Raw genomic sequence first — 104,014 nt, forward strand, 5'->3', positions numbered from 1 at the left:
AAATATTAATTCCAGACTAAAATGTGTTTAATCTTCCACTTACAATCACTTCTTTGTCTCTGAGAAAACTTACTGGTGGAGACTGGTCTTCTCTTTTGGCTGTCAAAACAGAAATATAATACGATTTATTTAAATTTTTTTCTTCTTCTAGTCTCTTGACAAACGACAGCACCTTCAGTCCACACTTACACAAAATAACGGTGGGGGTAAGTGCTGACGGTGTGTTAAAAGAGCTGCTCCATGACAGATCAGGATTTAACTGAGCGCCGAGGCTCTCGCAGATCCGCTGTGCAGACGAAGCCTGGGTCTGTTAAAAAAAAAAAAAAAAAAAAGAAAAGATGGTTACAAAACTGATTGACAGGATTAGATAAAAAGTTTGGATTTATTAAAAAGATTCTGATTATAAATAGATGGGAAGATAACACGGAAATGTGTCTTACTTTTAAATCTGTTGGTGTGTCAAGTAGATCTGTAATAATGAACAAACAAGTAGACAAAAACAAGATGTACAAGATGGAATAAGGGAATAAAGAGTTCAGATCATTTATATGCAAAAAGAAAGTTGTACGAAAATAATGCATGCTAAGGAGATGCAACAGGGCATGAGTTAGTTTTTTTGTATAATAGCACAGACTAGAATTTATTATTATACATGTTAGTTTTCTTTTCATTTTGTGAAGCTGCTTTGAGACAATGACCATTGTTAAAAGTGCTTTATAAATAAAATAGAATTTAATTATTCCACTTGTAACACAGTACGTGCCAAAGATGAAGATAATAGTTATGATTATTAAAGGAAAATGTTAATATTTATTGATCTTAAACAGAAAAAGTTTACTTTGATTCAATGTTTGACAGTAAAGTAAAAAAGTTTAAATAAATATACTTGAACTAAACATTTAAAATATTTACAAAAGCTACCAAATAAATTAGAATTAAAAACAAAGGCAATAAATTATGCAGGAACTGTGTAAGAGAATTGTGATAATCTCACATCCCATGGAAAAAATCCTGATTCACAAGCCCTATTGTGCAGAAAAAAAGTAGACATTTATAAACAATAGCTTTGTTTCTTACCCAAGCACTCACTTGTATTCAGGGATCCCCAGCCTTTTTCAAACTGCTCGCTAGAAAAACAAAAAGGGAAACATATTGTGTATATATTTCTTAAATGTGACATTGAAACACAGGAGTTGTTTATATATTTCTGTTAGAAGTATAATATTATTTAAAAGCGAGTACAAGTTACCTGCCCTTAGCTAAGCCAAACAGACACGGGCTGGATTCTGCACCTGGTGGAACAGGAAACAGGTTCTGCATTCCTGTGAATAAAGGAAAAAAATTGTTTTCAAAATGTAATGAATTGAAATCAAGTGTGTAGATTATACCGGTTGCTGCTGATTACAAAAATTTCCTAAAATCGACAAACTAATGAAAGTGTCTCTTAATCCTAATGAGAAAAATTAAAATACATTCTAAAACTGAGTTTGGCCAATAAAAATAAAACAATCAAACTCAACAGAGATTGCTGTAAAAATACCAAAATAATCAGTATATTCTAAAAATACTCAAACAAGACCATCTGGCAGAAACAATCATTTTTCTCCACTCTGTCTGATGTGAAAATGAACTAAAGCTCTTGACCTGAAGAACAACATCTGGCTGATTCAATCTATGCATGAATGTGCAGATGTTCCTAATAAAATGGACAGTAAAGTTACCCTACCCGAATCGAGAGAATCTTCGAGACACGATGCGGGAGAATGTTGCTGTCCGCGCCGAAATATCCTGGGTGTTGAACACATCTGACTGTCCAAGACCGGCGTCTTAGCTGGAGCTCTGAAAGCACCTTCATCTTTATGTGCCGAGGTTTCATCTTCGACAACATTGGAGTTATTACATCCAGCTTCAAAAGCTCTCAACGTCAACTCCTCAAACCAGTCAGGGTTAAGTGGCCCAAGTTCTTCAATTAAACAAAACAAATAGAACAGCAAAAACATTTTGGGAGAGAACAAAGAGCACAAAGGGTGTGAATTAGGGGTGTAACGATCTGCAGTAACACGATGGTACCCCGAACATCAGCAAACTAACATCATTATTATAATTATTAGCGTTTATTGTAATGGCACTGCTTGAACACCAGAGGTCACAATTTACACACTCCATCCATCCAGCCATCCAACTATGATCTATCCCACTCACTGTATCTATCCAGGCCCTTTATCTTTGCGACACACACACACCATAGTTCGGGTTCCAAATCACAGGGCACAAGCACACATACTCACTCACACACCATAAGCAATTTGGAAATGCCAATCAGCCTACAGAACATCTTTAAACTGTGTGTGTGTGTGTGTGTAGAGTGGAGGTGAGATTTAAAGCCCCAACCCTGAAGACAGTGGACACTAAGCCATCGTGCATCCCATGTACACTTTTAATGAAAAGAAAATATTTTTAAAAAGGGCCACAATGAATTATGTGCAGACTGTAGATTAAATGTTTTGGATAATTACATTTTTAACAATAGTGTATGTAATTTTTTTTAAATATTGTCTAAAGGTCAAGTCTCATACAAAGCAACATTATTTTCCTGCCAATCTTCACTGCTCATTACTCTAGACCAGTAGGTGGTATTATTGCACCAACTGGCAATAAACTCAAATGATGATGAAGGAAAAACAAGATTAAGATGCAAATACAGCAGTACCACGACATAAGAATTTAATCCGTTCCAGAACCGAGGTCTTAAGATGGAACTTCATATTGCGATCCAAATTTTCACACAGGAAATAATAATCTGGATAATTATAGTGAATAATCCTTTCAAGCAACCCACATATTTTTATTCACACCTAATATTACCAATATCAAACACTGTAATTATATTTTTGCACATAAAAACACTCTGAAAACATGTGACTTAAGTAAAATCTAAAAAAAAATAGACATTAAACCTTACTTAACAGTAATTTATTCATAAATGACATCCTCATGGCACCGACTGCATTAAAAAAACTAAACTGAAAGTGGCTCCCTTTTCCTCATGATGCTCTCCTCAAAAACCACATTTTAAAAATATTTTTTTAAAGCATTGTATACTTTATAACCTTTTGCCGTTCGGTTTCGCAAAACAAAATTTCTCCTTAAGAACTCGCTGGAACAAATCAAATCTGGAACGAATCAAACTGATATGCCGAGGTACTGCTGTACTGTTAAACACCTACATATTATAAATTAATACCTGTTTCAATGTGATGGAAGAAGTCATCAAACATTTTCACTTTTGCCTGTTAGTGTGGCGTCTAAGATGAAGATGACCCGGGCTTTGAAAAAAAAAAAAACTGAAATAAATAAATAAACAAACAATACAACACGAAGATATAGCCACAGATCTAAATGCGAGGTGTACTTCACTTGCCACTAACTGAAGTCATTATACAGTACATGGGGCGTTCAAATCAAACCGGGATAAAATTTCTCTGGAATGACAACATTTACATTAGACTTCAAGCACAGTGCGCTGTGGAGACTCATTCCTATCAGGAACACCTGATCTTTAAATATCATCGGATAATTTGTCGCCAACTTGGGGAAGTTAACAGTTAAAGGAGTTCCTGGGAGACCAGCGTTTTAGACATAATTCAGACAGGCAGTCAGTCATGACAAATCGTTTTACCCTAATGGTATCCAAGCACTAGTGGAACACTAGGATGAGTTCATTAGTGTAGCAGGGTATTATATAGAGAAATAAAGGGAGTTTTTACTCACATAACTGTATTGTCATTTTCTGCACAATCAAAAGTCCCGGTTTGACTTGAACACTCCCTGAACAACCCCTAGCTGCCTATATTATTATTACTTTTATGCTTTACCTCAGAGACTTTAACAACCAAAACAAACCTGAGACCACAACATGAACATTTTGTGCTAACAGCTAACTTAGCAAACTGCATTTCAAAACTTTATTACAAATACTTAAAGATTAATAAATAAAACAAAATTATTTATAATAAATTTACATCCTGACAGGAAACCCAAGCTTCCTCAAGTACCTCAGAGAAACCTGCTAGCTAGCAGGCTAACTCCTCTCTTTACCTATTAATCTATTAACCCGGAAGCGCAAATAAAACTCTAACGGAATAAAAAAAAAACACGACATTTACCGTCAGCCAAACATATCGATGTCGTTTTTATAACCGAGTTGAACACTTGTGTCTAGCGTTAACTTAGCTATTAGCTATTAATCCCATTTCCTACTTGTTACTACACATTAAAACTTGCCGCCTCAGGTTGTGTCCACTGATTTGCCAAACACTGCTGGTTCTATTTCAATTATACACACGCTCCCTACTTAGAGGCCCTACACAAACCAATGGAAGACGATATAGTGCTCATTACCTAGGGCACTTAGATATCCTGTAGAAACAAGCCCATCTTTCCGCGGTGTGGAAGACTAGTGTGAACACCCAATCAATTACAAGTATTAGGAATAGGAGGCGGGATTACAGGTACTACCGACCAATCAGATTCAACCATAGCCCCTTTTCCTTAAGATAGAGTTAGAAAATTGAAATTATATGTACAATGTACTATTTAAAATGTGCAAAATTATAGTATACATAACTACAAAAAAAATATTAAGATGTTTTAGCTATTTAAAAAATAAGAAAATAGTCTAGAAATTATATTGTGCACACCAGAGAGCGCCAACACATTTATATTTATTATACAAAACCCAGCCACTGGATGCAGTTACAATAAATAGGAGGGTTGCATCAGGAAGGGAATTTTGTGTAAAACCTGTGCTGGATCAGATGGTTCGCTGTGGCGACCTTTCAATGGTCATCACCCGAAAGACTAACATTAACCGATTATCCTGTGAACAGGGTCGAGTGGTACCTGGAGCCTATCCCAGGAGAGTGTATCATCATTTTGCACGATGCAGGGTACATCCTGGGTGCCAATCCATCGCAGGGCACACACACATTAACTTAATCTTATAACTAATGTCCTTGGACTGTGGGAGACAAACCAAAGTACCTGGAGGAAACCCACCAAGCACAGGGAGAAAATTAAGTTTATTAATTACAGTAATATCCAATTTAGTAATATTTGCAGCAATAGCAAGGATAACATAAATTACACATTTAAAACTGAGTTATTAGTAACTAATAATAGTAGATATTATAGATAATACTAATACTATACTCTAAGGCATTTTTAAGGCATTGGTTAGCACTGTTGCCTTGCACCTCCAGGGTCAAGGGTTCGATTCCACCCTTGGGTTTGTGCGAATGTTCTCCCCGTGCTTAGTGGGTTTCCTCTGGGTACTCTGGGTTTCCTCACACAGCCCAAAGACATGCAGGTTAGGCTAATTGGTATACTGAGAGTGTGTGTGCACCATGCAATGGATTGGCACCCCACCTCGTGCCCTAAATTTCTTGGAATAGGCTCCAGGCCCCCCGTGACCCTGTACACAATGAGTGAGAGTGACTTGTACATTACTTTTTCCTCTAGAAAAATATGTTAAAGTCTTGATTCTAACTAGATAGAGAATATTGATTAATGTTTAGAACATGTGCAGTATTTTTGTTTAACAGCACGGCTTGAAAAGTGGCTGGACTGTAACATAAATGCCAGGTTTATATTAACGCACTCATTGATTTTTAAGCACTGAATAACAACCACAGCAGGATATAGTGCATTAGCACGTTATTCATCACGTTTATTCTGCAACAGAGTTTTAAAGAACACAATTCAAAGCACAAGAAGAGTATTTACAAGATAAACACATCTCTTAAAGCGTAGCATGTGTCTGTGTTATTCCTTTCAAGGCACACAGGTCTGCAGAGTCAATAAGAGGAACAAAACACAAAGCAGGGAAAAAGAAAACGAGAGAGAAAAAGTTCTGAGCACGCTTTACTTATACGTTCTGTTATGTACAAACGCAACTTTGATTTAAAATAGCTTCTTATGTTCATAAATAGCTTTATTCTCTTCTTATGGTACATACTGTACGTGTGCCTGCTTGGCCATGTTTCCTTCTATAAAACTATATCATCCAAAGCATGTGGATGTACGGGGAATATAAATAAATCTCCTATATGCAACAGTAGAAAGTAAATGGATCTTCATTAAGTAGTGGATGGCTTGTCTAAGCATCCAGGTCATTCAGACAGTAGCACTGCAGCAAAATAGCTCTGAGTTGGTATATAAGTAGTGTGTGCGTAGCCATTATACTGAGGTGATTGATCATGAGGAAAAGAAAAATACATCATTCCAGCTGCTACAGTATTCAAGTAGCCTGAATACAGTAAATAATCATAATAATAATAATAATAATAATAATAATAATAATAATAATAATAATAAAAAACATTATTTCAAAGATACAGTAAGTCTTTTTTTTAAGCATTGCACATTTCCCCTTAACCTTAACAATGGTAGACGTGAGCCTGGCAATTCAAGAAGCTTTGGTTTCGCCAGTGGTAGAAAAACATGACCCTGTCACATCATCTGTATTAGTTTTAGTGCAATACTCAGGGCCGTGGAATTGCTTTTTTATTTATGTATTTTTTTTTAACTAAGCCTAAAACAGATTGTCACGCATGTCCAGGCCCACAGTAAATTCAGCAGCGTCTGAGGTTCTCCAGTGGAAAAGCAGCACCTCAAAGGCTGATCCCGGTGACGCTGGAGTCGGGCAGGAAGGTCGTGATGGCGCTGTAGCCTTGAGCCTGCCGGATCATGTCCCTGATCTCGCGGTTAAGCTCGGTGAGACGTGAGCAGGCTTCGGACAAGTTTTGCTTACAGCCCACCAGCGCGAACGTGCCTGTCTGACCAAGCGTCTGGTGCCGGAAGTAGATGTTTAGGAGAGTCTGGGTCTCGTTCTCCGAGCTGCTGCCGAAGATGTCGCTCGGCCACAGCCTCCTGCAAGGCACAAATGATTCATAATTAATATTCCATTTAATGTTTGAGAATAAAGCTTTGTTACAGACTCTTGTAAAATGAACGGCCACTCAAACCTACTCTCATAAAAGTTTTATTAATCCGAAGCATGCTTGAAAGAGGTTTATTTAAGGGGGGCTTTACATTAGGTACAATTGCTTTCAGCTGCCAAGCTTTCATGCTAGTAATATTGTTCCATACCCGAGTACATATTTACATATCCACACTCTCCGGTACTCTAGGTGGCAGTATGCACTTAGCTGGTTTGCAATCCACTAAGTCCAAATTACAAAATAATCAGAACAGTACAACAGAGTTGAACTTATGCCTACTATTACAGTAAGTCCCCTTCATACGAACATTCAAGTTATGAACTTTTGAAACTACAACCAGGCGTTCGTGCATGTTCAATCGCAGGAATTAGATCACATGTTTAGCGTACATTGCCACATGCAGATGGCAGACAGTTCCTTTAACATGAATCATTCAACCATTGGCACTATTCTAAAGAACAAGGACAAGATCATGGAACATGTTAGTTTTATACGAACACGTATAAAATGTATCCTAGTAACTAGACGATGTTTGTTGGACTTACGAACAAACTGGACTCACAAACGCGCTCCCAGAATGGAATGCGTTCATATGTAGGGGACTTACTGTATTCTATTAGTTTGTTTGGCTTTATAATATACACATGAACCGTACTGTATTAGAGGCCACCTTTTCTAATGTGGGCTCGGAAGAATTAGTCTAACAGTGCCTGGGTTAGAGTAGTCAACATTCTCATGAATCAGATGAACTGGACTGGTCAGAAAGCTGAATCACAACAAGATAACTAAATGATTTCCTCATTTGACTATAAAAAAAACAAAAAAACATAGTCATTAAAGTAGAAAAGGTCTGATGAGATGTTGGTTATACCTGCACTCCTGTATGTGAAGGATGGCTGTGGAGAACTCGTTGTTTCTCAGGCTCTCGAGGATGGCCTGCACTGCCACTTCAGACGAGCTGAAGGAGGGATCAGTGGAAGTTATGGTGTCTAGTGCTGCCTGCTCTCCTGTAATGGAAGCCGCTGCTGTTCGCAGTTTATTCTTTAGATCGTTCAGCTCGTTGGACATGTTTACCAGCTGGAAAGAGAGAGAAAGAAAAAAATATATAATAATAATAATAATAATCTTAATTCCTATCCGTCTATAAGGATGTTGTCAGACAATGATGTTCATGAATTTAAAAGGAACTAAGAGCTTAAAAGGCTAGCTGGATGGGTTAATATTTTATATAAACCTCAATATTGCTTTAAATAAAACCTGAAAAACATATTGCTTTAAAATAATAATAATAATAATAAGGTTTTGGCATTAATGATTTTAAAATAATTGTCTTATCAATTTGTCAATTGTCTGCCTAAGTTGTGTGTAAAGCCATCCATCCATCTAGGAACCTCTGTAGTCCAACTAGGGACCACGCCCATTAACACACTATGGGAAATTTGGAAACCAATTAGCCTAATCTGCATGTTTTCAGACTGTTAGAGATAACCGGAGAACCTGGAGGAAATTCAATTCAATTTTATTTGTATAGCGTTTTTAACAATTGCCATTGTCGCAAAGCAGAAACCCACCAAGGACAGGGAGAACATGCAAACTCCATGCACACAGACCTGACATGGGAATCAAACCCAGGACCTGTAGGTGCAGGGCGACAGTGCTAACCACTAAGCCACCTTATGTTTAAATATTTTGCACTAATTTGCAGTGACAAGTCTTCTTAGCCGACAAGTGAGGTCATACATGCCAGACAAATAAAAATACAGGGAGTCTTGAGAGATGGTCGTACCTCTGGGACGGAGCTTATAGTGTAGACCTCACCAATCAGTTTACAGTAAGACTGAAAAAGCAGGAGGAGTTGAAAGTGGAGTTTGTACAGTCTTTGACACAGCTCCAGTTGCTAGAACAAAAAAAAAAAATTTATATATATAAAATCAGTGCTTTCCTCATTTGTAACACCGTAAAGACAAAAACAAATGTGGTTTATTATAGTTATAATAAAAGAATATCCTGTACGAATCAAAGTTGCTAATCCAGTGTTAGAACAGGGTGTAGAAAGGTTTTCTGAAACTTACTGCAAGAGTTTCCATTTGCTACAAAGCAGGCCGTAGACAAGGGAAAAGGTGAGAGGTGTGAGGAGAGAGAAGGGTTAGCAGAGTAATAAGACGACATGCAGCCCTCCAGACAGGGCAGGATTAAGCGGAAGCTCGGTTTGATTGACGCATGCAAGGACGGGGAGAGACGGAGCTAGCTTACAGACGGCAAGACGGAGATGAAATACGAGGCAACTCTGCAGCTCTCTTATTTCAAGCCAAGCACAGAAGCAGCACTGCCCTCTCACAGAGACTCTGCTGGGACATTGAGACCTGTTAGAGACTGCTAAAGTGTATTCATTACACAAAGAGGAAGTGTGTCAGGTTGGGGACCCGCAATCGTACCCGCATTGTGACGTTTTTTCTCTGATATTAGTGATATATCTATATTTTGTTTATAATCATGTCTATGAACATATTTTGCTCTTTAGAAAGTGTTGAGTAGTTTGTATGACCTTTATTAAAAAAATAGGCGGGGCTTATTATATAATTGCATAGCATGTTGTTGTTAGTCTATTGGCTTTTCCAATTGAGAGGTCGCCACAGCAGACCAACTGATCCGCACAACAATCGGGCGCAGGTTTGTATGCCTGATGCCCTTCCTGACCCTTCCACTGCATCCATCCTGGGACCAGCACCAGGGGTGGGGTGCCGTGGCTGGGGTTTGGGCATTGGGTGGGAATCGAACCCGGGTGTTCCACAAAGCAGGTGAGAAACCTGTATATACATGTTAAGTCATCTCTATTCGAATTAATTTCCTCTTGTAGTTTCAGGGAGTTTTTCCTGGTTATTGTGGCTTGATGAGAACGTGGTCGAAGTAAGATGCCGATGGCATTGAGCCGTTAACAACATACACAGCTCTTAGGGATTTTGTGGACTACGTACAGCCTTTATTGACTTACTACAAATGGTGTGATTTGATTGGATGCAGTAATAATGCCAGAGAACATGGTTCCATTTTTACCCTGTTCGCACTGCATTCTTCAATATTTTCAGGACGAAGCTGGAACTTTATAGTTTTCTTTTATTTGCTGTGTGACAGGGCCCTTAGAGTGACAATCCTTAATATTAACTGAGCTATGTAAATTTAGTACAATTAAATTCAAATAGCTTTTTTCAAAAGAATTCTCAGACAGTCAGATACTCCCCATCTAAGAGTGGATACCAGAGTGTGTGCAACGTGTGATTTAGTGCAGGAAACTAAGTATTGATCTGTTTCCATGCTTACGTTCACATTACCAGCCTGACTCAATTCAGATTTTCTGCCATAATGTGACACCAGTCTGATTTTGTTAAGGCTGTCTGAGTGTTTAAACCTCATGTTTGTTTGCAGAGTACACATTTTAGATACGCGGTCATGTGACCTAAATGAGAACATGCCGATTGGAATGTATGCGATTTATCTTTTAAGGTTATTGTGACATCAATAATGATGTTTGAAAATCCAAAATGTTTTTGTACCGGCTTATTAAGTTCTCCAAAACAAAACAAAAAAATCCATATTAAAGTTTGCACTAAAAACTGAAAGTGCATTATTTTTACATTAAAATAAAAGGAAAACTATATTTAAATCATATAATGTGTGTTGTAACAAGACATCTTATTTATAAAGGCTCATGTTGGTCATTAGGTTTTTATTAAGAGCTGTACAGTATAAAGGTATTAAATTACCTTACGAGTAAATTAAGTTACAAGTAAATTATCCTACGAGTTAATTAAATTACCCTTTACTGTAAGTGTTTTCAAATGATTTTAGAAGCAATTAATGAATAGTAATTATCCAATTACATCCTGGAAAAATGGAAGATGTGTAAATATATATAATAAAGACGTGACATTTAATCACTATGTTATTGAACTAGATTAAAGCATGACCTTCTACAGCTCTTCTGTCCAGCAGAGTTTTTCACAAACCTATAAAGAGGAGAGGGGGATTTTCTTTTAAAGGGGGGAAGGGGGGGGAGTAAGCGATTTCAATCCAATATACTTTTTATACTTAAAATTCACCAAATACTATTATGTACTGTATTATGGTACTATGGAACAAATACCAGGATATACCACAACAATGTGATATATATGTTTTTGTGTTTATTTTTTATGAAATGCTAACAGTTTTTGTAATATTTATTGAACTATATTAAATAAAATATAACCATATTAAATACCCCATGAACTTTGGTAGCCACGGTGGTACACATGGGCTTTAAAAAGTCAGTACGTACAGTACCTACCCTGGTGTTTATACGTACTGTATGGTGGTACATAGCATAGCATAGCACTAACATGGTACATACTGAAGTGGCACCTACTCTATGGCCCCCACTATGGTAATGTCTGTCTAGTATATTATGGGATGGACTACGGTTTACTATAGTACATTATAGTACTTATCATAGTAAAATGTATTATGGGTAATGACCAGGAGGAGCCAAAAACACAGGTTTTCTAGCGTAGTGGGATTATTATTATTTCAAATTTCAATTTCGAAATTTTATTTGTCACATACACAACCATAGACAGTATGATATGCAGTGATACTGTTTGTGATCTTTAAAAAAAGAAAAAAAGGAAGTACGGAGACATAAATGCTTACAGGAAAGAATAAAAAATATAAAAGGAAAGAATAAAAAATATAAAATTTATCTTTTGTTACAATAAAAGTAAAATAGAATAAAATTAAGTGGAAGGTAGAGAAATACCTTAAAAAGCACATAAAGTATGTAAAAATGTAAAACTGTAAAAAAAAAAAATGTTTATTTTATTATTATTGTAATTATTATTATAATTATTTACATTGATGCAACAAACCATTAGAGATGTTGTTCATGTTGTGTTTATGTCCCTCATTGTCTTTCACCTGATGAAGTTTACATTACTATTAGTCAGGTAATCTAGTTGTGATTGTTGCTGCCTTGGTGATCCATTTAGGACTACCGATACATAGGGAGTGATGTATTTGTTTGGCTGTTGAGTTGAATGTTTCGTCAGAATCGCTTACTCCCCCTTTAATGATATGCCAAACTTTCAAGGCTGCTCTGGAAACAGGCTTAAAGCTCAAGAGTCAGAGGACAAGACAGCGATTTCACTCACAGTGCTACCGCAGAACAACCGACAGGCAGGAAATGTGAGAGATACAGTAGATTGAAACGGAAGCTACATTAAACCTAGAGAGTCATATCTATATACAGACAGGTGACACATAGGTTACGTGCATTGCATTTGAACAGCTACATGTAACACATTTATAGAACTCACTTGTTACAATGGAAACAAAGTGCATAACATCAAACAATGTCAAAAACCGACATCAAAGTCTGGATTAAACGATGTCACGACATGGCATTGGGCAGCAGGCAGGCGTATGGAGGTCCACATTTAATAGACTGTAATTGGTCCTTTCGAAATGACATCACACTGCGATGAATATGGAGTAGGACTTAGATATCGGTGTGAATTCATACCTTCTCTTCAACCTCGAAAGTCTGGTACGTGATAATCCCGTCTCCTGATCCTTTCGGAAAAGTAGCCCTGCAGTTCCGGAGCCACTGGAAGAAGTACGAGTGTTTAGGTTTCGGGAAAAGAACTGAAATCATGCATTAAGGTGTTAAAAGAAATTCCACATACTGAAATGGCTGCTTCCTTCCTGTTGTTGTAGGTGTCCAGGTATTCCTGGAGCTCTAACACACTGAACTTCATTTTCTCCAGCAGTCCGTAGGAGACGATCTGGAACAGGTATAAAAGGTTTTTTTTAGGAAGTGCTGTTGTGCTGGAATATCAGCATAACACTCACTGTGATATTGCTTTTATACAACAGTGACAAAAAAAAACATTAATTATCAAAAGATTATGATTTGTTTGTTAATTTAATTTATTATTTTGTTCCACTTGGTATTTAGAACAACAGTTTTTGGGATTAAATCCTAAATAGGGTTAAATGGAAAACTAGTGCACTAGGGTGTATAATCCCTTGTTCCACACACCAAGTAGTGCCCTTGATCCGGGGTTAAAGGGATTCAGCCATGTGCTAGGAGGTAGTTATATTTGTAACCATAAATAAAAGTACACGGATAGTTCATGTGCGATTCAGAACAACTTATAAGCAATTATTAAAAAGTTTCAACCAAAGACTGTTATTAGTTTAGTTGTTGAAAAATCTTGAATGTGTTTTTTTCACCCATGTTGCAACTGACAGTTAGTGTAATAAATGGTTATTAGAAGACCTGATTCTGGTTAAACGTCCCAGTGATGTTATTGTCTATTATCAGTACTCCTGGAACGCTGCTCGTCCAATCAGATTGCTCGGTCGGAATTAACTGATACTTTAATTGACAAATCTTTTAGATCACACATGTTGATTAGTAGTCAGTATTACCTAGTCAGTAATAGTTTGGTATTTGTTACTCACTGTATCAGCATCTATAAACAAAGTGGGGCACTTAAAGCACGACGTTAACATCTGCGAAGACCTGACGAACTTCCCTCCCATGCCACGAAGTCCGTCGCCGAGGAAGCCAGCAGCGTCACATGTCAAGGCACAGAACTTGGTCTGGATATTCTAAAAGAGTTTTTTTAATTATAAATAAATAAATAAATAAATACACAACACACATCCAGGCCTGTCAGCTTTGGGAAATGAAGCACTGCTAACTATTGTGGATTACCAAATAAGCCACAGATTACTTTTATTATTATTAAGCCACTGGATATCCTCCAGCTGGAACGTAACCAAAAGCGTTTCGAGTATCTTCCATGTTTCAGATCATCCTGATTACAAACTCACGTCAAAACAAAACAGCCAGCTGTGTATTAACACGAGAATCGGAGTGAAGAGCCCGAGTCATACCTGGAAGAGTGAAGAGAAGACATGGAAGGTGTAGACAGCGCACGAGCCATCGGTGTCGGCTACTAGCTGGTTAAGATGGCAGCGCCAGGCCTCTTCAGCGTCATCACACACCACTGGCTGGAAAGCAGCCAGGATGGCTGAGAAGAAGGGAGACGGAGGCGGAGAGGAGGAGGAACGAGAGTCGTCTTCGGCCATCGTTCCAGAACCAGACTGATCCCCGAAGTGACTGAAAGGCAACGAGAATTTCACTCTGATTATCAAATGATCCTAAAAAAAAAAAAAAAGAGAGAGCGCACGTTCCATGTCTGTCTGTAAAGTCGTTAAATTCGCAAACCTGGGTGGACAGCTGGGCCCCCTGTCTTCCTTTTCCTCCCCGTGAGCATCCAGAGACACACCGTCAGCGCGATCAATGCCACTGGGAAGCTCGGTGATGCAGAGGGAGATCTCATCCTCATGGAGGCTGGTGTCCTCATCATCTGCTGACAGCTCGGCCTGGTAATCAAACGTGATGAAAAGCCGCGTGAGTCGTAAAGAGCTGCGAAAATGCACCGTGTCTTTCATTGAAAACTCAACAACTCGGAAAAGTAAACAGTGTGTGCTAGCAGTGTACAACTGAATTATTATGCACAAGCAGTCAAGCAAACACTCATACATGAGTTTTATGTGGATCATCGTGTGGGTTTGAGTTGTTCTCTATGTGTTTATCTATAAACATTAACGTCAGCTAAAACTAAAACAAAAAAAGAGACTACAGTATTTTTATATATAAAAACATCACATATGATGTTCATAGATACTATATATAGAACTGTAGTGCTATACCACTCCTCATTTCTTCATATTTAAATTGGGTGAAATTAATTAAAATTATGTAGATTTAATGAAAGAAAAAAAACTCAACAGCAGTTGAGTTAATATTTTATATAAGCAAATATAAAGAAATGAGCGGTGGTTTATGATGATGAAAATTCCCCTTTTAACTCCGGCACATAATTAAAAATCAAACATGGCATCATATGTTGTTGTTTTAATTTAAATTAATCTGGTAGGTAGGTAGATAGGTTGATGTAAAGTAAACAGATGTAATCTACAGTATAAATGCTTTTCATCATCCCTAAGTCAAATATTTTCTAATCAAAGGACATCAAAGTGTTTTGTTTTTATTATACAATAACAGTTTATAAACAATTCAGCATGCCGCTCTTTTGATCTGCTTTTAGTTAGGTGTAAAGTCTGTAAATATTAGCTGTAAAAATTTGTTTTCTTATTTGTATAAAAGAAGTTTGTCGCTAAGAAACATGGTGAGAAACTGACTGTTCGTCCATAAATGTTAAATAAACATCTCCATCACTGTAGATCCCCAGCCATCCTCATATCAACAATGTACAGTAAAAAAAAACAAAAAAACTTTTAAACATCTGTTTAATATTAGTCTTAGATTAAGTGATGCATCTGCCATGCACGCCCAAGTGAATTAGCAGTAGCTATGTAAACTATACCGAGTGGCCAAAAAAAGCACGCTAATGTTTTTTTGTCTGAACGTCTTTGGCTTCAGTTATGACATGCAATGTGTTGGACTGTTGATGTGTGAAAATGATTTATCAAACAATGTGAGTCCTGGAATATGCTCGGTCCCATCAGACACATAGTTCAGATTTAGGTTCGAGATATTTGATAAAATGTTGCTTATTTAATGCTATCCGTAGCGACTTTATGGAGATTTAGAGATTTCCATTTTCAATTAACTGTAGTTCGTCGATAATTTGGAGTACAAAGATGAGGCATCTTTAAATTAAGCAACCAATATTAATAACAAAAGTATTCATTGCAAAATTTCTAAATATAAAAAAAAACCATAGAATAATAAATTCTGGACACACTGACCTTTTTAGACTAAGTTTCTTCTCGTTGAGTTTCTTTTTTCTTTAGGGTTTGTTTAAATGCTCAAATCATGGGAAATTGAGAAAATGTTTCAAAATCATCAGGAGACTAAGACCCAGTGATCTTGTCCAATATTATAGGCCACAGGCAATGTGTACGCTCGCGTCCTTCGCAGCTTCAAGCTTAATTTGCATGCAGAGCGGAGCCCAGCCCAGCCACCCCGGCGAGAAGCCGTACACATTGTCAAGTTGGCCTAGTACAAGTTCCTGCCACCCGAACCCAAAGCGATGCCGGTTAACGCAGCCAGATTGAAAGCTTAAAGCCATGGCACTACTAAAGAGTGCTAGTGTTAGCTGATTGTCATGCAGCTATATCTATGTACAAAGATCCCAAATCCTGCCCTAGTCATTAAAAAAAAGCAGGTTATTAAAAAATAAGTAAATTAATAAATAAATAAAATATTTACAGCAGTTAACCAGAAGCCTGTAAGATGTTAAACCTTAACCATGTGCAGAGATAAAAGCAAAATGATTTCCAAAACGGAAAGCAGAAAGTAATTTTAATCAGCGGGGTTAGTGAAAAACTTGAGAATGGAGGTGCGGCAGGTGTAGGAGTGACTCGGCCCCCAGAAGTCAGCTGTTTTGAAGGCCTTATTCACCCGTGGGGTCGAGTCCTGGGGAGTGGAGGCATGAAGACCGGGCACTGTCGGGGGCACAGAGAGGGGGGAGGCTGGCACAGGTTCTAACGGGGAAGGGAGTGAGTCCATGTGGTTCACCTTCTCAATGGGGGACATCATGACATTCTGGAAAGAGAGAGAGAGATGGGATCTTATTCACTGTACAAAGAGTGAAAGACACCTCACCTGTCTAGAAAAGCCTAATAAATGAGTTTGATGTGGATGAAAATGATGCAAATTATACGCGATGGTCTTGACCCTCAACACATCTCAACCCAACTGAACGTCTATGGGAGATTTTTGATTGACAGTGATCTTCACCCCCTATTGCTGCCCCTTTAGAGGGATACATTTTATCATAAAGTATGGTGTTCATATATCAAGTTGCAGAAACTTACAGAATCAATGACAGATTTGGATGGCACCAACAGGTTCCATCCAAAACCAGGGGCCAGTGGTGGCTTAGTGGTTAAGGCATTGGACTACTGGTCGCAGATGGAGGTCCCGGGTTCAAACCCCAGCACCACCAAGTTACCATTGATGTGCTCTTAAACAAGGCTCAATGTAGATTGCTCTGGAATAAGGGCGCCTTCTCAAATGTAAATGCGAGTCAGATCTCCAAAAACATAAGGGCTGTTAGACCGTATGGCTAGACGACTTATGAGTAAGTATAAGGCCTTTCTCAGACCTGGCACTAACATCCTTCCAGGGTGATTGGATCACAAGTGGTTAGCACTACATACACTGTACTGGACTGTGTAAACAGAGTCAAGATACATCAGATCGCTTGAACTGCAATCCGAGGCCATCCTGGGTGCATATGCAGTGACAGGACTTTCTCATCTAAACACTGATCCTACCATTCATTCATATTGTTAAAATAATTATCCTGATAACTATATATTATATTCTAGGTTTAACGTCCATCAGCAATCTGATCTCAATAAAACTAGCCAGAGCGGTGAGATTTTGACTCACAAGCTGTGAGGAGGCCAGGATCTGGCTGACAGTGAGAGAATCGTCTTCTGAGGACTCGTCCGAGTCACGGCAGACGATGGGTCTGAGGCTAGGTGAGCTGCCTGACTGATGACCCTCATCTTCCTCTTGGATACGTTGCTCCACGCGGTCCAGACTGTCTATAGAGCGCCTCCTTGCCCCCCAGTTGAAACTATCCACCGTTTCCCCCTGGCACAGAGACACACAGAGAAGATTGGGGAAGATGTTCAATATTTCCATTGACATAATTTCATACAGGCTCATGTTTATGTTTATGTACACACTCACACACACACACACACACAAAAAAGGCAGGGTCATGCTTTTTGTTTTTAATGAGCTACTTACTGTACTACTGCAGTATGTGTGTAGATCAGGCTGCCTAACAAGTCATTTCAGGTGTGAATAGTCAACGTTAACTGCATGAAATATACAAGGGGTGTTCAAGTCAAACCGGGACTTGTGGTGCAATGTCTTGTGAATGAAGGTTTAAACTTTTACAGAAGACAGTACGGTGATTTACGCAGTGAATTATTGTATTTTTGTGTTTTTACTACAAAGAACAGTGCTTTGTATTGATTAGGAAACAGCTGTAGGTATTTTTCCAGTTAAGCTGAGCCGAGGCAATATTGCAAAACCATAACAATCCATGCACAAGTGGAGTAACACCATGCACAACACTGCAAGCACACAAACTACAGGGAATGTGATACTGCAGATGTACAATCCTTGCACTGAATACAACTAGAGCTTACCTGTAGCTCCTTTATAGTGCAGACATACACAGAAAGAGAGGAAACCATGTTACAGTATATACAAAACAAAGCTATGTGGGATGCTGGAGTTTAAGCATTATGGTGCGACAGAAAAATAACATTAGAAAACTTTGTGCAAAAGTGACATGAGATATAGTCGGTGTGTTTGGAAGGCTGTCGGTTAAACGGTAATCGGCTATACGGCTATCGGCTGTACTTAGATAGGGAGATGTCAGCTGATCATACTGTAAACAAAATATTTTGGTTTGCAAAAACAAAACAAAATAAAAAAAACAACAACATTTTTCTCAATATTAAAAATAATGGAATTGTCTCATTTTGCCATCAAACAGTTCATGCAAACGTTATACATCGATGCCTCTGACACCAGTCTTCATCTTAATGATTTACTGTACATGGCTCCAATACCCTAAGAAATACCCTCACCAGGTTCGGATCAATTGAAAAATAATCGGTTCTGCAATCTGGAGGAAGAACAGATGTATCCATAGAAATCCTACATTTATTTAACCTCTTATTCTTAAGATTATGGATTAACAGTATTTCAGATAGATGGACTAAAAGACGAATGGAAAAAACTTTAGATACATGAGGGCAAAGGTGGCACGGTGGAGTAATGGTTGGCACCATCGCCTTGCACCTCCAGGTTCCGGGTTCGATTCCTGCCTAGTGTTCGAGTGTATGGGTTATCTCTAACTGATGATCTCAAATTGCCTGTAGTGTGTATGTGTGTGCAATGCGACAGATTGGCACTCTGTCCAGGGTGTCCCCCTTTGCCATAAATAAGCTTTAGGCCACGTCCCTGAATACAGGATAAAGTGGTATAGACGATGAGTGAGAGGTGTGATTATATGAGCAGAGCTAGTGATAATGATAACATAAAACCCACAAACATTCAGGCATTTGTTCTGGAAATATTGTGTATCTACTGTACGTAGAATTTTTGACAGAAAACCTGATGAACAGTTATGGTTCCACCAACTAGTGCTGAGAGCATGAAAATCATGTGTCCATACCTCTCCATCCTCCAGCTCCACGTCCAAGAAATCAAAATCACGGAAGACACGGAACTGCTGTTCGGAGGTCGTGTCGTCCATGTTTTCTGGATCCCGGGTCCCGTCCTCTGAAGACACCAGACTGGGCTGGTGATCGATCAGTTCTAGCTCTCCGCAGGACGAGAAGATGACCTGAAGGTTCAAGGAGAGGTTTCATAGCGAACCTGGTTTGATTTTATGGGTTTGTTTTTAGGAATTCTTTTACGGTTTTACTGACCGAAGGGTTTTTGCTCAGCCCTACTTCCTGTCCACACAGTGTCAAGACGTTCACCAGCTTCTCTCGCGTCCTCTTCTAAAGGGTGGGAAGAAAAGGAAGAAAGAAAGAAAGGAGACCTAAATAAGTGGGTTCAGAATTCTGTATGAATTATAAGCCATTTTACCTTCAATATTTCCTAATGGAGCTCTTATAATGTACAGTATTAAAAATAAATCCTTGATAATTGGAAATACGTTATTATATAAGTGTTTACACACCTGCGATGACTGGGGCCGTTTCCAGCTGACCGGCACCAGCACGTGGTTGGTGCTGTTGGAGCCAGAGGAGGTGGAGGAGGTGCTGTGGGTCACGACCACAACTCCTCCAACCTTCTCATCCCTACCTGGGGAACCGTGCAGCTCGTCATAGCGCCGGCCAATCAATGGAGTCTGAAACACACACACACACACCACACACACACACACACACATGCATACAAGGTCAAAAAGATGTTTAGACCCAAATTATAAACCAGTAACAAGGAAAAAACTTGAATCCTCCTATCTTCAGAGTTTTTATCTGGCACTGTAGGTCAAAAACAAATGCAATACATTACAGTATAAAATATAAATTATGCATTGTTTTTCTCAGTACAGGGAAAGTTAATAACACTCGTGCATGTGATATCAACTCGACACCATACATGCTGTATTGCAGAGAAACATGAGGATTATTCCTATCGTATATTTTTCCCTTCTTCTTGCCGTTTTCGTCTCGCAGCATCTGACAGGGTGAAGAGTTCAGGTTCAAGTTCTGCCGGTGCTGTGTGTTCGGTAGCTCGGCTCAGAAAACGATTAATCGCACTCACTACCAAGGTAGATCAAACTCGATAGACGTCCCTGCTTGCCTCCAGCTCCGTTGGAGTTTGCATTCGTTTTCTTGCCTCCATGAGGCTGAATAGTCTCTAGTCTGCCTCCGACAGAGAGGTGCGATCCGTGGAAAGTCTTTAAATGGGCCGTCTAGCACTCTCGCTCGCTTCGGGACGTAAGGAACCGCAACCGGACTGACATCATTTCCTGGAATTCATGCCGCACACAAATAGCTCAGTGTTTGGTTCCCACACAACGGCCGAGCTGGGCTTTCCCACACACACACACACACACACTTTCAACAACACTTTGCTGCCTGCTTTCTTTTAAAGGGTGAAGCAGAAGTGAGGAATAAAACACGTCCTTGAACAAGCGAAACTAACTGCCAGAGGAATGGAAACAAGACCCCGCCTTGGAAAACATGGTAACACTGGAGAAGTACGCCAGGACTGGGTGGTCTGGTTTCTCAGAGGAAACAGCCCACAAAGAGTTTTCAGAACGTGCACGAAAAAGTGGCACAGCAAAAGGAATAAGACAATGAAATCAGAGGGAAGAAATAAGAGAGAGAGAGAGAGAGAGAGAGAGAGAGAGAGAGACTCACCTCTGAGATGTCAAAGTGGAAATCGAGTGTCTTCCCGGGCAGTGCTTTGGACGTCGCGTCCCACACGCGACTTACGTCCACATGCGAGACGCTGCTGCTGGACGGAGACGAGGGAAGGACCAGACTGGCAGAACGAGACACGACTAGCTTCAGAATGTTCAAAGCTTCCTTCCAGTGTGCTGTCTGGAATGCACACACACACACACACACACGTAAACAAAACATGCACAGAACACGTGTAGGTATGCAAACAGATTACAGAAGTTTTACACACACACACACACACACAAAATCAAATCAAATAAAACAGGATCATTTAAGTAGCAACCAGAGAGCCCTTTTACAAGCACCTGGATCTCCTTCTGTGTGTGTGCGTGTGTGTGTGTGCGTGTGTGTGTGTGTGTGCGTGTGTGTGTGTGTGTGCGTGTGTGGTTGTAGGCCTCAGTTATGTGGAGGCTAGCCAAGAGGGCAGAGTGTTTACAGAGAGTTGCTGGGTGTGTCTCTGAATTTACTGCCCAAAAGGCAAGGAAAAGCCTGCGAGATAGGAAGAGATTAGCAATGCATTCTGGGAAAGGAATCAGCAACATTAAGATTCAATGAGATAACTGATTTTTGAACCTTCATGACTCCTGATGAGTCTGGTTCCTCTCAAGGTTTCCTCCACCGTCGCCATCAACTTGCTCATCAATGACAATCTGATCATTTCGATTCATACAATGTTTCTCACACATTTGCTTGATTTTCAAAAGAAAGTTAAAAAAAAATAGTCTTTATCTCATTTTGCAGTGAAGCCCATCATATCCTGGCTAATACGTTTCTTTTAAAGAGGAAATAAGTGAACTTATTTTAGCACCCTCACTTTCACTCACACTTATGTTACTCTACGGATTTGTCCGACATTTCCTCTTGTTGTTTTCTTTTGAACCCACAACCGGTACTGAACCCTGGTCCATCAAATATAACATGCCAAGTTTTTTTTTTTTTTGTTAGAAGCATTACGTTTTTTGGCGACCACATAAACAACAATAACGATGCATACCCAAAAGAGCGAATCACATTACTGTACTTCTTTCTGTTATGTAACCAGTGAAGCAAAACTACCAACTGAACAACATAACGGCTGCACTGAATATATTAAAGACATTTAACCTAAGGAAAAGGATGTTTACAGCCTGTCATGGACACTGCAGTTCCCTTATTTACACTCAAGTCATTTACAGGCCTGTAATCTGCTAGATAAAGAGGACGATGATGTATTGTACAACATTTAAACATTTCAAATATAACTCTTTATCAGAGGCAACTTTGAGTGCCAGAGGAATTTGTCTTGTCAGAATGAATGAAAGTCCCAGTGGCCTCCGAGTGGCGCAGTGGTAAAGTGCTCGCCCTATGATCCGGGGAGCGCTGGTTCGAACTGATGCTGTAACCTCTCACAGCCGGAGGTCTAGAGAGAGCTGATTGGCCGAGCTCTCTCAGGGGGGAGGGATGAGAGGTACTCGCGCTCCCACATTAATCAGGAGCGTCTGTGAGCTCGTGCACGCGGAAGGAGCGGCTAGCGCTTTCCTCCGAGTGTGTTACTCCGCCCCTAACGGTGCGAGAGCAAGCAGTTCGAAAAGATGCGGTCGGCTGACGTCACGCGGTTCGGAGGAAACACGTGATAGTCTTCGCCCTCCCGACTGAGTGGTAGTAGTAGCCTTAATGTGGGAGCCCCCTAGTGACGGGGAGGAATTGGCTACGACTAATATTGGAGAGAAAATTGGGAAAAAAATATATATATATAAAAATGGCTTTTATTGCATTTTGCAACGAAATCTGTCGATTAGCTTGGTTAATGATACATATGTTTAAAACACACCTGGTCTTAAGAAGCAACTGTTGCGGCACAGCAATCTTGAAAGGGTTATAAAACCTCTTTTAGACCATTTGAAGTTCCATATCCTACACTAAGAACGATTATTCACACGTAAAAAGCGTTCAAGACAGTTCAAGTTTCCCAGGAGTGGACGTCCCAGCACATTCACCCCAAGGTCAGACCGTGCAATGCTCAGAGGAATAAAAAAGAAAAAAAAACCAAGAGACCCTACCGGACTCACTGAGCCTGTCAAATGTTAAGGTCTATAAAAGCACAATTAGAAGATGACTGAAGAAGTACAGTTTGTTTGGAAGGGTTGCTAGGAGAAAGACTCTTCTGTTAAAAAACAACATGAAAGCGTTACTGAGGTTCGCATAACTACATCTGAAAAAACAATCGACCCAAGCAAAGTAGGGTGATGAGACTCTTAGCTGCGGTAAAACATTTAAATGCTGAAAATCCCAGCCAAGGTGGCTCAGAGTCAAGGTGGAACACTCTCCAGGAAAAAAACAAAGAAATTAAAAGAAAAAAACTGCCAAGTTTGGTCAGTAATGCAGAACTTCATACTGCACACCGCACTGCTTGAACTTCCCAAGAACTCGTCTGGGTGTTATTCCCACATCCCCTGTACAGTCCTGACCTCACTTCAAACCATTTCCACATGTTTGGGTTATTAAAGGATTTCCTGGGAGTCTACCTTTTCAGACATGAATCAGGCAGGCTGATCACGGAAACGTTCTACCTTGTTGGTATCCAAACGCGAGTAAAACGAAAGCGCATTAGTGTAGCAGGGGATTATATAGAGAAAAAAAAATAGATTTTACTCTCATAACTGTGTTCTGTATAATCAAAAGTCACAAAAAGTGACCTCATATTTTGCCATTTGTGTTCTATCAACTTTGCACAAAATGTTCTCTATTGCTTTGTAACACGTTTCGCATCTTTTGCAGAAACATACTTTGCAAAATGTACATGCATTGCAAAGACTAAGAGAGAAAGATTAATTGAGAAGATCTCATACAACCTGAACAAACTGCTCGATGGTGTTGAGCACATCGGTGTTAAAGTTCTTGGCTTGGATGCCACTGAGCTCCATGTGTGTGAGCAGACTGTAGATAATCTGCAGGAGACTCTGTTGCATGCTGGGAAGGCCTTTCTCCAACAACTGCCAACACATTATGACACGGCGGCATTACAGTACATTACAGAGCTAACTAGTAGTACAGGATCTTTCTATATGGTTTTATACAGATACTGTACGAAAATAATGTATTATATTATCCATATGCACAGATTATATGTTTTTTGTCATATCCATTAAATTATGACTTTCCACCTAACATTGACTAGGTCCCCTTTTTATTGGATCCAGTCTACACTAGCGGCTCTGTTGGATTGGACTACACGGGCCTGCCTTTACTCAACATGTGTATCAGTGAGCCCTGGCCACACCCATCACTCTGTCACCAGTTCACCGGTTTTCCTTCCTTGGAGCACTTTTGATCTGTCCTGATGCTTCAGCCTGGAAACATCCCACACGAGCTGCAGTTTTGGAGTTGTTCTGACCCAGTTGTCCAGCCATCACAAGCCTGTGACAAGCGCCAAATTGTGATTTGTAGTTAGAAGCCTAGGTCAGAGCAGCTCCAAACCTGCAGATTTTGTGGAATGTTCCTGGTCTGCAGTGGACCAGGAACATCCCTCAAATGCAAAGTATTCTTTGATCTTCTGATGTACATGGGGAGCGAAGGCTGGCCCGAGTGTGCTGATAGAACAGAACGTGTATATATCCTTCCAAAGTGCATGTTTACGCTACCTCAGCCATGTAGGTCACCATGCAGAGTGTGTTTTCACTGAAGGCTTCATGGAGGTAGCGACACACCACGTTGACCCAGGAAAGGCAGTCACGTGTGTACGAGTGTGTTTTATACAGGGTCATCACATGGGCCAGGTTGGACAGCTTGGAGTTCTTCTCGTCAAGGCAGACCTGAAAATTGACACAGGTAATGATTAGAGGGGGGAAAAAAAAATAAAACCGTTGGACGCACTGGTGTTTGTATTCAGATAAGCAGACCTGAGCTATCCTCTCAGCTACGTCCTTACAGAACTGAGTGGGACAATCGAAATGCTGGACCAGGTGAGGTAGGAGACAGAGGATGTTCAATGGGAAACCTAGAAACAGCAAGAAGACTTATCAGGGACATCATACAGTACAATATAGATCAATTAACACAGTATTTATGATGAAACTGCTTGACAATATACCACCGATGTTATATTGACCTCGACTGATTAATGCTATGGTATAACTGCTACAGTATTCCTGAGCTGTGGTTGGCTGGGATGACCTATGACCTTCATTGACACATTCATTTCTGTAATGGGAACTTTCTTCTGCAACCTTCTGCCAACCTACAGGTCCACACACACAACCACATACTCGGTCTGGAAATACCACCCAGCCTACAGAGCATGTCATTGGTCTGTGGGAGGAAACCAGAGTACCTACAGGAAACCCACCAAGCATAAGGACAATAAAGCATAAGAGGTGAGATTTAAACCCCAAACCTTAGAGGCACTGTGACAGTGCTGACCATTACTCGTTCATCTCCTATACTGCTTATCCTATATAGGGTGCGGAGCCAAATCCCAGGAAACTTTGGGCACAAGCCGGGGTACACCCTGAGTGGAGAGCAAGTTAATCGCAGGGCACACACCACACACTCATTTCCACTCATTACACCTGATTAACGGTTGTGTCCTGGCATGTAACACCCGCAGGCGTATTAACAACACACAAACATCTCTCACTTACTCATCTTTACCACTTTAGGAGGCTTAGGGCACGAGGTGCGGTACACCCTGGACAGGGTGCCAATCCATCGCGGGTCTCACATATACACACACTCATTCACACACTACGGGCAATCCGAGAACACCAATCAGTCTGATCATTTACATGTCTCTGGACTGTGGGAGGAAACCAGGGTACACGGAGGAAACCCACCAATCAGGGAGAGAACATAGCCGGAAATCAAACCCGGACCCTCGAGGTGCAAGGCGACATTGCTAACCACTGTGCCGCCACCCACAAGCATAATAAACACAAAAATACTTCTGCACACCTCATAATTTCCCTCCAAAAATTTAAGCGCGGATGCCCGATTGCAAATGCAATGCATAATCTTCTGCAAATGTACAGTAATAGCTCTTTTGGGGTTTTCTTTGTAATAGCTATTATTACGTTTACGGGAAAATGGAAATCTTCACCTTTCGAAATTGTAATAACTTCCCAAGAATGTAATATTCAAATAAAACATGATGATGTTCGTTTGCGTAGCCTAAGTTCACACCTGCCGACGGTTTCGATTTAGCTCATTAGGAAACATCACGGGTTCGGGCAGAGCGGTTCAAAACGTGTCAGAACAGGGCTCTGGGCAGGTTAGAAATAACCTACAAGAACATCGCGTACCGTGCATTTACATGTCCGTCTTCCAACATCTCTTTTTTAAATATATATATATATATTAATAGATTCTTTGATTCTTTAATAATCTGTGAACCATATAAATTACTCCAACTACATAAACATGTTTGTAGTAAGCAAGTGCTCATGTGTTTATGGGAAATGTATTATAACATTGGAAGATGCAACTCTGGTTACATTACTACTAGTATGTCTTGAATGTTACATTCAATTCTAATAATAGAATGATGGAAAAAAAACTTTATTATTATTGCTATAGAAATTAAATGGCGTTACTACCAGTGCTACATATTGAAGGATGTACTGTATTAGTTCTAATACCAATATATTAAAGACATATTACTGAAACCCTATGTGATTAATTCTGCATTCATTTTAATAACTGAAGACAGTAAAAGCATGATGATCACAATTAGCACTTAATAGTTAACCAGATTATTAGAAATACTGCTAGAATTAAGCTACATTATAAGACTTTAAACGTTAACACTCTTACTTTAGAATGAAATCTACATTCTTGCTAATATACATTACATCTTGTTTCTCATTTTTATTTCTGAGTATTAAATAAAAAAAAATAAACCAAAAAAAATGACATAGCACGAACTAAGTGAGTTTCTAATAACACTAGGCTAACAGCATACCTATGGACTGGGACGTGTCCACCACCGGGAGACGGGAGATGGGCGTGAGCTGGGAGAAAAGCTGTAGCGTGAGCTCAGTGGTGGAAGCCGAGGTGAAGCCCTTAAGCAGATGCTGCTGAAGCCCAGAGAAGCCAATCCACCTCAGCTGGCTCTGAATTTTCTCCAGCTTCTCACGGTACTCTTCCTTGTCCAGAGGGACGTGGCCGAGCAACTTACCCAGCAACCGCAACGCCATCTGGTACTCGAACTCGAAATCGGACTCCATGAGGGACACGGCCGCCCAGAAGATGGTGGCGAGGAGGTTGCGCGGATGGTTGGCGTTCAAGGGGTTGGTGGAGAGTACGTCGTCGCTGCAGCAGGTGGAGGAGCGCGAGCGCAGCTTGCCAAGGTTGCTCTGGCGTCGAGTGGCGTTGGCGTGGAGGCGGTCTAGGGTCGCGCTGCGAGGAACCTCAGAGGAACGCTCTACCTCACCGAAGCGCTTCGGCACCGAGTAGCTTCGCTGATGACGGATTCGCTCGGACGCCGTTCCTGAGCCGGGGACCAGATCCAACTGACTGGTGCTCTTCCTGTTCATTGTGAGCTTCCCATCATGTGGAAGGTCAGGAGAAGGAGCCCTGGGGGAATATATTTGCATGAGATATTTACACAAGGATTTAAGTTTGATTTGACATGAAGCTTCAACTAAAGAGTCTGTTTTTGTTACCTTGTAAGAACCGTCATTAAATCGTTGTTCTTCAGGCACTCGGCGAGGATGTCCACTACAGACTCAAGAGTCAGGAGAAGCTCCATGACATAACCCTGGGGAGACGATAAGCATGAATCAGCTTTACTCTTAACATTTTTGAGGAAGTAGTTAATCTGACCAGATGTTTGAGCCCTCACCTGCACCTCTTCGCCGTGTTCGCCCACCACCTCGACGAGGCGAGAGAGCAGGTCGGACACGGCCAGAGCCGAGAGCGGCTGCCGGAGAGCGCGGAACAGCTGGAAGGAGCGACCGGCGTAATGTCTGGACGAGCTGCACAGAGCTGTCTGCAGGGCTACGTCACTCAGCTGCTGCTCCAAACATGCACCTGGATGCAAACACACACACTTTCCATCAAGGACTGCTTTTATTCCAAATGCATGAAACAGATTTGAAACGTTAATCATTTTTATCGACAGCGCTTGAGCGACTTGCCTGATTTGGAGTCTTTGAAGACAGAAACGACGTGATGCAGGAAGTTAGTGAGCTGCTCGGTGCTTTTCGAGTGCTGGCTTTTAGGGCTGATGTCTTCGTGATACCACAACGGCCCGAACGGACTAAAAATAACAGGAAGCGCAAAACCATATTAATTAAAAAATATTCTGAAAGTCACGTATGTACATGCTTTTGACCATATAATCCATATTGTTTATATACTCTTGTATTTTCCATATAAGACCTTATATTTATTCTTTCTCAGCTAATACGTTTTCTTCTAAACAGCTGTAGTAATATCAGATCACCACTAGGTGTCGGTAAAAACAAAAACAATGCAAGGTAACACATTCGTTAGCGGATGGTAGGTGTTTACCGTGTGCTGAGGAACTCCACAAGCTTGCTGCTCTTCTCGTCAGTGTCGGTGCTGCTCTCCAGGGTTTCTGACTCTTCGGTGGAGAAGTGCGGAAGGTTGCTGCTGCTGCTTCCCAGACTCAGACTCGAGGACGTTGACGAGGAGCTTAATCCAGAGTCCGGCACCGGGGACGCCTGGGCATCACGGAGAAAGTCCACACCACCTGAGGAAACAACATGAGCAGGAGGTCCTGGAAAAACAAGTCTGACCTTGATCTGAACTGAAGTCAGACATTTAACCTCAGACGGACAGAGTACTGGCACAAATACGCAGTATGTAGTGCATGTAGTGTGTGTGTCTTTTTATTAAAGTCTGTTTATGTAGCGGATTGACTTCAAAATTAATCTCAGCAGATGATGCAATGTCCCTGAACCGGCTGGTTATTTTAACATGATGAGACGCAACCGGAGGCAAAGCGACTCGGCAGCAGAGGCGAGGCAACGACATGGGTATTAATCTCAGGCACAGTGTTTTGACAGCGTACACTGAATAATGTATGATCGGTGTCAGTTGGGCTCAGACTAGACACGCTCAACTGAGCGACAAATTCAAGACCTCGTCTCACCCATACCAGGCGCTCGCAGATGACTGTTTTAGGGCAGGGAGATAAAAACAGCACTGTGGAATGCGCTAATCAGGGGTCTAATCAAGACTCTGCATACACATGATTGTTTTTGGCTTGGCATTCCTTTTCGTCCGGTAAGTACGTGTTTGAGACCGATCTGTTGAGACCGATGAGAACATCAGGACTGTATAAAGCTACTCTGGAAAGCGTGTTAAGTCACTGACAAGATGTCCTAAATATAATGCACAAGGGTGAGAGAAGCCAGAAGTTTACTAAAGGTCGAAGTTCAGAGCTCATCAGGAACAATGGCTTATGCACTGAAAAGTCGCATGAGCAATTAAGAATCCTCATGCAAGAGGCAGGAAAAATCAGATGGAGGGAAGATTTTATCAATGACGGCAATTAAATCAGGCCTATTTGGGGAAACTCAGGACACAAGGTGGGGATGGTTTTCCAACCAGCATACCCAACGCACCACTCCTATTAGATAAGAACAGGAAACTGAGGCTGCATTTCGTTTGGGCTCACCAAAATCAGACAACAGAAGATTAGAAAAATGTTGCCTGGTTGGATGAGTCTTGATTTCTGCTGCCACATTTGGATGATAGTGTCAGAAATAGGTGGAAGCCACGTGAAGGCATATGTCCACCCTGCCCTTTATCACGGATTAAAGCGTGTTATCCTGTAGTCATTTACATTTACATTTGGGCATTTGGCAGACGCTCTTATCCAGAGCGACTTACATTTTTATCTCATTACACATCTGAGCAGTTGAGGGTTAAGGGCCTTGCTCAAGGGCCCAACAGTGGCAACTTGGTGGTTGTGGGGTTTGAACCTGGGATCTTCCGAACCGTAGTCCAATGCCTTAACCACTAAGCTACCTCCGACCATAGTCATAAAGGGATGGACATGTTCAGCAACAGTTCTAAGGTGGGTTGTGGGATTTAACTCATGCACAATTTGTACTAAGAGGCCAAAAATGTGGTTAGAAAATCCAAACCTCTGCAAACCATTACAGTACACCAGCACCACTAGCCCAAGTCTTTACCACATACAGTAAGGCAGGATGGATTTTTGATGTCATGAACATAACAATGAGGTCACTGAACTCAAAAAGCCTCCACAGTCACTAGATCTCGATCCGATTGAGGTCCTTTGGGATGTGGTGGAACAGGAGATTCGCATCATGGATGTGCAGCTGGCAAATCTACAGGAACTGTGTGACGCTCTCACGTCAATATGGAACAGAATCTCTAAGGAATTTTGCCAGCACTTTGCTGAATCTAAGCCATGAAGAATTAAGGCAGTTCTAATGGCACAACCTAGTATTAGCAAGATGGACCTAATGAAGTGGATAGTGAGTAGAGATCATGGGCTTTGTAGAGGTTTTTTGGCAGTGCATAAACTACAACTTTCCATCAGTGATAATGCAATCTTACACACAGCACTAAATCAACAAAACCAAACCGCACCTACTATAACAACAAGCAATAAGTACACCCAAAGCTTGCCCTGGCACTGCCCTTGCTTTCTCTTAATCCCATGCTTTAGAAGAAGCCCAAGGCCATCATGTGCTGTAGCATGCACTATAAACCTAGCATACCTGTGTAGATCTCAGTCTGGTAGTAGGGTCGGGCGCTCAGACCTTTGGTGTGCATCAGCGTAGAGGAGACCAGGGGGAAACTCCTGCTGCAGGAGAGTGTGAGGAGCAAGTGTAGGAGGAGATGTTTACAGTGCTCGAACACCTCTGGTCTACAGTGGTCCATTCCTGAGTTGGAAAAACAATATAGGTGCCGAAAGTTAATATTTTCATGCGTGCAAATAAATTGGTAGCATATATTTCAGACACAGAAGGCTTTAACGAGGGAATGAGATTTCTGTTCAATTTAATGATGTGGGATATAACCAGATAACCAGAAGGTACACACTAATGCAGAAAAAGAATGCATCAAGTCGTAATAAAAGTTACATATAAGCCTAATAAAAGCATTATTACATTTTATGAATGTGTTCAGAGATCATGGGTATCTGAGAATCAGACTTGAAATATGGTTAAGATTTGTTTTTTTTTAACTGTAAAGTTTTCTATAAAGATCTATCTATCTATCTATCTATCTATCTATCTATCTATCTACCAATTTTAATTACAGGTGCCAATAATTTTGGAACTTGCTTTAGGTTGGCCCTTCACTTCCACTCTCACTTTTTCTCTCTCTATAGAGCTTATCCTGTATCAGGTCACAATAGACTCTATCCCAGGGGATTATGGGCACTAGGCAGGGTACACCCTAGCCCACCCTAAAGCCTGTCCAGTTCAGGGCACATGAACACCACACAACTGGGTAATGCCTTCAGCCTCATCTACATGTCTTCAGACTGTGGAAGAAACCCACCAAGCACAGGGAGAACAGGTTCCAGGGACACAGACCTGATGCGAGACCTACCGTAGACCCTGCAGGTGCGAGGCCCCTAAAGTACGTGTAAAGTTATATTAACATATGGGCTCAAACACAATTAATAAGACTGCAATTACTAAAAATCTAAATACCTGGTCAATACTTAGCCGTGTCTAACACTAACAGCGTGTCTGGGAAACGTTGACTGGCATGTGAAAAGTGTATGTAGTTTGTGTGTGCGTATTTAAAATGAAAAAATAACATGCCGATATAAAAATATCCAGCCATATCCACAGATTTTGGTAGAACGATAATGACCCATGAGACTTTAACAGCTTTAAAATAATAATTTTGTACACATGCGAGGTTTATTATGAAACCCATTCTGCTCCTCTGCACATAAAAAAATAACAAGGAGGAAAAAGCAAAGGTATGTATACGATGTGGATCTCATATCTCACCCAGAAAGAGGGCATGGAGCAGCAGGGGCAGGTGTACACTCCAGTCCTCTTTCACACTGTGATCCACCACCAGCTCCGTCATAAAGATCACGGCTATGTTACACCTGAGGAACCAACACAGAGACAGGATACAGTACATCACGCAAAACTGTGCAATGAATATGCAAGATAATGTGCATTCGTTAACGATAATGTTAATGATCAATGATACGGAACAGCAACAAACGAGCAAAACAACAGCGTCATAAGTTCCTATCTTGCTTGCCAAACTTTTTTCAGAGGACAGATTCAGTTACGTATTGTGATTATTTTGTATGGAAATTCATCTCCCAAATCTTTGTTTTTTTTTAAATTATTATTATTTTTTACTCTATATATGTTTGCATTTGAGGATATAAAGTATTGCCATTCCTCTATAATCCTACAGGTGGCGTGCTCTAAACTATTCATTGGCAGGAAGCACAAAATCCTGCATGGTTTGGGTAAATTGTTTGCGAAATTCTTTCAAAATCTGGAAAAAAAAATTATTATAAAGTCATGACACGAACAAAACTGCAATATGAATCAAATCATCACATAGGTATCGCGATAATATCGTATCGCCTGGTCCCTAATACATAGAATGTTGGGTGTGTAATATGTATGGAATAATTAATGACACGCATAAAATACGTGTCCAAATTTTGATAATTCAAAATGAGTTATGGATGTGCCAATGAGTAGACAAACTTTTTTTGGAATAAATGATTTAGGATAAACTGATATAAAGGATGAGGATGAGTCAGGATCCCACGCCAACCCCCAACCCGGCTCCCAAGGACAGCCATGACCTGGATTCCATATCGGGATGAAAGATCACATTGGAAAAAGACCTTTATTGAACACCTGACGGCCATCAAAGCCGCCAGGTGGGACAAAGCCGAGACATTAAAATATTGTCCCTTTATTACCTTTGACCTCTACACGTCAATGTGCATTGCTTTAAAATTGACTAATCTATTTTAATCTGCCTGATAAAAAAAAAAAAACACAAGCCCTTTTATATTTAACTATCCAATCAGCTGATTTGAGACGACTCATTTGACACATACAGTAACATCAGTGCTTTCAGTGCTTGGACGAGTAATTATAAAGAAACATACTTGAGTTGCAGTAAACAAGCAGCAGATCTGACCTGTGTAACGGCCCACGCAGGGTCACGGTTTCGGGCAGGAAGTCGACCAGAGGGGCCCAGCAACCTCCGTTAGACGGCATGGGCAAGGGGAGCGGCTGATTGGTCTCGAGGACATTCATCAGCCAACCAGCATACGGTGGAAGGGGCTCATCTGCACGTCAGGAAAAGATTAGCAGAGGTCCTATCCACATGATGTATAAATACAGTAATTCTATTCTATTCTATTAGATTAGATTAATAATATGACCATTTTTATTTATGAACCATAATAAACCAGAATGTCATGCCTGTACTGTATAAATTAATGTGATCATCTTATTGTGTTTTAAACAAACATGAGATGCAAGATTTACACTGTAGTTGTTTAATGCACTTTGACTAAAGACACATTTCTGGCCTTTTCACCCCTCTTCCCCATACACATACTCCACCTCCACGCGTCACACCGCAGATATTCAACTATACATGAACCCAGAAGTATAAACCTGGCCCCGGGCTGCGTTCGAGCCTGTCAATCTCCGTGCACGCAGTAGCGCGGTTCACTAAAGTTCACTCACTCTTGTCTTCATCGTACGAGCCTCCGGAGCTGTTGCTGTAACGAGACTCCAGGCGGATGTGAGCCCTCATTATACTTTTCAGCCTGTGGCAGACAAACACACACACACACGACACACAGACCCGCCTGTCAGGAATCTGTCACTCGTTACAGTAATTGAAATGTTTGAAGTATTTCCAGTGAGCGGTATGGTCCTCGCGTTCCTGAAGATGTTTGAAGTTTCGTCCATTCGTGCATGAGGTGTCGCTACTGTACCTGTCCTCAGTTTCTTTCGCCATCTTCGGCTCATCGATGTTGTCAGGGATGTTTTCCTGGAGGCCGATAACTGTGTTGCTGCTGGACGTCGTACCTGTAGAATGGATTTCAAGTTGACTATAAATGGATCTTTATGTAGGATTCAAGACAGCTGAAATTCATATTCACGCATGTATATACCTGAAGCGACGGTGGGTAATTTGCTGGTAGCCGAGAAGCGGTAAAACGGAGGATTGTCACAATGGACCACCATGGGGTTGACCGGGTCAGTCTGCTGCAGCTCAAACAGCAGCTCTTCCATCGTCTGGGTGGTGTTGTTCCGACACAAGTAGATCACCACCTTCTTTATCTGAAGACGAACCAGCAGAGATTAAGTGAAACAGTGATTAAGAGACGGATTAAGGGAAACGCACGTGGACTGCACCTTTATGACCGTGACATCATAGTGTTCTACTGTGTGTATTGTCAGGGCGATTGGAGCGGGTGGAAAATTTAATATAATATATAAGGAATAAGAATGGAGAGGTGTGGTGAGGTGCAGCCCGAACCCAGGGCGTCACCGCACCCCGCCTCCACCATTTTCCCAAGGTTCATTCTTGCCGAACATCACGGCTGTGTGAGTCTGCTAATTAATTACTCCGGTCTCAGAATTTCTCTCTATTAAAATAGAATCAGGTTTGAACAGGAAATGAATTGGCTTAATCAACTCTTTAGTCATGCTTGTGCCATGATTGTTTTTTGGCATTCTTTCGTTCGCCGTGAGCATTTCAGCATAGCCAGGTCTAATATTAGATGTTGTCCAACATGAGCTTTCACATGCTGCTTAACATTCCAACAGACACGACCAGGTGACTCCACCCTTCAACCTTAACAATAGCGACCGACCGGTCTTAAACTGCCTACTCTCGCCATTATACAAATACAGACCAAACGTGCATGGTTCCCAGCCAGGCCTGAGCTAAGCATGCGGTATAATGTAAGCAGCGCTGATATTTGTAGAATGTTAAACTACACAAGACTCACATGCGGTAGGAGAAGGGTGTCGCTGCTGACGCCGCACAGGCTGATGAGGAACTGCAAGGTCGTACGCAGGTTACTGCTCCACTTCTCGTTGGAGACCACGGCGGTCCAGGCCTGCTCCATCTCCGGGCCGGGTACATCATCACCATACTGACGCACACACACACACACACACACACACATACACATCCAGATAAAAGCAATGCATTTTATGTTATGATTAATCCTTAACATGATTATCAAAACACCGAACATACAAATGGTTTATTTATAAAATAGTGTGAACTTTTTCGTTTTTAGTAAATGGAAAGTCCTGTTTTGACTTGAACGCTCTATAATCAGCCCCCAAATTTTTGGAAACAGTAATAGGAAACCGTGTAATTAATTATAACATGACGTGACATGGATTACCTTGGCGGTCATGAACATGAGGTTGTTGAGGACGAGCGAGGTCGCTTGTGCCGAGCCCCAACCCGAACCTGGGAGGTGTGACGAGGGTGGGGCTATGCAGGGACCCCGCCTTCTCTTCTCCTCCAATGGGTGGGTGGGGCTGGAGGTAACTGGCAGCACCCCGCCGTCCACCAGCTCGATGTTCCTGAGCCACGGCAGCAAGTAGGTCAGCATCACCTGCCTCCCGTTGGTATGCGTGGATGGAAACCTCTGGCTGACCTCTGAACATGACCGACAAAACGAGAGCGTTTACAAGTGTGACTTGGATTTTACGAAACGGGAACTCGTCAGCACGCACTACACTACGTACACTACCGCCCACCTGAGAAGAGGGGCAGGGTGAGTTCCGGGTACATCCTGGAAAGCTGGGCAGAGAGCTGGGCCACGGAGAGACTGTAGAGGGGCGGCAGAGGCCTGTGTGTGCCGTACAGAATCCCGCTACTCTTCTCCTCCACTATCCTCTTAGAGTACACACACAGCTTAGACTCCAGAATCTGCTTGTGCAATGGAATACACAGAGTCATACATTTTTTAATTCATGATGCATCTCACAACCGCTGATATTTTCGGTTGTTTCGGATCCGTAATCACCTGCATTAACTGCATAGAAATCTCATAGATCTCTCGGCTGTTGTTTGAGGCTTTGAAGAGGATGAGGTTCAGTAAGGTTACAATGTCACAAGGGTAATTTCTGCATGGAAAACAAAAACAAATATTAATCAAAAATGAAGGCCAGTGTGTAAACAACATGATGCACATTACACATTAGAGCTGGAATTGTCCCCGGTTCTGTTCATACTCATTATGTACACACACACACACACACACACACACCCTGGTAATGCCAAGAGTGCACACAGAGTCTAAAATTAACTGTGGTATTTTTAGACTACACTAAATAAAGTACTTTGTGTAAAAGTATGCAACAAGCCATGACGATTAGGAATGCATTTCAATCCATCTACACTGACGGTCCTCCGATGTACTGAAATGCAATGCTCGTTGGACAAAGCTAAAAAAAAAGGGGTTTAAATGTGTATGCTTTGCCATACAATTATGAAGATGACTATGATGAGCGCACACTCTATTCGCAAGTAATGGTAGAACGCAGACATCTGGATCTGCACATTCTGGATCTGGATCTGCACATCTGGATCTGCACATCTGGATCTGGATCTGCACATCTGGATCTTGATCTGCACGTCTTGGGAACTACCTCATCGCCATGTTCTTGTTTTGAATGCTGCTACCCCACACAAATTTAGTTTTGCATAATAAGCAAATCAGACCTGGTTTCCATGAGGTGGTAAATGTCCCTGTTACAGTTCATGAATAAAATCGTAAAAGCAAGTACACAGCTCCTCTTAGACTATCTTAGCTATAAAACAGTGAATGCCTGTAAAGTGTGCATAATGCAATAATTTCAAACGCAATGTACATTTCCTGTACATACAACTCATTATCTACAGCTGTATTAAATCTTATTGGAGGACACACATTCTTGCATGGCAAGTGTTTATTTATCGAATAAAGAATCGATGGGTTTCAATGCCAAACCAACCTGCTTCCACAGACAGTGGCGATGGCTTTGAAGCAGCCAGAGGCCAGTTGGTACGAGCTGGTGTAGCAGCGATCCATGGCCCAGTTGAAGAGATTGGACTGGTCTGGGTTGAGTTCCAGTAAGAGCACCACCACCTCACAACCCAGCTGATGAACCTACAGGAAACTTATAATCAATCCTTATGATCTGGAACCTGGAACCTATTTCCAGTCTGTAATTTGGCTCAGTTTTACCCTAATATATATTTTTTCTTGTGTCAGTTTGTCAGTGCAACTGACATGCATCCTAGACAGTGCAAGACTTGAAATCATTTATCATTCTAGCTTAAACCAAATAAAAGAGTCTGGTTCTTTACAAGTCAGTGCTACAGATGTACATGCAGGAACCTGAATAGATACCACAGGCACGCTGCCATGAAATGCACGGCTTCTTTCCACGATCTTACATGCCCTACTGTATATAAACTGGCATCCGCATATGTGAGACTCCGTAGCAGACAATAATATAAACACACTGACAGATTCAGACTCAGGACGAGGCAATCAAATGGGTATTATTGCAATGTTTTGAGAATGGTGCTGCGAGGAATGATGAATGCTGTGTACCCGCAGATCCTGGCAGGCCAAGATGTTATCCAGCCACTTGTAGAGGTAGCCGTCTGGAGAGAGACCCACGTTGTCAAACACAGGGCCGCAACAAAGCACAGACGACATGGCCTGAGAGAGACAGGGGAACGAGGACATGTTTAGCATTTAGTCATGTTATTCCGACTAGCCCTGGACTGTGAGCTTGAGAACCGAAGCATGCACTCTAGTAGCGATTTATATGTGTGCTCATATGTTTATTGAGGAACTGTGCAATCAAATGATTGTAAGAATGTAAAACAGAACCCTACTGCATTAGGGGTCAGGGGTCGCTCAGTGGTTAAGGCATTGGACTATGGTTCAGAAGGTCGAAGGTTCAAAAACTGCACCCATCAAGCTGTTCGTCAACTCTTAGATGTATAATGAGATAATTAAAAGGTAACTTGCTCTGGATGAGGAAGTCTTCCAAATGGCGTAAAAGTAAGCTTCTCGCCTCTGGTGTATATTCAATACACACCACTATCACTAGTGTCAGTAAAACAGTTGGCTTGTGTTAGCTTTAAATTAAAGCTCTTCTCTATATTCAGATCTAGACAGTGACTCAAGAAAGGAAAAGTCTGAAATTTATGTGCAATCAAAAAAGCGAGTGCAGCATTAAAACATACTGTATTATCTCTGCTAATTAATTAATTGGGCGGCACGGTGGCTCAGTGGGTAGCACTGTGGCCTTGCACCTCAAGGGTCCGGGTTTGTGCAATGGTACAGTAACCACCACTGGCCTTCACGATCCATATTTGGACTATAGAGGTTCCTAGATGGATGGGTGGAGTTAGTTAATTGAATAAAGCTAATAAACTTTTATAGATGAATTATCTTTTTAATTCTCTTAATTGACCTGACACCATCAATACCAGAGAAGAGTGGTATGATAAGATGAGACAAGAGTATGTCATTATCTGTTTATGTGGATCATCTGCCATAAACATCCCTGTTTAATAAACAATAAGGTTTAAATAGGTGCATTACTATGGGATTTGTCATATCAAGAAATACTTTTAAAGGTGGTTATATAGACAAATATCTTAGCATGTCAAAACCTAAATATTATATTCATTATTATATACAGTAGATTGCATTATTTAATGTTATTATTAATATATATATATATATACCTTAGTGTCACATTACCTTGAGGGCACAATACTGATATCGAGTGATCTGGTGGTTCCGGTCACTGTAGCGGTCCAGCGGAGTGAACATAATGCTGAAGGGTCCGGCCCATTGGCTGAAGAGGATGAAGAGGTGATGTCGTAAGCTCTGCTGGGGAAACAGGAAGCGTCGATGGTGCACTGAAAAGAGAGAAAGATGTCAGAATGATTCAGCTCATCATTCGGATCTAACCTATAAACCCATAAAGCATTCCTTATGGAATCTGACTTTTTTAGTCTGATTTAAACAATGTCTGATATTGTGATTCAAACAGAACATCTGGTATAGATTACGTAACCCGATCACTGAATGGTCGTCTCTGTGACTGTGTGACATCATTACAATCACTGATTTTTTTTCTTCTTTAACTTTTTTTGGGGTGGGGGGAGTCTTACAAAGAAACTGGGAACTGCTATCACTCAGACAGCGGAGCGACAACTAGACTAGTCATATTAATAGGAACAACTTGGAACAAATTAAAACCAAATTTATGTCATAGCAGCCATATTGTCCTCATTCAGAAGTGTCTCTGTGCTCTACAACAAGGGAACTGGATTAGTTTGGTCTTTACCAGGGACACACTGTATGAGGTTGGCCACCATGGAGCTAAAGTGAGCTCGGATGTCTCTAAGGATCTCCACGTCTTTGTCGTTCTCGGCCTCTAAGAGCATCCTGGTCAGATCCACATACTCCAGGAAGAGAGCGCCAAGGGCCAGTGTGTCACGTTCCAGAGCTCCATTAGTACTGAGACGGAGAGAAAGGAAGCAGAAATTCTAATGACTATTACAAAAAAATAGGACATATTTTAAAATGTTTAAAGTAGCTCAGAGTTCCGCATTAACTATTGATGAAAGCCTTTATGCAATGTCATATTTAATGCGGAAATGTGTGGACGTTTTGTGTATGTACAGAAATAAAAATAAAACCTGTGCTTGCAGACATCGTGCGTTGACTTAATTTTCGCGATTGAACATACACGAATGCATGTCTGTTTCTTTAAAAGTTCGTATGTACGAGACATCCTGTATTTACAGTATATATTCTGGCTTGTCCATTTAGTTAAACTAAATAAAAAGAAATAACAAATAAAAATAAAATAAGAAATATTTTAGATTCATTAATTAAGAATATCATTTAAATTTTTCTTAGTTTATGCCATATGCATGCTGCTGATGTTCATTCGTCTGTTGCAGTATAAAATTATAAAGTAAAGTCATTAATGTGCAACAAATATACACTACAAAACCTTCTAATTCCATCATCGATGCTGATTTCTATTTCTTCCCTTCACTGTAAAACAATACTAAAGGCATCTGAAATATGAAATCATTCCCAATTCCTGGGAAGGTCTTCATTATCGATCTTGATTGGTTTTGCAAATACACTTTACAATACTGCACTTGCAAGAACTGGAACTGTTCCAAAACAGCTGACCTTCATGTCTTAAAATAACATCTGACTGTTGGTTTTGGCATTGCTACACAATCACCGAACGCCCAAAGTGTTATTTCATAGTTTTTTTTGGTAGGGGGGGATCAGCAGGTGTTTTATTAAGAAGAATTTGAGAGTCATCATGAAAACACCTCGGCTCCAAACCAGGAAGAACCTCACAAAGAAACAGGTAAGACAGGAAATTAAGGTGTGGACTTAATGAGAGAAGGTAAAACATTATGAGGAGGAACTAAAACAGCAGGTCAGAAATAACCAGATTAATTACGTGAGGGACAAAACAGATGCCCATATTAGGCAACATCGTGAGACAACGAAAAAAAAAACATGACAAGGAAAAAGCAACCAAATGTGAACTCGAAACAAAACTACCATAGATGAGCGCAGCTAGGAACACTCCTGCTCACCGGGAATAGAAATTCATCACATATTCATATGAAGACGTTCCCCTCACCTGTCACTAATAACCCCAGAATCGGCCAGGAGCTCAAAAATCCTGAGCAGCTGGAGCCTCAGCAGGTCCCTTCGCTCTCTCCGCTTCTTATTCTAATGCATAACAAAATAATATCAGTGCTTGTTGTAAACCGCATACGTTACAAATAAATAATTATATATATATATATATATATATATATATATATATATATATATATATATATTTAAAATCATACTGGTTTCATACAACAGAGATTTATTATTGTGCAATGAGGTTTATATGTATTGGAGAGAAAGTTATGACAAAAGAACATTACGTGAACTAAAAACCTAATGAGAGCACCATGCACTGCGGGAGATTGCTATAGATTGGCTATATTCTAACAATTTGATAGCAAAATGAGATAAACACCATTGTTGGACTTTCACTCATTTTGGCAAATTATTATAAGGTTTGTCTTTAATCATTTTTTGACACCACATAGTCTTCTTTTAGGAGCTTAGAACCATCACTCACTAGTCATGGATTTCTTACATTATATTATTTATGAAAACATAAGCTGGGCCAGAATGTCACAACACTCAGGAGATACACAAATGCTTTGTGCACAAGAGACATTATGTTTGCTACGCCCGTTTTTCGTCAGGATTGCTGAACTCTATTATAACCACACGAGATCACAGAAGTATACGCGGTTGGATCAGACCTTATCCATATTTTCGAAAATGTAATCCGTCATTTCGACAATGGATTATGTAATCCGTGAGCCAGATAGCGCTCATTCCCAATCTGTTGGTGTGTGTGTAAAAGTCGTTCTACAAGCCCCGCCCCCGATAACCCGTCCTCCCTCTGTTATTCCTGCTGTTATACCACTATCTCACCTATGCGGTTTGATGAAAACCTAATCAGAGCGCCAAAACTGGTGGTAAATCATGATAAACCGTAATTACAGACACCGCACGTAACCGCGTAGGTAAGATAGGGGTATTAGTAGTTAACAGATTATGGGCCAAACTTCGCTGAGTGATGATGCTAGAATGATTATAAAGGTCTTGACTAAAACAACATGCATGAGGAATCACAAAGGAGTTTTCATTGTCTGCAATGGGAAAATACTCGAACTAGTTCCTTTTATCAGAAAGTAGCGCTGTAATGTAACTGATTAGTTTTTAATGACTGTAATTTTGTAATGTAATTGATTACTTTAAAAAGTAACGTCTCCCAACACCGTTGATGATACTGTAATTTATTATGGCTATATTCTGTTCATTTGCTCTTTAACACTGAAACACTGTATATCAGGAGTGCCTTAAAAAACACCAGACGAACAAGAGGTACTACCTAATCGTTTACTACTGCACTTGGACCATACAGTGGAATTAATTTCTTCTCACTTGTAAATCTTATGCAAATGTTATTTTATAGTCACTGACCTCCGGCCTCTTTTCCAGAGCTTCCTTCATCAACGGATGCAGTTCTTCAATCAGTTCTCTACACAAACACACCAATATACAGTATCAGCAAAACAATCAGAGCACAGAATCATATGTACTGTACTGTATACTCAACACGTACACAAAGCGTGTTAAAAGTGTTAGACATATTGATAAAATCACTTATTACAATGCATTACACTTTTATTTTGAATATAAATCTACTTTTAATAATGTGCGTCTATGGCTGAACAGGTCGGACTCGACAAACTGGGAAACTACAGAAACGTTGTATAATGCATTCTGTGAACGATTTATTGTTATATATTGAAACAGGATAGGAAACGATCATTTAAATTACTCAACAAACCTAAAAATGAGTGACTTTGTGCGGCCGAAGCCGAGCACCAGTGCCTCGGTGATCTCGATGCTCTCGGAACGCATCAAAGGAACGAGCTGTTTCAACAGCCACGCTACTGACGGCGTCCCCACCACCTAATGAGCAGCACGCAGACACAAACAGTACAAACATATGACGGATATATTGTCATGTGAACTTACAACACTTTAAAAATCAATACAAATCAAATGAATCATATAGTCTAGCTTACATTTAATCTCTAAGCACTCACCTTGTAGTCAAGACCGCTGCTGTTTTCACTAGTAGGGGTCATGATCTCCGGAGCGGAGGCTCGCAGATGGCCGGGGCTCATGATGCTTGGCTTGGCTACACCGAAACACAGGATCAGGTAGTTCCTCCATAGAGCCACGTAGTTGTCACCTGAACCTGCTGCACTCAGCTTTTTAGTATTAGCTGGATTGCTAAAAAGCATCAACAACAACAAGAACAACAAAACATCAATACTCATACAATAAATTAAGAACAAAGTCTTCCATTAAACACTGGCTGAGTTGAAAGAGCCTGGGATCTCACCTGGGATCAATCACGGGCATGAGCAGCTGCAGCCGGGTGAAGGCGTAGGGCCAGGCGTAGCTCAGAGCTGTAGGACACTGCTTGGGTAGATGTTCCTGTTTCAGGAGGCTGAAGAGGCAGAGAGCCCAGGGGTCCCGAGCCGACTGCGCCACCACCCAGACCGACGAGGGGCTGCAGACATCGTACTGACTGCTGAGGAGACTCCCGCTCCACTCCACCAACCACTGGAGGTCAGCCTGATGTCCTGAGGGAACAGATGTCTAAAACACACACATCCATGTCAAGAGCAACAAATGCTACAGCAAAGTAAAATAAAAATTTAACATTTCCATGCACAATATGCACAAATATACAGTAGGATCCATATTTCATAAACTTTTATGTATATACAGTACTGTGCAAAAGTCTTAGGCACCATACTATCTTTTTTCTTATATGTGTTTATCATGTCTGCATTATGTCTAAAACCATTCACTATTTCCGAACAAAACTTAAAAATCAATAAATAAATAATATTACAGAAGATTATCGCATGCTTGTAAAGAAAGCAACGTATTACATGACAGACCAGTTTTCATATGGAAGTAATAAAAAAAAATAATGTAAGCTCCTGGGTTATGTGTGAAAATACAGTATAAAGGATCTTGTTATCAGAAGAACTCATTTTCTCCACACACTCAGTAAAACCTACTAGCTGTTTTACTTAAAACTGCACACATCTGTATCTTTTATGTAGAAATGTTTTTTAATGCTTATGGCATGTTTCGTGTATGTGCCCAAGACTTCTGCACAGTACTGTATGTGAAACAGCTGTTAGGTTTTACTGAGCATGCTGGAGAATATCAGATCTCCTCTTCTTTCTACTTCCATGCAAATTCCAGGAGCCTACAGGTCTGTTATGTACAATGATGTTTTGCATCGCATTAATATTTCGTTTCCACTGTTTACTTTATGTGTTTGTTTGTTCATTCACACCCCAGTGTTTTGCTCAAAGATCTTTGTTGTACTTTTACCCACTTTGAACCGAGATTGCTACAAAGTGACACTGGAGACTCCTTTCAGAATTGTTATGTCTACTGACTTCACCGAATTACCTAATTTACTCACTCTCACTCTATATCGATCGTCTATACCGCTGTATCCTGTATACAGGGACATGAGGTGGGGTACACCCCGGACGGGGTGCCAATACATCTCAGGGCACACACACTATGGGCAATTTGGAACTAGAGTACCCGGAGGAAACCCACCAAGCACGGGGAGAACATGTGAACCCCATGCACACAGCGGAAGAAATCGAACCTGGCTGGGAATCAAACCCAAACCCTGGTGGTGCAAGGCGACAGTGCTAACCATTAAGCCACAATGCCACATATTACCAAATACTTAACTTGTCCATATTCCATTTTTTGCAGGTTAGATCAGGTAGTTTATTATGATGTTCAGGTCTCTGTGAATGAACTGTTACTCTAAAAATGATAAGATGCTTGACAAGTGCATTCATTTTAACAACTTAAAATCTGACCAATCTGATTTAAGAAATTCGATATGCACTAATACAAAAAGGTATTGCTTTTTTGGACAGACGTTTGGACCCTTTGATAAGTAAAGATTCTCCACGGCGCTGAACACACCGGCGCTATACAGCCCACAACACACACAGTATATTAACCCGAGTGTAAATCTATAAACGGAGAGCAGACAGACTAAACTCATTTGTATGAATGTGGGAACAGAGGAGACTTTGTGGCTGTACAGAGGCTGCTTCTGTGAGTTAAATACATACATACACACACACACACACACACACACACACACACTTACAGAATCGCTCAGGACATTTGTAAAGCTCTCCAGCACCAACGGGCTCGCCTGATCCAGCACGTCCAGCATGGGTCGCTCATCATCCTGTCCAACACACACACACACACACACATATATATCCAGCTCACACTCGTTTTCATAAATATCTCCAGACGTCCCCCTTTTTAATGTGTGCAGCATGTTAATAAGATTTTCCTTGGCCTGTGCTTTTCTTGTTAAACCCTCAATTCTTAAACCTTAAATCAAATCTTCTCATAGGATGCCAATTATTATTATTTTTTTGGCATTTTATGATAGTCATAAAAACCCCACCTACTCTTTATAGCGATCCAGTTGCTCCATGTGTTATATTAGGAATACTGGTCCAGTAGATTAAACCCTGTTCAGGTGGGATTAGTTTTACAGGGGGGCTTTGTGAGTGATTATTAATTCCTGATTGAGGTCATGTCTATGTATATCTGTCATGTGAGCTCGCATGTGTCAAGAATTTACCCCATTATATCCTGTAGAGGAACTAAATTCGTCTAAACACACACACACACACACACACCATTCTATTAAATACCGTGAGTGTGTGTAAGAGAGAGAGAGAAAGAGAGGGAGAGAGAGAGAGGGTGTCTGCTCTAACCTCGGTCTGGGAGACGGTGAGCAGGAGAAGGCGGAGCTCCCGGAGCACCGACACGGCCAGTTTGCGTATAGCGGTGTGACACGAGCAGAGCAGCACGAGAGCGAGACCCTCGAGAGCACGCAACACCGCCGAGAAAGGAGCCGTGTCAGGACGAGGCCTGGCCCCGGACACACCCTGTAATAACTAACACACACACACACACACACACACAAACGGAAACATTAACACGACACGTTTACTTCAACCGAACTCCGATTGATTTTGAATTTATAATACAAACATTAAAGACATGGGTTATAATTTAAAAAAAATGTTGTTTTTTTTTTGGAAAAAGATTAAAACAGCTCATCTCCAGGACACCCTGACACCGCCCAACATCTGCAACTCCACCTTAACCTCAACTCCAACACAAATAAAAACTCACACAGTGCACTTGTCCTCACATATCCGGATTATAATGTCCTCTTATGATCTGTACAGTACAGTGGAACCTCGACAAAGGAGCGCCCCGCCTTAAGAATCTTTGCTGTAAGAACTGAACGTTTTCAAGAAATTCGTCTCTGCATGTTTGAGTGACCGGACTGAGCCGAACTGCTTCGTCTAGGAGCCACTTGTTTGCGTCAACGGAAAGACGGGTGATGCTACAGTAGTGTACATATTTTTAATAGTCTTTTGGATTTCGTGCAAGATTTAGTGAAGGCGTGGCACCACAAGATGGTAGCAAGGATGGTAGTAAGAAGAAAACGGCGCCACTTTCAGTTTGTTTTTTTAAAGCAGCCGGTGTCAAAAGGAATCATAAATTAGGGTTAAGTGAGGTTTAATGTCTATTTATTTTATATTTTACTTCATTTACGCATCTTTTCTAAAGGTTTTGATTGTTTTTCAATGCTAAAAATATGATTATAGTGTTAAAAATTGGTAATATTTTTGGGTGGCTGGAACGGATTATCTGTATTTACATTATTTTCAATGGGAAAATGCGTTACGTCTTAAGAACTCGTCTCCAGGATGGATTAAATTCGCATCCCGTGGGACCGCTGTATGGATAAATCTGTATAAGTCGAAATGCTGGTGTCTTACCTCAGCAGAGCAGATGTTGGCGCTCTCAGCGTTCCTGCTGGACGTAATGAGAGCGAGCCTCCACTGTGTGAGGAGCTGGAGGAGCAGTTTGATGGAGGAGTGGAGGAGGCTCTGCTGCGTGTCCTGAACCTCGCGCAGCAGGAACCCGCTGTACCCGAGCAGCACTTCCTCCCGCCAGTCGGAGAAGTCCAGCAGCAGACTCTGCAGGGAGTTCTGGGCAATCAGACGAAGCTCGTCGTCCATGTGGATGGTCAACCTGATCGCAAGACACAGAGTCAAGAAAATATGATGAACACTAAATATATTTCCATCACCTGAAGAAACGAAAACAATCAGAATGAAGCAGTGGTGGCTTAGGAAGTGGAGGCTGTGGGTCGCTGATTCAGTTTATGTCTCAGGTTCGAGCATCGCCACTGACAGGTCTCCACTGTTGGGTTCTTAGGAACCATATGACAACCCAGCCATTGCATTCAGTGCCGGTCTCAAGTCCGGTTGGAAAATAGGATGGTTGTGATAGGAAGGGTATCTGGAATGAAGCCTATGTCACCTATTCTGGACCTACTGTAATGATTCAAAGTGGATAACCCAAGAAAATGTCTATACAAAGCTTGAACTTAAAGACAAAAATGCTAACAAAGTTATTGCAACAAGGCAAAACTCTAAAGCCTATAAACAGGCAACCTAATCACGTATAGACTGTACGAAAAGTACAATCAGGGAACAATGCAACAATTCTGAAGTTACTGTACATGTATAACCCCCCCCCCTCTTTTTTCTTTTTATTCCTATACATGAAGTTAAAAATCACAGTTAAGACATGCACAAAGCACAAAACCCGTCTCTGCTGAAGAATTTCCTGTGTCAGGAAACTGAAGCCAAAGCAACAACACTGAAAACGTCTTGCAAAAATTCTAAACAATTATCTCCGGCCTCAAAACATCTCCATATCAGTAATTCCGCACATTTTTTAATCTATATTTGGAAAGCTGTTTTTGCTATAGAAATAATAAGCACAGTGGGAGCTCAAAGGGCTAAGGCACTGCTCAGGCACTGACCGGAAGGTCGGCGGTTCGAGCCCCAGCTTGCCATTGCTGGCGCTTGAGCAAGACCTTTAACCCTATGTGCTCTAGGAGCGATGTATCATGGCTGACCCTGCGCTCCGACCCCATTCCCGGTGGGATAAGCGGAGAAGAAATTTTACAGTGCACTAATGTATATGTGACAAATATAAGCTTAACTGAATAATATGTTACACATTAATATCGAGCTGTAAGTTGTGTTGCGGCCTTTTGACTGATCAGTATCAAGAATCCGACACTGCCTGGGTTCATATCTACAAAATAGTCTGAGAGTCTATGTGTATTAAATTAGGGAAAGAAAATAAAAGTAAAGTATTATCTTATTTTTTAAACCATAACTTCATGGGTTCAATTCATGGGTCGTAGGTCATTTATAGGCCTTCTTGGTGGAAAGGGGTGGTGACATCACTCTCCCACATCGTTTATAGCACCGGTAGGCGAACATGGGCATCTGCGGGCTCATGCAAGTGAAAGGGTTCGGATAGCGCTTTCCTCCGAGTGTGTCAAATGTTCAGATGTTCAGATGTTCAGATGTTTCTGGGTTCCATTGTACCATGAAGGAAAAACACCTCGTGTGCATTGAATATGAAAAACACAAGTTGAAAAGCATGCAAATCCTTTTCTTGTTCACATGAAATCTCCCTCAAGAAAATGCAGCAGAGAAGCTGGACTCAAAGTTCTCCTATACCGCAAACTAAACCGGGTCAGACCTAATGCTTTAAACATGAGAAATCAGACCCTATCAGGACACGTCACCTCTCCGGTTGCACTGAGACTTCCAATTCAGCCAGGAAGAGATTCCTTCACCCAGAGGTCTCTGAGAAAACCAGGTTAACCACCGTGCTCTTATTCTTCCTTTTTTTTATCTCTCTGTCTCTGGTTGAAGATTCCCATACACAACAAGGTCAGATACAAGAGTTTCTACATACGACTTCTGTTAATAATATAAAGTACCAACGAGATAATGGACTTAAAAAAAAAAAGTAAAAAAAAAAAAGTAAAAAGTACTACTAATACTATTAATAATAATAATAATAATAATAATAATAATAATAATAATGACATCACATGATAGTGTGAGTTTAAAATGTACAAAAATTGTATCTTCTCAAGCTGCATTACTTTCACCAGCATTGTAATGAGCAAAAGATGTTCTTCTTTGTAGTTTTGCCAAAATATGCCTGTTTTTTTATTATTATTGGTATCTATACTGTCTAATGGATGTTCCATATGATTAACTATACCATAAACAATAAAAAAGCATGCTGTGTTTATTCATAAACTACAAATTGTAATTGCTGTAGTATAAGAGGAGGTAAATGTTTCAGGGTGTGTTTTTAAAGGACCGTAACTTTCCCTGGCACATATACATACACACACATACAGTAGGCACACAAACACACACTCACCGAGCCAGCAGGTCAACAAGCTCCGGCTTGGTCATACCGTCAGGCAGGATGCGAGGGATGGCAGCTACACACGTCCTAAACAGGTCAATCTTGGGCTTCCTCTCCCCTCTGATGTACACACATAGACAAATAAACACATAAATGATTACAGATATTGTTAAAAAATATAATTTGAATTAGAAATGTGTCTTCATCTATGCTAATAAGGCTTTGTTTAATTAAATATGTATGTACATCAAACGGAAAGGTAGTGTGCTATGTAGGTTGTAGAATCCCTTGTTCCACACACCAAGTAGTGCCCTTGATCAGCGATTTGGGATTCAGCCTTGTTAAAATCTATCTAGCATTGTCATCACTGGCGTAATGTGTGTCATACTCACGTAATCATGTCTTCCGGTTCCTTATTGAGCATCTGTGCATTAGTAAGCATCATACAGCGGCCCACTTCTTTATCCAAATGTCTCAGGATGTTGTCTATGGCTTTACGGACTTGGGAATAATAGAGGGACATTCCTACATGAAAGAACACATGATAAAGGATAAATCCTTCAAATTGTTTCCATGAAACAATTATAATAATATATAAACTAATATAGTAATATATATACTGTACATCAACCTTTAAATGTGTCACCTATAAGTTTGGCCTCGTCCTCAGTGAGGGCTTTGCTCAGGTACGTCTTTTTGACCCGCAGTGTGTTCCCAGACGGAAGTGTGACCCCGGTGTTCGGCATTGGCGGCTCTCCGTCCTTCTGCTGGAGCTTATCGGCGATGACCAGGAATGCACGCAGGCCGATATTCATCCTCTGAGGTACACACCACGGAAGTGGAAAAAAAACAACAGGATAATGTACTGTACGTACAAGCTGCTTGATACAGTATATCATATTTCATATATATATAAACCTAATACAAAAGACTGCACAATATATTGATTTGGTGTCATGATTACATCATTGTTTAACTACCTCAGGATTAAGACTAAAAGCTTTCGCAGGCTTCCCGACACACAGCAGGTCAAAGATGACTTCTTTCATGGCAAAATCAAGCCTTTCCTGTAACAGCGAACAGAGTTCAATAAGTCAAACCAACTGTATGCATTATGCTTTATAGAATAATAATCAGACATTTACACTAGCAGCTTAAATATGTTTACATCCCCGATGGTTTTGTTTAACTTGAAACTTTCTTTCTTAATGACTTACCACTAATTTACTATTTAATCACTAATTATTTAGAACTTATTCACTTTCTACTTACTTAATACTTACAGTATTTACTATATTCTACTTACTTACTACATATTTATTACTATTTCCCCAATCTTTATTCACTATTTACTTAATACTTATCTTTTAAATCGCTTACTTTTTACTTACTTATTTATTATTTATTTACTACTTATTAAATTTCACTCTTACTCTTACTTAATATTTACTTTTTGCCTATTTACTACTTATCTATTATTCATTTACTTACTTACTACTGATTTACTAATTAATTACTATTTATTTTAAAGTTAGGAATTTTCTACTTAACACCTATTTACTACATTCTACTTACTCTCTTACTACCTACAGTATTTATTACTTTATATAACCCCAATCCTTATCTCTTACTTATTTTATATATTTTTTCCAATTACCTACTTTTATTATATTATTTACTATAATATAAATATTCACTATTTGTTACATTACACTCTTATTCTTACTTTTTACTTATTCACTACTTGATTACTACTTCTCCACTATTAATTTACTTACTTACCATTAATTTACTAATAAATTTCTACTTATTGTAAAGTTATGTTTTTCCACCTAACCAGCACCCATTTAATACATTCTACTTACTCACTTACTCTCTACAGTATTCATTACTTTTTTATGTCCCCAATCTTTATTCACTACTTTAATAATACTTATTTCTTCAAATGCTCATTATTTACATATTTATTTATTATTCATTTACTACTTTACTAGTATTGTATTATACTTATTGTGTACTTACTTTCTACTTATTTACTACTTAATTACTATTATAAGTATTATGTAGTACTTATTTATTTACTTACGACTAATTTACTAATTAATTACTATTTCTTTTAAAGTTAGGGATTTTCTACTTACTTAACACCTATTTATTACATCCTACTTACTCTCTTACTACCTACAGCATTTATTACTCTCTATGTCCCCGTTACATATTTATTTCTTTTTTTAATATATATTTTTTCCAATTACTTACAGTACATATTTACTTGCTATTTATTGACCACTTATTACATAAAAATCTTTCTACTTACTTACTCCTTAGTTACTACTTATCAACTATTTATTCACTGTTTACTTTCTGCTTACCTACTTAGCACTTATTCTACCTACAGTGCGTACTTACTCTTAATTGAGTAAGTGTAAGTACTGTAGTCCTTAAGATTAGGCCTGGTATATAATTATCTGTATATATATATATATATATATATATATATATATATATAATATAAATCTGTGTGGGTGTGTGTGTGGGTGTGTGGGTGTGCTTTCTTTACCTGTGCAATAAACTGAATAATCTTGACAAAGATATTGAGAGGCATGTCTTTTGGAACCACGCTCCGAGACCCTTTCGGGAACAGCGTAGTGACAATATTGTTAAGACGTCTGTTTACAAAGAAAAGAAAAAAAAAAAACACAGACAAACAATATATTAATTAATCCAAAAAAATAATGAAACAATTGAACAAAATACATACTGTACTTGGCTTCCCTTGTGACGGAGATGGTGTTACAGTGTCTCCTCTTATTTCACATTTTACAGTTTAGTTAAGTGCTATTTTGGAGGAATTAGTGCAGGCAGAATACTGACACTGATCCCACTGAGCTAGATTTATTTAAGGTCATGACATGAACATGTGCATGCGCTTGTGTGTGTGTGTGTGTGTGTATTGTGGGTGGGGGGTGTTGGGGAGTTTTGTCTGCCTGACAGTTTCCAAACAGCCAGGGCAACTGCTTGACCTGCCGTGTGCTAATCACAGTTCATATCTTTACAACCTGTTAAAGTGACAACTTCATAATGCTAGAGGTTAGCGGAGGTGAAGTAGCATCCTGTAGCCTGTAACTACACTACTGAAAAGACCACTGAATCAACTGCTAAATCTACTGGAACTTACTCCAGAGCACAGTACAGTAAAAACAAAAAACAGTCATAGTGTGTGATTAATCATGATTAATGTTCATTTTAAAATCCTTAGATTTACTTTTATTATACACGTGCAATGTTAGAATAAAGAAATGCATGAGAAACTGGTTAGAGGAAACAGATTAGAAAGTTTTATAATATCTAAAACCTTAAAATTTAATAAATGTCAAATTAAATTAAACTCTTTCAAATGGGACCAGCACCAAATGCAAAAGTTTATTTTTTTATAATGAAATTTGTCGCTCAGCAGACCTGGTGATGTTTCCTCTGTCATCTTGTTATCCGCGTTAAAGGTGCCTACAGTATATCACACACAGCCGGGTAACCGCGTTGCGATTATGGTAAGTCATTAGGGTCGAACTTAGACATATAATAATTTGTGTAAAAAAATAATAATGCGTTACAATTTCTAGATTATTCACATGCGTTAGGGCATTAATATTGACAGCTCCAGTTGTGTCGTAGTGCATATTGAAAGAATGAATCTACTGCCCAAAAAACTAGATCGAAACTGATCTGAGTTGTGTGCACTGCTATGAACTTTAAGTTGGGTTTTTCATCTTTCATCTAAACCCCTCGTTAACCATGAAAGAGACGTTTCATCAGTAACTGCGCTGTATTTAATTAGAAAAGTCCGAAAAATAAATAATAAAAACACAATATGACTTGACGTAAACATGACACAATATTAAATAATAAATGCTGTATTTAATCAGACCAATCATCATACAGTAAATCAATGAGCAAAAATTGATTCTTGTGTTTTAAACATAAAAGTCAGCAATTTACAAATATTACATTTATTCATTTTCTATACCACTTATTCTGTATAGTCTATCCCAGGAAACTTTGGGCATGTGGTGGGATACACCCTGGACAGGGTGCCAATCCATCACCTACCAATGAACCTAATCTGCATGTCTTTGAACTGGACCGGAGAACCTGATGGAAACGGACCAAGCAAGCACAGGGAGAACATGCAAACTTCACACACACACAGACCCGAGGAGGGAATTGAACCCAGACCCTGGCCATGCAAGGCCACAGTCCTAACCACTATGCCACAGTACCAATTTTTTTTTTTTTTTACGGTTTATAGATGTATTTCAAATTCCTTTGTGATGAAGACTTTCCAGTGGTAGAAAATGTATCTACTATTATAAAGCACTGACACTCGCGAGTCTTTCCATAAATAAGAAATGAACATCGCCTTACGTAAACCAATACACCATAAATAATCACTATAATAATAATAAAATGTAAATAAAACACATTTAGATTGTGCAAATTGACTCCATACAGACTTAAATAAACGCTTAAGGGTGTTAATTCAACACTCTGAGTGATAAATCAGTGCTGGGGATTTGACTTTATCCAGTATTAGAACAACATTGATATAAACATATGATTTGAATTACAGCTAGACGCGGGTCGGACTAATCAGATTTGGGACTTTAACGGCTCTGTGGTATAAAACGGTGTTGAAAATTGTATTTTTTTTTTAAACTAATGGAAAAATAATAGTTCTTTATAGACTTAGCATTTTCGACTTGACCTGAGTCCAGCTCATTACGCTGTTACTGCATTTATCGTGGTCTGGCATTTGGACTGAATTAACACTTTAAAGCTCAAACTGTATCCAATGAGTTATTTTGGTAAAACTAATAAATCACCATCTAAAAAAGGTCCAAACTAATGTCTAGGTTCTAAAATGGCACTGTTCATTGTTTGCATCCGCGCTACTGCCAAATAAGGCTGTGAGCCAAGTTCCCAGAGTTTTCCTTTTTCAGTCCTCCACCCGCTCCCGGCCCTCCTACACTAATTACGGCGAGGCACTGAGTGCATTTACCCCCCCCCCCCACACACACACACACAGAGTGACGCCACTGGGTGGGGTACAGTCCGTGTGTTATTTATTTCACTCCTTCAGCCTGCCCATAATCCACCAAGAAAGATGGCATTGATGGAGCAGGCACGATGACGTAAGCACCACTTCCTGTGGCTCTGCCCAGGCCTGGCTCTCAGTGGGGCTTTAACTGCAGGAGTGTTACGCAACACCGGTACACACTCACCCCTGTGTCGCAGTGTTGCTTTCACACTTGATGCGGATCATGTACACCCAGAGGAGACGGTACAGAGACTCCAGCGCCACGCGAGCCATCTTCGGGTCTTTGCTCTGTACAACAACGTTAAATCATGATATGACATTAAAAAATCAAATGTACAATACAGATGTGGAGATGCCACATTTTCAAAAGAAGTGTACTGTATGTGCACTACCTTCAGGTTTGAAAGACAGTTGCTGAGGAAGACATGCCATCTGCTGAGGAAGAACTGTTTCTGACTGACGCACAGCAGACATGTGACGAGCGGGTAAAGGGCCTGAGCACAGAGACAGACAGATGTTGAGGATGTTCAGATGTGACAGATGTTCAGGATGTTCCCCAGAAGTCAACTTCACTAAACTTTCGAAAGTTTTCATATATGATGGAATCCACGCCCAGGTCTCAGTTTTCCACATCTCTCTCTCTCTCTCACACACACACACACACACACCACTCTGAACAATCGCTAATCATGTGTTGTTGTGTCTATTTCCATAATGTTATTTATATAAACAATAATAAAAAAAACATATTGAATACAAAATGTGGTTAAAACCGAAGAGAGGACAAAGTTCGTGTCTGACCAGAGAGTGTTTCTTCCTCGTAGACAAATCCAACGTCGTATCGTACAAACTCTCCACGAAGTTTCTTAGACAAGGAACGTTAACTTCATTCTTCACAGCCTGCCATTGAATTAAATAATAAACAAGGGTCAGTCAAACAAGGTTAAGATAAATATGCAGCTAAAAGAAATAAAATATAGACAGTAAACAGTTATACTGTATAGCCAAAGTAATTGTTACGGTTGTTCGCCAAGTCATGTGATGTCATCACTAATACATGTTAAATCAGACAGTCTATATAATGACACTTACATTTAAATAGGAAGACCTAAAGATGTTGCAATCTTTGATAATTCATATAGATGAGGGGTGTTCAAGTCAAACCGGGACTTTTGATTGCATCGTTCCCTGACTCATCACCTATAACGCTTTATCCTGTATACAGGGTCACAAAGGGGCTTGAGCCTATCCCAGGAGGCGGGTTACATGCACACACACACACACTTACTCACAAGCTTATTCACACACTACGAGGTAATTTGGGATCGCCAATTAGCCTAACCTGCATGTATTTGGACTGTCTGAACATGCAGACAGACCCGAGGTGGGAATTGAACCTGGACCCAGGAGGTGCTTATTGAGAGTGCTAACCATTAAGCTACCGGAACACAGTTATGAGAATAAAAAAACTTGCACTTATCCTTATGCTTGGACGCTAAAGCAATGTCAGACTAAGCCTAGAATCTCATCACTGTACTTTTTTTGTGCTTGAAGACTCAGTTTTACGCCTTCATTCATATAAAATTTCATCACAAGTCCCGGTTTGACTTGAACACCCCTCGAACATAAAAATATACTTTATAAGCATTTTCCCCCCCTTGCTTTAAAACATCTGTTCCAGCTGTTGGGAGCAGGGGAAGCGACAATGATCTAAAGTGGAGTGGACAATGATCTAAAAGCCACGGTGATGTGCCCAGAACTCTGATGCGCTATGTGGGCAAAAGTTTGTGAACACTTGATCATGAACATGTGCTTGTTTCTGGAACAAAGATGAAAGCATGGATTATTTACAGTAAAGTGTCTCGAACATTTCTCTTAACTGGATATAAGAGGGCCACCCCAGTCTTGTTATAGTATAACGAGGTCTATAAAGACTTTAAAGAAAGGGTGTGGCATGAACTCACTGAACACCTTCGACTGCAACAGGTCTATTCATCCAACTTTAGAACCTTTTCTTATGAACGTACTTGTGACTGTATATGCAAATTTCAACAGACACTTTATAAAATCTAGTGGAAAGCCAGAAGAGTGGAATTTTTGTAAGAGTAAAGGAGGAACCGAGTAGACATTAATAATACCGCTTATGTTTTTACAGTGAGAGTTTCATGTTTTAATTTCAAGTTTCAGGTTTTAGATATTCAAGAACACATTGTGGGTGTGATGATCACAGTTTTTGCCTATATAACGTAGTTTCAAATCAGCTCATCTCGACATCATCACCATTCATGAATTAACATTAGGCCTGCATAATAATTCATTTACACGATCTTGATAGTCGTCAACAATTAAACTACATATAACTTGTTTTTAAGTAATTTATTGCCCTAACAAAAGTGTTACCATATAAACTTTTTGTGTACACTATTAAAAAAAATCTTTTTTTTAAGTGTCTGTAGGGTTCTACATCAATAGTGAACCTCCAGACCCGACGGAATCCCATAATGGCTCCAAGTTTCCGAGAGTGACGTCATTTAGCAGACGTGCTTATCCGGGGTGACTCTCTAGACGTACACAAGCAGAAAGTTTGTCAGATTTTGCACAGCCTGAGCCAAGACGTCTGGACTCACCGCTGCGACAGGCACCAAAATCTCCACGAAGAGCCCGGCCAGAGCCTGCTTGATATCTTTGTCTTTCACTTCCAGGAAATACTGCGCGCACTCCTGTAACAGAGAACATTGGGAACATGTTCAAAAATCTATTAACATACTGTACATATTCTCATATTGTGGGTCATGGATACAAAAATAGAGTTCCTGGTTCCCCTATAACATAACCACTATAACAGGAAGTAGTGTGTTCTAATAATTTTGACACACCCATGATGCAATAAGCCTATGCAATGTTTTCTAAGGAGGTAAAAAAAAATAAAAATTTGATTTTTTTTCTGAAAAAGATTCATATCTTAACAGATAACTTGAACAGGACAAAAAAAAAAACAGATTACTTTAAAGCATACTTACATAACCTTTCCGTTTAACTCTTGCACAACTATTGGTTACTGTGCTATAAATAACCCGAGACAGATTACATAACTGACGTTAAACAGTTTGCACCCTTTGCTGCAATCAGAGTGAGAATGTCTAGCAATAACGCGCAGGAAATGTTGCGACGTCTGTCACTTTCTCATGGCTTTAGAGTACCTGCATGAACTGAAAAGACGCCTCGAAGTCCTCGACAGGATACATCTTCACCCTGAAGAACTTCAGACCCATGATGAGACTGATGGTGCTCTGGACCACGCAGGGGTTCTGCTCCTTCTGACGGAGCTCCTTCAGCTCGCTCAGAAACTTCTTCTTTACAGCAGAAAACCTGAGAAATAATAAAAAAAAAAAACCACGAAAAGTGAATGATTTGTATATCACAGTCTTTTTTCCCCAGCCTGAATTCAATCCATCAAAGCATGACACATTAGTAAACCATAGAGCTGGATAAACATATTTAAGTAGAGGAGGTTAAGATATTTTTCTCATATTTATATATATATATAGTGAAACGTTGGATTACGGGTGTAAGTTGTTCCGGATGCGGGCCTTGCAACTAGGAACTGTGGAGGCCAATGGCGACCATTGTATTTATTTGCATTTTTGTATGACAGTGGTAGGACCTCCAGTCAATTCACACATTACAGGCAACTTGGTAATGCCAATTAGCCTAACCTCCAAGTCTTTGGCCTGTGAGAGAAAACTGGAGAACCCGTGAGAAACCCACCAAGCACGTTGAGAACATGCAAACTCCATGCACACAGGTGGGAATCGAACCCAGGACCTGGAGGTGCAAGACGACATGCCACCATAAATGTTTTAAAACATTTAATGTTTGCAAAATTAAGACTACAGGTTCTCTGCAAAGTCATTTGTATGGTTTGTGGAGTTTTGAAGAAAACAGAAATCTATTATCTACAGTATAGTACCAGTCAAGAGTTTGGACACGATTGGGAATAATCTTTCTACATTAAAAAAAAACAACTATTAAATAACACATATGGAATTAGGTCATTATGTAACAACTACAACAGTCAGCTGTTATTTTAAGACGCGAAGGTCAGCTGTTTTGGAACAGTTCTTGTAAGAACAGTATCGTCGAGTGCATTTGCAAAACCCATCAAGCACCATGATGATGAAACTGGCTCAGAAGAAGACCTTCCCAGGAAAGTCGCATAAGTAGCAGATACATCTCATTATCAACTGTTCAAAGGAGATTATTGCATATTTTAGATGCCTTCAGCATTGCTTTACAGTGTAGAAAGAAATAAAAACCAGGAAAGACAATAGAGAAGGTGTGTCCAAACTTTTCTTTATTGCATTGACATGTAGAGATTCGTGTAAAGCATGCATAGTGTAGTGCGTTTTGTCCATGTCTATTATCCATACTCACTTTGTCTGAGCCAGGACTCCTATTACTTCTGCGTATAAATCTGCTACAATGTGCATATTGGTCATGTTAGGACCATTGTACCTGCAAACATGCAGAAAACACCACATTGTTATAGCTGAGCAAGACAGGAAGACATACTGTAGAGTACTGTTATGATCTGAATATTACCCTTCTTTGTATTTAAAGTGCTTAAAGGCCAGGTCAATGACTTCCTGGACCAAAGTGTCAAGGACAGGGTGGAGAGGCATCTAATCATTAAAGGAAGACAAAAGAGATCATTAGAAAACTATTTAACTCCTGACTGTTCTTGCACACGTTCTATTCATGTTTTATTATCTTAAAGAACCTGAGCAGCAGGTGTGGTTCAACCAACAGTTTCATTATTCATTATTGGCCTGTTAACCTCACAAGTGTGTGTGTGTGTGTGTGTGTGTGTGTGTGTGTGTGTGTGTGTGCATTTGACCCAAACATTTTAACTAGCTGACAAATACTGGCTTTGCAGTTACTGTAAATAATGAATAAAAATGTCATTAATAATTAAATAAGCATGTGAAGTTGTGGCTTATAAGTACAGTAATAATCTTAAAAGTCAATTTAATGATCACAATGGGACCTGTGGGAACCCTATACTTAGATATCGTGCATAAAGTTTACTCTCAAGGATAGTTTGTTCGGAATTACATTACAATTAACACTGTACATGTACTAGGAACCGTGGAGGCCACTGGTGACCAGTGTATTTATTCCCATTTTTGTACCACCATGGTCAACATTCACAGACACATTCACACAGTACGAGCAATCTGGGAACGCCAATTAGCCTAACCTGCATGTCTTTGGACTGCGAGAGTAAACCGGATTACCTGGAAGAAAACCAACCAGGAACTTTTAGCCTGTGCCAAGAGGAATCATAAATTAAGTTTAAGTAAGCTTTAATGTATATTTATTTTATATTTTACTTAATTTACATGTTTTTTCTCAATAAAAAATATGATTATGTTGTTGAAAATTGGTAAAATTGGTAATATTTTTGGGTGGTTGGAACGGATTATCTGCATTTGCATTATTTCCTATGGGAAAATGTGTTTTGTAATATGAATTTCCACCTTAAGAACTAAAAAACAGATTAAATTATATATACAGAGGTACAACGGTGATGATGTTAAATTGAAATCCATAGACTTTCTCATCAATGCTTTAATAAAAAATAAAAGAGAGGCATAAAACCTCTGCACTGTCCTATACAATACATCTGGGGTACAATTTGTAAATGTGTACTATTCTCTAAAGTTGTTAAAAGTTTAATAAACCTATAAAGACTTTATGTAGACAGAACGTGTATAACAACAGATGATTAATTCAGTGTCGATCCAAATGCCAAGGTGCCAAGTTTGTTCTGAATGAGATAAAACTATACGTCAAGTACCTGCTTGAGAACTTCTATAAGAACAAGGGAGAAGATGAAGTCGATGGCCAGATCTCTCCTCTCCAGTAAATAATCTCTCTGCTGTTCATCACTGAGAAGGAGAAGAAGACAGAAGAAAGATGAAAGACTATGTAACCTTGCTTTCTCATCCTCAATCACAAATTTAAAATATTATTCTGCAGTGATGAAACCCAGCTTTCCATGACTCAGTGCCGGGCTGGACCTGTGACGTCAATGGGCTATTTTGGCCCTGCTGAATCAATCTATCCAGTCAAGCATGGAGGCGAACATTTTAACGGTCCATTATAGTGTATTTCTCTTACAGTATGTCGGTGATATTTATTAGATGTCTCCAGGCAAAGAAAATACACCCAATGAAACACACCCAAATACGACGTCAAATGGAATTCAATACCAACAATGGTCCATTCAGCTTTGTGCAGTAATGGTCACATATCATAATTATCCCTGCTCTTATACTTATACTTACTTTTTGGACTTTGCGCTCGAACGTGGTCTGTACTCATGAGATTCATCGTCTACTCCGTTCTGCCGCCTGTACCAGTCGAACAGCGTGCGAAGGATAGAGGGCAGGCAGTACTCCGCTAGAGAACTCATAGTGCTGATTAACTGGAAGGCAAATGTTATATACGGTTAAATATGCAGTGTAGTGTTCATGTAAATATTACGCATAAAGACCGTGAAGAAGTAGGAGAAGAAATAGAAGAAGAAGGTACAGGTCCAGCACGGATCCCGAGAATGTAATACTACCAATAATCATAAACACTGATCAAAGAAAAAGGGAATAATAATAATAATAATAATAATAACAATACAAGTATATTGAACTAAAAAATACAATAACTGCATATTTAAATGTGTAATATTTGTAACCCTCATCTGCACATCTGCACTTCATTACTTTATGTGCACGGCAACCCCAGTCATAACATTTAGTCACAGTCATAACATTTTTAGTAAAGAGATATAAAAACAATCATTGAACCTTAGCTACTACTATCACTAATTTACAATCTTTCTCATCAGAAATTATGAAATGCAATATTTTACACTGTGCATGATCAATTCATAAAACATTAAGGGGGTAAAAATGCATAATGTAAAAGGTGGTTATTAGGGAACATTGGGGTAAGATTTCCGCTCTAAGGAATGTTTTATTTTTCTTCTACAGGAAGCTCCTTGATGAAGCTGCTTTGGTAGATGAACTATGTAATGGTACAGTACAGTAATATTATTGGCAAAACAGCAAAACTTACATAAACGTGTTATCCATTATTTATCACATATACTGTACATTACTGCACATGAAATTCTTCACTATTTGCATATCTCAGCTTTTTTAAACAGTAGTCCAAGAGTCAAAATGTAGGGTCAGCCATTATATGGCACCCTGGAGTAGACAGGAGCCCAAAGAGCCCAACAGCAGCAACCTGGCAGTGCTGGCGCTCAAACCACCGACCTTCTGCCCCCCCACCCCCTTATAATTTACATTAGGCCCATTCTTGATTTCATGACCCAGGTCATCTACTAACAACTGATTAAGTTTCAAAGACTGTGGGCTGGTAGGCACTGCAGATACTTAAATATACATGCACAAGAAAAAGTCATTTTCGATAAAATGACTGAGCCTGATTCCCACCTCTTGCGACTGTGGGTATAAAATTCAACAGTGGTGCAAAAAAAAAAGGAAAAATAAGAAAGAATTATTTTTTTTAATTTATAAATACTCTATGGCTATGGCTGGTTGGATGGGCACTGGGGTAAAACACCCTAAAAGGGCGAGATGCCCATGGGAGTCATGCCCCAGATAGGGACATCACGTATCACCTGCCATATCTAGGCTACCACCGCAATGCCTATTAGGGTATTAACTGCTATACAAGAATTAGAGACAGTAGTGCTTCACTTATTAAGTGTTTATTGCATGATTAACGGATTAATGAATTGAAGTTCTGGTCATAGTCAACTCCTTCCAGCACATTCCTGACCTCCAAGTCCAATTAGGAAAACCTGTTTTAAATAAAATCTATTTAGGCAAAACAAAATGTCTCCTTTTTAATTTGACCGTGATGTGAAGGACATTTAAGGTTAACAAGATATGAGAGAAGGGTGCAGAGCAAAGCAGCAGAACCCTGAAGGTGTGGTCAAGCTGGATTTCTGCCTTTGTGAAAAAGTAGATTGAAACCAGGTTTTATTAGTGGTCCAGTGGTTTTATCTTTATAGGCAAATGCAAAAGGCACAAAACTTTACTCTCAGTAGAATGTACAGTATAGACACCACGAACATGAACATTTAAAGACCAGCAGCGACGTCCATCTGCATATTGGAACCTGAAGGCTTCTTAAAATATCTATATAAACCAAAGAACGTTTTTGTCTGTGCATTGGTCAGAATTCTTTGGTCAGAGTTATTTAAGACTGATGAAACTTTTCTGACTTCTAAATTGAGATCTCAGCTTTGATAAAATAATAGAGCAAAATATTGGGCTAAAGCAAATTCGTGGAAATTCTCGTTCCAGTGGATGAGAAAATTGATGGAAGTGTATCAGGTACAGAACATAGAGAAAGGAAAAATATGTCAAAACGTGTATGAGGAATAAAAATCAACCAAGGTTCAAGGTTCAAACTGAAGTAACTGGGAGGATGAGTACAGTATATGATTGGTAGCAGGGAGGAAAGAAGCTGTTAAGGGAGGCCACGATGAAGGCAGATAGAGGGGGAGAAAGGAAGAGAGAGAGAGAGACAGAAGTAAAAAGGAGAAGAGATAGGCTCGGGACTCAGGGAGAACACAGAGATCCCCTTCATTCGAAAAGAAGAATCATCTCTCTGTGAGGTAGCTGAATGTCCAGGAAGCACACACACGCACACACACACACACACACACACACACACACATACACGTATGAGCCCTGAATGAGCCTGCTCTTTACCTGGGGTAGACACACACACAACCCATTGAATAAAATAGCCTACTTTTTTAGTTGCATTTAGCTTATTAAGGCACCTGCAATATCTGTTTGTTATCACTTATGTTAGAGCAGCTACAATTACTGGCCTCTTTTCTTTTCTGGTTTAAGTTACAGTAACAAGACAAGCAAGCAGGGTAGTTCAGGGGTTAAGGCATTGGACTACTGATCAGAAAGTCCCAGGTTTGAACCCCAGTACCACCAAGTTGCTACTGTTGGGCCCTTTAGCAAGGCAAAAACCAATTGCTCAGATGTGAAAGTTAAATAAAATGAGAGTCACTCTGGATAAGGGCATTTCCCAAATAATAGAAGGTAAAAATAATAGAAGCTTATCAGAAAGCACCATTCCAAACTGTTGACACTGGAGACTCCTTCCATAAGCGTTAAGGAAACTCCTCCCAAATGTTGTTTGATAATTTACACATTGAAAAATATATATTTTTATATATATTTATATATATATTTTTATAATATATATATATATATATATATATATATATATATATTTATGTTTTTTATATATATGTTTTATAAATGTTATATACCTTTATATATATATATATATATATATATATATATATATATATATATATATATATATATTAATGCTGTTATATTCATGTTTAATTATTTATTAGTGTACCAGCATCATTACTGTTTGAGTGGTTGAATTTTATTATTATTATTATTATTATTATTATTATTATAAAAAAACACCTGCTGACTCAAAAACCAACAGCCACATCAAATCCCTGAAGATATCTAGAAAACTTTTAAAGCAGTTAATCATAAACAAGCAGTTAATCATGTGCTGATCCTTAAACTCTATTATTTATTCATCAATAATAAATCATTTCAGAGTGATCCATAAGCATTTCAATAAAATATAAAGCCGGGGTTAAACCCTGGCTCAGCAGATCAGGCTAAAAGGTTCCCGTCTGCTGGAGTGGACATTTGGTCCTTTCTTGGATATCACATTGCCTGTATATACCTGCTTTTTTGATTATGCATATGATCTTTATGCATTATACATATACTGTAATCTGCACTTACTTGGTCAAACTGTGGATCCTCACCCCTCTGCAATGATTTCGTTAAAGGCTTCTCCTGAAAAAAAGGAAAAAAAAGAATACATTTTGAAGATTTCATACCTCATGTGATTGAGAGGTTCATTTCATGTTTATTTGACAAACCTAATTTTTATTTGTAGTTAAAAGATTGAACATCATTAATAATTATAAATATATATTTTTTGCCATAACTAACATTACATCCTGCCTGATCACAGTAATGAGCCTTGGGTGCCCAAGCTCTTGTCATTGCATCACATGGAAGGTTGTCTTTCTATGGACCACTGCATACCAAGACCTGCTGTTTCTGAGATGCTTTAACCCAGTAGTCTAGGCACCATCATTTGGTCTATGTCAAAGTCGCTCAGATCCTAACACTTCCAGAGCGGATTGTTTACTTGCTGCCTAATATATTCCACCACAATATATTCAAATAGGGTTGTACTTTTAAAGTGACGTAGCCAGTTAACATCACAATGTCAATAAGAATAAAAGATCTGAAAAAATGAACGAGAGAATTTTATTTTAGTTTTGATTTTCCCTTCCCTATATGAACAGTACGTTCCAGTTGCAGGTTCAGAACGAATATGTGGAATATTTCAAATGCATCAAATGTTCAAGCATGAGACGGTAAATGACAAAAAAAAGATTTTTTATAATAATAATAATAATAATAATAGTAATGATAATATAAGTAAATTTTATTTATAATGCACCTTATATTTGAAGCACATCTTAAGGTGCTACAAGTTACTTCAACCCAAAAGCTCTGATAAAAAGATCAGACCAGATTATCAAGAACAGATGTATAATGAGATAAAAATGTAAGTCGCTCTGGATAAGGCCGTCTGCCAGAATGTGAATGTATTAATGTATCCATGTAGTTATGATAAGATTGAAGCTTCTACTAAAATTTTTATATATTTCTCCAAAACATACACATAGGAGGTTGGGAAGGGGATTTTTATCGGCATCATTTAAAATGGATTTTCCTTCGATTTATACAGATATCTGTAATTGTCACAGCCTGACTGGAAGCTTTTTCCAACATGATTTATATATAATGCAAGAAACAAGTATTAGAGGCATGCTGTCTGGGTCTTGGTGTTTTTCCAGTCAGACAATCCCAGCTTTATTCAAGCCTGAAGTTATTCGATGACACATAAATAAGACATCCAAGGTCATGCTGCTGGCTTTTTTACGGCTCAATCGAACACTTTTATCGGCTTTATCTTTAGCCGGTGCGGTCAAGTGCAAAGAAAAGTCAACAGTGCTGAACGAGTTTACAGGCCCAGACAGACAGGACGCTGAGGTCAGTTCAATTTATGCTGATTCAACTCAATAACAAAGCCCTGTGTTCTTGCAATCATGAATATTTCAGCTAAAAGTTGTTTCAGAGCAGAAATGATTACGGTTATATTTATAGAAAGTCAGCAATGTATGAGCAATGGCCTTCAGTATGAGCTTAATGCAGTCATTGATCGGGGTTTTAATGAGGTCTGGCCATTAGATTACTCATCTGGGATACTGTAATAAGGGTTATTAAAAGGGCAAACAACTTCCTTAGCATTAGTACGGACGACAGGGAGGAAGGAGTACACTGCATTTAGGAAATGGACAGCACAGTCTCGTCTTGTTAACCATCCCTACCTTTTTTTTTTTAATAGAATTCCATATCTTGTAACTTTTATTAACTTTTCAGCCTCCTCGCATGTCTCCGTTAATCTGCCTTAGACGCCTAAATCTGCCTTAGACTTTCCTAGCATGACATAGGAATGTTGCGATTAAAAATGATAGTCAGAAGATGGTCTGAGGGCTGTACCACCTAAAAACGCCTTTCTAAACCTCATAAACACTGTGCTAGCATGGCAACATATTTTAAAACATAATCATGTTTAAATCACTGTATAAACAGGGTTACAAGTTGTACTCAAAAAGCCTTTTAACTATTGAGACATTAGCAGTTGCTATATTAGAAAGTATTATTAAAAACGTACACGGGTACAGAAACATGGTGAGAATGCTCCACACACTTCAGCTCTCAGTTCATCCATGATCAGAGGGTAGCAGGTGCCGGCGGCTGGGGCCAACGTAACCAGCTGACGTATCTGGCACCACTCTCTAATATCCTTTCACCTTAACTTGACCCAGTCATACATCTGTTTTTGTCATACATTTGTTTTTTTCCTTGGCCTTATTCCTGGCTTGTCCTTACTCCATACTCCTTTAAAGCCGGTGATCGCGTAAGCAACGGCATGTGATCCGAGTTCCTGGAGTGAAGAGATGCCATGGTGTTGTTTTGGGTTACCTATGGGTGCATTTTTCCCACGAACTATTTTCAGCCTAAAAGTCATTGTATCATCAAGTCATTGGAATATCACTAATAGAGGAAAATGCATAAGTATCTTTGGGTAGATTATGGAACATTACAGTATCTTGGTATTTTTGGCATTATTACAGAGTTGTGTTCGTCCATAATAGGGGCCCAGTTTCACATATGTCACATATACACCTTCTCCAAATGACTGGCTTTATTGTAAACTCATTTATTTAATCATTTTTTTTTTCTGTAGCTTTAACATTTCCCTCCACTGTAACTACAATGCCCAGACACCTTCCAGTATGATCATTCCCCCGAGCAAATTCCTTGAAGACCAGATCTGCCAAAGTTGTTGTGGAAGAACTTCCTGCTGTGAGCCCTGACCTCGACGCCACTGAACACCTTTGGGATAAACTGGAACCCTGGCTGTATCCCAGTTCTTCATCCCACTGCATCAATGCACAGTAGACAGAATGCTCTTATGTTTTTTTATAACGGAAGAACTGGGTTATCTAAGATATTTTAGAAGGGCCCAGTTGAGGAAAGGAGGGTCGATTTTAGCTAAATAACGAGGTATATTAGATTTCATCAACCAATATCCTGTCTTCAGCTCATAGGAAAGAAAACCTACTATATGTCGGGGCACATATCGATTACTTCTCTCTCTTACCAGTCAAAATTGAATTTCACTCCATTTTCACTCATCTGAGAGCTAATGACTAAAAATTTCGCCTCACTCTTCATGTCCTGAAACGTGGGACGGATTCAATTTCTGACCCTACAGTATGGTATGTCATTATATTTAGGTCACCTTACTTCCTGTTCCATAATGTCAGTACTGTACAGTATAATGTTTATTTAAATGTCTATAATCTTTTAGATTTACTGTGACATCATGAGTTAAGTAAGGAATAAAACATCTGGAGCTTGAAACATCTGTTATGAAAACCGATTAATAATTAAGTTAATAATACTGTACCATCCAAAAGTTGATTATTTTGCAGTAATATTCATCCAGACGTGTTTTATTTGTTTGATACAACACAAGCTTTTTTTATTATTAAAATGATATATTGTGTATTTTAACCATCTCTGCTTACATTTAATGCTGTGATGTCCACACATCACAGCATTAAATGAGCACATCAGTACTTGTTACTGTAGATTATAACAGTTAGAAATAGCTGTTTCTTCTTTTGCTTCTGTTTTTTCCACTTTGTAAAAAAAAAAAAAAGGTGCTTATAACCTTCGGGCGTGGTGTAACTTACAGCTTTACCGCCGACTGCTACATCGAAAATGTTACATACCGTACAGGCCTCCATAAATGTTAAATGCACTTCTATAATCAGATCATTATAGATAGTGATTATACCAACCATTTCACAGTTTTTTAATCCAAATTTCCTGAGGTGTTGACCAAATTCCTGTCTACATTCTTACTACAGAAAGAACAAATAATTAGAATAAGTAATATTAAATTTACAGTTTAAGTTTTAGTTTTTACTCATTTTAAATGTTGAATTTTAAAATGTACATTCTTAAGTGCACATTTCTTTTTAAATTTGAATGATTAATCCTTTTATTCATTATTTTATTTTTATTTCAATATTTACATTTAAATTTTTACGATTTTCTTTGATAATATTTAGATTTTGACACTTTGTATTTTTTCACTTTGTATTTTTTCATTTTCCCTTTAAGTTTTCCTATATTTCACAGATTCAACTTTTTTTTGTTATTAAAATTCCTACTTCGATTCTATTCATTTCACAAGTTGTTCTTTAATAATATCAATAAGTAAGTATTTTCTGTAAGTTTTCCAGCACACTCATGAGATGCCTAAGGCTAGAGGAACTAGAGGTTTTAGTCAAAATCCCAAAGCGAAACTGGAAAACAAGAGGCGGGACAGGACACAGAATTCCCATGATACTACCCAGGCCTGGGGAAAATCCAAAGAGAAGCGAAAATGTCCGAGTAAAGATCAAGTAACATAGATATCATCCAGAAAACAATAAAGAACTTACAAGCTTATAAGCATAAGCAAGACCTTGGAACACGGGTATAAACTCGAGTGTCCTTATTTAGTTCCAAAAAAAATCAAAAAATCAAAAGTGATATCAGAACAGGAAGAGATCTTGAAACAGGAAGTGACAATTAGTGCGTAAGGGAGGAGCCCTCTGTTAGCATGGATGAGTTCACAAGACACAAGCTGATATCACATAAACGAGGATGGGTTCCCTGTTGAGTCTGGTTCCTCTCTGGGTTCCTTCCTTTTGCCATCTCAGGGAGTTTTTGCACTCAGCTTGCTCACTGGGAACAATCTAATTATTCTGATTTTTTAATATAATTGAGTTTTTTTTTGTTGTGTACTTCTACTTTTTAAAGTAGGTTTTTTACTTTAATTTAAGTATGTTTTATTAGAAGTATTGTGCATCGCGATGGAGACGGACAAAACTGATGCCAGCGATGCCGACGCAGCTGAAAGCAAAATGACATCAAATTCTTATGAAGCAAAACCCCTGGCCATATTTAAGCGGCCACTTTGATCAAAAAAGGCAACATGTTTATTATGCAAAGGTGTTCCTTCATTTAAAAATTTCACCAAAGTAACAGTATTTGTAAATTTTATTCCTCTCTCCACCTCTGAAGGTACCTCGGTTATGAGAAAGCCAATGCTCTGTTCTAACATGTTCACGATCACGGCATCATGAAATCATTAATTCCCAGTTATCAGTAACAAACCATTATTGCATTAAGTCTCGATCGCTCTGACTGATTTTTCACTAATCAGATCTTATCATATAATCTGCCATGAAGAACTGACGTCTGTTACACTATTCAGGACCGATGTTACAAGAATCGTATCTTTCACCGTCTCGAATCTCAGTCGTGTTTACTCACCAGCGGCTCGGCCATGACAAGTCGGATTTTGCGCTCAGAAAGCATGGCGAAGTTGGCAAACAGGCTTTTGAGGACGTACTCGCCGGGGCGGCTCTCGGGGTCCACGTTGATGGACATCATGGTCCCGGGGCCTTTCTCTCTATGACAGTGGTACACAGGAGCCACAGGAGGCGTTCTGTATCCAGGAGGGGCTGTAAAACATAAAACACGAGAAACATTGGCCTCGGAATGTGAGAATCGCAAAGAAAAACACACGGCAGTGCATGCGGTATATACTTCCTTTTTCTGGGTTAAAACTGAAATGACACATTAACCCATGTGCTATACAAGGGGGGAACAAAACAACCATAAATTCTTCCTCAATCCAGGGTGTCAGACGTGAAGTCATTTCCCCATGTTCTCTTTCTCGCTAACAAACCCGGCTGAGCGCATGGGCCGCTCTTATCTCAGCGCAGACAAACGGAAGTAAAACGCCCAGCTGCCGTTCACATTCCAATTCTGTAATGTGACATCATTATCAAGACCAAAAAAAAAAAAACAAAAAAAAAAGAGGAGATTGAGACAAAGAGCGAATTCCTAAATAACTGCAAACATTTTCTAGGAAATTAAAAAGTTATTGATTCTGATTCTGCGTCTCGTCTTCATGTTAGTTAGACTCTAATGTGTGAAAGGTTAAGTACGTAGTGCTCGGGATTTAAGAGATGAATAAGAAGAAGGACATAAGCAACAATTTTATATATGTCGAATTTTTTATAATAAATTAAATGAATGACATTATGCTTTTATATCCATTAAATTTCGGAAAACATCTGCAGAACACGTTTTCACCTGTTGTCATATTTGCACCTATGGTTATTTCCTCCTTATTTTTAAAAAACGAGGAATAAACATCAACTCATTGAAAAAAATATCTTGTTTATGTGTAATTAAAAACTACAACATATTCTAATAAGCCAATTTATATAAACCTTGCAGATGGGAGTAGACTACGAGCTTCTGTTATATAGAAAACTAATTAACAACACTTTTTAATAATGTTTATGTAAATTAACAGTTTCGAGCATTTTGTAATATGGTGAAATATTTAACACAGTTATTGTTTAACACTAATCTTAAACTTAAAGAGTTAATAAGCTAGGAATTAGGGAAAATTCTTTAATATTTACTATATTTTTAGATACATTATTATTTTATAACAATATTTATTTTTTAACAACAACAACAACAACAACAATAATAATAATAATAATAATAAACAATACTATACTACACTACACTTCTAGATTAATATTCGTACATGTATTTTTTTCCCTTACACACACACACACACACACACACACACACACAGGTGCTACTGTACAGCCGAAGTGTTAAAGGAGGGAAACAAGCCAAAAACACTCACCCAGTTCAGCACAGGGAGACGTTTGAGCGGTACACCAAACACACACACACACACACCTTTAGAACAGACTCTCTTTCTCTGAAATCCCAGAATTTCTCTCAGCCACACCCCATTTTAAATAAACTATATACACACACAGTATACAGAGAGCGAACCCCTCTCTCTCTCTCTCTCTTCACATACCCAGGCCCTTGATGAAGCTGACCATACTGGCTTTGCTCCAGCACATGGCTGTACCATCCATAGTGGGACACCGGTGTACCGTATCCATTCTCTCTGATTTCCACGTGATCGCACGTTGTTATCAGCCGTTCCTAGCGCATCGCAGACCTGCTGCGTTCCCACACACAGCCTCCATCCCGGTCTGCGCCCTCGACAGATCTCCAGTCAACCCAAGATCCAAGAGAGTGACGTGCTTCCCAGTGCGCTCGTTGCCGAACGTCTCTGTGCGGGAGTGTGATCGGTTTGTGGCTCGTGAGACTGAAGGTCAGGTTGGAATTTTAAGCTGGGGGCCCGGGCGTGTGTGGAGGACTGACACGCTGCAGTGGCATAGCTGCTCGGCTATATTTATCCCTGAGTACACACTATACTGAGAGATCAACCCACCCACACCACCAGTGTAAACACCTCCCAATAATACACACACACACACACAAACATGAACACAGTGCGGCTCTTGACAGGCCCCAGACGGAATTTTAGTACTTTATTTTGTTGTTTTTTGGAGAAAATGATGACAAGTTCAGCCAAAATTAAACAATTACTGTATGTTTTTTACAAAGGAAATTTGTTAGATAAAGTTGTATAAAGGTTTTGTACAAATGAGAAGTAGATTTTGAGATCCTCTGATTGTCAAAATGCTATTTGATTCCTAATTTATTGTAAAGAAAATACGCAAAGTAACGCAGAAAGCAAAATTTGCGAAATCCTTATTAAAGAGGTACTAGAACACATAATCACTTTGTTGTTGTTTTTTGTTGTTTTTCAATTTCTTTAACGCTCTGTTCATAACAAAACATGGATTCAACAACTTTGATAATTAATGCTTGTGCAAAGTTATTAGAAAGTTATTAAAACCAAAAATCTGAATCAGGATTCGATTCTATCAACTTTTGTTCAACTAAGAACAATTTTTCAAGAATTATTCCCATAACATAACAGTATGTACCGTCTGTTGTAAGATCGCTTTGGCTATTGCCCTTTCAAAAACTTTAAAGGGAGAGATATGACACTTTAGCATTCCCAGAGCATATAATAGGTCGTCCATTTCTCTGGAACAGAGCTTAAGCGACAATTTAAAAAGATGTGTTCGGTGGCAAAAAATTTAATCAGCTGACGACCTAAAAGTACCGAATGACCTGGTCATCACATCTATACAGGTTTTCTTCCCTGATGTCACAGGTATATTCCAGGACTCAGATTGTGAAAGAGTGCGTCTGAGAGCATGAGAATCATTTTCACACATGAACTGGCCACCACATGTGTGATGTGTGATGTAATCGAATATAAAATGGGACTGCGTGAGATCTTAGAGTGACATACAGCGTAGGTACAATATACAGTGGAACCTCGGATTACGAGCTTAATTCGTTCCGGAAGTGGGCTCGTATTCCAAAACACTCGTAAACCAAATTTTATTTTCCCATAGGAAATAATGGAAACTTAAATTATTCGTTCTACAGCCCCAAAAAATTAATACATAAATATAATTAATACAAAATATAAAGTAAAAAAAATAAATTAACCTGTACTTTACCTTAAAAAAATATAAAATTAAACCCTGACAGATAAGGGTTTTCGTTTGTGCATGCAGAGTGTATGTGTGTAAAATGTGCGCGCGCGCACGCACACACACACACACACACATTAACGGATAGACCGTTTTTAAAACCATTTAAAAATTAGCAAGGAACATTCCTAGTCACACTCACGTGAGCGCATACTAACAGGATCACTGCTGTAAGTAAAACAACAACAACAAAAAACAAATTAAACAGCTCCTCACCTTTGAAAACAATCGCGACAGAGAGAAGTTTGTGTGTTTATTTGGCAACCTGAGAGGAGGCGGGATGAAGGGGGGCTCGCTCGCGTTTACGGCCCCCTTCTCTCAGGTTGCCAAACAAACACACAAACTCTCTGCCTTACACAGACACAAACACACACACGCGCACTCAAAAACACTGCAAGCACTAAGACCCAGCAGGGGAGACGATAGGTCTCGGCTTTACAGCTCCCCTTCTCTCAGGTTGCCAAATAAACACACAAAATTCTCTCTATCGCGACTGTTTTCAAACGTGAGGAGCTGTTTAATTTTTGTTGTTGTTGTTGTTTTACTTTTACCTTACAGTAGTAATCCCGTTAGTATGCACTCACGCGAGTGTGACTAGCGATGTTCCTTGCTAATTTTTAAACGGTTTTAAAAACGGTCTCTCCGTTAATGTGTGTGTGTGTGTGTGTGTGCGCGCGCGCACGCACATCTCACACACACACACACACACAGCGCGTGTGTGTATTCACCCAGCAGAAGAGACGATTATCTACAATTCTGCTGCAAGAGAGAGAAAAACCGTTGGCTCACTTGTGATGACGTAACGCTCGTTGTTAAAACAAGAAGCGCATGCGTGAAACATGATACTCGGTGCTCGTTAACTAAGACAATGCTCGTTTTTCAAGTAAAAATTTATTAAAAATTGTTGCTCGTCTTGCAAAACACTCGTAAACCACGTTACTCGTAATCCGAGGTTCCACTGTAATACATTTCCTTACTCAAATATATATATATATATAAACATGATAGCTTATCAGGTGCACAACCGAAGTAGATGTGATGCTACATGCAACTTTTCTAACATGAGGCTGACCCAGACGGAGTACATTTAGTTCAGCTCTCTATGCTCCACTTTACAGACACGTATCGAAGGCTGTGCTTTAAATGGTGTGTGTGTGTGTTCGGTGTTTGTCTTCTCGCTGTTTTTTATTTATTAATTCATCAATTTTCAAGTTACTGTTCATGTTAAAAAATATGCATTAACACACACACACACACACACACACACACACACATACACAATGTCTGTTGTTGACAAGGTACAGTTAGCCTTACTATGGGTATATATTTTTTAAGAAATGTTGTTGAGTAAACCCGAAACAAAATTCACATGCTTACAAAGTCAAAAATGAGGACGATACAAAAATAAATAAATAAATAAATAAAGTTCTGTAACTATAAAATACAAAAATAACATATAAGCATACACACAGGACAAGTAATGTGAGCACCTTCTAATTAATATAAATAATTAATGACGTGCATAAACCTGAACCTAGCCTAATCTTAATCTCACCTAAAAATAATCAAAAGAAACATTTAAAGACTTTTTATTTTAAGCTCGGAGCGTAAACCGGTTAGGTATTTCTATCCTAATGGGGACATTTGGTTCCCAACATGCTCTAAACACACGGACATACAGTACTCTCCACACGAATCCGTCCACAAACCTCCTTTGAAACCCTTTCGAACCCTTTACTGTAAATAGCATGAGATGTTCTGTAGCAGTTAACTCTATAAATGGCCCCTGGGGAAACTCTGTGTAATTACGAATAAATGAGGACTCCAAATCCCCCTCCTTTCTCAGATGCTTATCAGCTCACACACAGCCCACGTACTGCAGTTGATATTTCCGACTCGTCACTACCGACGTTCTCACAGTATAAAGTACAGTTTACCCTGCGATGTTTTGGCTTTCACATGATGTCACTTAAGCTAAAGTGCATTCTGGGCATTATGTAAGCAGCGCATGAATCTTATGCTATGTTTATATGTCCTGTTGGAGGTGACGCGTATCCTATTTAAAGCCGTACATAGCTGAGAGATGGTCATGTGACATAAATAAGAATGCTAAATTAGAGTAGACATGGCTTTAAGGTGCAAACAATTAGGGAGGAAAGCATGAGGACTTCATATATGGGGAAGAATGACGAAGTGAGTGATTATTAAGATAAGAAGGAAGAGAAGTATCATAAAAATCATTGTTCAATGTGCATACGAGCTGTTTTTAAGGAAAAGGTGCATTCTTAATAAAAACAAATATAGACAGAGGTGCAGAAGTTACTCAGAAATTGTATCACATCTGTTGTTAACACATCTGGTTGTACTCAGAATGCCTTTTTTAAATGTCATAAAGGCCACTAGACAAGATCATGGCACTTAATCCAAGAACACAAACATTTGTGATCGGACTATTGGTTGTTTTATTTCCCCATACCATAATCAATCATAAAATTACAACACAAACCATTAAGCCCAACATCGTCTAGGTTCCCCTTGTGCCATGTGGGCCGCTCCGTCCTAAATATATTTCTCTATATATTAACTGTCAATATATTGATTGATTTAGTGTTCTGAACTACTGGTGAATTAAAAAGATGTTATAATGTTAATATTCCTTGCTGCTAAACTAACTGATAACAACTAATTAACAGAAAAAAAGATATTAATATTCAAAAATATATTCACAATATACAGAATAATATATTTTATTAATATATTACAATATATAAAAAAATACTATATATTAAAAGATATCCAAACATATATCTTAATGTATGTAATTTTATATCCAACAACACACTTTATTAAATGTATTAAATTTGATTGAATATATCTATTTCTTTATATATATATATATTTTTTTTTACCATATGCTTATATGTTAATGTAGTTCAAACAAAATGAACTTTATAGGCATTAATCAGAGCACGCCGACAAAGTATAAAAGGGTGTATAATTATTAACCATGCATAAAGTTTCAATAATGTTTTGATTAAACTATTATAAGGATAAACATAAAGATTTTTGTCTTCATTGCAATATATATATATATTCATACATGGTCCATTTATATATTGCAATATATTAATAAATATAAGCACTATTTTCTTTATACAGGAATGAATTATTTAATATACAGTGGACCCTTGGATTACGAGCATAATTCGTTCCGGAATCGTAATTCGATTAATTGTAAAAAGCTAATTTTTCCATAAGAAATAACGGAAACTCAAAATATTCGTTCCACAGCCCAAAAACTAAATACATAAAAATAAACCTTCCTCCTCTCTCTTACACACACACACACATTATTGAAAAGACTGTTTTATTAGAAACATTTGCAAGGAACATGGCTAATAGTTCCTTTTGCTTTACATGCGCGCACACACGTGTGTTATAATAAACAGTACACGCACTGTACACACACACACACACACATACAGACACAAAATAAAAGATGTTTTCCGCACACACACGTGGTCACAGTGTTATGGTAAACAGTACACGCATGCATGGATGTTGATTAAACCAGTGAGAGACCGAGCAGGGTGCCCATGATCCTGTCACCAGTTTACTGGTATATTAATGATAATCGTAGTTAACATATAAAAAGATGCTCAGGTTAATAACTAAATATGGACATTTTTTACACTGCTGAAATTACTGATTTTTTATTTTCTTCCTGCAGTGATTAAGTGCTTTAAACAATAAAACAAATGCAAAGAGTCCATCCTTCTCCTATACAGCACACACACACACTGACTTCTCTGAGAGAAGTGCAAATGTAATTAAGTAGGATTACAAGTATCGCTCTCACTCATTGTCTATACTGTACGGTTTATCCTGTATACAGAGTCATGGGGGGTCTTGAGCCTATCCCAGGAGACTTAGGGCACAAGGCGGGGTACACCATGCCATCGCAGGAGACACACTCACAAGCTCATTCACACACTACAGGCAATTTGGGAACAATAATTAGCCTAATCTGCATTTTTTAAAAAGTTTTTTAGGTTACTTTTGCATTACTTTCATGTGTTAAGCATTTGTGCATTTTGTTGCTCTGTGTATGTGTCTTAAATGATAATAAAATGTGCACTATATGAATATTTTAAACGCCAAATATTCATTTTAAAGGTGTAAAAGCTCTGCAACCTTACACTGTGCATCCATATACAGTATGTCCATGTGTGTGTGTGTGTGTGTGTGTCTCTCTCTCTATGCATGATGTGATGAATGAGTGATGAGACTATGAACTTGAACAATCACCATCTGCTAGTGAAAGCCAGATGTCCTTCACAGAATAAGACTGACAACCGGATCATGAACACAGGAGTCTCTCTTTTCACAACGTCCCTGAGAATCCAGGACTCTGGTAACAGAATCAGGTGATGGTGAAGAGTTGAGCTGTCGCTGAAAACAGCCAGATGAGTTATGCACATGGATAATATGACGGGCCACTGCCTCAGCACAATCCCAAGGCAATAGAGATTACAGCTCATTCTAGTATCAAGAAGTGAGGTGGAATTGTCTTTAAAGGAAATTATTCGGAAGGAAAAAAGGTGACGGAGAAAAGTCGCCTCCCAGGAGGAATTTCCGGCTGGTTGATTTGGAGAGACAACATCGGTATTAGGTTGCTTTTAAAAGGAGGTCGTTTCGAAGTAAAGGAGGTCAGGAACGGTGTCGACTCCATGACGAGGTGAACAAATGCCCTTTAAGTTCAAGATTAACACCGAACCAGCGCTCTGAGCAGGACACAAGTTCCAGTTTCTGCAGGGCGAGTGCTGCATGGGTACCACAGGACCACTAGGAAGCAGGCTGTCGATGCTACTACTGTATATGTGTCCACAATCCAACCCTGACCCTGGAGGTGCGAGGCGAGAGTGATAACCTCTAAACCACCGTGCCGCCTTCACCATATTACAGTACACTGTATACTGTACGACTGTTGTGTCCATCCAGATATCATATCAGAACTTGGATGTGGTCGGATGTTTATCCATATTAATACGGGGGTTAATTAAGGGTTAAAATTGAAAGAAATCTCATAAATATGTTATAAAAAGTCATAAACATTTGTTGTCCTGATGGTGAATGTCATTGCGTTGTCTTTACATGTATTACAATGTTTATTTGACATTAAGGATTCCTGCTGGGTTATTATTATTATTATTATTATTATTTTTGGGGTGATTGTATTAACGTACAATTTTATTATATTATTCTAAATCTATTTAAATATATCTTAAATATAAAAAAAATACTTTTGTGCAATCAAACAGTGGGACACAGCGGTGAAATAATTTTTGCACCCCCGACCTAGAGTCTTCTGCGTCGTTCCCCTATGTCCTATTGCCTTACAGCACAGCAATTAGTTCCCTTAGGAAAGCTAGATCGTTAAACATGACAAAATCGTTAAACATGACAAAATGTCTGAAGCACAAAAGTCACATGACTCTGCCCTGTCTAGTCTGTGATGTCATGTGAATAAACAGGTGGGGGAATGTTTTTAGGACGCATGACCACTATAAAACCTTTTTCGGCCAACATTACAGGGTTGTTGTTGCAAGTAAAATATTAAATAAACAATAAAATAATTACTATAATCATTATAATACTACTTACTTATGTGGAAAAACATAGCCACACCTTAAAATCTGACCTTTTTTTAATTTATTTTCCACTGAGTTGGGGGAAAACCAAACCAACCCAGTACCATTAAGGAACTTAATGAGTCATCTTAGGATAGTATCAGGTTAAATTTTTGCATGTTTCACAAAATCATGACTCCTGCTTCACTACTGAACACACTCCACCGCTGATTGGAGGAGAAATGGAGCTCCTTGTAATTTGAGCTGTTTGATCTTTTACATTAAACGCAAAAGATGTCACGTGCACCAGTTAAGTTTAATTATGTCCATCATCTCAGCATCCTCTGGCTGCCTCCATTAACTTTATTAAATATAGATGTAACTGAATACAAATACATTATTGAATGGATAAGATGCACCGTACGGAACATAAATAGGCACATAAACGTGACCAGGTCAGACTAGAGGTGCGTTGCATTGGTACTAGAGTCTATCCCAGGGGTCTTAGGGCACACCCTGGATGGGGTGGCAAACCATCATGCAGGGCACACACATGCACATTCACATACTATGGGCAGTTTGGGGTCTAATCTGCATGTCTCTGGACTTAATGTCGACCATCAAGCACAAGATCAGTGAAATGTGTTTACTGATTTATTTATTTTTTTCATTTAGTAAATAAATGAAAGTCAATGCAATAATAAAACATAGGCAGGTGCAAAAGATTTTGATGCATTGCATCATTAGTTAGTTATTGTTTAATGGGCCTTATGCAGCAACAATGTCTTAAATTTCACTTTTCTGTAAGTCAAGACCAAATGCGCCAAACGTTCTTAACCATCCCATTCAGCTCTTACCCTGATGAGCGGAACAATGAATCTTGATCCATTTGATCCTACGTTGGAGGTGACTAGGATCAGCATGGGATTATCATGTAATTAGCATGGGTAATTGTCTTAAACACCATACAGTATAAGGGCAGGAGCATGTTAGTGAGTGGCGCATGCGTTTAGCACAGTCAGCAGGATCTTACCTTACTCGCCTATAATAGAGTTTTATAAAGGTATGTTTGTCCTTTAATAACAGTTGAACTGGATTCATAATGACGTGTTTCAGGATGCTTGTGTCAATCGGAAAAGGCTCAAATCTGTGTGATCTAAAAACCGTGCTCTCTGTGTAAGCCCTGGATGATCAAAGCATCGAATAATAATCTGTAAGTCATTCAAAAACAGAATGCATGCACACAAGCATCTTAAGGTCAGTCTTAATGTGGATAAATTGACCAATAGTATGTCTTTAGTCCAGGAATGAAACGATCCAATCATTATCATTCCTCTAATAATACAAATTGGACTATATGACACATTTTTTAACGTATATTTAAAATTTCATGTTTTTGTGCATAAAAAAAAAGTGCGTAAAGGATGAAAAATAAGACAAAATGCGTTCATATAATCTCAGATGTATAAATACCTCACCATGCACTTTAAAAAAACAAAACAACCAGACACCTCGTCAGTTCTGACTGCAAGTCAGTTTCGGATAACAGCTTCTGTCAAATGTCATAAACGTGAACGCATTACGGAAGTGCTTATTAAAACAAGGAGCAAGCGTCTGCAGCTCATACTCAAGAGAGTACGCTGAGCGGAAACAGTCATAAATCAAACCATCCGTAATCATATTAGCTGCTAAGTGGAACGAGAGATAAAATCTAAAAACCTCTTGAATCGAACTAAAAGTGAGAAGACAACAACAACAACAACAACAACACATCCCTTAGCACCGAGCCGTAAAGTTACTCACTGCTGCTCCAGGACTTTAGCAGAGACTTGATGCTGATTTCGAAGAACCCCGAGTCCTGCTGGCTGGCCATGGTGTGTTTGGCTGTCCAGTGAAGAGCGGGCACTCTTTTCATGCTCCGTCCTGTGTGTATGTGTATATCCCCTGTCCCCCCCCGCCCCCCCTGCCTGCTGCAGCCAGGCCGTGAGCAGGCAGGTGGTGTACGCTTCTCTGGCTGCCTGCAAGTGATGCGATAAAATAATGCTTCTGCTGGCGAGAATACACACTGCTCCAGCTTCCTCCTCTCCCTCCCTCTTTCTCTTTGTCTCTCTCTCTCTCTCTCTCTCTCTCTGACTCAGAAGCAGGTTGCTTTTAAATGCCCTTGCTGGATCAGACACTGCTTGGAGACCGGGAAAGCAGGGAGGAGAAATCCTCTTAGCCAGCAGGACTAATTATAACCTCTGTTCGCATCTCTTACTATCAGAACTGTCTGGACCACCAATACGTAGCATTTTGTTCATTCAAAGCCCAGGAGGAAAAGAACTAATTAATGGTGCTGATTTTCAGATCAATCAATGTGTTTTCTTATAAAAAATGTAAAAAAAGTCTGTTTGTTGGAGTAGCATCTTCAGAAGAAACAAAGTGATGACACACAGGATAACGCTGGCTGACAGATTTAAAGGGGAAAACATAACAAAACTGATGACTCTGTTAGGCTGATGGGGGCATTTATTTTTGACTGCATTATCTGCCGGGCCTTGGAGAGAAGAGTCATTGCGAATCAATACAACGTTCTTGTGACGTCCTTTTCCCTACAACGGAATCTTTCTACACTGAAAGTGGGAATGGTCTCCTCCAGGATGACTCCGTCCCCATCACCAGGGTTCAAAAATAGCTTGATGGGAATTATAATCAAAAACGTATAACTTTACAGTGTAACACCTGGCTTAAAATCTCACTAACAGACGTAATGTTGGGTTTTCCTTTAATTTGTGACCTGTTTGTATAACATACTCTTCATTCTGGGGGTTCATTTGGCATTTCTGGCAGCATGGTGATGTAGTGGTTAACACTGTCGCCTTCCACCTCCAGGGTCCTGGTTTGATTCCCGTGCCAGTGTGGAGTGTGCATGTTCTCCCCATGCTTGGTGGGTTTCCTCCAGGTATTCTGGTTTCCTCCCGCAGTCCAAAGACATGCAAATCAGGCTAATTGTTGTTCCCAAATCGGTTGTAGTATGTAAATGCTCAAGTGAATGTTAGTCACATAGAATGGAAATTAATACAATGGTAATCACGATTGGACTCCATGGACGCTGGTTGGACTACAGAGGTTCCTAGATGGATGGATTTGGCATTTTTATCTAAACTGTGTGACAAGAAATACCAAACGTATCTTGGTGCCATTCCTGGGGTTCGAACTCAAAACCATCAGAGATCTGAGTGTTTCAAAAGAGAGGAACTGTAACACCTGAGCTACCAGTGCATCAGGAAACATTTTAAACTGGTCAGGGAAGAGGTGAATCTAGAGCCCAGCCCTGTATTGATCTTGGATTAAACACCAATATTCTGCAACACACCATGAGTACACACATTATTACAAGGCCGATTCCCAAAAAAGTTGGGACAATAAGGAAACTGGCAATAAAAACAAAAAGTCTATTTACCTTGTACTTTATTGAAAACACTACAATACCACATTATTTGGAAGCTTGTCAATGTCAATGGCGGAAACTTCAAAGCACTTTATTCAAAGAGCTCTGGATAATCGCATCTACCTAATGCCTAAATATAAATGTACATTATTTAATGATCTACCATGTGAATTCAATTGTTTGTTGAACATTTGCACTTATTTCAAATCTGGTCTCTGCAACATCGTCCAAAAAAAGTTGGGTCAGGCCCCAATTTAAGACTAATAACAATGTGGCAAGTAGAAATTAAGTCAATTCAATTCAATTCATTTTTATTTATATAGCACTTTATACAATGGTAATTGTCTCAAAGCAGCTTAATTACAAGATGATGAGAAACAAGTGCTGTTAAACAAAGAAAGGCCTAGTTCTTCCAGAGTACCACCAAAATATCCAGTACTTTCAGCATAACAATGTTATGTCCCCAATGTTACTACACATTATCATCAGGAAATTCAAGAAAACCCTTCAAATCCCAAAGTGTTAAGGGCAGGGCTGAAAAGCATTTCCAAATTCGCATGATCACTGATTCCACCGATTAAAACCGTCATGCTTCTGTAGTGGAAATCACGATCATGCCTGATGAACGCTTCAGTAAACCTTGGTCCATTAACACCATTAGTCACTGCATTTACAAATGCAACTTAAGGAAACCTAAGAGAGCCATACATCAATACTGTCTAGATGTGTCAAAGACTTCGCTGGGATCAGGACAGTGGAAACATGCTTTGTGTTCTGACGAGCCAACATTTGGAACAACAGCTGCCATGTTCTCTGGGTCAAAGTGGAAAAAGAACATCCAAGCTGTTATCGGCGTCAGGTCCAAAAGCCAGCATCAGTCATGGTAAGGTGTGCCAGGGTCCGTTGCACGGGTGAACTGCATATCTGTGAGGGCACCATTGCTGCACTTTTTTAGTGCAAAACATTTTGCCATTTACATCACCATCGCTTCCAGAGACATCCCTGTATTATTATTGAGCAGGACAACACCAAACTGTGTTCTCCTCCAATTACACATGCATGGCTGCTAAACACAGAGTACGAGTGCTAGACTGGCCTGCCTGCTCCAAGTGAGACTATGCGGTGTATTATGAAGTGCAAATTGTGGAAACAAAGACCCAATACAATTGTGCAGCTGAAGACCTGAATGATGAATGAATGGGGGAAACTCCCACTAGGGAACTTGACCAACTACCTCAGCACCACAACACATAGATGTAAAGGTAGGTAAGATGGGCTTGCTTGATTATACTTGGTTGCCATGTGGGTTTTGCTTAATCTAGTGTTACTTCATCAAGACATGGCCGTGACCACTTCCATACAGTGGACATTAAGAGGACAAGTGGAATACAGTCTAGTGTAGTCTGTTCTGGTGACTCTATACTCCAGCTAGCAGAAGTGAATTTGCCAGTGTAGTGGTGAATGTAACAGTGATGCTTTTAACATGACCTGTTCATGCATTTAGCACAGTCAGCAATCTGAACCTTCTCCGGGAGCCTCAGTGTGAGACCAGCTGTCTGTCTGTCCTCAAGCTTTCCAAACAAGAAGTCACATCGTTGTAATGAGATTCGATTATAGTTTGATTCAATACACATGCCAATCAGGCTATGGTTACTTTTTTTTTTTTTTAAGTAAAAACAAATAAATTTTAACCAAAGTTAAAATACACACCTACAGTATCAGATCATAACATCAACGCCATCTCTAGTTCAACTCAACTCCATTGAATATCAATTATACAGACAGGCCAGTCAAAGGATCAAAGGTTCCCACCATCAAGCATTAAAGGCTTACCGAAAAAATTCAAGAGAGAGAAATGCAACCAACCCCACATTGCACCACAGCTCATCATGCACGGGGCTTGTGGCGGACAAACAAATCCAACCTACCCCTATCCTAGCGAATGATTGCTCAGATCGAGCAAACTGCGAATCCACAACCCCAACCCACAACCCACAGCAAGCAAAGTATCTATTGCCAATATTCTGGTGCCAGACGCCACAGATCACCCCCAGATGTCTTGTGGATCCATGCCCTGACAGGCCAGAGCTGCCTGGGTGACACAAAGGAAACTAAACACCTAGTCGGTTTTAATGGTAATGGTTTTAATAACATGTCTGATTGGTGTATCTGATATCCCTGATATTTTAATAAATGATGGCAAAGCGACTGTTAAGTTAAATAATGTCTCTTTGCTGGAGCAGACTTGAGATTAACTTTACTGTAGTTTTGTAATAAAGTGTTTTTACTGCAATTAACTCTTTTATATATATATAGCCAACATACAGCCATTATTGTCAAAATAGCTGGCGACAAAAGTTAATGAACTGTTTTAAAATGTGAGGGGTGTACTAACTTACTAAGATACTGTATATCTTGATACTGTATATTATGATGATGCTATTATTATTATTATTATTATATATAATACTGTATATTATTTATACTTGAGTTTTTACTCAAATGACATTTCTAACATTTAGAAATAAATAAAAGTTAAAACAAAACTTTTGCAATGCTTTCTTACTTACAGACTAAGCTGTACTTAAATGTGTTAAAAAAAAAAAATAAATTAGATAAATCATTGCACTTTCACTTAACTGAGCTGAGTGTTCCTAATTTTATTTCTTACCGCAACTGTGAACAGATTTGTTCTGTAAGCAAAATAATAACAAGGATGAATCAGTGGGTTTGTTACTCATTACTCATCATCCAATCCATCTGTGTACACACACCAAGCTGGTCCAGGACACTGCTTTAGTAATCTTATTAGCTTCCTCTTTAGTCAGCTACTCTACCTGCGTTGCATAATGCACTGACTTACGTTGGTTAGTCCAGCTGTGCACACATGTTAAAGTAAGTAAAGTCCTAAGTTTTATTGAGAAACAAAATATAAGGAATAATTTGTAATTTTACGCAATGAAGTCGCTATATAACAATCGATATCTAATATGGAGTCCTTTATTCTCCCGTAGAGCATTTATTTAGTATTTATACATAACTATATAATAAAAACAGTTCCATACACATACTTCCATATACAGTACATACAGTGTCAAACTAATTCCTTTGAGTAATATGTAATTACAGGCTTATCTGTTACACACAGCCGTACATATCTGGTATACCATTCCTGTTTGTTTCACTACAGTAATTTGAAGCTGATACTCAGTAATATGCAAAACCGTGTAATACAGAAATAGGTTAAAGTGTTCAAATACTGTAAGTCAACAGTTAAAAGTCCCAAACACAAGAAAATCTAAACACAAGAAAATCTAAGGTGTGTTTTTATGCTCCTGTCAAATCATTATTATTGATTTTTTTTTTTTCTTATAATCCACGTGATTTCCACTCACGTTAATTAGCGAGGGGAAGCTTAATACCAGCTGATCTTATCACAGGATATATCAGTCAGGCCCAGAAGCAGTCACGGGAGAAATGCAATATTTTGAAAATATAATTACTCTGGGGGGAAAAAATGTGCTGGAAGAAATCAAAACCAAAAGACAATCACTGTGGCTTGTAAAGAGGAAGAGCACAGTACCAAACTGGAACATAACCTTTTAAAAATCAATTCTAGTCCATTTGAGACATACTGAAAGTATTTATTGACTAATAGCACTTTTACGGATATAAGGCCATGGGTTTCCTGAATATTTCGGGTAAACAAATAAAAAAAAAAAACTTCCCAAAATGAACTTTTTATAGTTTAAAGCACTGGCATTTCGGGTTCTCCTTATTATTTACAGCCATAAATCAATAGTCATTCATGTTTCTAAGTATTTTTTATGTATGTAACTAATCCAGTATTCTCCTAAGTTTAAATAATTTGAGGTTGTATTCTAGGAAGATTGAAAAGTATTCATCGTAATTGCTGATAGTGAAAAAGAGGACGGAATGGGAATCACTATTGGCCACCTGATACTACTGTATATTATCGCAATACCTAGGTGGCAATTTGATTTGTATTGCAATTTATATCATAAGAATCATTTAAAGTATTATGATTTTATAAATATTTATACTTTTGAAACAAATTTTTACAATTCTGGTAGCACGGTAGCTTAGTGGCTAGCACCGTCACCTTGCACCTCCAGGTTCCAAGTTCGATTCCCGCCTGTGTGTATACAGTAGTTTGTGGGTTTTCCCCATGCTTGGTGGGTTTTCTCCGGGTACTCTGGTTTCCTCCCAAAGTCCAAAGACTTGCAGATTAGGCTGATTGGTGTTCCTATGTATGATCGCCCCTAGTATGTGAATAAGTGTGTGTATGTGTGTGTACCCTGCGATGGATTAGAACCCCGTCCATGATGTACAGTACCCCGCCTCATGCCCTAAGTCTATTGGTATATGCTCCAGGCCCCTCGCGACCCATAGTGAGATGGAGTCTAAACAAACTTCACAAATAAGTAGCTCCTACCACACAAGCTGCTGTGCTGTGCAAACATATATATATAAATAATAAATTAATTTTTGAAAAAAGGTTTTGGAGACAGTGTACAGATACATGGATTGCGTTTCCTTATCTCTAATGTTCACATTTAACTTTGAATGCAATTTCATAATAGTAGCAGACAGAATCTATCATCATATGATTGCAATAATTGTAACGATAATTTGCAAAGCAAATAAACTAATTCATTTCTTCTCTTACATTGCCCTACTTTAAATAAAAGGCTCCTTGGAAATCCTTGTGCCTGTGTCCGTTCAGTCCGAATGCTGCATTTAATATGTAAAAAAAAAAAACACATACACATGTGAGAAGATGTTTAATACCCCATCACATGGTAGGCATGCAGTAAAAACAAGGTTCTGTTCAGTTATTGAGAACATTGCTTTGTGTCAACAAGTAGTTAGAGAGCGTGAGTGTAGGCAGCTCCACGTTGTCACATTAACAGTTTATTAAAAGCATTTTAGGCTGCGTTTGAAGGACAAGAATGTGAAGTATGTTAGATAGAAGCATACACCCCAGCACTTTTATCAAAACTAACCCAACTCCCTTTAAGCAACTTTGTCTCCTCCCTTTCCCCACCATGTTCCAGCTCCCCCTTCCTCCCTTCCTCCCTCTCTCACTTTATGGGCTTCTGGTTCTTCTTTTACTTTCACTTTAGCCTCTTGATCCTTTTCAAATCGCATACCATTGTTTATCGTTCATGCTCTTCCACCAACTGCCACTGGGTCAAACGTCTTCTCCTTTCTGAAATATGGCACATACTGATAATAATGTCCATTTACTTCACTTAACAAAACAAACTTCATCAGAAGAACACACACACACACACACACACACACACTGCTCCTTAAATAGTGATACTGTAAAGTAATATACTCCACTTTGTTTTCCTAATCGGACACAAAGAAACCTGTTAAAGATGAAATAATGCTGTGGATTTAATCCAGTTTAAGGCTGCATGCTGTTAAACAATGTATAAAGTGTACTTTAACTTATTTATTTTATTTGTCATTCTGGGGAAATCCTGAAAAGTTCATTGACAACAGAATGTTTCCCTTAGAGAAAGATTTATAAGCGGAACCTTCAATAGAGTATGTACGACTTCATGGGGGAACCCAGGAAAATCTTGAAAACTTCAAACTTTCCTGAACTCAATTTTTTCTTTTTTTTATCCTGAGTAACATTCTGGCATTTAAGAAAAAAAAAAAAAGAAAGAAAAATTTGCATTTGGCTTTCCTTCCAACTGAGATGCAGCAGCATTATGAAAATTGTATTATTTGTTATCTAAATCAGTCCTGACAACTTAATGACTTTGTCTCATTGTTTTTTTTTTTAGATCACAGCAGCTGGTTTAAAGTGTAGATTTGGTCATCAACTCATCACCCGTGTGTAAAGTCTGACAGCGTTGTACTGGTGCCATTGTTTCCCATTAACCAATCACTAAGTACCACTGTTTCCCAATGATGAACTCAATTTCATTTCAATTGTATAGCGCTTTAACAATTGTCATTGTTGCAAAGCAGCTTAACACAATCAAAAGAATTATGGAAGTTTGTATGAAATGTGAATATGTATAAATCAAAATGATAAGATTGTCCCTGATGAGCAAGTTGAGGACGACAGCGACAGTGGCAAAGAAAAACTCCCTGATCATCACTGATCATCATTTTCCCCAACTATCAATCATCATTTAGCATTGTTTTCCAACAACTAAACAACCGATCACTTATTGCAATTGTTTCTTTCAACCAATAACTGATCAACATTTACTGTATTTCCCAACAACAAATCGCTGGTCACCACTGTTCGCAACTACCAATCACCAATCAGCATTGTTTTTAAACGAGAAGTTACTAATAAGTATTGTTTCCCAACAACAAAACAACTGATCGCTAATCAGTACTGTTCCCAAAACCCAACCCCTGACCACCATTGCTCATAACAATCAATCACTGATCAGCTTTTCCTCAAAGGTTATTGTTCACTGCAACCAATAACCAATCAGCTGTGTTCGACCTCAACCAAACAAGCAATCACTGATCGTTATCATTTCCAAAATCCAATAATTGACCATCACTGGTCCTAACAGCCAATTACTGCCTCTTCCTCAACAACCAATCACAGAACACCATCGTACTGTAGTTAAGATGATTTTTGATTCTGCTTCCTCATGACAACTTCCTACAGGTGCTTCATTCTGTCTGTGATTAAAGCTCGCTATTGTGCAACTACACCACACTTTGCTTGAAGTGCTCGTTACCAAAGACTTCTTTCTATAAGAAATATTATATATTATAATAAATATAATGGGTTCGATTCCCAGCCAGTGCCAAAATGGATGCAGTGCCGGTCCCAAGCCAGGGTAAAATGGGAGGGTTGCGTCAGGAAGGGCATCCGGCGTAAAACCTGTGCCAAGCTTGTGTCTGGACTGGATATTCTGCTGTGGCGACCCCTTGCCAGGAGCAGCCGAAAGACAAACAGCATTTACCGTTCTGATAAAACTTATTTGTATCCTGTGTGAGTCTTCAGATTATCCTCCTTCTTCACGTAACATGCTTTGATATGCAAATGACCATAATGATTCAAATAATATACAAATCAGGCCATGATCTCATCTGCTGACTTCTAGCATTTGCTTAAGCGAGGAGTCCAAAATATTGGTCTGGTTACAAACTGAATGGGTTATGGTTATGTCCCTTTTCACTACAGTACACAGCAGTCTTAAAAAAAAAAACAACAAATAAAACAAAACAAAAAAACAAAAAAAACCTGCTCGAAGTGTGACGTTCAAGTTGCTCTTAGGCAGGGTTTAGCCATGTCGAGGCAGATCGACTGGTTTTAGCACTAGGATTGTTCAACTGTCAGGATGACAGTCAAAGAAAAGGAAGAATTCAAAAAACATTCACACGTTTTTTTTTTTAAGCTGATTTGCCAAAGTAAGTTAAAAACACAATTTTGTTAAAAAAAAAGAAAAAAAAAGTTTAGTTTGCTATAGACTACTTTATATTGCTTGAGGCAGACAATCACACAGTGAACTTTCTCAGGTTGAATTACCAGCAATAACATACTGTAAACACTCGCCCAAACCTTTGTACATCCGCCGTGTCAAAACACGCCACTCGATCACGAACGAAAAACCTGACTCAAGTCATCTCTAGCACCTTGTCCTGTACTTCTACCGTTTTAGTGACGAGGTGTCGCATTTTTGCGCTCACTAATATAAACATGACCATCAGGAAAGGCATTTCACGCCTGCTTGAGAGTAGTAGTAGCCGCGATTTACGGGTCTGGACCCTCCCGCGTCCGGGTGTCTCTCAGAAATCCGGAGACTGAACATCACCTACTTATCAGAATGCTGGGCCTCTTTCTGTCCCGAATCTTCTTCAGCTTGCCCCGGAAGTCCTCGGGTAAATTAGCCACCCGCTCCAGCATCATCCTGTCGTGCCATGTGCACGGGTCCGTCTCCTCCGGGTCTGGCATCTCCTGCTGGCACCGTGCCCGCTTCTCTTCAGCCTTTCCTCCGCAGGAACATTGATGTATGCTTTACTTTAATTTTGCTCCAGCATTCCAGCTTTGCCTTCCAGCCTTTCTTTCACTCTTGGACTATAACTTTCCCACGGAGACTTGAGACTTTATTTTGTGTTGTTGCTCATGAGAATGTGTGCATGTGTGTGTGTGTGTGTGTGTGTATGTATGGGTGTGTGAGGAGATCCAGGCTGGCACATATTAACACTCCCTCCACTTGTCAGAGCAGTTCAGCCAGTTACAGAACAGCAGCTCATGGAAATGGGCAGGTGGAGAGACAGAGAGAGAGAAAGAGAGAGAGAGAGAGAGAGTGCACGTGCTATTCACAGAGAGCAGGGGAAGTGTGGTGGTCAGCCAGGGTGTGCAATTTGCAAAGCCTCCCCTCCTTAAGGCAGCTATCGCAAACAAGCCATTTCCTAAAAGCAGTCGTTCCACACACAAACTGAGCGCTCTGTGTTCATGCCTCAGTGCTCTGGAGGGGGAAATAATTCACGTCACACTTCTGCTATACTGTATAACCTGCTACCCGTGTACAAAATCACACCATATAAATAAAAAGCACATAATATTATACATATAAATATATATATTATAATTATATATATATATATGTATATATATATATATATACAGTATATATAAACACATTTTAATTAAATCACCATTTTCTTTTTGCGGCTTTCATTCGGTTAAACGTCAGATAATGTCTTAATGTTTCTTTTACTTCAATCGAATAAACCTTCTGCACTGTACTGTCTGATCCAGGTGCTGATGATTCACCTACAAGACTTGAACGATTCAATTGACTCTTAAACGATTCCAAACAAACAAATCGATTTGCGGTACATTTATTCGAAAGAGTGATTATAAAGAAGGAATTGTTTTCAAATGACGCATCACTGAGTTTAGTACGAGGGGCGTTCAAGTCAAACCGGGACTCTTGATTGTGTAGAATAACAGAACACAATTATGAGAGTTCAAATCTTCCTTTATTCCTCTATATAGTCTCCTGCAACACTAACGCACTTATCCTAGAATTTCACCAGTGCTTTGACATCATCAAGGTGGAAAGTCTGCTTCACGTCCGAAACAATGGCCCGAACATGTGGAAATGGCTTGGAGCGAGATCAGGACTTTTACACCAGTCAAATGATTTACCGCGGCTAAGCATCTCATCACCGTACTGTGCTTTAAGTGTTTCATCACAAGTCCTGGTTTGACTTGAACGGCCCCTTTTTTCTGCATATAGTACCAGATGTTGCGTAATAAAAGCACGCTGGTAAAAACAGACAGAAAGCTTTCTATAAATGACTCGTGTGTGAATGTCCTTTTCTCCAGGTGTCCCTTTAATAAAAGAAAAATTATAAAATAAATGTAGTTATTTTAATTTTTTTTATTTATTTTAAGATCAAAAATATCTGTTGTACTGATTAACGTCTTCGATCCAGTACGTCGTGCCTGGGAATGGCTTCTACTTATGATTCACTTACAGGACAAGATCCCTACAGAATGAATGAATCATGCGCTCACTGCACCTCACCATTCAGTTCCGAGAGTCATGAGAAACAGGCGGACGGATTCCCGGACGCGACGCGGTGTAACTCATTTGCCACTTTCCCTTTTCCTTTCCAGCTGCGCTACAACAGGCGATACAACAGGAGCCCACGCCTGAATGAGTGAGCTTTTTCCTGGGTTGACACACATCTGCAATACAAACACACATTGTATACACTTCTAGGCGTTTTTCTGTTTTCTGCCTTCTGGCTTTCCGAAGAATAGGCAAACTGTGTGCCAGGAAAACTCATGACTTCTGAGTGGGAGTTCACACCTGAGCACTTTCGCTTTCAACACGCAGTCATTTTCCATTGGATTTTGGGTAAAACACCCTGACATCCTAAACAACACGGGGGAAACTCAGGACCTTCTTATTAGACAGGTAGACAGGTGGAGTCACTATTCAGGCAATCTTATTTTATTCTACGGCTTTGTGTGTGTGTGTGTGTGTGTTTTGTGGTTAAACCTGAAATATAAGTCAAACCCTGTCAAACTGCACATTCAGCATATGCCATGCCCAGGTATAGCACTCTGACATCTTTCTATAAAATTACAATCACTATTACACACACACACACACACCTGCATACGTGGCGCACCTAACTGTGAAATTGAATACACTATAAGGTCACTGCACCACTGTATAAACACTCAACACTGAATGTGCACTCATTATGCACGTCTGTGTTTTGGCAAATCTATAATAGAAGAAGGTTTACAATAAACGTTTACCTAGATTAGGTGGATAATCTTTTAGAAACTCATTAATTATTAATGATCAAGCGAACACTTGATCTCACACTGAAATCGTTCTGTTTTCACGCATATTATTACATGCTTTACAGTGCACCAAGTGCCATACTGTACTGTAAGGGTTCCATACTGTATGTGTTAGGAATATTATGAGATACAAGAGCGCCCTCTATAGCTTGTCCTGCTGAACTGCGCTTAGTGCTGTTAAATAACAATAGCAACAACACCACCAAACAAATAAATAAATCCATATCTACAGTACAGTACACACCTTTATGATACCACATAACAGATCTATCCTTTAAAAAATATATATTTCAAACATTATATCCTATATATTCAGTATCATGCGCTGTAGGTACGTAAAGCTATGCTACAGGTACAGTATGTACGGTATAACTGAAGTGTGTATCAGGTACACAAACTGTTCAAGCGATAAGCTGAAAACTTCAGAACGGCAAGCTGTTGCCATGGCGAGGGTGGTTGGGGTTTGCGAAGGCAGAGCGCGACCTGGTGAATAATTGATAAGCAGCTATTATTAGTATAAACTCATCTAAAGTTAACTGCCTGCTGGCCTTCATGTCTAACGTTGAGAAGTGGAAAAGGAGGACGATCCTGATGTGCTCCTTCAACTGAGTCGGTCCCGAGACACGGTATGAAATCTTACAAGGTCTATACAGATGGTCTATTCAGAAGTATTCAGGTACAGATCCATAAAAAAAAAATTCCTTTACATACACACTCTCTGTTGATCTTTTGGATCGTGGGCCAATGTGGGAGGCACAGACTAATCCATCTGGTCCAATCCCACAGAAGAGCTCCAGTAGCACAGATCACAGAAAAAAAAAAAATCATGCTGGTTTTGACACAACGGTGTCAAAACACACAGTGCATTGCAGCTTGCGTAAGTGGTTGCGCATCCACAGATGGGTCACGCTGACCCCTGTGCACTTCCAAAAGCATTCCAATAGGCCTGTGAACATCACACGTGTCTAATGAATCTCATTTTCTTTTACATTGTCATGTACCATGATCATGATCCATAACATTACAATGTAAAATCTTAAGCCCAATGTTATGTAGGTTCCCCTGCACCACCGGGGCAGCTCTGGTCCCTTGGCACAAGACTCGATGTTCTATCGTGGCCACCATTGACTTTTTCTGTGATGTTACTTTGGCTTTTCTTTTGGATCAGGATGGATGGGCTGGTCTTTGCTTCCCAAAGGTATGAATGAGCCTTGGATGCCCATGATCTTGTCCCCAGGTTACTGGTATTATAAGTCGTAATCAATGTGAATGTGTCGAGTTTGTGGATATGTGGATATTACTTTGACATGTACCTTCATGGAGACACTATTCCCTGATGGCAGTGGCATCTTTCAGCAGGATAACTGCCCAAAAAAATCATGCAGAAATGACCTGAGGAACATGACAAAGACTCCAAGGTGTTAACTGGAAGTCCAGATTCCCTAGATCTGTTCTTGGCTGATCAGTGTTTGTGTGTATAGTAAGAACGGGTTTTCCCGAGCCACCAAACATAAAACGGTTACTGTGTAAGAAATAAAACATCGGTTACAGAAAAAATAATCACAATAGGAAGCATGCGACTACACTGAACGGGATTAGTTTCCAATAACAGCATGTTTCCCTCCTAGGAAACAGGAATTTCTCATTTATTAATAATTAATAAATGTACTGTACATTATATTCCAACTGATATCACTTACAATCCTCACTCTCATTCTTACTCATTCTCTATACCGTTTATCCTGTACAAGGTCATGGGAGGCCCGGAGCCTATCCTAGGGGGGTCGGAGCACTAGGCAGGGTACACACTGGATAGGGTGCCAAGTCATGGCAGGAAAGCGCCCCTGACCCTGGATGTGAAAGGTCACAGTGCTAACCACGAAACCACCATCCCATCCGCTTACAAACCTCCGAAATAAATTAAACTTAGAGCTGCTAAGAATTTGAGAATTTGCATGAAAACTGCATGATGGCATATCGGTCTCAAAGATCATCATCAGAGCAGGCCTATTCTGTCTCAGATGCCATCTGGAGCTCACACTCGCTTTACTGCTTTCCTGTGTGAAAATGTCCACCTCCTCCATCTTCCTACACACACACACACACACACACACACACACACACACACATACAGATCTGCCAGAAGTCTGAAGAATGCATGCATGTCTAATTTGTAATAAGAGTCTAATGATGCATTCATTAGTAAGAACTTCATTTCATACAGTATTTATGAACTTGTTCTGCAGCAGGACTGGTTGGTATAAATGTTCTAGCATGGCTAATCCACCCGTCTCCAATGCTACAAATACAGCAATACATTACTTTAAATCTAATATGCATCTAATTCTGAATTTAATGTTGCAATATAAATATAAATATAAATATAGATATTTATAGCCCTAAAGGTCACATCATAAACATCTGCACGGCACGCTTCACTTACTACTTAAGTTGACTTAAAGTGAGGCGTGGCATTTAAGAATTATTTCTGATGCCTTTTGGTATCTTGGGAAAATTTTAGTAATGTAATTTCATGACAGATGATTATTATTATTAAATTTTTTTGGGTCAGTCGCAAATCTTTTAATCTATTACAAGACGTTATTTACTATACAAGCGCCAGTGTGCTGTACCTTCCAAAATATATACTGTAAAGAGTATGAAATGAAAAAGAATGTTACAGGTATCTGCACAAGCCTAGGTGATGCATCTACTGTTTCTCTACATTAGGATGCTAATAAAATATTAAAGATGTTTAACAAGTTGCAGTCTCACCATTGTATCTCTACAAGCAACTAAGCAATTTCAACATTAACATCAACATCTGTTGGCATGGTAGTACCCACACTGTACAGAAGAATCTACTTAGGAATATTATAAATGTTGCCAGTAAAACTATTGGTTCTAAGCAGGACAGTCATAGAGACATTTATATAATCTGTGCCTTATCAAAAAAAAAAAAAAAACTTAAACCACAACATCTCTTTTTAAGGGAATTTCAGGCCCTGGCATCAACATCTTCATGTCCATGTGGGTACAAGTGACAGAGGAGGAAATCATTTTATCCCATCAGCCATGTCTCTGTATAATAAACCAGTGTGACAACAGAAAAAGAGTGGGGGTGTCTAAAGATAATATCTTGTTAAATATATATTTTTTTATTTTTTTTATTTCATATGGATATACAGTAATTTTGCACAGGGCATTGTTATACTTTTGTATTTTATGTGCCTAGCTTATCTATTTGTCCATGTTCATGGGTGCTTTCTGCAAATTAATTGAGGATAATAAAGTAAAGTAAAGTGAAGTGTAGTAAATTTAATATTTGCAAGCTTAACTGTATGGCATTTAATGGTCACTGTTAAAAAAATATATGTAAAAATGCAATATTTTGGGAATACAGTTGTCTCAAAAATAGCTTATTATCTGATATTAATTATCCGACAAGAAAATAATAAAAATAAACCTTGCAATATAAGTAATAAAGTTGTGGTGGAGAAAAAAAAATCATGCAAAAATGTGTAATTGTTTGAGAAGAAAATCATAATACTATGAAAAAAAACCACCAATGAGATTTACAGAAACTAATCAAATAAATAAAAGCATTCTATTGGATAACTACTGCAGTGTTTCATATCGTTTAACTGGCAGCTAGTTAAACAATATTTCAAGTTATTTATAACCTGATGCAGTAAGGTGCTTCTCACAACCATGTCAGAAGACATATCGAGTGGTCGTAGCAAAATGAGGCTAATCAGGAAAATAAAGGGTTCAATTTGCTAGGAAGCATCAAGTGGAACATTGGAAAAAGGTCATGTGGTCTGATGGTTCAGCATGAGATGCTGCAGAGTCAAGATCTTAACCAGAGTGGGACTCATTGGGATGTGCTGGAGAAGACCTTACACAGTGATCCGACTCTTGGAGAGAGGTCCAGAATGTCACTCTGGATGGAAATATATGATGTGACATTGCATAAGCTTATCGAAACGATGTCACGGCGAATGCAAAGCAAAAATGGAAGCAAAAGGCGGTGCAACAAAATATTAGGGTTTGTGACCTTTTTTTTGGGGGGAGGGGGGGGGGTACAATGTATGAGAGCACCATTTTATATGGAATAAAACGTTTTGTTCTTGATACATTTCTGATAAGATAATTTTCTCAAAATAATACAACTTTCTTCTCAAATCCTGTTTTTTTTTTTTTTTTTTAAATGTCAACAAAAAGCACTATGGTCAACAAATTAGACTGGTGTGTATGAATAAATTTGAATTCCTTTCTGGCCCAGACTGTAGATCTATGCAACCTATAAGCAACAGTTGTACGAAGTGTTTTACACAGAGAGCCCCAGCCCTTAGATTTGATCTCAATTTTACCTGACATACAGACATGAAGAACATCACGGCTCTATCCTCAAGGCTGTATGTGTTTGGATGTTATAGATGAGGTTATGTAATATAATAAACTGCTAATATCTGATATCCAGGATTACTGTATTTCTGGAGCTATTGACAAAGATTAGAGTATAACTCCCTCATCAAATATCACGACCAGCCGTCAGTGCTCTGAAACTAGTTCTGAAATCCAGTGGGACATGGACTGGCGTACTGTTCCCAGAGCTAAGACTGCTCTCCAACAAAGAAGTAACACTTTCTGCTTCACTTATAATAAGGGCTTTCAGACTATTTGGGTCCTCATTCTGCACCTGTCCCCAAAACCGTCTGTCCGTCAACAGTCCAAGGAGGAGCCAACACGCGCTTGGGCAAATGCTAACGCAGAGTGACTATTCAGTCAAGGAGATAAAGTCCCATTAGCCAATAGCGGCGCAGGGAACCAGGTGCAAAGCCTGTCTTGATCTTAGGCTCCGCTTCTGAGTCTCCGGTTACAGGCAGGTGATTATGTTCGTCTTGCGTCGGTCATTGATACGCATAACAAGCGCTCATTGTCCATCCATATTTGGACAGGAAAAGGAAATGATCCAGACAAACAAAGGAGCATTACACCTTTGCGCCGTTGTCAACCGACTCATGTGACATGACACGCTCTAGTTATGTTATCGAGACTTTGTCACTTTTGTATGTCTGTGTGTGTGTGTGTATATTACATCATTAGAGACTTGCTCATGCACAGGCCTACTTTTTTAGAAGCGTGTATTCACGCAGCATCAAAAGATTCAGTGGAAATTCATGCAGGCGGATGAACATGAAAAATAACACTGCAAAGCAAATGACAGAGGAGGAACACGGTTATGTAAATGCTTGGTATCAGCACTGCTATCAACCCACACACGCATATTTATAGCAGAGCACCAAACACACACATATCTGGTTGCCTAAGAAACAAGAGGACTATTCTATTGAATAAAGTGATACGAACTAATACTTGGAATTTTTATCATTTTTAAAAATATTTTCATATTGTTATATAACGTGTTGATGCAATTTTAACATTCCATATACAGTACGCACATGCAGTGGCTAGGGTAGTAAATATGTATAGCCTTAAGGTCAGTTAGACATCACCAGTACACTAATAGTAGCATACATTTTGTTACTTTTAAGAGTGACTTCTACAGAAGTTTAAATTCTTTCACATCATATGCTTTCATCTTTTTAAAACTGTTATGAGTCATCTTAGTGCACATCAAAGGATGATTCATTTGATCTCTCTCTCTCTCTAACACTTTTTAATCTATTACAGGATGTAGGTTTTGTGTCATGGCCAGTGCTCCTGCGGTATCATCCAAAAAACAGATAAATGGTGAAATATTAACCAAGTGATTAACCAAAACTACTCCACTGTTAAGTTTATACTAGATTTTTTTTTCTAGGAGGGAAATTTCACCCAGACCTTTTTTTTCCCCCTTCAACCTCACAAGCACTAACAGAAGCCCTGGACAAAAAGTGAAGCTTTCAGACATGTCTACGAATTACTGATGCATTCCCTGTCTCTCTGTTTTACGATGCTGCAGCTTGAATACTGAAATACTGAAAGTGCGCAACAGGTTGAAGCCTCTCCATCGCGTCACTGCGATCATTTCCCAAGACGTGGAATAAACGCGGAGCCCACCTACCGTAGGAGAAGCCGTGCTCTACAGCATCCTCTGGTCTGACGGCTCGGTCCGAGTCCATAGAGCTGCTGCGCGCTTGGAGCTGCGGCTCGCACGCGCCTGGGCCATGAGCGCGGTACTGCGCGCCCCCGCCGCGCGCCTCCTCCTCCTCACCGCGCGCCTCCTCCTCCTCTTCCTCATCCTCGTCCTCTATCTCCCTCTCACTGGCAGAGCACCAGCGCGCCACCTGCTCCTCTACCCAACCTAAATAAACATTATCACTGTTCACTGTTACACAAATACCCAGGTTCACATTTTTTGTTCAATATTTTAGCATTACTGGAAAAGAAAAGGCTGAATATTGAATTTGTACCATTTACAACCTCCTACCGAATTTATTTAGCTATTCCTATTTTTCCGCCGTTATTTCGTGATAGTTCAATAACCTAAACGGCTCTTTAAAGCTGGGAGTCGACTCCAACCGTTCACTTCAAAGAGCCGAATCAAAGAGTTCAAATAAAAGAGCCGAATCAAAGAGTTCAAATAAAAGAGCCGAATCAAAGAGTTCAAATAAAAGAGCCGAATCAAAGAGTTCAAATAAAAGAGCCGAATCAAAAGTTCAAATAAAAAAGCAGAATCAAAAAGTCAAATTAAGGACCGAATCAAGGAGTTTAAATAAAAAAGCCGAATCAAAGAGTTTAAATATGAACGTAAATTAAAAAAATTCAAATTAAAGAACCGAGTTAAAGCCGATATGTATATCGGCTTTAACTCGGTTCTTTAATTTGAATTTTTTTAATTTACTTTTATATATATATATATATATATATATATATATATATATATATATATACGCAAAATGTACGCAAAATGTACCCGCAATTCTAGAATGACCCATATATATATGGGTAAATCTAGAATATATATATATATATATATATATATATATATATATATATATATATATATATATGGGTCATTCTATAATATATATATATATATATATATATATATATATATATATGGGTCATTCTATAATATATATATATATATATATATATATATATATATATATATATATATATATATATGGGTCATTCTAGAATTGCGGGTACATTTTGCGTCTCCAAGATAAACCTTTCATTATTTTTCAAAAACAAAAAAATTGTTGATAGAGTTTTCAAAAATTACACAAATTATATTAAGCTGTCACTAAAAATAATGTTAGGAACATTTTGTTATGAAAATATAAAATTAAAGACTCCCTCTATAGCTATTTTCGACTGTCTATGCCTCCTGAATCATACATTCAGCTTCAATTATCATGAAATAATTACGTCTAATTTTAATCTCAGTTTCAATCTAAGTTTACTCTACTAATTTATGTAAACAGTTGCATAAAACATCTATTTTCTGTATTATTTGTAATTTTAGTAATTAAAAAATACATTTTGTGTCTGTCCCTACGTTCTGGTCAACTCTGTTAACTCTGTTATAAAAAGGCACAACAATCTTTAAAGCACTGATAAAAAAAGCATGTGACTTGCTCCAAGTGATGTCACTTCCTCTGGTGGGAAAATCTGGAAGGCACTGAGGAATGTCATTATTCCTCTCTCATTAATTTGTACAACATGTGTAGGATACGCCAATATTAGAATAATTATTTGTCATATCTGTTATTGTGATATTTCAGTGAATCTCTCATTCACTTTTTTAAAAACAATAATATGATGAAAATACATACATTTCTGTTTTATACATGCTATGTGGTATCTGGTTTGAGGTTAGCATCTTGAGCTAAAGCACAAAATGGTGGAAAATGTCAACTCTGGTATTGTCAACTCTGTTAGTGGTTGACAGATTTTTCTGTTCGTACTTTGATTTTCAAAATAATTTCTAAAAATCTTACAAGTTTAAGATCAGCAAATATTAAAAATATTAAATTTGAAGTGTGTTCTATGAAAATAAAAAAGTTTAACATAAAAAGAAAATAATTTTTTTTTGTCTTCTTTTTCTATTTGAAATGTACCCGCAATTCTAGAATGACCCATATATATATAACAGTTTTCTCAACGTATTTGTTTGCTTGTTTGTTCATTTTTTAATTCTGAGTTTCATATTAATAATTTTATTATTAATCACTGATTACATTAAAGCAGTGATATTAATATTATTATTTGAGGTTGAAGCCCACGTACATGTCTTTCTGTACAGCAGAACTCTCTATCTAACTTATTAATACAAAGAAATAAAATGTTGGTAAGGTTTAGTATCTTACGCCCTGTTTACGCTAAATTTTACTTTTTCTGTCGTCAGCCAAATACACTCCTGTTTGATAAATGGAGAGTAAATCACAGATAAAAAATCAAAAGGGAGGATCAGATGAAGATTATGTTTTGTCTTAAAACGACTCCAGTGCGTCAAAATGTTATTTTTATACCACTTCAGCACTGTTATTTTGACATTGACTTATTTTAATGTTAACTAATCCTAGTAAAAATATTTAGTTTAGCTTTTCTAAATAATATCTATTGGAACAGGTGTTTGTTTACATTTAGCAAGTAGCTTATTAGTAATCTATTGTAAAATAAAAAAAAAAATGTAGTTTGTAATCTGGCACTTAACGGCTCATAATTTCACCTCTTCTCAACACTTTGATTTCATTTATGGTAGAAGTTCAATTTCAGGCATGCCAAAGTGCTGCCTAAGTTTTATCAAAATCTGTCCAGACAGTTTTGCATGATACTGTGACAAATTCTGGCTGGACAGACATATAGATGTACAAACAGACATACAAACCTAATGTATGAAACGTAAAGATATCATTGAAAGAGCGAGTTCTGCCAAATGTACAGACAAACCCTCTCTTTTATATATTGATGTTAGTTTTTGTTTTAAATATTTTTTTTTTTATAAAGTTTTGGTTTAGGTTTTAATTTAAGTAAATTTAATTCTTTTATTGTAGGCAGCATGATGGTTAGCACTGTGGCCATGCACAAGAAATGCAGATTAGATTAAATAATGTAGTGCTCCCAAAATGCCTGTAGTGTGTGTGCCCTGCGATGGATTATCACCTGTTCAGGGTGTACCACGCCTCATGGCCTAAGTCTCCCTGCTGTAGGCCTCCTGCAAGCCTGTACACAGGTACCAATCAGTGAGTGAAATGTTTTGTTTTTCTTTTAATTTTATTGGACACAATTCTTATTCCATTTTCCATTCACAATAATTTCACATTTAATCAGGAACTTTAAAGAGCACTTGTCCTGCATACTCAATTGCATGAAGCAGATTTGTTTTGCAGATTTTGTTTGGGAGTCCAGAGTGACATCCTTGTAGTATAAAAGTGGTTTTATTCTGTTTTGTCTGATTAAAAAAATTCTTTTTAGAAAGGGAAGCTACAGTAACTTGGCCGGTAAAAGTGCAATACCGTGTTTCACCACATACAATTTAGAGGGGGCGCTGTTGCACGCACGTTTAAATTTTTTAAAGCGCAATCACATTCTAAGAAAACTGGGAAACCCTAGATGTTTTTTTTTATTTTTTTTTTTAAAGAATTTCGATCCTAGCAACTTTTGAAAGGTACCTGGCTTCTCCCTGCAATTACACTACACACTACACTTCTGTACACAGTTATCTGCTCCTTGTGCTTGGAAAATACTACATCTAGTCCATACTTTGCTATGAGTAGTACAATAGTTAATTATGCAGGAAGGTAGTATGCATTTTATTTTTCTTACTTAAGACACACCCTATTAAAAAGGACTAAACTAAATATGTTGTCAAAAGTATTACGAGAACATATGCCATGTATTACACAGTAGTTTTCCCTGCGCACCAGAACAGGTGATGTCAATAATAAGTTCAAGCCTATCTGGTTAACGAGTTGTACTAATTAAAATCAGCTAGTTTAGTTAATGGATGGGACAAATATGTGGCAAGACTTATAATTTCCAAAGCCAGGGTGTCCATCTCTGCACGAAAATGGCTATAGCTGTGGAGTTCTCTAGTGAATCGTGAACTCCGATGGCAAATTTCTGTATGTAGCCCACGTATAAATATTTGGATGTGTTCAAATATGTAAAACATAAATAAGTTGTTATTAATAAACAGGTGATTTACATGGTTATATAGTGATTTACAAGTACATGGTTAAAAATCAGTTATTGCCTATTATGCCCTAAAAATGCCACGTTCATGGTGTTAAAACTGTTAAATGTTTAAAAAGTACAAAATTGTATATTGTTTTTTTTTTTTGTTTCTTTTATAGAGTTGTTACTTTTTCAGAAGTCATTTTCTAGAAACTGTATTAGATTAAGGAGGCTCTTATTAATTATTTATTTCTATTTAAACCGAAAGCTCAGGCGGAAGAATAGAGAAAGAATTAAAAAACTAATTAAAAAAGGTAAGCCAATGGAGTTATTTCATATAAAACTTTAATATTTGTTTCATTTGTTTTATTGTTTAATTAAACTTAAATAAATATTTTTCTAAACAAGCTTGGTGATTGTTTATTATTGTTTATGGATAGCAAATACTGTTGTGACACAGTTGTTTTATTCTGTAATTATAGAAATTATATTTAGCATAAGAGGTATATATTGTTACAGTGACCGAAGTAGATCAAGTAGAGACCCAAAATAGAAAAGTCTAAGTTATCATAAAAGTAATTTAGAATAAAAGAACTCAGGGCCTATTCTACGTATATTGAGAGTAGACGGGCTACATGTACATGATCTTCAGGAAACAATTAAGCATTTATACAAAATATTTATTGTTGTATAGCAATTCCACTGATTAAAATTATTTTTACGTCTTTGATTGTCAGTGTTTGAACATTTTCATTAAAACACTGAATTTCTCTTTTGTCTCAATACTTTATGTAGGAGATTGAATAAAAGAAACAATATCAGAATGAGACTGTTGTGTCACTAACACTGACTCATTTTGATCTCATATTGTTATTTGGATAGCTGTTTCGGTGATGCTTACCACATCTGGATATGACACATTCCAATGCAAACCTTACCAGTGATAAAATGAATCTGCATATATGTATAGATAGACAATACTAAAAATAAATCACAGAAAAACATTTGAGCCGTTCAGGTTTTGAAACGTTCTCCCTGTGTAAAATGTGTAAGTTTCTCACTTATAGTATACACACAGTATAGTAATCACTTACTTACTCATTGTCTATGCCACGTAATCCTGTATAGAAGGTCACTGGGAGCAAAATCATTGGCCTATGTATTTGTACATTACAATATTTTGTAAAAGACAAAAAAAAAAGCACACAAAGATTCATTATCAGTGCAAGGAATGTTGGGAGGGGACAATCCTTTTAGATATACTGTACTAAGACTATATTAAGAGTTAACAAGATGGTTGTTAGATGACTCTTTAAGAAATATGTTTGATCTGCATGGGGTAAGTGATATGGAATTGGACTAAAATCCTAGAAATTTTATTGTTTATTAAATGTAATATAATAATATAAATGTAATAATAATAAGGTAATTATTATTTTATGTCAGCATATGATTTCTGGCACTAGGAGCATTTCTCAGATGTATTCTTGCTGGACATGGAAGGATAAAACTGCGGACAAACTTGTCAGGTCACTTTTTTGGGTTAAAATGGTCAAAGTGGATGATGATGTCAGTGACTAAAAAAGAACAAGTTACCTGTACTTCTCTATTTATGGTCTGTACCTGTCTGAGGCAAAGTAATAAATCTTCTGGTCGTCTGTTAGGACAGAGGGTTGTTCCTGACATACACTGTGATGAAACTTAGTAGAAGCTAAAATGATTCAGCTCCACTATGGCCAGGTTTTAGCAGATCTGAGGCTAAATCATGAAAGTAGTCTTTTTTTTTTTTACTTTTTAAACTTACAGGGTGAAATGGAGATACCGTATGCCTGACTTAGGAATTATACCCTACGTCCAGTGTTAAAACAAGGAGTGTTCAAGTCAAACCGGGAATTTTGATTGTGCAGAATAACAGAACCAGTTATGAAAGTAAAAATTACCTGTATATCTCTATATAACCGCCTGCTACACTAATGCACTTATCCTTGTGCTTGGATAC

General features: G+C 38.9%; 2 protein-coding genes across 13 annotated transcripts in view; both read right to left on the reverse strand.

Moving 5' to 3' along the window:
• brca2 (BRCA2 DNA repair associated) overlaps positions 1–4,290 on the reverse strand; it is a 22,671-nt gene extending 18,381 nt beyond the window's left edge. Inside the window, exons 1-8 of one of the 6 annotated variants that reach the window (XM_053507646.1) lie at positions 4,167–4,290; positions 3,245–3,326; positions 1,727–1,963; positions 1,250–1,322; positions 1,078–1,127; positions 441–469; positions 190–307; positions 44–99 (exon numbers count right to left, since the gene is read on the reverse strand). In XM_053507646.1, coding sequence (XP_053363621.1) covers positions 44–99; positions 190–307; positions 441–469; positions 1,078–1,127; positions 1,250–1,322; positions 1,727–1,963; positions 3,245–3,278 — 597 coding nt within the window. In that variant the 5' untranslated portion in view covers positions 3,279–3,326; positions 4,167–4,290. Of the gene's footprint in view, positions 1–43; positions 100–189; positions 308–440; positions 470–1,077; positions 1,128–1,249; positions 1,323–1,726; positions 2,042–3,244; positions 3,327–4,055 lie in introns of those variants that run through there. The other 5 variants (XM_053507649.1, XM_053507645.1, XM_053507647.1 and 2 more) reach the window with 5 other exon arrangements.
• A 1,408-nt stretch (positions 4,291–5,698) lies between these two features.
• frya (furry homolog a (Drosophila)) lies at positions 5,699–98,068 on the reverse strand. 7 transcript variants are annotated; one of them, XM_053508033.1, is made up of 61 exons: positions 97,952–98,068; positions 69,283–69,473; positions 64,045–64,098; positions 60,496–60,635; positions 60,006–60,096; positions 58,748–58,827; positions 58,580–58,660; positions 57,346–57,514; positions 56,773–56,865; positions 54,947–55,045; positions 54,538–54,639; positions 54,330–54,433; positions 51,611–51,719; positions 50,031–50,117; positions 49,682–49,868; positions 49,443–49,575; positions 49,063–49,170; positions 46,575–46,830; positions 45,495–45,677; positions 44,867–44,950; positions 43,043–43,302; positions 42,741–42,930; positions 42,479–42,603; positions 42,109–42,166; positions 40,694–40,785; positions 39,362–39,534; positions 38,770–38,930; positions 37,603–37,713; positions 36,998–37,152; positions 36,028–36,127; positions 35,759–35,930; positions 35,398–35,657; positions 34,990–35,136; positions 34,147–34,315; positions 33,967–34,060; positions 33,713–33,795; positions 33,156–33,306; positions 31,982–32,085; positions 30,728–30,892; positions 28,521–28,722; positions 28,145–28,266; positions 27,850–28,037; positions 27,671–27,765; positions 26,968–27,581; positions 24,911–25,008; positions 24,653–24,823; positions 23,864–24,004; positions 20,988–21,170; positions 19,796–19,966; positions 19,539–19,613; positions 19,283–19,453; positions 17,473–17,679; positions 16,477–16,620; positions 14,272–14,429; positions 13,938–14,163; positions 13,500–13,649; positions 12,719–12,817; positions 12,556–12,639; positions 8,788–8,898; positions 7,873–8,078; positions 5,699–6,930 (listed from the first exon to the last, which is right to left on the reverse strand). In XM_053508033.1, exons 1-61 carry the CDS (start codon positions 98,007–98,009, stop codon positions 6,672–6,674), a joined length of 9,054 nt encoding a protein of 3,017 aa, XP_053364008.1. In that variant the 5' UTR covers positions 98,010–98,068; the 3' UTR covers positions 5,699–6,671. The 7 variants fall into 7 exon arrangements, 6 of the variants coding, with proteins under 6 accessions (XP_053364008.1, XP_053364004.1, XP_053364003.1 ...); XM_053508029.1 differs by lacking the exon at positions 97,952–98,068 and adding an exon at positions 89,367–89,765 and having other exon boundaries at positions 49,697–49,868; XM_053508028.1 differs by lacking the exon at positions 97,952–98,068 and adding an exon at positions 89,367–89,765.
• Positions 98,069–104,014: the final 5,946 nt, after the last annotated feature.

Source organism: Clarias gariepinus, chromosome 11, assembly GCF_024256425.1.
Source record: "Clarias gariepinus isolate MV-2021 ecotype Netherlands chromosome 11, CGAR_prim_01v2, whole genome shotgun sequence".
In the NCBI taxonomy this organism is placed as follows: Eukaryota; Metazoa; Chordata; class Actinopteri; order Siluriformes; family Clariidae; genus Clarias; species Clarias gariepinus.

Bases quoted from the DNA above. Each gene is read 5' to 3' on its own strand.
- frya (XM_053508028.1), bottom strand. From the start codon at position 89,502: ATGCCAGACCCGGAGGAGACGGACCCGTGCACATGGCACGACAGGATG. The intron at 43,303-44,866 runs GTAAGTGTGTGT...TGTGTGTTTTAG, and splicing joins CAAATGTCCTGAGCGATTCT to ACATCTGTTCCCTCAGGACA. The intron at 8,899-12,555 runs GTATGAATTCAC...TTTTTGTTCTAG, and splicing joins CTTTCGAGGTTGAAGAGAAG to CAACTGGAGCTGTGTCAAAG.